At 34.6% G+C, this 144,179-nt stretch overlaps 1 protein-coding gene across 5 annotated transcripts; it reads right to left on the reverse strand.

The window, feature by feature from the left end:
* Nucleotides 1–29,413: 29,413 nt before the first annotated feature.
* Nucleotides 29,414–112,657, reverse strand: TRIQK (triple QxxK/R motif containing). Of its 5 annotated transcripts, none has more exons than XM_007082783.3 (5): nucleotides 112,540–112,647; nucleotides 100,310–100,469; nucleotides 68,043–68,124; nucleotides 34,948–35,033; nucleotides 29,414–29,613 (listed from the first exon to the last, which is right to left on the reverse strand). In XM_007082783.3, exons 3-5 carry the CDS (start codon nucleotides 68,101–68,103, stop codon nucleotides 29,500–29,502), a joined length of 261 nt encoding a protein of 86 aa, XP_007082845.1. In that variant the 5' UTR covers nucleotides 68,104–68,124; nucleotides 100,310–100,469; nucleotides 112,540–112,647; the 3' UTR covers nucleotides 29,414–29,499. The 5 variants fall into 5 exon arrangements, with proteins under 5 accessions (XP_007082845.1, XP_007082844.1, XP_042828654.1 ...); XM_007082782.3 differs by lacking the exon at nucleotides 112,540–112,647 and adding an exon at nucleotides 98,676–98,851 and having other exon boundaries at nucleotides 68,043–68,121; nucleotides 100,310–100,398; XM_042972720.1 differs by lacking the exon at nucleotides 112,540–112,647 and adding an exon at nucleotides 98,676–98,851 and having other exon boundaries at nucleotides 100,310–100,398.
* Between the last annotated feature and the right edge of the window lie 31,522 nt (nucleotides 112,658–144,179).

Genomic DNA, 144,179 nt, shown 5'->3' on the forward strand with positions numbered 1-144,179 from the left:
ACAATTTAACCACAATGAGAAGATATTTCTCTCCCCAACTCCTGCTTTTTTATCCTTTTACTTTTTTTCTAGAGGAAGTCTTAAGTGTCTCCTACTAGTTGGAGACTTACCATTAAAATCTACCCTGTCCCCAATCACTCAAACCATTTAAACTTGTTGACTTTGTTTTACCCCCAAGACGACAAGAGACCAAATTATTAAAGTAAATCATGTCCAAACCCAACAAGGTAGCAATTCTTTTTATAATATCCCTAAAGTATGGCCATTTAACCTCTGCCTGAATCGTTATGTTAATGCCTTCATTCCCTAATTAATTAAGAGAAGGAATTCAGGTCAGATATGAAGAATGGTCAGGTATTCTTCTCTAAAAGCAATTAGCCACTTGGTTTTAACATTTATGTTCCTTGAAAACATTATGTTTATTTAAACTGTGCTTCCCCCTCTCCCTCCCCAATTCAGGTGTAAACAAAATAATAAAGTGTTAGCCTTTTCTGGTGCATCTGTGAACACAATATTAGCTTCTGACAGCCGAGGACGGCTGGACTTTCACCTTTACTTTATTTCCTCAAAATAACAGTTGTCAGATGCATAAATATAAACATGTCTATAAAAATAAAACCTCAGAAATTCACATATGCAGAGAATCATATGCTCATACTAGAATATCACCACACAACTCAATCAATTGAAGTTTTAGACTTTTGAAGTTCAAGAGATAGTCAAAGACTTATTCTGATGCAAGTTAATGTGGTCAACCATATGATGTGGGAGCCCTGGAGTGCTGGGTAGGCTAGAAAGAAAGAAAATTGTTTTTTTTTACTTTGGGAGGAGGAGTCACAAACTCAAAAGCCCACAGGGACCAGAAGGATCACAGAAATGAGGGAAGTGGTAAAGAACTGGAGTCTCCTGGGAAGACTGTCCCCAATGGAAAGGAAGTTCCCACTACTCAGCACTAGCCACGGTTTTCCAGCAGAAGATGTAGTTCAGTTTTCTAGATTTTTCTATTTTTTAAAAGAAGCCAGACAACTTTTTTGTTTTAGGGAAATCTTTTTATTTTTAAACGTTGGACCCTAGCTCAATTAAAAACAAAAACAAAACAAAAACAAACTGCTGGCCAAACAAAATATATTTGCAGGCTCACGTGTCTCTAGTTTAGTAAACTTGGGTTAGGCAGATGGGCCACTTTCAGCTTCTTTCCTAAAATTCAATATTTATATTCATTTATTTATATACTCAGGCAAGAGTAAGTTATTTTCTAATGTTTTTAATGTGCTTAAGCTAAATTAGATAGGAAATGCCTTTGAGATGAATTATCTTAAAGCAATGGATGCTAGTTAAGGTGGAGACAGTTCTACTAGGTTGTAGCGGAGTGGGGGCCAGGAAGCCAGAATGAGGAGAAATATTTCTTTGTACGAATTATTGATGAAGACAGCCTTGAATCACCATCCAACAGAAGTTTCTGTAATGATGAAATGTTCTACATCTGCTCTGCCAAATAAGATAGCCACTAGTCACGTGTGTGGCTGGCAATTAGCATTTGAAATGTGGCTCATATAAGAACAGAATTTTCAATGTTATTTAAGTTAAATTAATCAAATTAAATAGCCATATGTGGTTAACGACAACTGTATTTGACAGTACAGCTCTAGATGTATGTGTCAGAAGAGATCATCAGGTTCAAAGGTATCACTACTTGGTGTAAGCTAATTAGATATTGTCAAATTGATTTCCAAATTGGTTCTACTAACTTATATATGCAAAAATTTTTGTTTTTTTATAGTTCAACTTCTTCAACACTTGTATTATCAAAATTTTAAATTGTGGGTAGTCATATGAGCAATAATGTCAGCTCTTGATTAGCTTACTCGCGATTTTCCTGATTATTAGTGAAGTTCACCATCTTACAATATCAAACATTTGAGTTTAAACTTAAAATTTTCTGTTCACATACTTTGATAATTTTTCTAAAAGTTATTTCTTTTTTTCTTTGTTTTCTATCTCTATCTCTTCTTTCCTTCCTTACTAATTTGTAGACATAATTGATAAATTCTCCATTTTAATTTTTTGTCAGTTATATGAATCAAAAATATCTTCTCTCAGTCTGTGTACTGTATTTTCACTGTTTATAGTGTCTTATTTGATCAGAAGTTTTAAAATTTTAATGCAGTATGGTGTGTCTATCACTTACTTTAGGACTTACGCAATCTGTGCCTTATTAAAGAAATTCTGGCTGAACCAATGTCTACTTTATCTAATATTAATATATAACTAGACCAACATTGTTTTCATTGAGGTTTGCCAGGTTTAGTAAATAATTATAGGATACACAGTCAAATTTGATTTCCCGATAAACGATGAACTCTTTTCAGTATGTTTGCCTCATGCAATATTTGGAACATACTTATTATAATAAAAGATATTCCTTGTCTCTCTGAAATTAACATTTTTAACTGGTCATCTTGTATTTCCTCTGGCAACAATATGTTGTTTAGAAAATATCTACTATATATCTTCTCTCATTTTTCTTCCAAACTTTCAAGATCCTTATGCATTAAGTGTGTCTTTCATAACTAGCATTTAAATGAGATTTAGTTCCTTACCCAACATAAGGATCTGCCTTTTAAAAGGCAAAGTCCATTTACAATTTTAAATATAATTTATTGCCATTTATTGTGACTATTTTCCTTTAATATTTACCATGTTTTTTTGATGCTTATTTTTTCTCTTTCTCTGCCTTTTCCTGTATTAACTGGGATTTCCTCTTAATAGTCTCTGGCCCTATTATCTCAAGTTTTGAAGAAATCTCCTACATACTTTTTGCACACTTTTATTTCATGATTCTAGGTATACATGTTTCCATGTTTCAGAGCATTTAATTATCTCTGCCTTTTCAGACAGAAATATTAATGTTCCTTAATATTTCTATTTGCAATGGTATGTTTATTGATGTTACAAATATGTGTTAAAGTGTTCTCTGGTTAAGTAAGACCTGTGGTTGTAACAAGATGAATAAGGCAGAATCCCTATGCTCGAGATATTTATAGATGCTATTGCCTCATAAAATAATAAACATAAAATACGTCTTCTTATGTAAGTGCATATATATATATGAGTATGTGTGTGAAGGTAGCTCAGTACCTAACATCTATATATATCTGCTGCTTATAAACACACACACACACACACACACACACACACACACACACAAATACTTATTCTACTGACCACTGCTATGATGGTGCATTGGTGTGAGACTGACCATATGCCAGGTACCAGTGGGGGGACACTGGAGCCACTGACCCATAGTTTTCATAATAAAAAGTCTGCAGTGCTTAGAAATATAAAACAGTCTGACATATCATGATAGCAGTATTTGCAAAGCAATTTCATGTTCTTTTTCTCACTTAACTTTTCCAAAATTCTTATGGGAGTAGGAAAGATATTCTAAACCTCCGTAAAGTAGTAAAGTAGTAATTGAGACCCTAAAATATTTTTAAGAGATTAGTTCAGAAAGTCTTTTTCTGAATCCTAGAAAATGGATTTCTAGGATTCTGTAAACCTCAACTTAAATTTCAGGCATTATTTGATTTGTTACTATAGAATATGGCCCTTTTATTTTACTTTATTCACATTTTAAATATAGCCTAATGAAATAAACATATTTTAACCAGAGTTCTATGCTTTTTTCTTCACAAAGCCTTGTCTGAAAGATTAGAATCATGAAGAAAGGCACATCAAAAATTGTCTACTTTCAGAACAGAAACTCAACATGACCACATATACTGTGTTTAAATTAAACATCAAAGTGTATGTTTATGTTTTTAAAATTATAGTAAAAGAGCTAACATTTTCTCAGTACATCTTATAGTAAATCGTTCAATAATTAATGTTGCTATTTTAATTAAAATTAACCTTACAGAAAATGACTTAATCGTGTGTTTTATACAAGATTTTTCCTGGTTAAATTTCATAGTAGAATCCTAACCTCATGAGCTATGCAACCAAAACCTTTAAAAGCCATTGGATTGTGGACATGAGGTAGAAAGAAAGAACAAACTTCTGTCACTCTTTATGCAACAAGACCCATGAAGAGAAAATTTTTTTTTCCTTAATCAGGAAAATGATGCAGATGACCTTTAAAAGGATATGGATAAAAAGAAGAAAACTTGTGGAAGACAGGCATAGCCACAGAAGGTATTGTGATTAATGTAATTCATAAGCAAATAAAAGCCATTCTCATTTATCCAATTAAATATGTGTTTTGTTGGGGCACCTGGATGGCTCAGTCGGTTAAGTGTCTGACTTTGGCTCAGGTCACGGTTTCACAGTTTGTGAGATCGAGCCCCGTGTCGGGCTCTGTGCCGACAGCTCAGAGCCTGGATCGCACTTCAGATTCTGTGCCTCCCTCTCTCTGCACCTCCCCCACTCACGCTCTGTCTCTCTCTCTCTCAAAAATAAATAAACATGAAAAAAAGTTTTTAAAAAAATAAAGTGGCTTCTCAGGGATTAGTTTGAAAATGTGTCTCTCACCCTTATGCCACAGACTGAAATCCAGTTGTTGGTCATGCTTCTATAAAGATTCAACAGATATGACACTGTTAGAAGTCAGTCTGCTGTTGAAAAGGATATCTGTGTAGGAAAGGAGGGATGCTACAGCAATCTCCTACGTACTCAGCATCGCACTGTAGGAGCAGAAGTTGGAGAAAGACATGGGAGGAGCTGTCTTCTAGGCATCCGTGGGTAGTAGAAGCATCTGCCCCATTCACTGCAGTGTGCTCACTGCCCTACACATAGCTTAACACGTATAAAGCACCTAATAAGAATTTCCTGAAGAAATGAATCAATGAAGGTTGAGCCCCAAAAATTACACATAAAAAATTACATTTTCTTTTCTCAGTCTTTCTCCTAAGTTCAGACCAATCCAGGTGGATATCAAATAGACTATAAGATTGTGTCAGTTTGCTACCTCAGGGGCTTGGCATCAGGTCAGCCTCCTAGGCCCACGTATACATGCCACAGCGTAAGGATCACACTTCTGTTCAATCATCTAAGTTTCCTTCATCATCGTCCATAGGGATTCCAGTGTCCTGGTGACCAGGCACAAGCTCTCAGGCCCTGGGAATCAAAACTATCCCGTCTGCCCCAGTTAAATGAATTTAGCATCAGCTGTATTTGCTTCTTCCTTCTCTTCCTCTTGGTAGACTAACATCCCTGGAATTAGGAAACCTAACGCTCCTTCCTACAAAACAAGCACTCTCTTCTGGGGGACTGCTTCTCCCTCAACTGTAACTACATGCTTGAGTACAAGTTGCCAATCACGTTATTCTTCCCTCCTCTCCCCCAACAGTTTAATTTCTGATTGGATTGTGAGGTCGGAGCAATCAGAATCTGTCTGCAGAACATTGTGAAATAAAGCAGAAAAAGAAATATAAGCCCTTCCCGTGTAAATCTGTGAAATATGGAGAATGGATCGGCTGATGGTCAAATTGTTTTATATATGTGAATGGAAATGGTCTGTAAAAACTAAGATGGTGGGAAAAGCAGATAAGGGAAAGATGATGAGAGAGAGAGAAGGAGGGAAGGGGAGAAGGACAAGAGAGAAAAAGAAAAAAGAGAAAGACGATAGGATGTGAGTTCAAGGTTCCAATTTTCCTTGAAGACTTAACTCCATCCCTAATCATCCCTCTGTTTTGTGAGGAAAGAGATGGTTCTTTTTGCCCATGTAAATATGATTTTTTGGTCACTTTCAATTAAATTATTGGGGATGATGAAGGATAGCAGTTGGAGGCTTGCCTCCCCCACTTTCTCAAACCACCTGAGGGTCGAGTGCTCTGTGGCCAAGTCCCAGTTGCCCACAATGGTAATCTGTTCATGAACAGCCTGTGTGGGCATCCTCCCACTTCTTGTCTCAGCTCTCCACTCCCTACCTGTGCTTCCTGTGGTTACCTCCCAAATAAATCCGTGGCGCTCAAATCCTTATTTCAGAATTTACTGCTGGGAAAGCCAACTATGGAGAAATAAGAATATTTTTATGCGCTACCATTTTCTGATCATAAAAATAACACTCGTCCGCTGAAGGTAATTTGAAAAATAAAGAGGTACAAAGAAAACAAAAACTGTAAGAACATAATTGTAGCAGATATAATTACTAAAATTTTGATGTATTTCAATCCATATAAATAAATAGAAAGTATTTGGATTGTGTTAACCAAGTGTGAATCTCTATACCACCACCAAGATGTATAACTTAGCAACAGATATTTTACTTTTGCCTGTTTCATTTTTTTTTATTAGTAAGGTGTGTATACACAGACACACACACACACAGACACACACACAGACCCACACAGACCCCAACGAGATTGCTGCAAAGGTTAAATGCAATAAAATATGTGAAAGTATGTGTTGCAAAGCAGGTGTCTAATATCCATCATTATTGTTGTTCTTTGTTTCAGGGATTTTCAGTGAAATAGAAGATCTATAGGGCACCTCAGTGGCTTACTCAGTTAACTGTCTGTCTTCGACTTTAAGCCATGATCTCACGGTTCGTGGGTTCGAGCCCCGCGTTGGGCTCTGTGCTGACAGCTCGAAGCCTGTCAGCTTCAGATTCTGTGTCTCCCTCTCTCTCTCTGCCCCTCCCCTATTCGTGCTCTGTCTCTGTCTCTCTCCCTCAAAAATAAATAAACATTAAACAATTTAAAAAAAGAAACAGAAGATCTACCCATGCCTCGTGCAGCCTACTTGGTACTTTTACTCAGACCCATATTTTCTAATACTTAGAAATATAGAGATCATTGTTTTTCTAAGTGCAGTTGAGAAACCACGAATACCAGAATCACCTAGGGAGCTTATTAAAAAGGGAACTTCCTACATCCCACTAAATCGGTCTTTGAGATAGGGCCTGAGAATATGCATTTCAATAAAGCATCTCCCGTGACTCTTGTTTCTGCTAAAGCAGGAGAAGCAATCATTTAGCTGAAGCTAGTAAATGCGGCCTCAGAGGACTGACACCAGGCCAGTTTCCCGCATCTGTGGGAGTCAAGCCCCCTGGTGAACAGACGCGCACTGAGACTTTGCCTACTCCGAAACTTCACAGCTGTGAATAGTCTGAGCTTTGAAGCCAGGGAGACTTGAACTCAAACCCCAGCTTCGCCATATACTTGCTGTCAGATCTTAAGCAGGGTAACTCAATCACCACGAGCCTCAGTTTCCTCCCACGTGAAATATGGGTGATAGCGATAAACGCCTCCAAGGGTTTGGGACGATTAAAGAGGATAATAATTCAGGCAGAGTACAATGCACGTCACCTGCACTGGAGCAAGTGCCCAGTAAATGGTCGGCATCTTCATTACCACCGTCATCTGCTCTCGGGGAGCACCGGAAGTATACGACCAAGAAAGCATCTCTTGAAAACATCCAACTGTTAAGCTGTGGTAGGGTTGGTTGCTCAGTGAGAAAATGTACTAAAAGATAAAGCTTTGACTTAAAATTCGGATGTCAGAAAACTTACTATCTAACTGAGCCATCTTTGTGCGGGACAAATTCTAGAACCAATGGACTGCCTAGACAACACCTGAAGAGCGGTATCTGCCCAGGTGCATCAGGAGACCGCGTGGTCACCGTGCTATTGATCCAACCTCCACCCTGCAAAGAGCCTGGGATATGGAAAATCCCAGTGTTGCACAGGCTGTCATTTTCTGTTGGTATCTAAAAACTGTGATCCCTCTCTTGCCCAAATCGGCGGCTCAGGGCTAACACTACGCTTTCCAATTTTGCATTAAATAAATGATTTCATTGTTGAGCAGATTATATTTACCAGAAGGAGTTACTTTTTAGGTTTGTCTCCTCTAGTGTAACAAATAATGTTAACAGATAAAATTACAATATAGTTTGTAGTAGGTCATAATTTAATTTCTGTGGCTGGGGGTGAGGGATGATGCAGTGGAGAACTGCAAGTACAGATTTAGGATCGTTAGATTATTTGGGCGCTCATTCCGGTGCCATCACGAGCTGGCTGTGTGACCACAGGGAAATTACTCAACTCTGCTGTTTCTCAGTTCCATCAGCTGCAAAATGAGAAAAATGCCACCTGCCCTAAGTCCCTCAGAGACTGGTAATGAGATCAAATGAGACGCCGCGTAAGTGCTTTGAAAAAGTGTGACAAAAGAACACTTACTTTTCATAAAGGATGGAGCCTCACTTCTTAAACAGAAAGCACCCATGTCTCCTTTTAAGCCACCAAATAGAATTGAAAAAGGCAATGTATAATTATAATAAAGCTCAAAAGATCTGGTCTCCTGGGCCTCATCTTCCTTGCCCTCCCATTGTTGTGGCAGATGATTAATCATCAGGTTCTTGACTTCCCTCTTTGCTGATTGGCCACCCTAGGGCCGTAGCCACTTTTCAAATCCATCTTTGGGCTTTGCAGCTATGCAGGGCAAAAAGCCTTCCCTAGCGTTAGGGCCTGCCAAAGCTGAACCCGGAACCCCCATTAGCCTAATTGACAGCATGACTTTCCCCTGGAGAGAAGAGTGATAATCTAGCTATTTATCTTGTCTGCAGGTTTATCGCCACTGTGCTCAGGCAGAGATGTTTAAATATAAAAATGAGGTAAGGCACATTCTTGCCAGACTACGTGCCATTAAAGCCAGGTTGGGGGTCAGAAGCATGAAAGGGGAGCATCTGGGATTGTGGTCTTCTCCGTTGCCACTTAATGTCTCAAGTGGCCTTGGAGTAAGGGGCTGCCCACGAGGGCACGAAAGGACACCTCTTGGTAATTGGGAGCAGGCTGGGGCCGTGTGGCCACCGCTACCCACGGAGCCGCTGCCTGCAAGCCGCTAGACTGCCGCTTTTCCGCAAGGCAGGAGAGGCCCATTAGAAACACGGAGGGGCGGTTTAATTCTGCAACAAGATGTGTACAAATGGATGCCTCCTATCGAAACCCATGCAACAGCTTCCAAAGTTAATTAAAAGCTAATTTTCTAATGAGGTGGCAACACTGGCAACAACACGCTAGCAGTATGAGAGCTGCAGCCAGCAGCCGGTGAGGGAACAGGCAACCTCCTTCTTACAGGATGGAACATCCTACCTGCATCCATTCATTAGCCTCCAGCTGTATTGCTTTCATACCAGACACCAGCATACGCTGTCATAAAACTCAGAAACTGTTTTGGCATTGCCAAGATATCGTGGATACTTATTTTACAGCAGGACCCTCTCCGGGCATAACACCATAGGCAATGAGATCCGTTCCTGGAAATATTAAATCCAGGGGGCAGTGCCGTGGACGTTCTGTTATGTCAAGTGACATGGCATTTTAATCCTTTGGGCAATTGTTAATTGTAAGCCAGACTTGCAATTAGCCTTAATAAATAGAGAGAAAGTGCCTTAAATTAACTGCACTTATGTTGGTTTTGCCTCTTGTTTTGATTTCAAACACATAGCCAAGCAGGATGACTCACGGCCATTATCCTAATGATATGGGTCTCCTGGCCATAGGCAGAGTGTGCCAGGCACCTGTGGCTGTTCCTTGGCATTCTTCGCAGGGAGTGGATAATGATGTCATGCAAATGATGCTGAGAATCGTGAAAAAAAAATATTTCTACAGAAACTCCAGGATTCTGGATACTTAAGATGTAACTTGTTTGTTCAATTCTATCCATAAATAATTAGAAGACATATTTAGGCTCTCCAACATAGTCTAGGAAATAGAATAAAAAATTATTACATAGTCATCTAACGGTAAGCAGCAGATAGAAAAATCCACTTTGAATTTTCTGCTTCTACGGGAAGCTTCTGGCCGCTAGGTCAATAGAAGAGTCATTTTTTTTATTTGCTCATCCTTTTAGAAAACAGTATAGAGTTAGGGCGTTTCAGTTAACTGGTCTTTAGGTACACTCTTTATCTCTTATTCTTGGGCTCATTTTCTCTCCCTCACGATCTCACTTGTAGCTTCTGTCTCTCATTCTTGTATTCATTTCTTATTCTCTCAGCCTCTTGTCTCTGCTCGTTGTTTCTCTTTCTCTCACTCTTGCTCTCTTATAGTCTTATATCCTAGCACTCTCTAGAGTGCTCCAAAGCATATAATATGGAGGTTATGTCTGTGTTGTTACCAGTTCAGGGAAACTTTAAGAAATGCCCCTCACATCTCACTGGCCAACACCGAGTCACATGTCCATACTTAAATCGATCACTGGAAAAGGGAACAAGACCATATGATTGGATCAGATTAACCCGGACTTATTCCCTGGGGTTGGGGCTGGCCTGACCTCCCCAGAAGCAGTGGTTGTGCAAATAAGTGTGGCTACATCAACAGAACGTGGGTTCTGAAGGAAGGGTAAAGGGAAAATGGCTGCCGGACCAGCAACCACTAGTGTCTGCTAGGAGGATCACAAGAAATATATAAAGCATCCCAAACAGAGAGAGAAGAATGGGATTTGAATAACAGCTCTGAGGACTGTTCCCAGAAGAGTCAGATGACCGAAGCTGCGCCCTCTGGAGAGGAAGTAGAGTTCCATGTTCTGTGAGACTAGGACCTACACATGCTGGCCGCTGTAGAAAAACCTTAACCAGTCCTAGGACAAAAAGGAGTTAGGTATCACTCTCGTGTTCTTTTAACAAATGTTGGTTGAGTGCTAACGATGTGGCCGGCACCTCAGAGGACCTATGGTCATGACAAGTGAACAAGATGAAGTTCTGACTCTCATAAAGTGGACTCGCTAGCAAGAGAAAGAGATGATGAGTGGGTTAAATCCGTAAATAAGTAATAGACTGTGAAGAACCTGAGACTGAAATACAGTAGACGGTTCCTGGTTTAGGACAGGAGCAGGGAATCTTAACCAGACTCACTAGGAGGGGATCTCTGAGGAAGCAAGGACAAACATAAAATAGGAATGGGAACTTACAAAGAGCTGAGCACCTGCTACAAGTGGCATACAAGCTAAAAGGAATGTTCCAACGACTTCTTGACTTGTCTGATGATTATTTCATTTCTGAAACATTATCGTAATCATTGTGGTTAAAAAGTCATTACTAAGGACATACCATCTGCTAAGAATTTTGTGTGCCTTATTGATTCATTTAATAAATATTCATGACTCACCTACTATGTGCCAGGCACTGTTCGGGACAAGTGCTAAGGAACAGCAATTAACGAAACCAATGACATTTCTTGGGTTGGGGAGCTGACATTCCCATTTAATTCTCACCCGTTAAAAAACAAACACACAAACAAGCCATGAAGTAGATCCTAATCACACTTAGCAGATGGGAATACTGTTGCTTAGAGATATTAAATACCTTGATTAACATTATTTTTCAAAGCCTTGACTTTTGCTATTATACACTGCCTTAAAGGAACCAGTGATACAAAACAGCTGTGGTAGAAAATGCAGGTGGTAATCAAATCTTATGAAGGCAGTCTTCAAAATATCTCAAGTAAAGGTAGGGATAAATCTGTGATGTGAGACCCTACTATAAATATTATTAAAATTCAATTATTTATGTTAAAATTTTAATTGCCTTGATACAATTGTGATAATCCTAATGAAAATGAAAATGAGAAAGTCAATAATGGTGGCTTCAATCAGGATTTTGTCCACAAGTGTCCATGGATGAAAGTCATTGGTTTATCAGTTCCGCGAAATTATATGAAATTTGAATGTCTAGGGGCCTTATTTGGGGAAGGGATGTCCAGGGCTTTAGATTCCTAAAAGTTTGATCCTTCAAAATGGTCTAGAACCATCACTTCAGAAGTTACATATATCCCCAAAGGGAGCTTTCCAATGGATTTCACTGTAAAAGGGTATATTAAAGAAGAACACACAACCAAAAGTACCAGACACTTCTAGAGAATACCATCAGGAAATCTTAGGCCCTACATGAGCTAAAGTGACTGGAAATTGTTAAGGAAAAATATATAAAAAAGTTTCACTTACTGATATCCCACATAAGAGCAGGGAAGGTCCAGGTTTGCCTGTGGCTCAGGTCCGATTGCACAATGCTGACAGCTGACAAGCAGAGAACAGATCTGATAAGGTCTGATGATTTTTCTACCTTGGTTGTCAAGGACAGTGATCTACAGATAGGAAAAGTAGGACGAAGGCTGGTAAGAGGAAATCGAAGCCTGAAATCCATAAGAAGACTGTAAGAATTTCTATGTCTCAATTGCTCTGGTCTCTTAGCTTTCAAATATTCCTTATTTAGAACTTCAAGAAAACTTAGTGTCAGCTCATCAATCTAACTTCAATGTCCTTATGGAATCATTAAAATTTGAAATTTTGGAAGGCTGGAGGTGGGCAAACTTCACTCTGATGATCCAAAACAGGTCAGACAACTTGACTGCAGTCAAGAGTAGAGAAGGGATTGTTTAAAATGTATTTTGTGAGCGCTTAAAATGAACCCAGGCTCACTTTCAGGCTTATTTCCTTTTAAGCTAGCGCTTCTCAAATAAAAGCTTATGGAAACACAAATGCAGTAAAATATTGCTTTCTACAGAATGTTTAATAAACTCCCTATTTGGGAACATTTTTTTTTTCTAGAGCAAAGTATAATATGATCCTACCAATGTTAACTATGAACATGGACAAACCAAACAGAAGTGGTATCACCCACTCAAATACCGGTCTTACTGAAAGCAAAGAGATTTGGAAGCTAAATAGACATGGTTAAAAGACTGTCTCTGGAATCAGACATTTTTATTTTGGAAACCTAGAACCATTATTTCTAAATTATGACCTTGAAAAGGTCACTTCACTTTTTGAAGCTTCAGTTTCAGTGTAAAATAGGGAAAACAATGTTATCTCTCTCCCAGGGTTCTGTGAGGATCAAAGAAGATGATCACATGGGCTTACCAGCGCACCTAGACTGGCACGATGCTCAATAAAGGATACCTTCTGTTGCGATTTTTATTCCTAGGTAATTAAATGTAGTGGTTTTGGTAGTTGTAAGCGCACGCAATGCTCAAGGAAAGGGGTCAATATAATAGCATAATAAATTTTAGAACTGTTAAAGAAATTATCATATGAAGAATATTAGTAACAAGCGTAATATGCCCTAATCTCCTCACATGTTAATATAATGCTCCATTAAAACGTTATTAATAATCATTAATGCTAATTGTATTTCAGAGTGAACTCTGCCAAGGTTCCCAAAGAACTGTGAAGTCATACATAATAAATGTCTAAAACATTATAAAAACTTGTGAAATAACAGTATTGATGTACATATAAGTGGTTCATTGAAAGTAACTGAAGAAAAGATAACCACTCTAATTTGCATATTTGTAAATGTGTTTCTGTATTTTAGTGTCCATTTATTCAGGACTGTAAAAAAAAGATATCTACTTCTCAGTGAATCATTACCATAGCCATCACTCACTGAGATGCTCCTGCAACCACAGTATTTTCAACAGGACAGGAATCCAACAGGACTGAGTCTGTTCAGTCCTTAATTTGGAGTGTGGTAGGCAATTCTGGAAGTTGCTAACCAAATGACCTTTTTCTCTGACTCTACTGTGTCATTCTAACATTTGGACATTCCTATTTATTTATTCTGTATTCAGTCCATTTATTGAGTTTCAGCAATCCAAGGCCAATGTAGGAAAGGATGTATTCGACACGGGGCCAGCCTGCAGGGGGATAAAAGGTTACATAAATAATTCGAATCCTTGATGAGCTGTGGTAAGTGCCTTATGAAAAGTACAGTTGTGCTCTGGGGAGGAAGAGAAAGTGCCATTTCAGTTGAGTCCTGAGGCACCAGTCCTATAGATTTGTGAGTGAGCAGGCGGCAGTGACAGTGGAAAAAGAACCTGGACAGGTGATAAAGCACCATCAAAAAGCAGGGAGGGGAAACAGGTGAGCACTGGGGAACAAATGGTTGTTTTTAGATTTAATTAGATTGGAACAAGGGGTTCATGTGGATTAAGGACTGAGAAATGCTAAGGACCATAGATCAAACCCCAAGGGATACTGAAATTTAAGGCCCAAGAGAGAAAAGGGAAGCCACACAGGGAGCTACACGGAATCAGGTGGAAAAGTGGAAAATAAAAATAATGTGGAGTCAGGAGAAGAAAGTGTGTCAAGTAGAAGATTGTTTCCAACAGTGTCAAATCCCCAGGCAGGCAAAGTGAGAGCTGAAAAGTGTCCATTGAGTTGGATAGTCAGGCCATTATCAGTAATCTCAGCTAGAACAGATGTAGAGATATGAGGAGGAGAATGTAAGTCAAAGTGCAATAGGTGGGGAAGGAAGGGGGGAGTTAGTGAACGTAGGTGAGCCTTGAAAGATTGCTTTTCCAACAGTTGGTTATGAAGAGAAAACTGAAAGCACAGTATTAAGGGCCTGGAAGAAGATGCTCACAGTAGGGAAAGAGGGGGCACGAGGCAGAAATGAGCACAGGGGTGAAGGTGGCAGGATGTGAAGTAAACACAGCTCGCCCCTTGGCTGGAGAAGGGAAGAAGAATCGGGTGGGCCAGCCAGGCTTCTACAGTAGGATGTGCCAACGTAGAAAATAGATGAGGAAGAGAATGCAGAAAGCAGATGATGAATTCTTCTTGGGATGATCTCATTCTGAGGTCCCTCTGAGTCTTATTTTGTAGATCAACGATCTCTAACGTAGAATCGGTGCATCTTAAGACACTAAAGATGTTTGCTATTCATTTCCTGGGCCACACTGCAGTTTACACATGTGTATTACATGTGGTGAATTTTATAAAAATTAGAATCTCTGTAACACTTTCTGATGAGATTGGAGTGACAATAAAAATTGTTTTTACTACTCAGAAATATGGAGCTTATCTTGTAGTATAGTACTTGTAAGAGCAGTAAAACTGAAGAGACGTTGCATTTTCTTTTGCAAAAATACAGATACTGCAGATTTGCTGGTCTTTTCCTTAATGAAACATGTTGTCTGCTTAGATCATAGGAGACCATGCTCAACTAGTGTTCCTACTTCAGTACCCACTTTTCTCAGCCTTTCTCCCTGGATCTTCCTCATCTTGCTGATTTCTTGATATTGACATGCCTAACGATTTTTCCAACAACCTCTCTTCTTCTCCATTTTAACTCATTCCCTAGGAGATCTCTTTCAACTTCATGACTTAAAATGTCAGCCTATATGACTTCCAAGTTTGTATTTTTGGCCTGGACCTCTCCTTCAAAACTTGAGTCTTGTGATATTCAACTGCCTATTCAACATCTCCACTTTAACTATCTCACATATATTTTTTTGAACACCTACGTGTGCCAGGCACTAGTTTCAGCACTTGGAATACACGTTTGACTAGGAAAAAAACCTCTGCCTTTATAGACCTTACATGCCAGTGGTTGAAGACTGAAAGACAGACAATATCCAGAACAGATATTTGCAGAATGTTCAAAAGGGAGAGTGTTCAATATGAAGGAAAAGGACTATGCTAAATGGCTGGGGGATACTGGAGGCAGGAGAGGTGGCATCAGATTGCAATTTTAAATAGGGTAGTTAGGCCTCAAGGAGAAGGTGACATTTGAACAAAGATGAGAAAGAGGGGAAAGAATGAGTCATAAAGATAGAACAGTGAGTGCAAAGGCCCTCAGGTCGAAGCATGTCTGGTGCAATCAAACCTAGTGTGAATTGTGGCCATGTCAGAGCAAGTAGGAGAATGGGGACACTCATCCCACCCCCTCTACCTTCTGTTTTACCCAAGCACTTCTCATCTCCTGGCATCCTGTGTTTATGTATTTTTATATACTTTTTTCATTTGTCTATTTCATAACTCTTCTTACCTACTCTTCCAGAATGTGAGCTCTGTGTGGACAGGGATTTTATTCATTTTAGTTGACTACTACATTTCCAGTTCCTAAAAAGTGCCTTGCATGTCGTGGACATGCAGTAAACATTTACAGAGTGAATGAATAAATTAGAAAGAACATGGCAGTATGGTAGACCTGTATCTGCTCACATTTATGCATCTTTTGATTTCAGACAGAAAAAATTGGGGTCTTTTGATTAAAGACAAAAAAAATTTGCTGTAGCCACAGGCTATTGAAGTCTGGGAAAAAATACATTACATATTTTTTTAAGAATATGTATCATAAGCTCTATAAGGCTAAAAGGAAAATAACGAATATATAAATATTACTAGGGAATATTTCTGGGTACTATGATTTGGGTTGAGGTTTTTTTTAATTAGTTTTATATTTTTTTTCTTTAATGAACATATATATTAAAGAATGATAAAACATAAATACACATCCATCTCCTAAGCCTGTGATATTTGGTATATTGATTTGAACTTGTGAAAGAGAGAGAGGAGGTTAGTGTATATTAAAGCCTTGCTTTGGGATCTTATTATAATTTTTGGTTCAGTAGACTATAATTGTGGTGTCCCTCCACAAGCCACAATTTAATGAACCTGACGCCTCATTTCTAGGACCAAAGAGGATTGGGAAACCTGGAGCTCGATAATGCTGTTTTGTTTCATTAAATGTTCTCACTGTCTGTGTGGAAATAAATGTGACTTGTCCCTGACAGATGATAAAAGGCAGCAGACATCATTAGTGTCCATCACATGACTCCTGACACCTACTGGAGAGAGGGCCTCTGTTTGCTCATGATCAGAGGTAAAATCTTTCTACAGATTGATTTGAAATTGCTTCTTAACTTCAATGTTCAGATCTAGCCATGAAACCAAGAGTGCCTTCCTATTCCAACCTTAAAAACCTTCTGAGGTTTTAAATCATTTCAGCTCTGTATTTCAGTCTGTTTCAAGGGGCAGCAATGTTCACAAAGAAAGAGGGCTCCATGGAATGCTTTATTAGAATTTCAAAAAAGTGCCATCTCTCGAACTGCTCATTACCAGGAACAACCTGATGCCAAGCAATTTATGATTATTAAAACATATAATTTGCATATAAATTAAATGAATTAATAAATAGCAGAGATTACAGTAATGTGTTATATTTCCTTATTGTTTGCTATTTTAATTTTTACACATGCTAAAATAAAGAACAAAATGTATAAGTTTTCTTTTGTGTTTTTATAGAGAAAGAATTAAGAAAAATATGAATTGGAGAAATTAGCCTCTATTATTTCATGAGAATGTGTTCTCAGATGGGTGTTTCCCTTGAAACATGGCTTCCTTTTAGAAAATTGAACTATATTTTAATTGTTTTAGCAGATACTTCACAACATTTGTTCATGTAAGAAAAATTTTAAAGATCTATAAATAACCCAAATGTTTTGCTTTAAATATCACATATAAAAACATTTTCTTATATCAGTAAATGATAGCTTTAATAACCAAATAACAAATATTTATTGAGAAACTATTATGTGTAAGTTAATGTACCAGATACTATGGTAAAAATCAAAACTACTAGACCCCTCCCCTCAAATTATAGAGTCCAAATAGGGATATGCAACTTATAGACACACAAAAAATTTAAAATCAAAAGACAATAAAACCTGTAGAAAACAAATTCAAGGTGATCTTACACATTTAACCTAGAAAAGACTCAATCTCAAACTATTTCCAAAGAAATTCTGGGACTAGAAATAATAGTGTCCTCCTGAAACTGAATCTCTCCTCAAGTCTTCCCCCCAAAATGATAATATCAAAAAAGAGTACAAATAAAATCCCAAATGACTCAAGCCTTTATAGCTTTATTTACAGAAAATATCATGATCAAATTACCCATAAACAGAGATATAAACACCACATTCCAAAAGATCTCCTGAGCCTGTAGATGCCAAACACAGGAAAAAGGAAGCTTAAGAGATACCATTAGAAAGTGGAACACTTTTTATAAAAAGAAAGTACAATGCAAAGTGTCAGAATTTGGGGTCTAGTATCTGGTGGTTCACAGTATCAGCTACAGGAAAGAGGTTTGAGAAAGAGTGGTCCTGAAGAAGTCAGAAGTTTCAAAAAGCATTACTTCCTGGAGACAATCCTAAAAGTAGAGAAAATATTATCCCCATGAGGATGTAGTAGAAGTGAGAAAGAAGAAAGAAGTAAGAGAGGGAAACTGAGGATCTTTCAGAAATAAAAGACACAGGCATACGAATTCTGTCTCTCCTACCACCAAGACTATTCATATAAGAAACCAGCCTTACCATGCTGACAGAAGGGGGCACTCCTGGATTACAGACTCTACCCCCAAAATAAGTAGGAATAGGAAAAAAATATCAAGCCAACTCCATACAAAGCTAATGGAAGAAGAAAACCGAAAATTCAAATCAAAATACTTCAGCTGATGAAATGCTCCCTACCAAAGAAGAGAAAACAAAACAAAAACAAAAACAAAAACAAAAGGAAAAAGAAAAATCTGCAAAACAGAAGGGCACTCTAACACAATTTTTAACATAATTGAAAATTGTCAAATAAGCAGCTGTAGATTGGATATAGATATGCGATATACATATGGATGTATTATTGATACACATAAGAATCAAAAATTTAAAAATGAATCCCATTACTTGAAAAAAAAGAAAGTAAATCATTAAGAGTTAATTAATCTCAGTGAACAACCAAAGAAAAATAAACGAGTCCATCTCAGAAATAAATTAAAATGTATCCAAGGTATCATCGGTTCTAGTGAAACTGAGTAAGAGACTTTGAAGAAAAGCAAGAAAACAATCAAGAGGATAAAAATGAGAATTTTTATCCTTCTCCAAAGAGAAAATGGTTGAAATGGAAGATATGCAAAGAGAGTTCAACATACATATAATTGAAGTCTTTGAAGAAGGAAAACAAAATGTGCTGTAACTGATACGTAAAACTATAATCAAAAGAAATTTTTCAGGACTAAGATAATAATTGTTTTTACATATTCAAAAGGCCCACTGTGTGTCTTTGAAAACTCAGAAACAAACTCTGAGACATGCCCTAGAGAAACAATTAAGAATTTAAAGGCCAAGAAAAACATTCAGCTTATACAGACAGTAAGATCAAATTACTTCCAATTGCTATTTAAAAAAAAAATAGGCTGGCATCAAACTTCTCAAGGGCAACATACAAAATAAAGCATCAGTGGAAAACGTGTTTTTAAAAATTTTATCGAAATCTAAGTTAGTTAACATATAGTGTGATAATGATTTCAAGAGTAGAATTTAGTGATTCATCACTTACATACAATACCCAGCGCTCATCCCAACAAGTGCCCTTCTCAATGCCCATCACCTTTAGCCCATCTCTCCACCCACCTCCCCTCCAGCAACCCTCAGTTTGTTCTCTGTATTCAAGAGTCTCTTATGGTTTGCCTCCCTCTGTTTTTATCTTATTTTTCCTTTCCTTCCCTATGTTTGTCTGTTTTGTTTCTTAAATTAGTGGAAAACATTTTAAAGAAATTCAAGGAAAGAACTTGCAAGCCAAGTATTTTAGAAACAGCCAACTGCCCCTCAAGTGTAAAGGCAAAAGAAAAACACTTTTTTTTTAGGCTATTTTGAGAAAGAAAGAAAGCACAAGTGGGGGAGGGGCAGACAGAGAGAGAATCCCAAGCAGGCTCTGCGCTGTCAGAGCAGAGCCCTATGTGGGGCTCAAACTCACAGACCTTGAGATCATGACCTGAGCCAAGGTCAGTTCCTCAACCCCACTGAGCCACCCAGATGCCCCCAACAGAAAACCACTTTTAAACGTTCATGAATTCACAGAATACTTTACATATGGGTCCTTCCTTGTGTGGATGGGCTTCATTCAACACGCACATAACCTGAAGATCTATGGCGAAAGAATTGATAAATATTTCATATATTTAATTTTAGAGTTAAATTTAAGAATAAAATACCTAAAAGGAGGGAAGGGGCAGGGGTGGAAGGAAGAGAAGTGTGTATGCACTATGTGTTACGTAGGTGCACTATGTGTTACGTAGGATATGCTCTGGCAAATTGGAAAGAAAACCTTTTGAAACAGAAGGAAAAGACAAAAGAGAAAGTAAAACAAGATTATTGACTGTTTTATAGGCAATGGATGGGAATTAAGGACATTGTGTAAGATTGACAGTCCCTAGAGTAAAAGGTATTTATGAAAAAGCTTAAGAGCAAAAAAAAAAAAAATGGTATAAGGGAAACCTCTAAATAAAAATACTAATGTTAAAAAATACCAAAATAATCTTTCTTTTAAAAATTTTTTTAATGTTTATTCATTTTTGAGCGACAGAGACAAGGCATGAGTGGGGGAGGGGCAGAGAGAGCGAGAGGGAGGCAGAACCTGAAGCAGGCTCCAGGTTCTGAGCTGTTAGCACAGAGCCTGACCTGCGGCCTGAACTCCCGAACTTCGAGATCATGACCTAAGCGGAAGTCAGATGCTCAAGCAACTGAGCCACCCAGGCGCCCTCCAAAATAATCTTTCTGAACAGCAGACACCTTTCAGATAAACACAGTATAATACCAAAACGCATGTGGCAACTGTAACATAAAATTATACACAGAATTGATACCAATAATGGTTCTCAGTGCTACAGATGGCAGTCATTCTGACTTCAGGGGCCATGTGGCGATGTCTGGAGACATTTTGGGGTTTAACTTTTGGTTCGAAATCTCGGCAGCTTCCCAGGTGAAATCTCAAACAGGCCCCCAGACGCAGCCGGCAAGGAGAGACCCAAGAAAGAGGCAGAGCACGCCAGGCTGGAGGTGGCAGGTTTAACAAGCAAGGCTTGTTTGAACGGAGGCACTACTCAATCTTAAAAGTTAACACAGAGGGCTTACCCAGGTTCAGACAGTATGAAGTCCACAGTGCTCCGTCGAGGTTGCCGGCAGCCTTGACAATCAACGTTTCGTTTTCGGCTGCGAAGATCGCCTGGGAGCGGAAGTGCACTCCCAAGACAGGGGCGGGCCGAGGGACCTCCATCCCCATTGGTCAACCTCTGGATGACCTCCTCCCACAATAACTAGGGCAGGGAAGGTGCTGCTGGCATCTAGTTGCATACTAGCATCCAAGTATGCTGCTGAACACCCTGCAATGCACAGGACACATCTCCACAGCGAAGGATTATCTGGCTCATAATGTCAGTAAATGTGAACGTGGGGAAATCCTGTTCTAGGGAATGAGGTGTAGAATTTATTCATTCAGAAGTATTTACTGTGGTATAAACCATGGGTCTAGGGCAGCACTTGGCTTTTGAGATTCAGCATGAAACCCACAGTTCCTTCCTTAAGGACCTCAGAGTCCAGTTGAAGAATCAGACACATAAATGGATAATCATGGAATAAATTCTATGTAAGAGAAGAATCGCCTTGGGTGGGTGGGGGACGGGAGCGGGGGGCTTATGAGGATAAAGTCCGGGGATTTATCTGGCAACAGATAAATCTTGGAAGGAGAGATGTAGGCGCTTTACGGATTAAATAAGAGAAAATGGTTTTAGGCAGAGAAAGGAAAGAAGGTTAACGATGAGCACAAGTGGACATTAATAACCAAACTTCCTGCCCCACTATACCACATACATTCTGTATTCTAGACGCCAGCTGGAACTGGCCAAGCACTAATACTGGTTTTTCTCTTACTCAGAGTACCTTTTTCACCCTCTTTTTCTGTTTGATGAAACCATTACCATCTCTCAAGATCATATGTCATGACAGCAAGAATATTGTTTTTGCTTTCTAGTTCTTAATAGTCACAGATTTATTGCAAGCACAAAGCAAGTTCTGCCATGTGGCAAGTGCTCAATAAATATTTTTTGAATGAAAATGAATAAACTTAAATATCAGATCCTTTCTGAAGCATTCTTAAATTTCTCACTAAAAAATAAAAATAAAAATAAGAAAAGCAGAACTTTTTCCATACTAACAGTGGATAGATGGGGAATTGTGAAAGATGACTTATTAGTACCTGATGCGTGCTTTATGGTTATTAAATGAAGGAAAAATAGAAGAACATAAGCGGGAAGAGAAGTGGACAGACTTAGCAAGTGTCTGGATTCATGATATAGCTCAGTTAAACACTGCCTTTCTAGTCCTCCCTGTAGAGTGGAGGATTGGATTATAATCCAATATCCAAAAATACCCTTTACCTTCTTGCTAGTCTTCAAACATACTCATACAGACACACATGTATACAGACACACAGACATGTATATTCAAGCAAAATAGAATCATATCACATGTATCCTATTTTTAAGTGCTTCACCTCTCTCTCCGTCTCTCTCAGTAGGTATAAATATATATTATTTTAATGAATCCATCACACTTTATTTAATAGATGTAACGCAATGCATTTAAAAAGACTCTCAGGCTGGACATTTACATTGCTTTCAGTTTTTTTGAGGTTACGAACAGTGCTGTGGTTAATATACTTTGTGCATTTTTGCACACTACAGGCATTATTATCTTGAAACAAATTTTTAGAGATATGAAGGCAACTAAAATATATATGAAATTTTAGATTTTTAAAGTACACTGCAAAAGTGTCTTCCAGAAAGTGTGTTCTCGAGATTACCATTCCCCCAAGCAGTATATGAAAGAAACTGTTTCTTCACATCTTTAATTAACACTGAGTGCTGGGCTGTGTGTTAGATTTTAATTTAATGTGTTGTAATCCATGAGTACTTCCTTTATGATTTCTGACTCATGAATCAATGCCTAGAAATAATTTCTCTACTAAAAGATTCTAAAAATGCTACAATTTCTTCTAATACTTTTTTCCCCATTTAGAAATCATAAATTTCATCAGAAATTAATCTTGTTTTAAGTCATGGTATAGGCATCTTTTAATTTTCAAATGGGTACTCAATTGTTTTAATATATTTAATAAATAATCTATCTTTCCATCTTCATGACTTACATAACACATTAAATATTTATATTTGGATCTATTTCCCGACTGCACATTTTATTGCTTGTCTACTTTCCTTGACTATGAGATTATTTTAATTATTATAACTTTATAATACACTTTAATATCTGGTGGATTAAGGTTCTCTTTTCTGTTTCCAATTTAGAAGAAAGTTTATATTTGTACGATATTGAATCATCTCATCCAGGGAGACAGTTGGTCTTGTTTTTATTAAAATTTGATTATGTTACCCTGTAAGGTCTTTTTTCCGATGAAGACTCTTCATATTTCTTGCTGATTTTTTTCAGGACAATTCATAATTTTGATTGTGATTGTAAAATATATTTTATATTATGATATTTAGCTATTATAATTATTAGAGCAATTGATTTTCACATCAATTTTGTGATTTTCTAAAGGACGTTACATAAATCTTACTCAATATTTTAGTAGTTTTCCAGTTAATCATATAACCAGTAAATGTTAGTTTTTTTCCCCCACATTTACCACTTATTCCTATCGTTTTAAGAATCTGATTGCCCTGGCTATCACTTTTGGAAAAATGTAAAATCATATAAAAGCACAAAACTTTCATGAGTTTAATGATAATACCTCTAACATAAAGCATGATAATGGAATTTGTATTTCACTGCTGAAAGGAATGATGATTGCAATGGGTTGAAACACATTTCCCCTATGTAAAATCTATGACTTGACAAGGACAATAAAAGCAACAACAGGAACAGGAAAGTCAAATCTCCACTGGTCACTGATAGAGAGTGTTAACCTACTGACATTTGATAAAGGCAAAGGTTCAAGTATTTATCCTTCCTTTCTTGTTATGAACCATACCTTAAGGTAAACAAATAGTTTAGTGTTTTTTTTTTAAATAATTTCCCTTAAATACTCAAGGAAAGACAGAAAAATGTCATTTTGTAATACCTAATGAGATAACAGACCTAGGAAATAAATAAAATAAATAAAAACAAAAAAATAAAATAAATAAAACAACCAGAGATTATATGTCTTATTAAATATGATGACATACCCTTGCCTTAAAAACAAATAATAGTAATAAAACTATCTGGATCTAATCCAGACTACGATTTAACTCCTAGTTACAGAAAATATAAAAAAATAGAAGGCTAAAATAAATAACAAAATGAAAAAGACCAAATCTAGACTATTGGATATTCAAGAGGACAAATAACTTGGTTTCTTCAACAAATCAATGGCATTAAAGAAACAGAGGTTTGCTATAGAATAAAAGAAATTTAAGAGGCATACTATCAAATACAGTACAGATCTTGAATCAAAACCTATTATTAATAGATATCATGAAGACAATTAGGGACATTTTAATATGGACTTGGTAATAAATGATAAGAAGAAATAACTATTTAATCCTATTAGCTGTGATAATAGCTTCTTAGTAATGAAAGAAAAAAAAAACCCAAACAAATAACAAACAAACAAATGCAAGTTCTTGTGAAAGATCTATACTGAGATATTTATAGGTAAAATGTCCTCTTATTTAGGATTTGCTTTAAAATACCTCAGGTTACAAAAAAAAAAAAAAATGGGGGAAACACAAACGAATGGCAAAATATTGATAATTGTTCAGTTTAGGTGATGGGTACACTGGGGTTCATTATCCTCTTCTCTCTAGTTTTGTGTAATGCATGTGGTTAGTGATAAAAAAGAAGCCAGTAGTAAGAAGTGAGAGATAGTGGGAAAAGCAGATGAGGATCAATCTTCATTTTAAGCAACAGAGTAGAGGCAGTTAACCTAGTAAGTACATACTTAAGTATGACCTAACGTACATGTGAGGTTCATACAAACTGAGAAAGGGAATGTTGTTAAAGACTGCCTAGAGTTTAGAACTGGAACAGACAGAGGAGAAGGCGAAGGGTCGGAGTAGGTGACGACGGGTAGGTAAAGGGAGCGATGGCACTCCAAATGCCCATAAGCGCACTCGCTACCTGGACTATTGTTTGGGAACTAGCGTACTAAAGAACTGTTTCTGTCTGAATGATTTCTCTTTGATCTTCCAACCGGTATGTGAGCATAGCAGCGTTCCACGCAAAGCATCCCATTGCGGCTAACAGTGTGACCTCCTTCTCATGGACATTACACCGAAAGTTATATCTGGACATGGTTTATTTATAAAACCTTCTCTTAAAAAAGACTAATTGCTGCAATTTAAGAGACCTAAAATGTCTTTAACCCCACTTTGTAAATATGAAAACAGAAAAAAAAAAAAATCTCTGGTTTCTTTGTGTTATCCCTAGGAAGTACAGAGAAGGCAATCCGATGAAGACCTGCCTTGTCACATTCAATAGAGCAACTGCAGAAGCAATTTGTTACAAGCAGATGGATAGCTGAACACTAAAAAGGATAATAAACTAGAACGAAATTAGATATTGAAATCAATTTCTTTTAGGCTTACCATGAAACTTCAGATTTACACAATTGTATTTGAAGAAGTCAGAAAAAAAAATGCCATACTAAGATGGGTGCCCGTGAAAACAGAACTTTACACATGCTATAGCCTTTATAGTCACCATTTACTTGGTTGGTTCAAATATTTATAGTTCATTGTTATGACTGCCAAAACTGGCAACCACAAGGATTGTTGTCTCAATTAGGACAGTAAACAGATTGTCTCTTTTTTTAATGAAAAAATCTAAAATGTAATACTTCACAGTTTAACATGTTTATTCATCTAAACGAGCTAAAAAATAATGGTGCGACATCTGTTCGAGAGGCACTGGTACCTCAAATTTTGGCTGCCTCCCCACCAATTTGGTTGTTGTTTTAAAAAATGAAGAATAGGAGGGGGTACTGTCATCAAAAAATCTTCTGGCATGTAAAGTATCTTATTTTTCTTGAAATAAGGATCTCATGTCTGTTGCTAGGGATAAAAAAAAAATTATTTAAGAATGAGGCACTATGTTGAATAGGGCAGCAGTTCAATTGTTTTAGATGAATTTACTGGCCCGCTATGGATATTTCCACACTGGTAAAGTTCTTTGAGTGACTCTCCCAGCTCCCTCCATACTCACCTGCATACCTAAAATACAAAATAAAATAGTAAAAATGTTTCTGTTGGCACTGAATTCATCTGCTAGGCTTTTTTTTTTTTTTTTTTTTTTTTTACCGTGGGTTGTACTGATTGTAGGTCTGATGTCAGTGGAACAAAATCTAGCAAACATCATTCTATCTAGGCTGCATTGGAACAGTTCTAATAAAAGAAGGCAGTGCTGCTAAGGGAGAAGTGGTAGGAACCTCCCCAGAGAAGTCCAAGGTAAGTGTGCTTATCTCTGGCTCAACAACCTTACATTATGGATGAAATACGTGAAAAGGCTGGAAGTTTAATTTCTAGAAGTTTTATTTCTGAAGCCCGCCTAAATAAAGCATAATTTACTCTACTGAATTATCACTGACTGTATCATTCTAGAATCTGGAAAATCTAGTGCTTTAGTGCTCACATAAATTTAAGCATTATAATGAAAATTTAGTTTTATTTTTGTTGGGCGTGAGGATGTATACTAAGTTAAATTAAAAACACTGCGTGTGTTTCTCAACAATAGTGATAAAAATAACATATTCGATTTCCTAGAAAAGAGCAATGTTTCCGTTCTAGAGCAAATTTAACGCTAGTTGTCTTGATCTTAAAATGAACAGGTTGAAACATGTACTTGTCCTAGTACATCCAATGACCATAAATGCTAAATGCGGAGTTAACCAATATAGTGATTTCTAAGTTTTATTTATTGTGCAAATAATTTTTGATCATCTATTACATGCAGCACTGTACCAGACTCTGAGAGGACTAAAAGAAATTAGCTTAAATTTTAACATGCATTTATTAAATATGTGCAGATCACTATGCTACTGGAATTACAGAAATGGAAAAGAACATATTTTCAGGATCTTGCAATCACTGGTTGGGGTGGAAGTATTCCTGAAAAATTAAAAAGACTGAAAATCTTCAAGTATTTGCCAACTTAAAACAAACTCCGTATCGGTCCTATGATATGCTTTTTGTTCATTTGTTTTAAAAGAAATCCTAGATGGGGTTATCTTTTCACAGTATCTCCTCTCAGATGAATTTGTATGTGCTTTATGCACCTCTTTGAACTTCATTCACAGTATCCCTGAGGCTGGATGTGAGGTCTACGGCATTAGCTGAAATTTATCCTGCAGACCCTGTTAACAAATAGATTCTAACATTCTGAAAAGTCACCTCAATTTTTCTGTTCTTGTCTTTTGGATTCCTCTGAGCAGTGAATTACTGGAGGAGAAAAACCCATGCCTGAAATTTGTGTCTGGTGCCAGTCTCAGATTTATGCCAAACACCGCTCACTGTTCAGAAGTGTGGTCCCCTGAAAATGCAGGCCGAACATCACCTCTCTGTCTTCAAAGATTCAAACCAGATTTCAACCTGGGATTTCTCTGCAGGCTGCTTCCCAGACAATACGAATATGAAAAATGTGCATTTCATGAAAACGGTGTTGTATTGTTGTCTCTGTTTACCTGCTATTTATTAAAGTCAATGTTGAGCCTTTGGGACTTGTGGTTCTCTGGAGCCGTCGTAAGGTCAGTTATACAAATGGACTAGCCAGAGACTCAGGGTATCGATAAAACGAGGTAATGAAACCTGCCTGTAATTATACTATGTATAAACTAATATTTATTACTATCAGAAACAACTTTTTCCCCTCAAAAGAACACCTCAAGAACAGAAGGGGACAGTAACATTTTTTTTCCCACAGTAGTGAATTTTCAGACATTTCCAAGAGTATATTCACCTATTTTAAATACTGTGAATTCTGTTATATCTCACTTGGATAGGTATCTAATAAACAAATTATTATATATCTTCTCATTTAAACTACTACTGAAATTAGAAATAATCTTTATTTGATATGACTGTTTTTAACACCATATGGGAGGTAAAAGAACTAAGTGAAAATTGTTCACGTAAATGTGATAGGAGTGAGGGAAAAGCAGTATTTCTTGACATGTGGCGTGTCACTCAGGAAAGGAAAAGGCCCATCATATCCAAAATGCCAGCTTGGATATTCCCTTGCCACCCACTTCACGAACAGACATACCACATGGCATTAAATGCTGCAACCTTTCCTAAAAATGCCACTTGGATTGGTCTGCTGTGGTGAGTGTATAAGAACTCTTGGTCTGTCTCATGAGTTTGTGATTTCAAGGAGAAGAATCCAGTAAATAACACTGGCTAAATTTTGCCCTCAGATGTTTGGCATAAATGATCTGTGAGGATCCTGGAACTTTTGGCTGTTTTCACGTTGATGAAATAAATTATGCTACTTGAAAAAATTCTACAGAACATAATGCTATACAGTCATCGTCAACTATCTGCAAAAGTCTCAAAGAAGATCTAGGGAATTTATCAACGTCTTTCTTCTCTTGGCAAATATGAAAACAACCTTAACATTTTATTTGCTCTTCATAAATACAATGTATATGATATAAAACCCTTTGTGCACATGTTTCAAACTATTAATTTTCTATGCTTCTTTCTATAAGGTAATAGTAGCTAACAAATGTGCTGTGGACACATATTTTCCCATTTTCAAGGCTTTATGTATTCGTGTGTTCTAAAGTTATTTTAAAAACTCCATTACCAGTAAAAATATTGAATACATTGATTATTATACTCCAACAAATGCAAAATATCTTGAAAATTTATATAAACAAAAAATTACCTATGTGAGTAGTGAGGCATACATTTTCTTTCATTATTTATTTTTCACAAAACAGTTGTGATTGACTAACTCTCAAGAGACAAAATGTAATTTTGTAAACCCACTTCGTATAGTTCAGATTTAAGAGGCAACCCAAGAAGATTATTCCGAGTAGGTAGGACTTCGTTACTGTTATGTGGAAAAAAAAAAAACCTGCACAATTAAATGACAGATTGTTACATATCTCCCTAACAAGAGGGGCAAACTGATACTGCAAGCAGTCAGAACAACATAATTAAAATAGAATTCCAAGTTTATATTAATAGAATAATAAGTTAATTAAAATCAAGATCAACTGAACTTTGTATTTACACCAGTTCAGACAGCCCAGGAGGAAAGGAACTCTATTTTAGAGACATATGTGACTCTTTGAGCTTCTGTCATCCAGGTGCCATTTCTGATGGAGCACATGTGCACTGAACAGTTGGCAAAGAAGGAAAAAGATTACTGTAGATGTATGTGCAGATAGTTCCTCTAATGATATAAAATATGTCTGGAAAGAAAGCAGGGCTTCTTTGTAAAATGAAAAATTCCCCATGACTTTTTATTCCTTCTTAGGCTCTGAATCTGATTTGAGAATGTTTCTGTAAATGAGGATATATACTTTTACTTATGATGTATATGGAACAAAAATAGATTTAGTAATCTGTAAGCGATGAAGTTATACACATAAATTGGCTAAGACATCCGAAGAATTTGGGATCTGTTTTCCATTTTATCTAAACGCACCATGAATAGGTTGCCTGTCAAAGTACAAAGATTTTTATAAAAGTATCCGGGAGCATACATTATACTACATTGCTAGGTAAGGTTCTTTTCTTGATATCCTATGCAACTATTTAAAAAGATATTTCTGAAAACTAAAAATACCAGCAGAAAGAATCCAAGATGTTCCAGTTTCAGTACTTTAGAAAGTATTGGTCCCAAGGGGTGCTTTTATGAAATTATTTCCCTTTAATGCATTGATTGCTGTTCAGCTAATCTTCATCTGGTTTCAGATCAGGGTCAACATCTGTGGACAGTCTGAGATAAAAGAAAGCATAGAAAGCCAGTAGGAGGGCCAATATAGCTGCAAGTACGAGGCCAACTTCCTGAGGAGGAAAAAAGAAAAAAAAAAAAAAGTAGGGTTGAAATTGATGAAGAGATTGGTTAATGTTATGAGTTTCATCAGATAAAATCACCATATAATTCCATCATCTAGAATAATAGTTTGAACCTAATAATCACATTCTTTGTGATTATCACTTCTTGTCATGAAGTAAAGTAACTTATTTTGTACCAGACAACACGCACTGCAATGACAAGTACATCAGTGGGTGACTCATTCCTACTATTATTTCCATTTAATTTGTTTGTGCTTTTCTCATAGTAAAATTAAAATTTGTAATTTTAATATTTGCATAGTTTGGATATGAAGATGCCAGTGCAAGCAGTGTGGTTCATGCTCACAGTTTGCCTGTTCTCTAGTGGAGTAGGCCTAATTTTATTTACTGCTTCAATACATTTGTTATTAGTTATAGCTTTTGGACACAGATTTTTAAAACATCTATCTTTCTTTTTCTAATGGGAAAAAACTCCTATGACAACCAGTTTCTAACTAATGTCTCTGCAAATCTTTATTGAATATTATTTTGTTGAAACTCTAATTTTTAAACTCTAAATCCTATAGTTTATAATGTGGGGGAACAAAACAGTACTTTTCGCTCGTGGAGGATGACACGGTGTAATTTATCAGAACTGTGAAGGGTGATTCTGAATATTTCATCTGGTGATTTGGTGTGGGTCATATTAGTTAATTAAAATGGAGGTCGAAAATTTACTGTATGTATTATGGGAAAAATCCCATTATCTCTTAAAAAGTCTATAAACTTCATGTATAATGAAATATATGGTATGTACTATGTTGTATACACACACACACCATTAAGAAATGTTCTCAATATTAACATATCATTTAGCTAAAAAAAGCAAAAAAGAGCAACTAATGCCAGTTTCATACCCTAAAGAGCCTAATATGCCTTTCTAATTTTCAATTGTGTATCACACCCATTCCTGGCATTGTTTTATGGAGAAGCAGTTTATCTGCATTTACATGAATATATTTTACATTTCATCAGAATGTACAATTAATAATTCAACATATGCCCCCTAATAAACTTTAAAAACATTAAAATGAATTTGATTTAGAATCAACACGAAATTTTTACCTGGATGTTGAAATTACAAATGGGTGCTTTATACAGATATTTAGCTTCAAAGTTACATTGATTTAGATTTCCAAACTATGAAAATAAGCAACTGATGAGAATCATGGAGTTGACAGAGTCAGTGTCAACTGTCTTTGTAAGATTTGATTTTTTTAAATCTGATACATCAATATAATGTCAAATGAAAGTGAGTTTTTCTTTGTTGCAGTTGGAACACTGGCATCTCGAAAGGGCATGGCGGCATCAGACAGGTTTCATTTATATTCTTATACCCACAGCTGTGCTCCCAGACCCATCTGGTTACACAGCTACTAATTTTAAGAGGCTGTAATAAACAAGTGACACACAACTGCAAACTCCATCTGTTCTGTATAGTGGACAACAAAATTGTCCAACAGCAGTCACCGTCCGCACAAGCTTCAAGCGAGAATGTAGTTTTTACTCTTGATTGGAGGCCATCATCTCCATCTCATTTGATAATCACCTCTAATTGCTGCTTTTCAACTGCTCCTTGTCCCTTCAAACAACTCTTTATCATCTACACTATACATTTTCAGACTATCCAGAGGCATGAAAAAGGGTTTTAAGGGTAGAAAACAAAGAACATTCATAGAATACAACTTCAGAGGATCCGTTAATTCAATTAATTCTATTGAATATATGGTGCAGGAGGTTGGGCTAGGAATGGAGAGGAATAGCATCATTTTTTTTTTTTAATGTCCCTATTCTGTTGAGGAAATGAGCATTGTGGGGACTGGATGTGTAAAGGGTTAAAACAATGGTAAAATTTGAAAATACTGCTTTCAGGGTGCTGGTGACACTAACCATAACTTACAGACCTGTAGGCATTTATGACCCCCCACCTCCTGGCCATTTTTAGTTTTACATCAGAAATAACCAACAAAACAAAACAAAACAAAAAACTAACATTTCCAGATGGCTCATCCCAAGAGGTTGTTCGCAGGATATGGTTGACACTCGAATATTTTATTTGTATAACAAATAAATTACATTTTTGATCCTTATTCTTTTATTATGATTATACCTTTCAAATAAGCCATTTAAACAAATTAACACATATAAATTATCTTTTTCCTCCTAAATACTAGAACACATGGGTATTTACACTCTAAAAAACTTTAGTCATGTTGTAGTTCTTGAAAAATAATCTAACTGAACATCAACCAAATAGCAAATATTAGTTGTACAAATATTTTTTAGGTGGCACTCATTTTATACTGGGTCATAAATTATAACATTTTGTTAACATTGGTAAGACATAGGAAATAAAACAGCTTCTAAAAAGAAATTAATTCTAGATTTTGACACAGTAATAGTCACATCTTATTCTGAATCATTACTGGTCTCTCAAAACATTTTCTGTCACCAAACATACATTTACAAAAAAGTGCTAAAAGTCTTTGAGCATAAAGACTACATTGTGTAGTTCTTTATATCGCTGGTCCCAGTTTTCTCAATCAATACTGTTGATTTTATATGGTAAGGAAATCTCCTGTCTTACTCATCTTTCTTTCTTACAGGTTCTACAACACTGTAATACTTACAGCATTTCTAAATAAATAATGAAGGGTTGAGTAAGATTTATATAATCTATACATAAAGTATATTAAAATGATGCAATACTTTGAAAACTTTCTAACAGTAATCTTGGTATCTCCAAAGCAAAACCGAGAACATTTTATAATATATAATATAATGACACAATACAGACTTAGTTGAAGCAGGGGATCTGAAGGCCAATGACAAACACCCAAGGGAAGTCTTATTTGTACAAACCAGTAATGGCTAATTCAGAGAAATATCTTCTCCATCAGCTAACCATTCACAAGTGAATTCTGTGCACTAGGTTCAATGTTAAGTGCTCTCATTGTGTTATTTAACTCTCCTGACATCCCTGTGAGGGAATGGTATATTCGCCATTTTGCAAATATGCCAGCTCAGACTGGCTAGACGATGGTAACAGTAAGAGGCAAGAAGAATGTGATCCTAGGGCTCTTTATTCTGTGTTCAGTGTTGATATTGCTGTTATTTTTCTATTCCATGCATCTGTTCATATTTTCTATAGATTTAAATTATTTTAAGAGCCTAACTAGGATTCATTCTAAAAATAAGTAGTAAAGTGATAAAATATTGTACTATTATGGTCATCCTATATCAACGAGATAAGAGTCAAACATATTTGATGTTCATTAGTCCTTAGTTGCTTCTCTGACATTATCAATATGGATAAAATCACTCACTGGGGAAATTAAACAGCATTAAATGGCAATTGCTGAAAGAAACTTCGTTATTTAAAATCCTATGCTAAAATGACAAGGCAATCAAAGTTTGACAGGGCAAACTAATTAGTATGCCAGATCTGAAATGTAAAACACCTCCATGGTTCTGATTCTAAAAAGTTTCATATCATTTTAATGGGCTCTTCAAATAATTTTTCAAGCAAAGTAAACAATGCTTAAAGTTAAGGGTTTTGTTTACCATAGGTTTACAAATCAAAATGATATGCTAGCTTATTGAAAAGGAGCTATGTTCTGATGTCACTTAGAAGTTCTTTTGTACATACTTTAAATCATAAATGAAATCAGAAAAATTTTTTTCTCATAAAAAGAATTTGCTTATATTCTACATTGTTTTTAAAAAGATATTAGATAATTGTGCTGTAAGGTAGATTTATCTCATACTAAAGTCATTCCCTCAAATTGAAATAATAACAAAAACTATAAGAAAAAACAAAAGAGGATGTGCATATATTAGTAAATGAGTGGTTGCACTATATCTCAAATTCGAATTTGTAGTTGCTCATTATATTGTGCCACAAGTGGATTTTGCTACACCATTATCTTTCTTTAAAACAAAACAAAACAAAACAAAACAAAACAAAACAAAACAAAAGAAACCAAAACACTGCATTGTGAGAGGTAAAAGTGAGGGATATAAGTGCCTTGGTGGAAAATGACAAATAATGCTCTCCCTACAAGAGACAACCATCAGGTAACTAATTGAAAAACAAAACAAAACAAAACAAACAAACAAACAAAAAAACCCACAAAACAAAAACAAAACAAACCCAAGTATTACTTTTAGAAAGATGATGTCCCAGAAATAATTTTACAGATGAATAAAATTTCATGTGAAATTAGAAGAAAACTCCAAAAGATTAATCATCTCTCTTTTAAACAAAAAGGCAATTCACTTTTTTCATTAAAAACTGACACAACAGCACTAACTGAGATTGTTGTTGTGAAAACATACCGTATCACACGGCAATGCTTGATCAAAATCAGCAATCAGGAGTAAAAAGAAGGCAGTGTTTCATGATCATAATAGCAAATTCTGGAAGACAACCAAATATATCATCTGGCAGTTCAACAGCTGTTACGGCTTGGTAGTAATACCTTGGCATTTGCTATAAGCTATAACTTAGAAAAATTGATTTTTCATCTGCCAGATAAAACCAAAATCTCTTTTTAACATTTTAATATTTAAATAAAGTATATATACTAGTCACTTTAATTTTGCACATTTGACAGCACAACTGTCAAGTTAATTTTTGTATTTACAGTTTGATTAACCTCTAAATATTTGGCAAAAAATGGACATGAGTAATAATGTACATGTAATTTTGTTGAACTTCATCGTGCTAACACATTGGATTAGTATCTGCTAACATCATTCTCAGATGCATTTATCCCTCTTAAGCAGTTAAAACACTGATTTTCTAAAAGAACAAGTTTGGGGACATCATTAGAATTTTATAATAGAGAGTACTGGCAACAATAGTAATGCACAGAGTAAAATTACACACATGAATGATCTAAGTATATATAATTATAACTAAAATTTCAATAACCATAAAAGTAAACTTATTGAAAATGAAAGAAATTTTTCTATTCAGGCCACATAAATCACTGAACTGTTTGAACAATATACACAGTAGCTAGAGAAAAAATAAATTTCAACTTTAAGTATAACTGGCTCCCTATGCGACATTGTGTTTTATTTTAAGACCAAGTCAAGTCTCAGAATTGGAATGATGTTTCCCATTAAGCAAATTCTTTATAAAAACCTTCAATTCTGGCATTCGACTTTGATTTTGAAATGTCATAAAACATTTAGAATTCAACATTCATGCAATCCAGTTTTAGAAAATGAAATGGCATGCATATATCAAACTTTAAAGTTACCAAATACAGGTACCTTTATGCCTATTGCTGTTTTCTTTGCTTCTGCTTTTAATTTGGTTGCTCGTAAAATAGGTTTGGTTTTTTTATAATCTTGTTTACCTAAAAAGAAATAATTTCAGGCAATGAGTTATGCTTACATATAATTCAAGTTTAACAGCCATCTGAAATGTCCAAGAATGTTTAAATACAGTAAGCCCGGGACACGGAGTTGAAAAGTAGCTCCCAGTTATGGAAGTCATAAACTTGTCACCCTAAGGTCAACCTCTCCTCCTCTCTTGATTTTAAAGGAAGAAGAGTTAACAGACATCTTTGATTTGGTGTGCAGTGAAGAGCTAAAAAGATAAAAACTTATTTGAGAGAGTAAGATGTTTAAAGTAAAGACAGTAAGCCTTTTGGAAGCATTTAAGAACAAATGGGCAAATGAGTACACATAAGGTCCCTTTAATAGGTAAAGCTAACTTTATTTTTCTAAATGAAGAATAAGAGCTCATTACAAATTATTTTATTAATGATATATTAAGTTTCCAAATAATCAATTGGAGGAATATCCTCAAGTTTTCTGTGAATAAGAAACTAAGAAAGAATCCGTAAGTACTTAACTTTTAGTCACTGATCTCATTAGAAAAATGCATATTTAACTTTTGTTTGTTCTTAATAGAGGACAAAATAAATACTGCTAGATAAATATGTAGGTTAGCTACATTCAGATAACAGTTTCAATCTCCTTTACCACACTTCATTACCAAAGATGAATAAAAATTAAGTTAGTATCACCAAACTTCCTTTTTTGTATACCATTTGATGACACCACTAATGAATAACAAAACTGAGTTTGTGTGTAACCTGTATGTAACTAATGAGTTACATAACCTGTGAAGAAAATAGATTTAACAACAACAACAAACAACAATAACAAAAGCATTCGTTAGAATAATACACTATTTTGTTAACCAAACTTTTAATTAACAACTGGGTCAATGGGTCTCAAATACAATCTGTCACTCTATGGGAGTTAGCATATGACCATATAATCTCTCTTTTACATTCTCCTTAGTTTGCCTTGTTTCCATCTTACTCCTTTTCCTTCATGACTGGTTTCTTTCCAAATCTTTCCCCTCTATCTCCTTTATGTAAGTAATACAACTTCTAACTTTAGTTTCCACATCTTCCCCACACTGAAATAAATCAGAAAGCAGTTCATCTACACAATAGTATATTATAAAAAATTATGTGCAAATATTAATGTATTTGCGAATGATCCAAAAGTGCCCTTAAAATACCATATAGATTTTTAGAATTAGAAATGGCAGGAAGAAGTGAGTCATATGGATAGGAGTAATGAAAAAACGCTCTATTTGTGTTCATTAGATACATAAAAGTGTTTCTTTAGCTGAAGAGCTATGTGTTTTTTTTTAAAAAAGAGTCAGTGTATGTTATTTTCTTAACTGCTATCATATAGCAGTCATTCTGGATCTATGAACACGCAGAAGCTTAATAAATATTATTTGATGATAAGGTTTAATGATCCAGAAATGAGCCAATTGTAAAAATGTACATCAAATGATCTAAATTTAAATTATAGAATGAATAAAATACAGAAAAATATTACTCTGACCCATTTTAAATTAGCAACATTTAATTTTGTTGAAAAAGCGTTGACAAGTGTTCACTCTGATTTCACAACTGAACAGTCAAACTATTCATGTCATTACTCCTGCTGAGATATAAACAGTTCAGAACAATGAAAATGGTGACACATCAAATGCTTCCACTCAGGGTTACAAAACAAATTTATAAGAAGAATCAAAAGAGAAATTGGAAGATGATAGATTTGAGGCCAAAAAGTCATTTATTGTTTTATATATGGTCTATAATAATCTCCGGGTGCAAGGGGGGAAAATTAAAAAAGGATTGTCTTCACCCAAATGTTTTTCATACACATATGTTTTACTCTGGATGATGTGTCTGTCATAAAACAGATTCAAATACATACCTAAGAGTCAATATTAGAGTGGGAATTTATCGCCCTACTTCACTTGTTGTATAACTTCTTGGTTAAATGTGTTCTATTTCAATTCAACTCCTGGAATCTCTTAGAGAATAATACCTCTAGATTTATATTAAATTTGATAGGAACATTTGAAAATGTATTTATAATAAATAGATGGTTTTAAAAATTATTTACACCTGGTACTTCTCCAAATAGTGCATCTGTCATTAATTTAGCATTCTGCTTACTGACTATGATGTCCAAAAGTATAGACTGAAGAATGAAGTTTCAGTGTACGAAGTGAAAACGTTTACAGGGGACTTCGTCAATTTCTTTATAACCAAAACTAGATATTTCTATTATACCCAAAGAGGTTTTCAACATTTAAATTTTTTATGGCTTCAAGAAAGATACCTATGACCACAGGATTATAAAAAAATGTAAAATACAGAAGCCCCTGCCTCCTGAGTATTTAACTTAGTAAAAATACACACACACACCTGCACATACGTATATAATTTATATATAATATAGATTTTATATGTATATGGCTTCTTGGACACAGGTCTGATTTTGGTTATATCAATAATGCAGTAACCAAAATAGCTGTTTGGCAATTGCTCATTACATTTTATTTATTTATTTTTTAATGTTTATTTCCTTTTGAGAGAGAGAGAGAGAGAGAGAGAGAGAGTGCGAGTGGGGGAAGGGCTGAGAGAGAGAGGGGGACAGAGGATCCGAAGCTGGCTCTGTGCTGACAGCAGCAAGCTCAATACAGGGCTTGAACTCACGAACCAGGATATCATGATCTGAGCAGAGGCTGGACACTAAACCGACCAAGCCACCAAGGCACCTCTGCTCATTACATTTTATATGAAAGGATACCTGGATAATTTAAGACTATGAAGCTCATCTGGGACCTCAATTATCTAATTTCTCTGTTCAATGGCACCATTCATCACATTTCTGTATTTTCGTTTCCTATGGCATAGTTAGGTTAACAAAAGCTTTTTCTCTCTATCCGCAAGCTTCCTGATTGAGTGATTTATGCTTCCTCTCTCCGATATAATCCTATAATACTATTTATTATATTTTATTTTTAAATTAACATACAGCGAAATTGGCTTTTTTTCCTTTTGGTATACAGTTCTATGAATTTTAATGCTTCTGTACAGATTCATGTAATTACTACCATAATCGGGGTACAGAATAGTTCTCCCATTCCAAAAAACTCCCTGTGCTGTCCTTTTATATCCATCCCTCCTCCTACCCATAGTTCCTGGCAACCCTTGTTCTACTGTCCATTTCTATAGCTCTGTCTTTTCAATAATATGACAATGGCTTCTTTTGTTCAGCATAAGTCCTTTAAGTTTCACCTAAGTTGTATGTATCACCAATTCTTCTCTATTGCTGACTAGCATTCCATTATGTGAAGGTACCAGAATTTGTTTATCCATTCACTCACTAAAGTGCATTTGGGTTATGTCTAGTATTTAGCAAATACTACAAAAGCTACCTATAAACACAGGTGTACGGGTTTTTATACGAGCACAAGTTTTCTTTCAATTCATCTAGAGTAGGACTGCTGAGTCATATGGCAAGTCTATATTTTAACTTTGTAAGAAACTGCCACGCCATTTTCCAGAGTGGCTATATTGTTTCACATTCCCACTAGCAATGATCAGAGGTCTGGTAGATTTGCATCAGAAGTGGTATTAGTATTGTTTCACCAGGTTATCTATTTTTAGCATACAACTGTTTATAGTATTCCTTTATAATCTATTTTATATCCATAAGGCTGATAGTAACATACTAATATCATTAATGATATTAGTAATTTGAGTGGTTTTTTTTTGTAGATAGTGTAACTAAAACTAAAGGTTTTTCAATTGTGTTGATCTTTCTAAATAATAAACTTTTGATTTTCCTGATTTTTTCTATTGTTTTTCTCTTCTGTATGTTATTTCCATTTCAATCCTTATTATTTCCTTCCTTCAGGTTGCTTTGGGATTATTTTGCTCTTCATATTCTAACTTGTTTAAGCAGAAAGTTAGGTTACTGTTTTCTTCTTTATAAACATACTGGTTAACAGGTATAAATTACCATCTCAGTACTGCTTTAGCAACATCTCATAAATTAGCAAGGAGAAGAAAAAAAGTTACATACAAAAACTATACGTAGTCATCTAGTATATTTATCTATGCTGTTACCTTTACTGGTGTTAGTTTTGGTTTGTTTGTTTGTTTGTTTGTTTGTTTGTTTGTTTGTTTATGGACGTAGATTCAAATTTACTGTCTTGTATACTTTCTTCCAGCCTACAGGACTCCCTGTAGTGTTTCCCTGCAGGGCAGGTGTGCTATTAACAAATCATTTGGTTTTATTTACCCAAAAACATCTTAATTTCTCCTGTTTTTGAAGGATAGCTGTGCTAGATATAGAATTCTTGTTTGGCAGTCTATTGCTTTCAGTACATCATATGTCATGTGTTTGTTACTTTTCTCTGCTGTTTTCAAGATTCACTCTTTATGTTTGACTTTCAACAGTTTGACTATAATGTGGCCCAGTGTGGATCCCTTTAGTTTATCCTACCTGAAATTTATTAAAGTTCTTGGATTAAAAAAAAATTAAAGTTTTTCATCAAATTAGGGAAGTTTTGGGGTATTATTTTTTTCAATATCCTTTCTGACCATTTTTCTCCCTCCTTTGATTGTAGAATTATTATTATACATAGATTGGTATTATGGATGGTGTCCCACAGGTCTCTGTTCATTTTTTGTCATTCTTCATTCACTCTTTTCACGTTTCTCAGAAAGGATAATCTCAATTAGCTTCTCTTCATGTTCCCTGATTTCTTCTGCTCGTTCACATCTGCTGTGAAGTCCCTTGGCAAAATTTTTATAATTATTGTATTTTTCAAGTCAAGAAAATCTATTTTTTTTTAAGTATACATAACTTACATTTCTATAATAAGATGCTTTATTTGGTGAGGCATCATTCTCATATTTCAACTCTTTAGACATGATTTTCTTCAGTTTCTGAACATATTTCAAACAGCTGACTTAAAGACTCTGTTCAATTAAATCCAAGATATGGGACCCCTGAGTGGCTCAGTCAGTTAAGCATCCGACTCTTGGTTTCAGCTCAGGTCATGATCTCACGGTTCATGAGATCAAGCCCTCCATCAAGCTCTGTGCTGCCAGTGAGGAGCCTGCTTGGGATTCTCTCTCTCCCTCTCTCTCTGTCCCTCCCCGCCCCCACTCTCTCTCGAAAAATAAATAAATAAACTTGAAAAAAAAATAAGTCCAAGGTATGATCTTTCTTAGAGACAATTTCTATTCTTTTTCTGTGTATGGAGCACATTTTGCTGATTCCTTGTCCATTTTATAATCTTTGTAGAAAACTGGACATATCAAATAAAGTAATGTGGCAGTTCTACAAATCATATATCCCCTATGATATTGTTGCTGCTGTTTGCTTTTCTTTTGTTGTTTTTAGCATTTGTTTTCTTAGTGACACTTTTGGTCTCATTATGTAAAGTCTGTATTCTTGTCTCATGCAGCCACTTAGCTTAATGTTCACCTAAAGACTAGACAAATATTTTCTTAAATATCTTGAATCAGTAGGTCTTCCACTTTTGCTGGGGCTCTGTGGTGTGTGTGTGTGTGTGTGTGTGTGTGTGTGTGTGTGTGTTGGTATACATTTTCCAGCTCTGACAGGAGTTTACAGTTCTGCCTTAGCCTTCACTTCCTGCTAGCTTTCTCAAGGTCAGCAATAGATGAGAAATATTATAGTCTTTTCAAGTCTTTATTGGACATGGCATAGCCCTGCACAGGCTTGTGGCTTTCTAGATTCCCAGAAATCTATGTTGGAGATTTTTAAAGACTATTGACATCTCTTTGCCCAGTTTTTTATAGTTTTAGAAGGACCTTCTGCTAGTCCCAAGTAGTAATGCTGCTTCAAGTAGTTGTGATGTTAAAAAAAACTTGCCGCTGACTCTATTTGTTAAAAGCTGGGAGAGAGCTCTTCACAGAGTGAGCTCTAAGTCCAGTCAAATAAAGACAAGTTTTGATAGTGAGGCTTTTCAGTGAGTTAACAGGTCAAATATGGACAACTCTCTGAGAATGGAGTGTGGCATAGCTCCAAACCCATTCTGCCTCCTCCAGTACCTGCAGGATGCTCTTTTTCACAACTTCTGTAGTTGCAAGGTTGAGGACAGAAAGATGGAAGAAAAGTCAGTGAAAACCCAACAAAGTCTAATGTTCTTACTGAGATTCAGCTATTTTTCTGGAATAAACATTCCTTGGACTACTGTAAGAGTGTCATTAATTTCCAGATTTCAGAAAAAGTTGATTTTGACTTTTTTTTTGCATTGTTCTTATTGTTTTCACAGAGGGGCAGACCTTTGAGATACTTTCTATTCAAGAAGTGCTTCCTTTCCATCCGTTTACTTCCAATGTCATTATATTTGATGTTAATTTCTTTTATACAGCCTACATTTAGGTCATTTTATAAAATGTCAACCTGAAAATCTACTGTCCTTTAATTGGTATGCTTAGACCATTAACATTTAATTAAACTATTAATATGTTTTTATTTCGGTCTACTATTTTATTATTGCTTTCTTTTTTTGTTCCCTTTGACTTGTTCCTGTTTCACTTTTCTTGCCCTTTTTCTGAATTATTTAAACGTTTCTTAGCATTCTATTTAAGTTATTATGATTTGGAGGCACCAAGTGGCTCAGTTGGTTGAGAGTTTGACTCTTAATTTTGGCTCAGGTCATGATCCCAGAGTCATGAGATCAAGCCCCGCATCAGGCTCTACACTAAGCATACAGCCTGCTTGAGATTCTCTCTCTCTCCTTCTGTCCCTCTCCCTAACTTGTGCTCTCTATCTCAAAAAAAAATTATGATAATTTTGATATATCTTTTAGTATATTTTAATAACTGTCCTAGAGGTTATGAAATGTATACTTAACATTTTATATTCTAATTCAAATCAATATTTTCTTCAATTCCCTATTTATAAGCATAATCTACATTATTTTCAAAAATTTAATGTACACAATATAATAAATTTCATATTATTATATAATGGAAATAAGCAGTATAGTGCTTTGTAGTGCTAGTTCTACCAGCTTTAGTTTCTATCTTTTGACTTTGCTATACTTATATTTGAACTTCTTGGACATGTATCATAGGTTAGGAAAGCAGATGTATGTAATGAACTTCTACTAATTTAGGACGTTATTAAACATCTGCAAGCAAAGAATTATAAAAGTGAATATACTGCTGTAGCATAGGTGTGTTTTCCTTACAAATGCCAGGAAAGACATCGTTGTCCTTATTTGGATGCACATTTTTATTACAGCCTAATAGTTTTGCAATAAAAAGTGAAAGGTACATGCATAGTTAGAAGGATTATTATGCTCTTGTTACTGAAACTTTATATTCATTCATGATAAAAACTACAACTTGTCCTTACATAATATCAATATAATATTACTAAAATTTAGTAGTGAAATAAAATTTCCTACTACTGTTCTTTCCAGTTTTGTGACCAATTTAATTGAAGACTACCCTGAAGTTGCCAGATCTGTACTATTAAAAAGTTACGTTATTCTTTTCAACTATTCATGTTAATAGAAATTTCTTGATATGTAATGAAAGCAAAGGTTAGAAATACAGAAATAATGTTCAGACTGATACATGAAGACAAATGCCATTCTCAATCCTCAATCTCAATGACCATCATCAAAACAGCCATAACATTCTCTTTAATTTTCTCTAAGTTAACTGCATGTTATAACTTAAATTTATGAAACATATTTATAGTAATAAAATGTCACCTTTGTATGTTTAAAATAAAGTTGTGAAATTAATATTCTAGTAGAAAATTCTATAATACAGGAAATTTCTTTTATGGCCTAGTAAGAATACAGATTCTGTTATCCATTATGCATAATTCTTAGTAATGAAAATACATTGAGATAATTGCATTGTTAAGATTGCCAATCCAAACAGAAAATTTATCTAAAAATCATGACACTGAGAGTTAAAATTCCTTCAAATCAATCTGAGATTCTTAAGAAATCTAGAGTGTGTATTTCTGTCAATGTGAATTACTCATTATAAAACTTTTGTTGCATGTAAAATTCAAGATCATTTTTGGGAATAAAGTGAAAAAGCCTTCCTCAAATATGATAATGATACACCTAAATAATGTACTTGGAATAATAAAATAAATTTATGAGAATTCCTGGATTTATAAGAACTTACATAAGGCAGAAACACACTTAGGATGTGTGAGCTTTAGTATTTATACTGTAATAGATTTTAGCTTTCTTTCTTTTTTTTTTTTTTCAAAATGAACCTGGATTTAATGCTGAAAAATGGACATTTCAAAATTAAGAAATATCAAAATTTGCATTTTCGCATAGGAAAATGTGGCATAAAAGTGCTCTTTGAACCAGTATCAGCAACTAACTACCAAACTGCTCTAAGTATGTGCACATAGTTATTGAGTAGCAAGTGAAATCTCTGAAGTAAGTTTTTTTTGGCTAGCAAGTAACAAATTATTAATTATTGTCCATCAAGAAACAAGAAAACTCTAAGAAAAAAAATATATATAGTATTTTATTATTTTCACCTGCTTCCACAATCTTAACTGCATGAGTCATTGTTTTCTAAAGTTGCTAGATAGAATTGCCAGAACCTCTGAATATAGTGTGAAATTAGAACCTATCACTGATTGTAAGTGTTCTTAGTTAACCTTACATCTAACTAAGCATAATTGAAAATGTTCACTTATGGTCACCAGGATTTTTATATTCCATTTTATGGAATACATATGAAATATTTTATGTTTAGCCAACCCTTTCATTCATTCATTCATTAAAAATTATTTTATCGAGGGGTGACTGGCTGGCTCAGTTGGTAGAGCACGTGACTCTTGATCTCAGGGTTATAAGTTCAACTCTCATATTGGGTATGGAAATTACTTAAAAATAAACACCTTTTAAAATTATTTATTGAGCACTTACTATGTAACAGTGTTCTAGGTACTGAATACACAGTAGTGTGAGTAAAACAGACCCATTGTCTATTATCCTTGTTAAAAGATAGATAGGGGCACCTGGGTGGCTCAGTCAGTTAAGCTTCCAGCTTTGGCTCAGGTCATGATCTCACGGTTCATGAATTAGAGCCCTGCATCAGGCTGTCTGTTGTCAGCACAGAGCCCTCTTTAGATCCTCTGTCTCCTTCTCTCTCTGCCCTTCCCCACTCATGCTTTCTCTCTCTCTCTCTCAAAACTAAATAAACATTTAAAAAATAAATAAATAAAAGATAGATAATAAGCAAACAAAAACATGTTCAGTTTCTCAAGTGATAAAAACCACTAAAAACAAAAATAAAGTTAGTAAGGAGAAGAAAATAAAAGGGACAGATGCAGTGTTTCAGATAGAGTGGTCAGGTAAGGTCTCCTTGATAACGTCACTTACCATTATTACTTGATGTCACTTGACCAGATATTTAAATGAATTTAGGGAGAAAGTCATGTGGATATCTGGTAGTTGCAATTCCAAATACTGGGAACATCAAAGTCCAAAGACTCGGGAAACCCAAACCCCTAGAAGGTCAAAATGTCACTGAAGTTTCTCAAGTCAAAGAGCTTTATGGATAATAAAATAAAAATCTGAGAGTGAGGTCAGCATCATGGCAGCATGAGTTATTCCTTTTACTCCCCTTTCATTTGCAACTAATCAGACATCCATAACCAAAGAAAAGCACCTCTTCACTACATACCAGGACACTCAAAAGATCCACCTATTAATACACCCACAAGTGGGCAGACTGGACAGCAGAGGAAGCCATGGAGCAAGGGGAGCCGCAGTGGCACCAGGGGTGGCAGCTGCAGAGAAAGCTGCTGGAGGTCTGGCTATGTGCCAGCACAACCTTTCTGGCAGAGGAGGTGGAGGGTGAAGGTGGTTGGCAAGTGGGGTCTGCCCAGTTGAGTGTTCTGTAGCTAGGGGAATCTATTGCTCTCTTTTAGAAGGGACCACAGTGACTGGGGGCAGGGAAAGGAAAGAGAAGTAGGCAGACAAAGAGAACTGAAGGGAAGTGTCTCCTGTTGTCTGTCTCAGGGTTCAGGGAAAAGAATCACCCACAGACCTCTGGGACTCCTTCCCCCACAATCATGGATCCCTCTACAGAGCTGTGGGCACACCCACAGCCCCAAGTGCTAAATATGCACCATCCCCTCTGCAGCCAGTTTTCTTTTCTTTTCTTTTTTCTTTTTTTTTTATGCCTGGACTCCCAATTTTCAGTAAGATAAACCAAAAAATTATGCTATACCACCACCTTCTGGAAAGTGAAAGGAAGGCTCCTAATTACCAACCTGTCAGAATCACATTAAACAAAACCTTACCTAAATAAGAAAAGTGTACATTACTTTCAATGTGAAAAGTAGGCACTTTTCATCAAATCATGGTAATACAATATGACAAAAAGGAAATGACAATTCTCCAGAAACTGAACCCAAAGACATGGAATATTGCAATCTAAGGGATAAAAGAATTCAAAATAGCTGTTATGAAGACATTCAATGAGCTATAAGAAAACTCAGGCAATATAAAGCTCTCAGGAATAAAATGAACAGACAAAGGAGTAGTTTACCAAAGTGACTGGAATTCTAAATAAGAACCAAACAGAAATTCTGGAGGTAAAGAACTCAATAAATGAGATAAAGAATGCATTAGAATGCATTGGAAATAGAACAGATCAAATGGAAGAGAGAATTCACAAGGTGGAAGATAGGCATCTAGAAATGATTCAGGCAGAAGAGGAAAGAAAACAGATTTTTAAAAAGCAAAGAAATCCTATAAGAGGTCTCAGGGTCCATTAGAAAAGCCAACTTTAAATAATGATTATTTCAGAAGGAGAAGAGGGACAGAAAAAAGGCAGAGAATTTAATTAAGTAAATTTAATTAAAATTCAATATCTAAGAACTTCCCAAATCTAGGGAAGGAACTGGATAAAATTCCATGAAGCTTATTAAATGCCTTATTACTCAATGCAAAAAGACCATTTCCAAGACATATTTCATTAAAAGTGTTAAAAGTAATGATAAAGAAAGAATTTTAAAGACAGGGGAAAAAAGACAGTAACCCACAAAGGAATGCCTATTAGACTATGAGTACATTTCTCAGCAAAAACTCCACAGGTCAGGAGATAGTAGAATGACATATTTAAAAATTTGAAATATAAAAACTGTCAGCCAAGAATATCTTATCTGCCAAAGTGATCCTTCACATATAAAGGAGAAATAAAGGCCTTCCCAGACAAATAAAAGAGAGGAAGTTCACCGCCACTAGGCCTGCCTTACAAGAAATGTTGAAAAAAGCACTTCAAGCTGTAAAGAAAGGACAAAAGTACACAAAACTCTTTTTAAGGTGACAAGCAGTCAGAATTAGAATATTCTTTAGAATAGTATGTTAAACTATTAATTATAGCTTAAAGTTTAAAGGAAAAGGACATTAAAAATACAGCTACCACAAACAGGTAACAAAGTCACAGCATAAAAAGAGATCATGTGTGACATCAAAAATATAAAAGGGGAAGAATGAAATGACAGAGACTTTATAGAGAATGAAGATAAATTGCTATCACCAGGAAAAAAATATATTTTATTCATCAAATGTCTTATACAAACCTTGTAGTAACCACAAAGGAAAAATCTAGAAGAGAGACATGAAACAAAAACAGGAGAATCATCCCAGAAAACCACTAAAAAACGCAAAAAAAAGAAAAAAAAAGAAGGTAAAAGAAACAGTGGAGACAAAATAACCAGAAGGCAAAAGATAAAATGACAGTTGTAAATCCTTACTTACCAATAATCAATCTAAATGTAACAGGGTAATGGGACTGAACTCACCAGTCAAAAGGCAAAGTGGCTAAATAGTTAAAACAACAACTACAACAACAACAACAAAAACAAGACCCAACCATATGCTGCCTGCAGGAGATTCATTTCAGCTCTAAGACACACATCAGTTCAAAGTGAAAGGGCAGAACATGATATTCCAAGCAAACAGAAACCAAAATGGTGGGTATAACCAAACTTATATCAGACAAAATACACTCCAAGACAAAAAAGGTAAGAAGACACAAAGAAGGTAATTATATAATGATGAAAAGGTCAGTACCTCAAGAGGATATGACAATTGTAAATAAATATGCTCCTAACCTTGTATATCTGAGTACCAAGATATATTAAGCAAATAATAATAGGTTTTAAGGGAGAAATAAAGGACAATACAATAAATGCATGGGATTTCAATACCCCATTATACAGCAATGGATAGATCATCCTGGCAGAAAATCAACAAAGAAACTTTATAACGAACCATACTTCATAACAAATGGACTTAATAGACATATACAGAACATTCCATCCAATAGCAGGCAAATATTTATTCTTCTCACCTGCACATAGAACATTCTCCAGCATGGATCGTATGATATGCCACAAAACAATTCTTAGCAAATTTTAAAAGACTGACATAATACCAACCATCTTCACTGAACTAGAAATTAACAACAAAAAGAAAGTTAGATCTATAAATATGTGGAAACTAAACAACACACTTCTAAACAACCATTAGATCAAAAAGAAATAAAACACTAAAACAAATAAAAATGGAAAAACAACATACCAAATAGTCAAATAGTGTGTCAAATCAAATAGTGTGGGCTGCAGCAAAAGCAGTTCTGAGAGGAAAGTTTACAGCAGTAAACACACATATTAAGTATGAAATTAAAAAGATATCAAATAAACAACCTAACTTTACACCATAAGAAATTAGAAAAAAAAAAGAACAAATAAAGCCTAAAGTTAGCAGATGGAAGGAAATACTAAAGATCAAAGCAGAAACAAATGAAACAGAGACCAAAAAAACAATAGAAAAGATCAACGAAATTAAAAGCTGGTTCTTTGGAAAGATAAAATTGACACACTTTTTCTTTTTTAACGTTTATTTATTTTTGAGACAGAGAGAGACAGAGTATGAACGGGGGAGGGTCAGAGAGAGAGGGAGACACAGAATCTGAAACAGGCTCCAGGCTCTGAGCACTCGGCATAGAGCCTGAAATGGGGCTCGAACTCACGGACCGCGAGATCGTGACCTGAGCCGAAGTCGGACGCTCAACCGACTGAGCCACCCAGGTGCCCCCAAATTGACACACTTTTAACTAGACTAAGAAAAAAGAGAGAAGACTTAAATAAAACTAGAAATGAAAGAGGAGACATTACAACTGACACTGCAGAATTATAAAAGAAACATCTACTCATTATCAGGAAAATACAAATCAAAACCACACTGAGATACCACCTCACACCAGTCAGAGAGGCTAAAATGAACAAATCAGACTACAGATGTTGGCAAGGATGTGGAGAAATGAGAACCCTCTTACACTGTTGGTGGGAATGCAAACTGGTGCAGCCACTCTGGAAAACAATGTGGAGGTTCCTCAAAAAATTAAAAATAGAACGACCCAGCAATAGCACTACTAGGAATTTATCCAAGGAATACAGGAACACTGATGCATAGGGGTACGTGTACCCCAATGTTTACAGCAGCACTTTCAACAATAGCCAAATCATGGAAAGAGCCTCAATGGTCATCAACTGATGAATGGATAAAGATGTGGTTTATATATACAATGGCATACTACTTGGCAATGAGAAAGAATGAAATCATGCCACTTGCAGCAATGTGGATGGAACTGGAAGGTATTATGCTGAATGAAATAAGTCAGTCAGAGAAGGACAGACATCATATGTTTTCACTCATATGTGGATCTTGAGAAACTTAACAGAAGACCATGGGAGAAGGGAAGGGGAAAACATAGTTACAAACAGAGAGGGAGGAAGGCAAACCACAAGAGACTCATAAATACAGAGAACAAACTGAGGGTGGATGGAGGGGTGGGGGAAAGGGGAAAATGGGTGATGGGCATTGAGGAAGACACTTGGGATGAGCACTGTGTGCTGTATGTAAGTGATGAACCATGGGAATCTACCCCAAAAACCAAGAGCACAATTTGACAGTAAATTATATTAAAATAAATAAATGAAAGAAACATCTATGAACAATTATTTGCCAACAAGTTACATAATCTAGAAGAAATGGACACATTTCTAGAAACACATAACCTACCAACACTAACTCAGGAAGAAATACAAAATACGAACAAACTGATAATAACCACAGAGACTGAATCAGTAATCAAAAACTCCCAGCACAGAAAACTCAGACCCAACAACTTCACTGGAGAATTCTACTAAACATTTCAAGAATCAACACCAATTCTCATCAAACTCTTTCACACTCTTCCAAACTCTTTTTATGAAGCCAGATTTACTTAGATACCAAAACAAGATAAGGATACCACAGTAAAAGAAAATTATAAATATCCCTGATGAATATAGATGTAAAAACTCTCAGTAACATATTGGCAAAATGACTTCAAGTATTCATTGAAAGAATTATACACCAAGGCCAAGTGGGGCTTATTCCTGGGATGCAAGGATGGTTCAATGTGGAAATCAATAAATGTAATACATCACATCCATAAAATTAAAGATAAAAATCATATGATTATCTCAATAGATGCAGAAAAACCATTTGACAAAATATAACAGCATTTGATGCCAAAAATCCCTAACAGTTTGGATATAGAAGGTACCTACCTCTACATAATAAAGGACATATGTGACAAATCTACAGCTAACATTATCCTTAAGGAAGAAAAATTTAAACTATTTCCTCTAAGATTAGGAATAAGACAAGGATGTCTATTATCACAACTCCTATTCAATATAGTAATGGAAGTCCTAGCTAGTGGACTTAGGGACAACAAAGAAATAAAAGACATTCAAGTCAGGAAAGGAAAAAGTAAAGCTCTGTTTATAATATAATCTTATATATAGAATCAACAATTTCAGTAAAGTGGCAGGATACAAAATCAACATACAGAAATTAATTGGATTTCTTTTTTTTAAGTTTATTTACTTTTGAGAAAGAGAGAAAGTGTGCACATGAGTGAGGGAGGGACTGAGAGAGAGGGAGAGAGAGAATCTCAAGCACGTTCTGGCTGTCAGTGCAGAGCCCCATGTGGCACTCCATCTCACCAACCATGAGATCATGACATGAGCCAAAATCAAGAGACATAAGCTTAACTGACTGAGCCACCCAGGCACTCCTCAACTGCACCTCTTTACATTAACTATGAATCATCTGATAAAAGGAAAACTATCACATTCACAATAGCATCAAAACAATAAAATAGTGGGTGCCTGAACATCTGACTCTGACTCAGGATATGAACTCGTAGTTGGCAAGTCCAAGCCCTACATCAGGCTCACTGTTGTCAGCGTAGAGCCCACTTCAGATCTTCAGTCCCCTCTCCCTTCCCCTTTCCCACTTGTGCTCTCTCAAAAATCAATAAACATTTTTAAAAAATAATACTTAGGAATACATTTATGCAAGGAAGTGAAAGATCTATACAATGAAAATTACAAGATTTGGCTGAAAGAAACTGAAGAAGACACAAACAAATGGAAATATATCCCATGCATAGATCAGAAGAATGAATATTGTTGGGACGCTTGGGTGGCTCAATTGGTTAAGCGTCCGACTTTGGCTCAGGTCATGATCTCGGGGTTTGTGAGTTTGAGCCTCACATTGGGCTCTGTGCTGACAGCTCAGAGCCTAAAGCCTACTTCGGATTCTATCACCCTTTCTTTCTGCCCCTCCCCCCTCACACTCTGTCTCTGTCTCTCTCAAAAATAAACATTAAAAAAAATAAATAAAAAAGAAGAATTAATATTGTTAAAATGGCCACACTACCTAAATCCATCTACAGATTCAATGCAATTCTCATCAAAATACTGAAGGCAGTCTTCACAGAAATAAAAGCAAAAAATCCTACAATTTGTGTGGAACCACAAAAGCCCCTAAATAGCCAAAGCAGTCCTGAGAAAAAGAACAAAGACAGAGGTATCATGCTTCTTGATTTCAAACTGTATATAAAGCCACAGTAATAAAAATAGTATGGAAAAACAGACACATCAACCAATAGAACAGAACAAAGAGCCCAAAATTAAATCTCAGTAGATATAGTCAACTAATATTCGACCATAATTGGAGGGAACCAAGAATACCCAATAGGGAAAGGATAGTTTCTTCAACAAATGGTGCTGGGAACACTGGAGAAACACATGCAGAACACACACACACAAACACACACACACACACACACACACACACACACAAAAGGGACACCTATCTTACTCTACTCACAAAAGTTTACTCAAAATGCATCAAAGACTTAAACATAAGACTTGATACTATAAAAGTCTCGAAGAAAATGTACGGAATATATTTGTCAGTATTGGCCTTGATGATGTTTTTTTTTGACATGATACCAAAAGCACAAACAACAAAAGCAAAAATCCAACAAATGGGTCTACATTAAACTCAAAAGCTTCTACACAGCAAAAGAAGCAAAATGAAATGACAAACTACAGGATGCGAGGAAAAATTTGCCAACCATATGTTGGGTAATAGGTTAATATCCAAAATATGTAAAGAACTCAGCCAACTTAATAACAAAAAAACAATCCACTAAAAAAATGGGAAGAACTAAACAGAAAATTTTCCAAGAGGACGTCAACATGGCCAACAGACACATGAAAAAATGTTCAACATCACTAATCACCAAGGAAATGCAAATCAAAATACCCTTGTGATATCACCTCATGCCTGTTAGAATGGTTATCACCAAAAAGACAAGAGAAAACAGGTGCTGGCAAGGGACCAGCACCAACCAAGGTGTTGTGAAGGGAATTAAGAGTACACTCATCCCAATGAGCACTGAGTAATATATGGAGTTGCTGAATCACTATATTGTATACCTGAAACTAGTATAACACTGTATGTTAACTACACTGTTAATAACACTGTTGTAATAATAATAAAAAGAAAAACCATGGTGAAAAGAAAGCTCTTATACATTGTTGGTGGGAACATAAATTGGTCCAACTACTATGAATAACAATATGGAGGGTTCTCAAAAATTAAAAATTGATATACCATAATTACCATACCATAACCAGAAATTCCACTTCTGGTTATATATGGAAGGGAAATGAAAACATGATTTCAATGGCATACATGCATTCCCATGTTTATCAGAGCATTATTCACAATAACCAAGAAGTGAAAACAAACTGAATGCCCATCAGTGGATAAATGAATTAAAAAATGTGGTACATACACACAATGGAATATTGTTCATGTAGGAGGAAGAAAGATATCCTCCTATTTGCTACAACACTGATGGACCTTGAGCACATTATGCTCAACCAAATAAGTCAGATAGAGAAGACAAATACCGTACGATATCACTTATATGTTAAACAAGTTAAATCTGTAAAAGAACCCAGTAAAATGGTAATTACCAGGGGATGGGTTGGGGAGAAGGAGAGGAGTGATGGTGTTTATGTGTACAAACTTGTAACAAGCAACAAATAAGCTACAGAGATGGAGTGCACAACATAATGAATATAGACCAAAATGTAATACCTTAAATATGTAATGAGATAAATTTTGCTACAGCAGCAATCATATTATAATATCTAAATGTATCAAAGTAATACATTGTATACCTTAAACGTATACAATGTTATATGTCAAATTTATTGAATTAAAAAAATAAAGTAAAGTAAATTTAAAATTAAAAAGTTCAAGGGCACCTGGTTGGCTCAGTTAGTTAAGCATCTTATTCTTGTTTTGGCTCAGGTAATGATCTCATGGTTCATGAGAAGGAGCCCCATGTCGGGCTCTGCACTGATAGCACAGAGCCTGCTTGGGATCCTCTCTCCCTCTCCCTCTGTCCCTCCCTCACTTGCGTTCTCTCTATCTCTCTCTCAAAATAAATAAATAAACTTAAAAAAATTAAAAAGTTCAACTCCTGATAGTAGGTTCAGTGATCCAGAACAGACCCTATGTTCACTTGACAGTTTTGGCTCACAGGATAGGCAGCATTTTCAGCTTGGTTCCCTGATATGTGCTGTGAGAAGTATTTTGAAAGTAAAGCTGAAGTAGAAATATTACTCCCCTTACTTACTAAAATGGTAAATCAAAGGAAATGTACATTCCTGAAGAAGTTTCAGAGATTGACTATATCATCAAAACTAAATATACAGTCACACTGATTATTTCCACAGACCTATTTATTTTCTTACTGTGGCTAATTGGTTTTGAGAAATGAACTGGGTACTATTAAATTCAAATTTATGGTAGAATTTTCTTACTGTTCTTACAAGCAGAACATAAAAATCCTTTACCCATGGTCACAAATAGCTAATTATTCTAGCCAATGCATTTTTCTAGGTTCCAATCATAGATCCAAGAGACTATCTGCCTTTCCTGGAAGGGGACAGCAGTATACTTATAACCCTGCTTGAGAACTAGAACTGTCCGTCTCAGGGCCATGGTCTCATTCCAAGAGAATTTAACTGCCTCACTACTGCAAAATATATAACAATGACAATGATATGATGTTAGCCTTGGAGAAGACATGACAAATGTCTGAGATGCTTCATTCAAATACATGCATAAGAGGGAGAAGAAAGAACATTCTGTTAAATACAGAAACTTGCACCTAAATCTGATTTGGGGAGGTTCACTGATTTAGTGCATGTCAGGATTGTTTCCAGAAGAAAAGGCCAACTTGTCATACTTAACACTATATCTACCATTAAGAAAGGGACACAAGGCTGACTTACTGGCATTACTTGACAACATTCTTCTATGATCTATGATCCAAAATTCTTCTACTAGGTACATATTGTAGAGAAACTCTTATACATATGAACCAAAAAACAGACATGTCCAAAAATGTGCCCAAAATGCTCAGAATAGCATTCATAGAAAAAAAGAAACTAAGAATGATCTAATATCAAAACCAAGAGAATAGACAGAAAACTGTTGGCATACATATACAAAGGAATGCTATAAAGCATAAAACATGAATAAACTATTATCAAAATTCATCAATAAAAATAAAACTCTAAAACATGATATTCAATAGAAGCAAATTACATAATAATATAGAGTATGATTTCATTTATATAAAATTCAAAAATAAAGCAATATACTGTTTGACATATCTAGGGGGCATAAACAGACTTGTTACAAAATTAAGACAGTGCTTAATCTCTGAGGCTCAGAGAGTGTTAGTTACAATTGGAAAGGGGTATAAAGAGGGTTCTAAAGTACTGGTATACATCCAATTTTTAACCTGGATGATGGATACATGGTTGCTCATGCTGTTATCATGTTTTTTAAAACCTACACACATACTTTATATATGTAGAGAACCTGAAAAGCTGCTAAGGTTTAGTAGGGCATGGGACAATAAAAGCTTCTCCAGTAGATTGCTGTGCAAGCTACTCTACCTCTTAGAGTTTATGACATGGCAGAATAAACGAAGGCTGAAGTGCTTTTAGCTGTGACATAGAAATAAGCCTTTAGCAGGTCACCCCCAAAAAGAAGTGGCAGTCTCTAGGGTTTTGGAACAATGCCATGCATCCTTCAGCAGGTAACAGCTGCTAAGAAACAACTCCTGGATTGCTACCAACCTCTGATGGAGACTGACTACCTGGTCATGAGACTCTGGGACCATCTGGCCAGAGCTACCAGTTATGAATTGGAGGTTATCTAATTCAACAAACCATAAAATTGGGTGTACCATTATAGCAGTTAAAAAGATGTTTGTAGATGGCTCTTTATAACATGCTGACACCAGCTGGAAGTGGACTGTTATCCTTGGAGATGGCCCTAAAATACAACCCATGTTGGAAATCCTCCCAGTGGCCAAAGTTTGAGTAGTACATTTTGTTGTGCATTTTACCTAGAAAAAGAAATAACTTAAGAAAAGGCATAATATTACTTTTCCTGAATTAGATACTGAGACTGGCACCGGGTCAGTTTGGATTCTTCATGCCTATAGGTAAACAGACAACATGAAGAATCACAGTATCAGCTGGCATATTGGATGCTGGTTATCAAGGATAAAATGATTTGTTAATACATAGTGAAGGCCAAAAGAATTATTGAAAGATGTTAGGGAACTCCTGGGATAATCCCTTGTACTATTATGACCAATAATAAAATTTCATGAAATTTCTATATAACTTTATAAATAGAGGAATCACCCAGAACCTTTAGGAATGAAGATTTGGGCTACCATTAAAGGTAAAGGACTAATCACAAGAAGATGCTTGGTAGGGACAAGATCCAGAAGGAATTTTGGAGGAGGGAAGTCATAAATAACAATGGCCAGAGCCAGCTAGAGAATGAGAATGGTAACCTGAACAACCAGTTTCTCTGTAAGACTGGCATTATCAGAATTTTGAAATATTTCTTCCTCTTCCTTTAGGCTGAATCACAATAAAAAATATGTCATTCAAGATCTTAGATTTCGAGAACAGTAGTCCCAGGCTTGGTTGGAAAGTGTGTGGATAGTTGTTGAAGATCTTTTTAGATCCTTTCAAGATTATTTCATTATAAAGGGCAGAAATCTGTCCTGAAACCATGTAAAACTAAGATGGGGGGGGGGGGGGAAGGAAGTGAAAAAGGGAGGGAAGAAGAGAAAGAAAGAGAGAGGGAGACAGCAAGAAACTGATTAATTGATTATTGACTTATTCCAGGAGATAAGAGAAGAAGGAGTTCAATTGGGATTGACATGAACTTCAGTCTTGACTCTGAAGGACTTTGCCTTTCCACCACCAGTTTGTATTTCTTGTTTCACTCTAGAAACATGGCTATTGCATGCTCTGGTTCATATTCTAATAAAATGAAGAGCAAAGTGGAATGGATACTTTTCCCTGGGATCATTTTAATCATTCTTATACTTAAAAAAAAAAAATGATCTATCAAGTTGCTTCCAATTACAGAAGAATAAGATTCACCTAATAATATATGTCTAGTTCCCAATTCCAGCAACTTTAACAAATCAAACTAGCCTGCCTCTGATTTCTCCTGTTAAATATAGATTGAAAATATATACTTGAAAATTCATGGTACATAATCAACAGAATTTCCTGCTCCAAGGCTTAAACAGGGATTATGAATATCAAGTAAAAGCGAAATCATAACTAAAAAGTAAACATTGATGCAAAATAATTTTCAAATTACACCTGGGCTTTTTGATAGCAAAAATGGTTCCACACATATTCATAATTTTTACTTATATATACTTTGCAGGCAATCTGTGTAGTGTCTGCTATTTTAAAACAGAATAATTTCAAAAGTCATTTTCAGTTACAATTTCTAATCAGTAGATATTACCTGTGTCAAAATTTCCTTTCTTATTCCGTACATTAAAATATATTTAACTCTAGCATGGGTGCCATTTCTATAAAGAATCACAAGTAGATACAAAAACATGTATTTAAAAAAAACCACAAATATTTTGGCACCTTAATATTGTCATATACTATTCCTCACATTACACTAATTTAGAAAAGAATAGAATAATTTATATGCTCTATTTAATTCAACATAAAAACCTATTTTATGTCATGAATCATTTCATATTTAAAGAAATAGTTTTAACTATGCCACAGTTTTACCGAGAGTTTTCTTAGTTTAATGAAAGAATAGATTACTTAACTGCTTTTGGCTTTTTGCTTTTCAATTCCTTTACTTGAAGCCCAGAAACAAGGCTGCATCTTTGCCCTTTGTTGATATTGCTGTCTAAGCTCATTATCATGTGAATATCTGGTTATTGTTTTATAAATGTTCATTTTTCAGAAGCTTGCTGTTTTTTTCTTTCTCAACAGTCGGCATTACACTAGCCACACTCATTATCATCATGTGGCAGTACTGCTCTTCCTCTGCCTTTGCTACTTTAAAAATTAATGCACTGTTATTTTCTGAATACTGCATAAGCTGCTTATGAGTACATTATGCTATCAAGCAAGCACATGCAGAAAAGCTTCCTAAACTGTTATTCTTTCAATGAAAATACAGCTGGTTCTGCTTCAAAGGCACATCTTTTCACCTGCAAATGGACTTGCTCCTACACTTATTCCTCAATTCATTGTCTTTTATTTGTGTCTGGAAATCTTTAATTGCCTTTAATTAGAAAAAAGTAAATTCAGTGCTTTAATCTTGCAAATACATTCAATCATAATTCTGTCTGGGATGAATACCAAGTTCTATTCACTGTCTGATCTCTATAACAAAGATATATAATTTATTGTCCATTTATAGAGACCACACCAATTAAGATACAATAGAAAAGCAAAGAGATAAGAGTCAAAATATTTGAAAAGAAAAATTTGCAATCTAAATTTAATTACTCAAATGAATTATTGGAAGATGAGTTATTTACAGCATGCCAAAATACTGACAAATAATAAAATTTGTTAATCAAAGTAAAGACTTATATTTCCTTCAACAGTTTTACAATAATTTCTCATCAACTGATTCAAATACCTCCCCTCTTCCTCAAAAAGCAAAACACTATTTGAAATTTTACTTTTCTCATCTTACCATATGATTACCATATGGTATTACCATACCACATTACTTGTATTACATATAAAAGAGCAATAAAATTTGGCATAAAAAATAATTTTCCTGCCATATGAACACAATTTTTAGTTACTATATTGTAAACTACAAATAACTGTGGAAAACTCATTACAAAAGCAAGGATCTATAGTCTTTCCTATGGAATCCTATAGTAAACTCCAGTAACTATCTCAGTAGACAATTGATCAGCATTTTAATAGCTGCAAAATGAATAAAATAAAAAAAATGGCATCATCACAGGCAAAAAAAAAAAAATTTAAATGTTAATCAAATTGTTTCAAAACTTATAAAACCAGCAACATAATAAAATACAGATAACAAATTAAAAAAATATATAGGTCCAGTGGATTATCATTGGTATAGTACAACTTTATATTTAGCCAGTCATACAAAATGATGTCATGTATTCTTTTAAAGAAAAAATAATAATGTATTATATATAAAAGTAAAAATTGCAGAAAGTAATTTCTCAAAATTATTTAGGGATATTTGAGCTAAGCAGAGGAAACTAGTAAATTAATTCCCCCCAAAAAATCCATGTAAACTTATTTTATAAAGGCAACTCAAACCAATACTTTTTAAGTACTTTGACAGAACAGCTTGACATTAATCATATATTGCAGAAGACACCCCCCCCCCATCATTTAACATCACATTTAGTACTAAGAAACAAGTACTATGCTTTGGGTTGCTAGAAAGATAAACAAACAAGTTGCTCATAAGATATAAATTAATTTCTCAGGAAATCATATTAACAGCTTAGGTATGGAGAGAAAAGTAGTTGAGTAGAAGATATAAAGCATATCAATCTTATTTTGCACCTAGCCAAAACAAACAAACAAATTTTTTTTTTCTTTCTTCCCTTTTTATTTAAAGTAGCTTCTATGTGTAATGTTCCCTGGGGGATACAGAGATAGAATCAAAGGAAACCATCAAAAAATATCACAGGCAAGATAAAACACAAACTTTCAGAAAAGTTAAATAACAGTATATTTCAGTAAGTTTCCAAGTGAGTTAAAGACACTCATTTCAAGAGAAATAAAACACTTAAGACTAATATGAACAGAGTAGATTAAACAAAAGGTATACAGAATTTAATTACCTTAGAATTAGGGAGATTTTTTTATTGATTACTATAATCAATATAAGTACCTTCTATCATTAGAGGTGATCATCAGGGATGCAAAAAGTATGTATGTATATATACTTAAAACAAGGAAGAAAGAAAGTGGTATGTGTTATCAGCCAAGTAAAATGTTTGAAGGACTTCCAGTTTTGAAAATAGGGTAGACAAAGCTGAGGTGGACGCTTCTCTTACATAAACACATAGAAACAGTAGTAAAAAGCCCATCGTGTAAAGCTACAGATGTTGAAGGTATACATATTTACATACACACATATACATATATTTATGATAATAAAAGTAAAAATGGAAATGTTCAAATGGAAGACAAAGGTAAAACTCAAAGCAAAACAGGCAGTTCTACTAGCTGATATCCTTTAATAGCCTTGGGTGGGGAGGTAGGGGGTGATGTATAGTGCCTGGTTTTAGATGTCAGGAGGATTGGATATTGGCTTTTAAGTCATAGGCATGTACAGTACTACTGAAAGAAAAGAGCTGAAACTGAAATACATGGATAAAGTTGAGGTCCTCAAAAGATTAACCAAACCATACAAAAAAGACAGAAAAATAACCTGTACTTATTTGGGGAAATAGCAAGGATCATTTCTGTCTCCTTTAAGTTCTGGGTGTGGAGAAAAGATGTGTCACCTGTGAGAAATACAAATCCTAACCCTATCAGTCCCAAAAAAGAAGGTGTGAGGTCCAAATTGCAGGAATCTTAGGCCAAAAAATAAGTCTAGAATAACTGTCCCAAATTTATAAAGTCCCTACTGTCAGTAGCTAAATTAAACACTATTCTGTGAGAATATTTCACAATTCAGACTGCTGGAACTCTCACAGAGGAAGAAAACAGAAACAAAAGCAAATGACCCTCTACCGAAGATGAATACACAACACACACACACATACACACACACACACACATACACACACAAGAGGGCAGGGAAGACATAAAGCATAAAATGGTTGAAAAAAATGAAAGAAAAAGAAAATAGCATGAGGTACAATAAACCAATATAATAAATGGGAAAGTTGGTACCATAAGAAGGAATAGTGGAAGAATCTTAAAGAATATGTAAAATTGGTGTTTAAAATAATAAAAGAGAAAAGGCAAAGAAATGGAACAAAAAAGAATGAGTGTTTAAATGATCAAATGGATCTTTTATACATGATAAAAAGGTCGCTGAAATTATATACCCATGGATGCAAGTTAGACATAGTAGTAAATAAATGATTGAGAAAGAAAAATAATTTGTAAGCCCTAATCAAAGGTAAGATAAATCTGAGAAATGACAAACCCAAAATAGGATAGAAATTTAAAGAGAGAGAAAATATAACAGTGATTTTTAAGAGATATGGATATTGTAAATGAACACTCAATTTGTATATAATAATAACTCTCGAAGGAGACATTAAAGAGAAGAGGGGAAAGCCATTACTCAAAAGACAAAAAAAATCAGAGACTGAAATCTTTCTAGGACTTAAGAAAGACAAAAATCCTTAGGATGAAGCAGCACACCAAATCCTAAGTCTTTTTTTTCTTTTTACCAAATAAAAGTAAGTATTTGCATTAAATTAGAGCTAAAAAACATTTAAGATAAAAAGAAAAATCTTAAACACAGGAATGAAAACTATACCTAAAATTAGACTATTGTAACACTTCTCATCAGAAATACCAGAAACAGAAAATGAATAAAACAATATTGTTTAAAGTTCTGAGCAGATACAAATATCATCCTAAAATTACATACCCAGCTAAACTATAATTCAAGTATGAGTACAATGTAGCAATACTGCCTTATAAACAGAGACTGAGAAATTTTTGTCACTAATAGATATTTGCATGAAGGCAAAAGTAACTTCACCAGAAGGCAGATGTGAAATACAAAAAGTAACAACAGCCAACATAAAGTTAGATCTAAGTAATTATTGGTAATTAAAACTAAAAGTAATAGCTGTAATAATTGAGTTTGTGCTGTTAAAAATGAGAGAAATAAAGTAATACACACAATAACATGAACAAGAGGAAGGAGTAATCATATAGAGTTAAAAATCTTTACATAGTTTTGGATAAATAAAGACATTAATAGACTTTAGTTTTCATTAAGTCAAATATATCACAAATATAATCTGAGGAAGTCAAGAAGAGGAAGAAGAAGATGAAGAAGATGAAGACAAAGAGAAAGGAGAAAGAGAAGGGAAGGAAGGAAGGAAGAAGAGAGACAGAGAGAAATGAAATGTAAATCTTTCAAAATTTGAACAATGAAAAAAAGTCCAAATTTTTTCAGGAAAGCTGTTAGGGTAGAGACCATCAAAGAAAAACCACAAGTAAAATTATGAAATAAAATTCTGCAAGTAGATCTAGATTTTTCATTCATAGTAAATGGTATAGAATTAAATTTGCTTGTTCAAAAACAAAGATTCTTAGGCTATATCAAAAACATAAAACAATGTTAAAGTTGAGACAAAAGTAAAGCAGTAGGAAAAAAATACCAGAATACTAAGCAAAAGAAAGGCATTTACCAATATTAATGTGAGACAAAAGACTCTAAGAAAAACATTAAATGCATGTTTATAAATAAAAAGGCCATTATTTAATAAAAAAAGAGAAATTACTAGAAATATATACAAATTTAGAAATGCTATGCAATAAAAACAGCCTCAAAATATACAAAGCAAAAACCAATAGAATTACAGACAATTAAGATCTCCATAGTCTTAGTGAAGATATTTTAATTCTCCTTCCTCACAGAAAGACAGCTCATTCATTTGAACACCACAATTAACTTAGGCAGTAGTGCATCCTAATGTTAGAGAATACCTCTTCCTTTCAAGCACAGACAGAATGTTTATGAAATTGACCACATATTATGCAACAGAGAAAAGCTTAATATCAGAAACTGATATCACCCTGAAAGTCTTTGAACAAAAAATAAGTTTAAGAATCAATTAAAAATACATAAATGTATAAATATATATGAAATACATAAGTATATGAAATATATATGAGCTCAGAAAGCTCTAAATAATGTAATGATACCAATAATGCAATGAAAAAATCTAATTCATTAAATGAATACATTATTTTAAAAAGCTTAAAAAACAAATAGCAAAGCATTCAACTCAAATAATTACAAAAGAAAGAGAAGACGAATAGCAATGAAGGAAATTATAAACAGTAAAATTATGGACAAAGGAATAATAGAATCTATAGTAATAAAAGTTAATTCTTTAAAACATAAAAAAATTCAACATCACAGTTAATATTCATAAAAAGATAAAGTTAAATAACATCAATTAAAAATAGAAACTAAGATATTTAAAAAAATTTTTTTTTAATTTTTTACTGTTTATTTTATTTTTGAGACAGAGAGAGACACAGCATGAGCGGGGGAAGGACAGAGAGAGAGAGATGCAGAACCTGAAGCAGGGTCCAGGCTCTGAGCTGTCAGCACAGGGCCCGATGTGGGGCTCTAACCCACAGTGAGATCATGACCTGAGCCAAAGTCAGACGTTCAACTGACTGCGCCACCCAGGACCCCGATACTTAAAAAATATTTTTAAAAATGTATGCCCAACTATTTATGAATATATTTGAAATTCTTTTATTCAACTTTATCACTGAATGTAAGCTATCCAGAGTGGTTCAAAACTATAGATCTATTAATAGATCTATTTTATCTATTGATTAAAAAAAGAAGAGAGAAAGTAGCTAGAAATCTATTCAAATAAAAAGCCTCAGACAGGGATTTTGGTAGGGTGTTGTATAAACAATCTAGAAGGTTTTATTTCTAAATTTGTATAACCTATCCCAGAGGATATAAGAAGTATATTTCTCCAATTCATTATAGAAATCTTGTATGACTTTCAACCTAAAACTAAACAAAGATGGTAAGAGAATGGAGAGACATATGCCAATTACATTCATAAAAAAGGATGTTTAGAAAAATCATAAATTACTAGTAAACTGAAATCAATTGTGTATTTTTAAAAATAAAAACAAATTAAGCAATGTAAAGATAGTTTAGAAACATCTATTCATATAATTTAGCAAAATATCAAATAATATTCCTCTAATAGAAAAAAATCTTCAATAAAATTCATTACTTTCATACATTCATACTTCATTACTTTAAAAAAGGAAAAAAAAATCTCTTAGTAAACTAAGAACAAAGGAGAATTTCCTTAGTTCAATGGCAAGTATGTACCAAAAACCTAGAACTAACATCACACATAATGGCAAAATGAAAACGAAGTATTTTCTTCAAAGTCAGGAATAGAATAAGAATATCTCTATTTCCACTTGCATATTTTCTAGTCACAATAGCAAAAAATTGAAGTACATGTCACTTCTGTTTAACTCAAAAAATCCAATAACTTTATAAAGAAAATGATGAAAATTTATTGAATATATCGACTATACGTTATTTAAAAGGATAAAATTGATATGAATTTCATGTATAAAGACATAAATTCTTCCCAAAATAATATATAAATCAATATAATTCCAATTTGGCCATCAGTGGCCTTTTTCATGACTATGTAAAGTTAATTTTAAAATTCACCTAAGAGGATAAAGAACAAAAAATAATTGAGACAAGTTTGAGGAGAGGCCTTGTTCTACCATTTGCCAAGACTTATTATAAAGCTGTAGCATTAAACAAGTAAAGTATTTCCAAAACAACAAGCAAGTTTAATAATGGAAAAATTATTATCTAGAAGATTATTATCAGTATAAAGAACTCAATACAATAAGATAAAAATAACTCAATAGTATTTCATTCAACTTTATCACAAAATTCATTCAAGAAACTATATGTGTGTATATATATATATATATATATATATATATGTATGTATATATATATATATATATATATATATATATATACATACAGATGAAAGGCAGGCAGGCAGGCAGGCAGGAAGGAAGGAAGGAAGGAAGGAAGGAAAGGGCAATTAAAAGTCCACTCACCAAAAAAAGGAAGAAAGAAAGAAAGAAAGAAAGAAAGAAAGAAAGAAAGAAAGAAAGAAATGAAGGAAGGAAGGAAAAGAAAGGAAGAGAGGAAATAGGAGCAGCAAAATATCCACAAAGAGAGAAATCAAAAGATCAATAAGTACAAGAAACGATTAACCTCAGCAAGTAACACAATGAAAACTAAAAAGAATGAATACAATTTCATGTGCGTGAGATTGGCAAACATTTTAAGTCTCCTGGTAACAAAAAGATATGGAGAAATAGACAACACTTTACTTTGCTTATAGGCCTATAAAATGGTACAGCAACTTTGGAGAGCAATTTAGCAGTTAAAAATGCACATATCCTATTACACAGAATAAAATTTCTGGTATTTGCCCAAAAGGAGAGAAGAAGAAAACTGGAGTAATATTTTGAGGAAACAATGGCTAACAATTTTCTAGAACATATTAAAGAAATGAATCTATAATATCATATGCCAATAAGAAAATAGAGATTTACAAGTAAATTAGTTGTATTTTTACAATTTACCTAGCACATAAATATTATTTTGCCTGATATACTTAATAACATATATTTAGAAAATATCTTAATTATGTTAATGTGGGGTTTTTTTGTTTATTTATTTTTGAGAGAGACAGAGACAGAGTGTGTGGGGGAGGGGCAGAGAGGGGGAGGTGAGAGAATCCCAAGCAGGCTCCACACTGCCAGCACAGCATGGACCCCGATTTGGGGCTCAAACTCACGAAACTGCGAGATCATAACCTGAGCCAAAACCAAGAGTTGGATGCTTAACCAACTGAGCCACCCAGGCACACCTGTTAAAGCGATTTTTAAAATTCTCTTCCAATTTTGAAATAACTTATCTCTAGAATAATGCATGTGACATTAGGCAATCTTACTACCTAATTTTACAATATTATATCTGAAGAAATGATAACACCTAAACTATTTCCCCTTTTAGTCAGCAATATTTCAGAATATTCAGTTTTTATTAGGTTTATTGCCTTGAAAGCAAGAAGTTTATTTCATCTCAGTTCACTACACATTTCAAGATCATGCTACAGTAATTAAAACCCTGTCCATTTAATGTGAAGATTCAGTGTCTGTAAGGTGTTTCCAGTCACAATGCCAGTCCATTTGATTCTTCCCTGAGCAAAGAATATTTAAAGAAAGCTTTTATCAAAGCCATTAATCACTATCATTTAGTACATAATTCAAAAGATAAAACTTTTAGCAGAAGATAAATATTAAGCAGTGATACTAAAACCATCACTCAAACAGCAGCACTGGTATCGCCAAACACCATTACTGAGTGACCATACAAAAATTATATAAATGAGATTTAGTAATAAGAGAACACTGAAAGTACATAATGCCGCTACTCTTTGCGAACGTTCATTAACTGGTAATTAAATTAGCTTACTGATAACTTTAATATTTACAAAATTTAATGTTAAAAAAACTACTATAATACTCATTTGATTTGTTATTGATACTTGTTTTCTTACCACCAATACTGAAATATTGGATAATTTTAGCTGCTTGATTCCCTCCTCACATTTTTGATAGGATGTGGGAAACATTTGCATAGCACTCCATTTAAGGGGGGACAGTGCCAGTGATAGATTTATCATCATTAGTATGAGCTCAGGCTTATGGTACTTTCTAACTCTGATACAGAAAATTAGAAAATCCTTCCTTGAGAAAATCCTTGAATGAGTCAATCTTTTTTTTTTTTTTCAATTACTTAATCTTAACTAATTGGTTTATATTAATTAACTAGTCAATATCTCTTCTATTTCATTTCTTTGTCTTTACAAAAAAACTTATATATATTATAATATCCTGTACTATATGTTTGAGAATCTGAAGACTGCAGAGCATTATCCTTAAAAAGAGTGAACAAAAGTATACCCTCACTACTTGTGTTTGATTATGATTACTGTATTTCCAAAGTACACACAGGATAACTCATATCCATGCACCAGTCTGGTTTACAAACCAGTCTAACACTTCTCATGGATCTCCCAAGAACCTGGTGAGACAGTTGGGTCTTGTGTAGCTTATACTTTCAAGAGAAAGAAACACAGGAAAGAGAACTTTGTGTGGGAATATAATACACACCGCAGCACCCTCTGAACAATTTAGTGTAAGAACAGGCTGAGGCCTCACAATTATATTACTGTATCTCATTCTTCCTTGGCTCTAATAAATATGAGTAGAATTAAATAAAACAAAAGATATGCCATGTTTATAAAACAGAAGACTTTGAATTTTTAACGTCTATTTTCCAAAATTGATCATTAGATAAAATTCAATTTCAGTAAAAGCCTTAGAAGGCCTTTTTTTTTTTTTTTTAGTAGAAAAAATTCATCTATGGTGATAGAAATCAAAACAGTAGTTGCATATGGAAGTGGATAGAGAATGACTGGAAGCAGATCTGAAGAAATACCTGAGAAAATGGAAATGTTTTTATTAAAATTGGCATTTCTAGTTACATGAGTATATACACTTGTCAAAATTCTAAGAATTGTATATTTAAGAGTTTGTGAATTGATCCACTATATAGTTACTCTTTATGTGGTTAGCACATCCCATTTGATCAGACTTCAATCTGATAAGTTAGTCTTTCTTTTTAAACACATAAATAACATAACAACCCACACGATTTATTAACATCCTAAAAGTGAAGAATTAATGTAGTTAGAAATACTGTTTTTTAATTTGCTTTTATCTATCAGTTAAATGAGTTAGATCATTTCACAGGGCTCTTTTTAAAAAACAAATTTAATGTTTATTTATTTTTTAAAGACAGAGAGAGAGACAGAGAGACTGACCACAAGCCAGAGAGGGACAGAGAGAGAGGGAGACAGAATCCAAAGTAGGCTCCAGGCTCTGAGTTGTCAGCACAGTGCCCGACATGGGGCTCAAACCCACAAACCGTGAGATCATGACCTGAGCCAAAGTCAGATGCTTAACCAACTGAGCCACCCAGGCGCCCCTCACAAGACTCTTTTGATTTCAGTTTTTATTGTAATAGTGGTTTGTTTCGTTATTATTTTTGTCTATTTAGACTTCCTCTTTCATGAGTTGCCTCTTCATGTTTTGTACCCATTTTACTACTGGTTTCCAAAGTACTTTATTTATTTATAGTAGGGCTTTATTTTTCTACATATAAATTCTTCATTGGTTATATATATTCTAAATATTCTTTTCATTTTGCATCTCTTTTGTTTTATAGAAATATCTTTATGGAGTACACCTTATATATCACATTTATGAAATAGGTATTTGCTCTTTTGGTATGAATAATTTCAAATTATTTTCTGACTTCTCTTTGAACTTCTCTGTTTATCCTTCAGTTATTTAGAAGAGGTTTTCATTAATTATTACTTTTTTTATTTCCAAAGAAGTGGGAATGGGTGGGAATGAGTAGGAACATGTAAAAAGAAAAAGTGCAAGATGGGAATTTGTTTCTAAATTATTTCTAATTTACTACACTTTGTTCACAGTTCTAGTTGTAGGATACTGATTCTTGAAAATTGAGTGGACTTTGTGACTTCATATGTAGGTAATTTTTTATAAATACTTCATGTAATCTTGAAAAGATTGGGTAGAAAATCTTGCACTTAGAGCACAGTCTAAAACAGATAAGCTTTCTGTTATTATTTTTAAGTTGATGAGTGGACTTTTCTTTAGTCCACCATTTTATTAAGGTAAAATTTTAAAGAAGAATTTCAAGCTTATCAAATTACTGCCATTCAGTCAACAAAATTAAAAATTTTCAGATGGATAAAAATAAATGATTTAATAGATGATAATGTTAAAAATAAATACTGGGGCGCCTGGGTGGCTCAGTTGGTAAAGTGTCTGACTTCGGCTCAGGTCATGATCTCGCAGCCTGTGGGTTCGAGCCCCACGTCCGGCGCTGTGCTGACAGTTCAGAGCCTGGAGCCTGCTTCAGATTCTGTGTGTGTCTCTCTCTGTCCCTCCCGTGCTCATGCTCTGTCTCTCTCTGTCTCTCAATAATAAATAAACAATAAAAAAAATTAAAAAAATTTACTATATAAGAGCATCCACCCTTAAGAATAATAATACAATGTACTTTTGCTTTTATTAAATTAATAAAAATTATAAGAGCTTAGAAAAATCACAAGTACACAAAGTGTATTTCTTCATTGGTAAGCAGGACTGCACTTATTTTTCACTCTTTAAAAACTATATGGTCCTTCATTATTCATATTCTGTGTATCATATGTATTAGGGAAAAGTTATTTTCTTAATATCACACATAATTGATTTTTTCTTTATCTTAATTCACAGGAATGTATCAAAGGGAATTCAGTGCTTACCAATTTGCTTTCTGTACTGATCAACAGGAAGTTTTACAGTGGAGGCATCTTTTCTACCCATCTTTGATCTCCAAAATGCCTGCTGCAAAGAAAGAAGATAATTATGATGAAGTCCTAAAAAATCAAAAGGACTATCTACAAACTTCAGGAATAATTTATTCCATAAAACTCAGTTTTAAAGCAATGGGTAAAAATGTCTTTGACTTATTCCCTTTAGATATCAATAAAGAACACAAAAATCTTCCAAATAAATTATCGAGGATACAATTGCTGGTAATTAAATTTCCCAATTATTTGTTCTCGGTAACATTCATTTTTATCAAGTACTATCAATACTCAATTAAACCAAACTATTAGAGAGTATTATCTGTAAATGTGAAAGTCATGTACTGTTCATTCAGATAGGTGGGGGTTGTAGGCATGCTATTGGCAGAATGTTTCTTTCCAATTATCTACCATGTTACAAAATAAAAACTAATATTTGAATCTCAGACACTTTACATTTTGTTTTAAAAAGCATGACACAGTTAACAAAAGTGCCTAAATTTGAGTTCTAGATTTACTAATATTCTTATGCTTACTACATTATATGCACTGTTTTATTTAATCCACAACACAACATTCAAACCTTATTATTTTTATTGGATTTAAATATGTGGCAGATATATGTAGAATTTAAGAAACAAAACAGATGAGCAAAGAGGGGGTGACAAGAAAGAGAGGCTTTTAACTATAGAGAACAAAGCGATGGTTACTAGAAGGCGGGTGAGTGGGAGGATGGGCAGAATAGGTGATTGCGATTAAAGAGTGCACTTGTGATGAGCACCGGGTGTTGTATCAAAGTGCGAAAATCACTAACATGCAGATCTGAAACTAATATTACCCTGCGAACTAGATTTAAATGAAAACTTTAAAAAATATGTATGTGGCACAGATTACAACCTACTCACAAAAATCCAAATTCTCCTTTGTCTTCCTGGCACAGAGTTAAACTATATTTCCTAGCCTCACTTCAAATATATAATTGAGTAATTGCCAACAGAATATGAATGGAAGTACTATGTGTCACTCCCAAACCCGAAGATTAAAAATCTCCTTTGTCGACAGCTGCATTATCTTTCCCCTTCCAATTGGCTGGAATGTAAATTATCCCCCAATAAACCTAAGGGTACATATTAAGAACATAGTACCTTGGTCAGCCTGTGGTAGAAGAGGATACTCTCTCTGACTTGTTTACCATCATAATACTCTACTGAAAGAGGAATGAAATTCTATTGTGATGGAGAATTTATATATGTTGGTGAAGTCTATTTATTACAGACTTAATTGTTCCCTGAATGATGCCTGGAAATTGCTCCTCGCTGTTTCTAATAAGGAACTACAAAATAAAGATGCGGTCAGACAAGAACTGGTCAATTCATAAGCAAAAATATAAAATGATAACGAGCTTGGTAATTTGGGGAATAACAATGTTGAAAATGCCAACTTCTTCTAAAAGCCAAATAGCAAGAAATAAAAGTGAGAAGGGCTTTGAAGAATAAAGGCCCATTAAGACTTCTCAGTTAGGGGCACCTGTGTGGCTCAGTCGGTTGAGCTTCCGACATCGGCTCAGGTCATGATCTCGCAGTTTGTGGGTTCGAGCCCCACGTTGGGCTCTGTGCTGACAGCTCAGAGCCTGGAGCCTGCTTCGGATTCTGTGTCTCCTTCTCTCTCTGCCCCTCCCCCACTTGTGCTCTGTCTCTCTCTGTCTCTCAAAAATAAATAAATGTAAAAAAAAAAAAAAAAAAGACTTCTCAGTCAAAAAACAAGACAGAAAGAGAGAGAGCGAGCCGATTGGGATGTTCCCCTCTCACCTGAACCTATTGTTTCAGATCACAGAGGCAGCCAGTATTTGGGTAGAAACAGAGAAGTGCAGGGGTTCTGTAACATAGAAAATAAGCAGATGTCTGGAAAAGAAATTGCAGTGTCACATGGAATTAACTAGAAATGGTAAGAAGGTTACTAAAATCTGAGGGAATTACATTTACAACGAAACCAACTTTGTCTAAAAAAGGTATGTGAATGAAAATCAATTCTTGGACTTCTAAACTTAAACCAACAGATTGCAGCCCCCAAGGAAGGAAATTCTAGATTTGTAACATCCTCCTCATATGTGACCTGGAAGGAGAACCATCCAGAAGGGAGAGCCATAGAAAAAATGGGCAAGGGAACTTCTCTAAAAGGACCATAATTAGGATCCAAGCAAGAAATTTCTGTCGGGACAATGGACCTTCTCAGTGGCCTCATGCACCCTTGTGTACAGCAGGTTTCATGGTCATGCTGGGTCAGTGATTGCTGTGTTTCTCACCCTTCCCTTCCCTTTCTAAATGGGAGTGACTATAGGAGATATGAAGCAGTTATCCTCTGCTTTGCCATTAGGAAAATTTCATAGTCAGTAAACTTCAAGGAACCACCTTCCAACCTAAGAGGGAGAACTGTGCACTGGCTTGATCCTTGACTCTGTGCGGATACAGTAAGTGGGAAGCTTTAAGATCAACCTACTAAAGAGGCAGGAAAGAGGATGTGCATGGCTATTTCACGACCAGAAAGGTGGACTATAGGAAAGATTGCTGGCTGCTTACTAAAATATATGTATACCTTTGTTTTTGCTTTGTTTTTGTTTTTGATTTTTCCCCTGAGCTCACTTGACAATTTTCCTTTTGCTGCTAGCTATGGGCATGTGACTGAGTTTCAGCCAACAAAAAAAATAGATAAATTAGAGTTTTCTACTTCTAGAACTAACCTATAAAATTTTTCCATGTGTTTTCATTCATCTGGCTGAAATGGAGACGGCCCCCAGGGTGCTACTGGAAATAATCTGATGAAGATGACAGAGCCTATGACATCCTGGATCCTGAATGACTGCATGAAGGAAAGCTACTCAAGTAACTTATTTTCTACTTTCACACTGCTGTGACAACAGGAATCACTGCAGCATTTGAGCCTCTATACGTTTTATATTTGTTTGTTACGGTAGGTAGTATCATCCTAACTAAAACAAGTATGTATAGATGTCTTCACATAAATTATTAAACTGTAATTTTCCTAAAGAGCATTATTACGGTTCTCAAATGCCAAATGCCTTTGAAATCTTTTCATATCAAACTGTATTGTTTATTTATATTTATGGTCACACTGAACAATCGTAACAGTGGTCCATAACACAGTAAAAGGCATCCCCAAATTAATAATTACCACTTATGTGTAAAAACATAAATTCAGTTAAAAAATATTTTTCTATCCATAATAATCTTTATATTTAATATTATGGTAATATTTAGGAATGTGCAAGGTAAGACAAAAAGTCAAATAAATAAAATCTTCATTCTCATACACCATGTGGTTTAACTTTAAAATTTCAGAACTAAAACCAAGACATCACCTAATCCTATATTCTCACTTGTGATTATTCAGAACTTTAATACAAGCATCATAAAAAATATCAATAGATATATTATAATTTATTCATATAGCAACCATTTGCATAGTATTTTGCATTTATTAATTGCAAGGAGGAGTCAAGTTATTTTAATCTTGATTATGTGGGGCTAGATAAATATCACTCCATTTTAGGAGAGAAGTTAGTTTAAATAAATACATACACGAAGCATTATTACCCCTTCAATTTAGTTTTGTCTGTTGCCTTCATGGAATAGCTTAAATTTTAAAAAGCAAATTACTAAGCCTAGCTACCCAAATGGTCACTCACTATGCTTCCCTTAATTCCTTCCTGGTCATTTAAACCAACATCCTAACAGAGATAACACTTTAGAGGCCAGTATTTTATTCATTCCTTACCTGTAGTAAATAAAAAAAGTAAGGGATCCATAAAAAAAATCTACCCACCAAAGTAAATTAGATTTTACTTTTTTTAAATTGTACTTTAAATAAACAAAGCGATACCAAAATATTTTTGGTGATACCCTATATTTTTATAAAGGCTTATACTCTGTGAATAGATACATTTTACATTTATATAACCTATGAATATAAAAACTTTAAAAGAATTTCAACCTAAGAGATACAATAGAGAGGAGCTAGTTTAATTTTTGTTCCTAATTTTTGTTCCTAATTATTTTAGTGACTGATAATCCTTAACCAAAATTTCAAAAATTAAACCTTTATTCTTTGAAATTATTCCATTCTTTATGTATTCTATTCTATTCTTCAAGCAAAATAAAATTTTACCAAATGTTGAAACAAACAAAAAAGGCCTAGAGAACACACACACGCACAAATGCCCTACATTTATTAGCTGTGACAAACACAAGAAGGTAGAAAAATATTTTCTTTTCTAATAAACACATTGAGGCTATTCTAAATGATGTAAAGAGATACCCATTCATGTGTATGGTGCAAACTGTCAATGCCTCAGACATCTAGAACCTCTAAAACGTTCTGACTTTTCTTTGTTCTTCAAAGCCTTGCAGCAATCATCATTCATTTCTATTGCTTTGATGGTTAGATAGCAAACTCCCAAGAAATCCAGGGAGACATGAGCACACAGAGCTGCAATTTCTAATAAGACAGCTATTTGCATACAAGATCAGCCACAATTTAAAATGTGTTGTGATAGATGCGGAAAGGGAATAACAGATTTATATTAGCATGTACAATACCGAGATTGTTTTCACAATTTAATTCCTTGGAGATTACATCTCATCACCTTCTTTTATAAAGAACACCACATTCCCTGAGGAACTAACTTGCTCTGAGACCCAGCTAAACTAAAATATGGATTAATAAGATAATATTTATTATTTATGAATTTTGCTGTAGGAATGATTTCAGATTAAATCATCAGAGAAGTTTTTAACATTCTTGAAACTTGATAACACATACTTAAGAAAGAAAAATGCTAATTTTATTTAATACCTAAATTGCATATTAAAATATTTCATAATTAATTTGTATTTAATTAAAACTTTACACTCTTCAGGACTTCTCAGATTAAAGAGAGTGTTTTTGTTTTTCATATCCTTTCTTAACCTGAATTTTACACAGCAATTTGCCACACGTATTTTTAAGTACAATATGTGACCTTTAAAAACAAACAAAGGTAGTGCAATATTCTATCGCATTCCAACAAAGTTATTTTATTGTTCATTTATACCTTTTTTATGAAATCCAGAAAGAACAAGTAAAGAAATAAGGAACCTGAAACCTTCACATATGTCTCTGCTTCCAGAAAGAGCATTCATTCCAGACTGTGACATTTAAATACAGATCAAAACACAGGTTATTAAAAAAATTCAACCCATGACCACAGAAAAAATAATAATCTCAGTTTTTAAGGCTAAAAGACCCTTACTTAAAAAAAAAATCTTACTTAAGTATGACACTATAAAGAGTCATAAAAGATGTTTAGTTATGGCTGAGTCAGAATTGGGAACCAATCATGAAAATACAATCTTATGCCAGATGTTGGGATGAACAAAGTAGTAAATAAAGAATGCATTTGTCCCTCATCTGGTGCATTCATTATTTCCAGAGTGATGTTTTAAAAATTCAAAGCTGATTACATAAGTAACATATAAGTTATCCAAATAATAACCCATTTCCCATATAAAGCAAAAACATTTAAAAATCATCAATAACCCAAGTTGTCATGTGTTCCTTACCCATGTTCTGGTGCACTATCAAACTCAGCTTTTAGTTCCATGATTTTGACAAGCTCATTCACATTTTCATGAATTTACCCATGCTCTGAAATGTACTTTAAATGTTACTTCCATATTCCCCCACTTGTGGAATCTATGTTTTATTATTTCAAGCAAGGGCACGTAATTCAGATCTCTAGAGAGAATTATCCACGCTTAAAGACATGAAAAAAAAATAGGTCATTTGGGAGACTATCAAAATGTGACACAGCATCCAAGCAGACAATGTATACTTTGACCTACTGTAATACTGAGATAATTTATTATAAGCAGGAATAAATTCCTACTATGTAAAACTAAAGAACTAATCAGTGGTCTTCCTAATGTTTTCAGAGATCCAAGTGACCACATCTTCCCTTTGCCAAATTAATTTCCTTTATAGCTGCAGAAAGAATATGTCAAAACTTGAACTGTGCAAAGGTGATTTCTAAAATCCTGATCACCTGCCAACACTGACATAAAAATTTGTAAGTAACTGTAAGATAGTTGGCAGTGTAACCCCAAAAGTCATATTCCAGGAAAGGAATCTTAGTCATTGGGACCCACCCTTCAGCCATATGATGGAACTAAAATGAATACAGTATAAATAATACTGCTGGAACAGTTGCATATCCTTGTAAGGAAACAAAACAAAAATTGGACCCCTATCTCATATCACATACACAAATAAATTGAGGATAGATTACAGACCTAAACAAAAGAGCTAAAGCAATAAAGCTACTAGGGGGGGGAAAGAGATTATTATTACAACCTTGGACAAGGGAATATTTCTTAGAACACAATATATGGGGCACCTGGGTGGCTTAGTCGGTTAAGCATCCGACTCTTGATTTCAGCTCAGGTCATGATCTCATGGATTGTGAGTTTGAGCCCCACGTGAGGCTCTGTGCTGACAGTATGGAGCCTGCTTGGGATTCTCCCTCTCCCTCTGTCTCCCCCACTTGTGCTTGCAACCTCTCTCTCTCTGAAAAATAAACTTGCAAAAAAATTTTAAAAAAGAACACAAACAGAATAGATCATAAAGGCAAAAAAGAAAAAAAAAAAAAGAGGATGTAAACTAGCTTTTGCTCATCAAAAGATACCAGGAAAAAATAAATGTGAATTATAGATACTCAGAAAATCTATATCTGAAAACAGACCTTGCTTCCAGAATGTGTAAAGAACTATTCAGTAATATATGTCATACAACACAATACAAAAATGGGCAAAAGACTTGAACAGAAACTTCACCAAAGAAGATATATGGATGACAAATAAGCACATGAAAAGCTCTCAACACCATCAGTGATCAGCAAAATGCAAATTAAAATATTACGATACCCACTTTGCTATACAAAATATTGGGAGGCTGTGGAGCCACCAAAATTCTTGTACACTGCTGATGGGAGTGTAAATTGACAACCACTTTGGAAAAAGGGCAATTTCTTACAAAGTTAACTACCAGCAATTCCATCCCTAGGTGTTTACCTAAGAGAGATAAATACATACGCCCACAAAAAAGCTTTGTACAAGGATGTTCATAGTATTTTTACTCATATAGCCAAAAACTGGAAATAGCCCCCATGTTGATCAACAGATAAACTGATAAACTGTGGCTTATTTATGCAGAGAAAGAAAGAAAGAAAGAAAGAAAGAAAGAAAGAAAGAAAGAAAGAAAGAAAGAAAGAAAGAAAGAAAGAAAGAAAGAAACTATTTACATAGTAATGCATATTACTTGGTCAAAAATAAATACTGATAAGACGCAACAATGGAGATAAATCTCAAAATTACTATGCTGAGTGAAAGAAGCAATGGCTCCTTTAGACCTAAATTAAAGGAGTATTCATCAGTTTTACACACCCTGGTAACATCATTTAACAATGATGACCCCTGCTTCTTCCCTGAAACACTCATTGAAACACTTACTTCTCATGGGCTAAGGAATATGTAAGAGGTGAGAAAGTAGACATAGAAAGTATAGACAAATCTACTATAAAATAAGGAAAAATGGGGCACCTGAGTGGCTCGGTTGGTTGAGTCTCAGACTTCAGCTCAGGTCATGATTTCACAGTTCGTGAGTTAGAGCCCTGCATCAGGTTTGTGCTGACAGCTTGGAGCCTGGAGCCTGCTTCAGATTCGGTGTCTCCTTCTCTCTCTGCCCCTCCCCCTCTGTCTCTCTCTCTCTCTCTCTCTCTCTCTCTCTCTCTCTCAAAAATAAAAATAAACATTAAAAAAATTTACAAAAAAATAAAATAAGGGAAAGGAAGGGGATACATAGGACACTATGCAGAGAGGAAGGGAGAGGATAAGGAAGATTTATATATATACACATATATATGATATATATATATCATATATATGTATATATATCATATATATGTGTATATATATCATATATATATATATATGATATATATACACACACACACACTTTGTTTTGTTTTACTCTTGAGGGCTTGCTTGTCTGTTTCTGAATGCAGAGGGAAATTTGAGTCAGTCTAAATAATAAGTAGAAGGAGCCAGTGGAGGGAGGTGGTGAAGAGACAGGAAAAAAAATAAAAAATGATTGTGCTTTTCAAGTAGGCAGGATGGGATAGGACTCAGTGCACACTTGAACTGATAATCACAGCAAACGACCTGTTTCATGTTAACAGGAAAGAGGGAAGGGGGGCAGGTGAGAATACCTCTTGTGAAGTTTGGCAGAGTCTGAATTAGAGGAAGCTCCACCAGGCAGCTCCACATTCACACTATGAAGTAAGAGGTACACTGTCTCCTAGGAGTGAAATGGAAGGTAGGGACTTTGGAGATTTGAGAGCACAGAGGCTGGAATTGATGCTGGGGAAAAACAGAAAGGGCTGTCCAGGGAAAACAGAATTAATGAGAAACATTAAGAGACTGAATTAATTTGGTAACCATGAATCCTTGGTCGCATTAAACTACGTGATTGAAAATAGCATGTTTTTTGCTGAGTGCTCAGCTGCTCGCTGCTGGTTTGGGGAAGGGATAGACAGCTGGATGAAGCAAAGTTTAGGTTTTCCCAGAGAGGCATGACAGAAGGGCAGTGGGGCAGAAAAGTCTAGGATACTATAAAAAGTGGGTAAAGTGATGTGCCATGGTGTCTAAAGCTAGAGAAGGAAGTGAAGACAGCAGGGGGATGTAGAGTTAAGCAGAAAGCGGACCGATTTTTGGACTTAAAAGATTTGGACGAGGTCAAATAATCAAAGTTTTGAGAATAAAAGAGCTTGAGTTTCTTTGACTAGAGAACTAAAGTTTATTAATAGAGAGTATGAGGTGATTGGTGTTATTACTGAAATGAAGCAGGTTATGATCCAGGCTGACTAAAGTAATAGGAAAACCATATGGCAGACAAGTTAAGGAAATGAGAGGCCAGGATAGTACATTACACATGTGGATAGTGAAGGCACCCGGGATGGTGGAAGGATTTGGGCTAAGGTGGAAAGACCCTAAGTCAGGATGACAGAGGAGTGACCTGGGTGGCCACAGTTAACAGGAATAAAGAGACGTCAAGGGTAGGTACTACAGTCAAAGGGAATGAACTACAGAGGAGTTGGTTTTTTTGTTTCATTTATCTTGTTTATTTTTATATACGTGGAAAAGTAAATGAACTAGAAGTGGCAATAAGAAAATAAAAAGATAACCACCAGACTTTTGATCCCCAGGTGTGTGGAGAGTTAAAGAAAGAAGAGTCTCCACTTAAGAAGGCTTTGGGGAAATGGTATCAGGTTTCAATTAACGTCAAGAGGTAAAAGTAATAATTGATGTAGTGCTTGAAGATGGACAGGGTTCAAGGATATAAAGTATAACAGAGAGAAGGAAGAGAATAACGAGAGATTGGTCCATTAAAAATAATAAAAATAAGCCTCAGAATAATACGGTCATAAGTATTCAGGGGAGACAAACGGCCAATGTGTCCTCTTGGACAGCAAATAAAGGTAACAGGAATGTGTAATGTCTTGAAGAAGGTTATCTCTAAACTGCATTGAGTACTCAGGCCTCTCAGGAGTGAGCTGTGGCCTGGGTAAAATGAAGAAATCCCAGTCCCTCTGGCTGGAATTGAGCATCTCAGAAGAAAGACTCGGGTCTCTAGAGTCTAGTAGGCATACCAGCTCACCAGGAGCAAGCAAAGGCTGTAGGTCAGCATTTGTCAAAATGTTGTCCATCCATCACCAACATCAAAGTTGTCTGGGATGCTCATTAAAATGCAGATTCCTGAGCCCCATCATAGTCTTACTGAATGAAAATCTCAAAGTCTCAGGTCCATGAATCTCCAGGTTTTTTGTGTGTTTATTTGTTTTTGCTCTTGGTTTTTTTGTTTTTTGTTGTTTTTTTTTTTTTTTTTTTTTTTTTTGGCCATTAATGTTTTGAGAATCACTACTTTTATTTTTTATGAGCTCACAGGTAATTCTGTTGACTGGCATTTGAGAAATGCTGCTGGAAGTCGATGGAAGGCCTCAGCAGGGACTGTGAGATCTCTCAGCCTCTTTGGTGGAGGCTGAATAAGGCAGTATGACTAAACTGTGGAAGTGTTTACAAATCCAAATCGGCTGAAACTTCAGACTTCTAAATTCAAAAAGAAACCATAAAAGGGTTTTGTGCAGTGAGGTAACCAAATCAGACACTTTTTAATATGATTAGACAGACTGGAAGGTTTGAAGATAATTAATAAGCTTAAAAAAAAATCTAGTTACATTCCAAAGGCAATCTAATAAGAGAGCAACACAGCGAGCAGAAAGGAAGAGACGTTTGGGGGTTGACTTTTCAGAATTTGGGAACAGCACAAAGGGGGTATAAGGCAGAGGACAAGCTGAAGAAAACTGTGCTTTTAAACTTTAGTGATGATTAAAATACAAAGTCTCAAGCCTCATTCTTCAGAGATACCTAGTCAGTACTGTTGGGGAGGGACCAAGGAAGCTGCATTTTTAACAAGTACCAACTTCTGCCAAAGTTTTCAATCTTAGGATCATACTTGGCAAAATACTGGCTTAGAGACATGGTATGTCACTAAAAGAAATAGGTAATACAAGGAGGTAATAGGGAGAAATAGACATGGGGTAGGTGGTGAGGGTAGGGGAGTGTTATAAATACACATTATAAAATGTTTGTAATTGCTATAAGAAAACAATGCTCCTGTTTTTCCTGAAACCTCATTGAATTGGTTGATCTAAACATAATTGTATCACAAATTCCCTGGTCTCCATCAAAAAATATCCACAAATATTTTACTTACTTTTATTTTAATGTCTTCTTAATGCACAGATTGTTGTGGCATCTGGACACATGACATACTTCAAAACAACACATTAAATTTATACTGCCCAGAATAGACAAAAAGCTGTCTTGTATGTACCATCAACAATGCTCATCACTGGGGGAGGGGGTGCTACAGTAGCTGGGTCCCATGGAATTATTATTTATTTTAGTTCTGAATTTTGCACGAGTATTAGAGGAATGAACACTTCAAATCAGAGGAGAGAATTTCTATCAAGTAAGTGACCATGTTCCTAAGTAGAAAAATGATCATTACTATTTACAGGGTTTAAATTCAACAAAATGGGAAATGCACTTCAGTCAATTTCTTGTATTACATTTGTAAAAGGAGATGGGTTAGTTAAACAAGGACTGGCCAATAAGGTAACTTTTAATAGTCAACATGGGAATGCAAGCTGGTGCAGCCATTCTAGAAAACAGTATGGAGGTTCCTCAAAAAACTAAAAATAGAATTACCCTACGCCCCAGCAGTTTCGCTACTAGGCATTTATCCACGGGATACAGGTGTGCTGTTTCGAAGGGACACATGCACCCCCATGTTTATAGCAGCACTATCAACAATAGCCAAAGTATGGAAAGAGCCCAAATGTCCATTGATGGATGAATGGATAAAGAAGATGTGGTGTATATATATATATATATATATATATATATATATATATATACACACAATGTAGTATTCCTTGGCAATGAAGAAGAATGAAATCTTGCCATTTGCATCTACATGGATGGAACTAGAGGGTATTATGCTAAGTGAAATTAGTCAGTCAGAGAAAGACAAAAATCATATGACTTCACTCATATGAGGACTTTGAGAAACAAAACAGATGAACATAAGGGAAGGGAAACAAAAATAATATAAAAACAGGGAGGGGGACAAAACAGAAGAGACTCATAAATATGGAGAACAAACTGAGGGTTACTGGAGGGGTTGTGGGAGGGGACATGGGCTAAATGGGTAAGGGGCACTAAGGAATCTACTCCTGAAATCATTGTTGCAATATATGATAACTAATTTGGATGTGAATTTTAAAAAATAAAAAAATTAAATTAAAAAAATTTTTAAAAATAGTCAACAAAAAGTCATTAGTGACATAAAGTACACTATCTTTCAAATAAAGGTTTTTTTATGTCAACTGTACTTTCAAAAAGTTTCTAAGGTTATAATAAACATGGTATCAAATAAGCAAAACTGCAGACCCTGTTTTTACTATTACAAAGTGCTGATACAAGGAGGCACACATCCAACCATATTAGAAAAGCAAAGACATCTACAATTTTAGTATAAAACCAGTAGGCAGGGGCGCCTGGGTGTCTCAATCCGTTAAGCATCAGACTCTGGATTTCAGCTCAGGTCATGATGTCACAGTCTTGAGACTGAGCCCCAAGTTGGGCTCTGGGCTCTGAGCTCTGAGCATGGACTCTAAGATATTCTCTCTCTCTCTCTCTCTCTCTCTCACACACACACACACACACACACACACACACACACACACAGCCCTTCCCCCACTCTCTCTCCAAAAACAAAACAAGACAAAAAAAAAACCCAAAAAACAGTAAGGCAGGCAACTCATACTACTTAACGATAAAAGCTTAATGAGTCAAGAGGAAAGAGAAGAAACAAGTATATGTTTGGCTTCAGGGATTCTGAGGTAGAGAAAAGGCACTTTCATGTCTACCTTGACCACTAACCAATACACTTTCAGACTTTTTTCTGACGAGACAACACGTAATTGAAAATAGGATTATAGATCTAAAGGTCACGAGATTTGATATTTTCAATACTTACAATCCCTTTAAACTGGGTTATTTTTAGAGAATTATATGAAACCCAAGATTTTCTCAATTATTATATGGATAAAAAATTTTTTATTCTTTCCAGTGGGTACCAAACATTGGTGGCCAAAGGAAGAAGGATAACAATAAGCCTTAGTTGCAAACATCTCAGACAGCATCTAGTCTTCTCTCTGTAATTCCTAAGTAAACAGATAAATATATATATATAGATATATATATATATATCTATATATATATGTTTTACCATAATTTCTCAATACAAACTCCCTTTTCTTGGTTTTCAAGTAATATTAGTGAATTCTTATGATTCAGAGCTTTCAATCAGTTACCCAAGACAAGGTTTACAGGCAAAAAGTACATTTTTTTTTAATATTTAGCCCAAATGTTTAAACACATTTGACTGGGAACTTCCAAATAATATATCTGTGCTCAGCATGGATGAAATGTTCTGATACACTGTAAATCTATCAAAATCACAAAAACCAAGTTTGGCTTATTCAAAGCTAAAGTTATAATGTTTCTTAGTTTATATGTATTTTACATTGAAGCAAACATGAACCAAGTTCTCCAACTATGGTAGTTTTAGGACCACATAGTAACAATTTTGGGAAGTCTACTGAAAAGCTTTTTGAGTCTCTACCTGTGCCTTGTCAGTTTCTTAGAGAGGACTTGAATATGTAATGTTTCCAATGTTACTTGACCCACTTTTCAAATTTTGCATGTTATTTTGTAAAGCCTCCATTTCATGTTAAGTTTGGTGGAATACAGGGATTATTGGAAAGCTGATTTAGAAGGATTATAAGGAAAGTGAATAAGCATCTGGTTAATGAATAAAAGATGTGAAGAACTGGCTAAAACATATACTTATCAGCTCCCCAGCTTCATATATGAAAGGAATATTCTGCCAACAGAGACCTAGAATAGGATGACTATATAATTTTACCATCCAAGCCAGAACATTTTGAAAGTGAAAGGGAACTCTTTGTCACCAGACAAGTATAAACCAGGACTGTCCTGGGCCAACTTTTGCCCCAGTATACTCTTGTCCCAACTATAAAGTACACAGGTACAATTCACAAGACACTGAACCTCGACTAGTTTTGTCATTCATAAGGTGTTGCAATAGAAGGAAGGAATGGCAAATCATCTTATGGAATACTTACATTTCACGAAACAAATTATTATTTTAGACAATACTTGCAGATAGGGCAATACCACAATATCAGATTGTGCTCTGGGACAAACTGTCCTTATTTATGAAATCTCTCTGCTACATGTAGAACTACTGAATACTTGGTCTTGAAACTAAGCTGTTGGTTTCCAAGCTAGTGCTGTCCAATTCTCCCTTTCCTCTCTTAATTTCTTCTTGACCATCTTCATATGCACCCTTCCCCAGTCTGTCTCACGTGCTCTCCTTGGGTACCTCAATCCTGTGAATATATGGATCAGGGACCTATTTCCTTAGCTCTGGATTCTTCAATCACACGTACAGCATCATTCTAACTGGACATGACCAATCTGAACTTCTCTTTTCTCCCAATGACTGCCTTGTTTTACCCAGGTCCTGTCCCCATTTATTTTCTGGCAAAACTTACAAGAATATCACAGAAGTGATACTGTTTTCCTCTCATTATATGTTTTCCTCAACTGGTGGTGTTAACTTTCATCACTTGATTAAGGCAATAATCCACTGACTTCTCCAATGTGAATTTAGTTTTTTCCTCTTTGTAAATAGTGTTTGGTTAGGGGGGTACTTTGAACTGTATAAATATCCTGTTCATCCTCAAATTTTCAACTACTAGTTTAGCATTTATTGATGTTTTGTGCTGAATTACTTATACAGTTGTCAAATGATAATTTTCTAATTTCATCATTCCTTATACTTTAACTAGTATTCTATGGTATAAAAAAGTGGTTTTTTTTTTCTCATTTATTTATTCATTTTTGTGTTTATAGCAGTATAGACTCATATTACTGTTTTATTCAATTGGTTAAAATTCATTTCTATCATATGTTTATTTTGATGCTCAAATTGTCCTGGATTTGGCCAGTGGAAGATCCTTTAAGTGACTTATATCTTTTTGACATATTGCCATCATTTTTTAAACACTTGCTATTTTCTGGCACAATAAAATATTCAAGGTTCATCTTATACTTTTGCTGATCCTGCCCTGGAATCTGCCATTTCTGCCATGAGCTCAGTTACCTTTCAGTGAGGAATAGTTCTTAGAAATCAAGATCAGGGGACAGGATATGTTCACTGCTAAGGGGGTGATGCTGTTTCCAAGCTTGTTGGTGCACGGAGCTAGCGAACATATGTATTGGCATGAAGTCAGTGCTTCCAATTTCTAATCAAGTGCCACACAATTCACTATAGTTTCGCCCTTTCCACATTTATATTTGTAACTTTCTCCTCCAATACTGACAAACCTCTCAGCATTATCATCCATGAAATTTGTCACATTTAATTTTTTGTATAATATTCAGTAATAAAAAGTTAATGCCTAAGATTTTTTAACTTGTAGATCATCTAAGAAACAATGGACAAAAGCCCGTTTGAACTAAATCTACCAAGTAACTAACCTGTGCTGATGTAGACCAATTGAGGGTAACACTAATATCGATTAAATAACCCACAGATGCCGATCACATGATTTTGTGCCTTACAGACATGTGCTTCCACTCTGTGGCATGAAAAATGAGACTGCTCTTAAAACTAGACCTATCCCTAAAGGCAGCCATGGGGTCTACTTCTCGTAAGTATATGTCTGCATACAGGAGGAGAAACTGGTGGAATAAAATCAAAGTACTTTGAAGATAAGGGGTAAATGGAATTCTAAACAGACAACTAAAACCAAATGTTTTCAATGTTTTGAAAAGCTACATGCTATGTATACATAAGTACTCATACATAAAAAAGAAATAGATTGCATATATCGAATTGCTAACATTCAAGATCTATATTATGCAATTACATGTATATATATTGATTCATCATTTAATCTAAGATTTGAAAATTATGGATTTTCATGTTTTTTTGTTTACTAAACTTTTTATTTTAATTCCAGTACAATTAACATACAGGGTTATATCAGTTTAGGTATACAACACAGTGATTCAACAATTCTATACATTACTCAGTGCTTATCATTATAAGTGTACTCTTTAAAACCCATCACCTATTTCACCCATGCCCTCACCCACCTCCCCTGTGATAACCATCCGTTTGTTCTCTATAATTAAGAGTCTGATTCTTGGGTTCTCTTTTTTTTTTTTTTTTCGTTTGCTCCCTTGTTTTATTTCTTAAATTCCACATATGAGTGAAAACATAGGTTGTTTATTTCTCTGACTGACTTATTTCACTTACCACTATACTATGTAGTTCCATCCATGTTGTTGAAAATGCAAGATTTCATTCTTTTTTATGGCTGAATAATATTGCATAGTATGTACATGTATATATGTATATGTATATACATACTACATGTTCTTTATCCATTCATCAGTTGATAGACACTTGGGCTGTTCCATAATTTGGCTATTATAAATAATGCTACAATAAAATAGGGGTGCATGTCTCCTTTTGAATTATTGTTTTTGTATTTTTTGGGTAAATACCCAGTAGTAGTGTGATTACTGGATCATAGGATAAGTTCTATTTTTAACTTTTTGAGAAACCTCTACACTGTTTTCCAGAGTGGCTATATCAGTTTGCAGTCTCACCAACAGTGCAAGAAGGTTCCTATTTCTCCACATCCTTGCCAACACTTGTCTCTATGTTTTTTATTTTAGTCATTTTGGCAGTTATAAAATGATATCTCATTGTAGTTTTGATCTGCATTTCCCTGATGATGAGGGATTTGAGCATCTTTTCATGTGTCTGTTGGCCATCTGGATATCTTCTTTGGAGAAATATCTATTCATGTCTTCTGCCCACTTTATCATTGGCTGATGTGTTTTGGGGGTGATGATTGGTATCAGTTCTTTATGTATTTTGATACTAACCCTTTATCAGGTAATGTCATTTGCAAATATCTTCTCCCATTGAATAGGCTGCCTTTTAGTTTTGTGTCAATTACCATTATGGCAATGATCACTTATGCTAATTATTAGTCACTTTAGTGTATATAATATATTTCAAGTAACCAGGTTTTCAAATTCAACAAAAACATCATGTGACAAGTCACTTAAGTCCATCTAGATAGAGCAAAACATATGATTTAACTTATAGGTGGAATCTAAAAAAACAAAACAAATGAACCAAAAACCGGAAAAAAAAGAAACAGATACAGAGAACAAACTGTTGCTTGCAAACAAAAAGGGAGTGGGGGCATGGGCAAAATAGGTGAAGAAGATAAGAGATACAAACTTCTAATTATAAAATAATTAACTCATGGGGAGAAAAAGTACAGCACAGGGAATATAGTCAGTAGCATTATAGTAACAATATATGGTGACAAATAGCACCAATTTATGGTGAGTACTACATGTTGTACAGAATTGCCAAATCACTACATTGTACAAGTAGAACGAATATAACATTGTATGTCAAATATATTTCAGTAATAAAAAGGTTTTTAAAACTTCCAAAATAGCCTCGATTTGTCCTTATCTTTCTCTCTCTCTCTCTCTCTCTGGCTAACCACTTTAGGAAAAGTGAACTGAAAAATAAAATTCTAGTTTGGTACATGGATAGTTTCCAAGAAACACTCAATGTTAATATACCAGACCGGAACATATAAAACTTTAATTGAGCCAAGTCTTTTCAATAAAAGATTGAATGATGAATGATTTTGACAAAGCCATGCTGTCTCCCTTCTTAATGTGGTTCCTACATTTCCTTGAAATTTAAAAAGGTAGTTTACTTGATCATATGTATCAGGTTATAATTATTTTCATGCGTAGGAACAAATGCCAGAAACAAACAAATTAAAGAGGCCCAGTAATAATATTACATACACTTTAAAGATATCTTTTAGAACCAAGGAAAGATATGTTCACTGAGGTAAACTTAATTTGAATATATAAGAGGAAATAGACATCTCAAGGCAACCATCAGAATGCTCTTTATGGTTATTCTGTTTCTAATAGCTTCATAATTCTGTATGACTTATCTAAAAATAGCTTTATTAGTAAATAAGTCAAAAGTATAAAAATAACTACTATACATCCAATTTCATAGAAGTTGCATTAAATGCATTCATTATATTGAAGTCCCATGTGATTATATCATTACCATTTTACTAATATAAGGATTTCTCAGATTGGTAGTTTTCAAACATATTGTGTTATTAAAACTTATATTTATAAACAATGATGCAAATTACTCATTTTTAAAACCACCAAACTATACTACCCAAGAAATATGATAAAAAGTATTGAGTTTAAAAATTGAGAAAATAATGTGTAAAAACGTTAATAGGGAGAAGCGCTGAGTTATTTACTAGCATAATTGTATTATGTAGAAACAAGTAAATAAATAAAAATAGAGAAAAGTACAAAAATACAAAAGTATATTTTTTATGTTTCTCTAATAATGGATTGATAAAGGAAAAAATATCCCAGCTATGAACCAAAACACAAATGAGAAAACCATAAATTCTATTTTGTACCAGATTCTATTTCCCATCACCTATTCCCTAATTCCTATTCTATCAAATGTATAATGTCTTTTATAAGGCATTTCACTTAAGAAGATGTCAAAGTATTGCTTGATAGCTGACATTTTTAAATGTTTCACATTGTTTCACCAAAAAAAAAAAAAAAAAAGAAATAATTAGAGAAAAGCTATCAAGTGAAAATATGGAAAATACAGATTTGAAATAGTTAAAAAGCAATAAAAGACTTTACATTCTATCATGGTTATGAATTACTGAGATTGAAACACTTCAACCTAGAAATTATCAGGTTTCTGTGTACATGAGCATTCATTTTGTGAGAACTGAACATCCAACATTCTTGTGTTATGTGCATATTGCTTTATGTATTATACATCAATGAATAGTTACAAAAAATGCAACTACCATAAAACTTAGAAGAAATTAAAATAGACAAAAGACTGAAAAAAAACTAAAAAGAAAACACTAGAAAAAAAGGAGTAAAGTCCCTCAATTACAAGGGAGGATAAACTAAGAGCAATAAACAATGAAATAGGAAACAAAGACAAAAAAGAGATGAAATGATCAACATAGACAAAAGCTGATCTTTTGAAAAATAACAACATGTAGCAAACTCTTGTCGGTAGCAAACTCTTGTCCTTACAGACAGAACAGGAGAAAAGATACAAAAGTATAAGAAATGTATAAGGGAACCTGGCTACACATTCAGCAGCTATTACTATTACATAACAAGAGGATTCTGTAAAAAACTTCTTGTCAATAAATTTAAAAATTAAGATAAAACATTTCTTAGAAAACAGTTTTTCTAACACCGGTTCAAGAGGCATAAAATTGAACAGCACAAAAGTCATTTAACGGAGTCAATTAGTAATTAAAATCTATCCTTAAAAATAAAAACAAAACAAACAAGACTGGATAGTTTTACAGGTAAGTTCTATCACCCATTCAAGAGACAGATAATCCATATAAATAAGCTACATCAGATACATAAAGTGATAAGCTATTTTGAAAAACAAAAAGGTACAACACTTCTCAACTCATTTAATGAAGCTAATAAACCCTTATAATGACAAGAAGGCAAGGACATTATGAGAATGAGAAATCATAGGCCAAACTCACTTAAAAAGAGAGAGATAAAAATCCCAAATATAGTATTAGAAACCAAATCCAGTATGCATAATCATAATAAAATTTACCACAATAAAGCTTGGCTAATAACAAAAATGGAACAATAGTTTAATATTAGATAATGCATTAATAATATTCTCCATGTTAACTGATTTAAGGTGAAATAAATTGGAAGTCCTCAACAGATACAGGAAAAAAAAAAAAAAAAGTATTCATTACTCATTGATTCTTAAAGAGTGAGAGAAAGAAGAAAAGAAAGCAGGCAGGGAGGAAAGAAAGGAGAAAGAGAGGAAAGAAGGAAATATCAACAGAAAAGAACTTTCTTCCTCTGTTGATGGGTAGCAAACAGGTAAAGAAAAGATTGCCCTTAATAGTGAAAATCATGAACAAGACAAAGATAATCACTATACTCAGAAATCCAGATGATATAATGATATAAGGGGAGTCAGGACATGGGAACTGGAGAGGAAAAAAAAAAGTTATTATTCACAAATAATGTGACTGGGGAAGGGCAGGGAAAAACTATAGGCAAATTATTAGAATCTGTACAAGATTCTTTATAAAAGCTCAGCAAAGTTACAATTTATAAAGTCCATATACAAAAATCATACTTATTATAGCAATCAAACATTTTTAAATATCTATAAATACTATGAATACCTCTAAAACATATGCAAGACCACTTATGGAACTTTTTTTAAGAGAACAGATTATTACAATTAAATAAGAGCAGTAATTAATGAGTATTTTGCTGAGTGCAATGGCAGGATCTAGTAAAATTTAAGATATGTATATACCAGAACCATCAATTCCACTGCTTAGTTATATGAATCAGAGAAACAATGCTATATGTGCACGAAAAAACTAACAAGACTTACTCACTGCCAACATTTTTAATAACAGCAAAAAGAAATTTTTTTAAAGAATCCAAAGCCCTGTAAATATACCACAATTTATTCATCAATGAAATATAATACAGTTAAAATATGTGGGCAGTGATACACGTGTTAACACATTTATGTAACATTTTAAAATATACAAATAAATAGCTGATACCATTTAGGGGAAATATCTATACATAATAAAAATGTTATATATATATATTTCATGTTTCTTAATAATAAACATCAAAACATCAAATTCTTTGGTTATCTGGTGGAAACAAGGAAGATGGATACACCTGAGATCTCTTGCACAGAGATATTTAATTGGATCTGTTAACAGCATATAGTTGGGTCTTGTTTTTTCACCCAGCCTGAAAACATTTGTTTTAAGTGGAGTGTTAAGATCATTTTGTTTAATGGAATTGTGTTTGTGTTTATATCCACTATTATGTAATTTATTTTCTATTTGTCCCATCTGTTCTTTTCCTTGCTCTTCTTTACCTGCTTCTTTGGGATTAATTGAACATATTTTAGTATTCTACTCTATCTTCACTTTTAATCTGTAGTTATTCTTCTTTGTTTTGCAGTTCTGGTGGTAACTCTTGCATTTTTTATGTACATAAACTGCTTATCACTGTCTAGCTTCAAATAATCTTCTACTACATTACATATTGCATACAACAGTAAGTTTCCATTCCCCTTCCCCAGTCCTTTGGGCTATTATTGTCATGCATTACATCTACATGTATAATAAATAAGTCAGAGCCAATATACTGGCCTTAAGCAATCAAGTATATTTTTAAAATTTTTAAAAATGAGAAAAATGTTTTTCATATTTACCGACATATTTACTATTTCCAGTTCTCTTTATTCATTGTATAAATTGATTATTTCATTTTCCTTTTTCCTGAAGAACTTACTTTAACATTTCTTGTAGTGCAAATTTGTGGCAATGAATTGTCTCAGCTGTTTTGTTTTATTTTGTTTTTTGATAAAGAAGTATTTGTTTTGTCTTTCATGCTTGAAGAATATTTTTGCTGGGTATAGAATTCTATTTTCTTTCAATACTTAACAGATGCCACTCCTTAGTCTTCTGGTTGGAACAATATTGAAGAACACTCTTCAAATTTATTTTTTTTTTCTTTACTTCATATGCATCCCCTGCTTTGACTATTTTAGATTTCTTTTATCACTGTTTTCAGCAATTTAATTTTGATGGGCTTTGCTGTCTGTTTTATCCTGGTTAGGGTTCTTTGGACAGTTCAACTAGCCTACCTAGGTTCTATCCTACCCTGATCTTGCAAACAATTACAACAAAATAAATAATAACAAAATCTTTTTCTAAGAAGACCATGTAAGCATTAATCTGAATTCTGCTATAATTGTGTGAAATTTAGACAATTAGCTTTTGTCTACACTAGTAAAGAATACCAATCTGGTTCAATACTCATATTTGAAAAGCAACACATCCACAAGATCAATGCTTCTCAGTATAACTCTAGAACTCAATTAACAGAAGTATGCAAAGGACTGATATTTATTGCTCCTCATGTTAATTATGCTTGAATTATTTCCCCATCCATAAAACAATCTAAATTTTGAAGAGGTTCTAAGAACCAAGACCATCACATTACTTAAAAATTAAACTTCACAAACATTTAATGAGTTCAAACTGTGGCCTAGGTGCATTTACATATGATAAAGAATCTTTAAAGCAGTTGACCAGACGCAATCACTATAAATTTACCTCTGTTAGACCCAATTTATGCACTTGCCCAGATTCACTGACTACGATAGCCTCAATCACTTGTCCAGTGGACAACACCAACCATTACCTTCAGCTCACTTTGGCTTCCTCTAGGTGTGAAGGTGAAAGCACAACTTCCACTACCACATCCACAGTCACAGGAATACCTACCAACTCCAACACCCACAGGAAGCCTGGCTCCTCGCCAATTCCAAGATTACAATGAAGCCTGAGAGCACACAGTGTGAGAGTTTCCCCAACAACAATCTTAAAAGTACAAGGACAGTAGCATACTGTCAAAGGTGAGCTTTGACCAATGAGAAACAAAAGATGGGAAGAGGCTGGCAGAGAAATTTCTTTCTCTTCCTCAGTTCAGCTACAGTTTGCCTTTGAGCAGCATGGGGGTTAGGTGTGCCAAACCATCACAGAGTCAAAAATCCATGGATAGCCTTTAATTCCTCCAAAACTTAACTACTAATAGTCCACTGTGGACTGGAAGCTTTGCCAATAACACAGTCAATTAACACATATTTTGCATGTTATATGTATTATATATTTTTACAATAAAGTAAGCTAGAGAAAATACTATACTGTATTTATTGAAAGAAATCCACATATTTTAAATGCAAAGTTTAAATCTACATTGTTCAAGGGTCAACTGTAATTGGTTCTGTACAGCATGTCTGGAGATTAACCACTTGAATAAACAAAAGTCTACGTTTTCTTATGCGGCTGTGGTCAGCTTAAGTAACCACCTTGCATTTGTCTTTCTTATCTATTGTTTTTCTTTTTTTTTTTTTTTTAACATTTTTCACTTACTCACGTCCCCCTAGTATTGCACCCAAGTTTAACCTGTACCTCAAACTCTGTTGTCTGATGAACCTATATGAAAATTCATTACTAAATTTCTGTCACATCAATTCCTAAATATATTACAGCTTTTTGCAATTAACTGGGATACTCCATGTTTTCTCAAAACAGTTTTGAATGTACAATGGAGACGCAGAGTAACTCTGCCTAGAAATTCATAAGCTGCTTTTTAAAAATATAAATCTCAGTGTGGGGGTTCTTTATGTCTATCCTGTTCTAAGCCCAGATAAGAAACATCTATGAAAATAGTGGCAGAGACATAGGAAGTGGTATGTCAAATGTAAATACAAAAATGTTAAGTGGATACAGCAAGAAAGACCTGATATTAGCTGCAAAAATAATGAAGTGACCTTGGAGCACTTAGTAAATCAAAGTCTGTGTATGGGTGGAATCTGTGAGCATGATGAAATATAACTCTTATGATTATGTTACATTAAATGACAAAAGAGGTTTCACCGATTTAATTAATATCTGTATCAGTTGACTTTAAAATAGGGATATTATCAAAGTGGGACTCGTCTAATAATATGACCACTTTAAATCTTGGTTTAGAGGTCAAAGTCAAAGAAGTCAAAGAGATTCAAGTTAAACGGGATTTGATGCCTGAGAAATTCTCCACCGCTGGATGAAGCCACCTGGCAAGAAATATGAGTCGCCTGAAGGAGGTCAGTCAACTAAGAAGGAAATGAGGACTTCAGTCCTACAACCACAAGAAACTAAATTCGGCCAAAAACCTATATAAGTTTAGAAGCGGATTCTTTCACAAAGCCTTGAACATCTGGTTGGCATTTGGTTTCAAGTTTGCAATACCCTGAGCAGAGAACCCTGTCAGGCTGCACTGGACTTCTGATCTACAAAATAGGGACCTAATAAATGGTTGTTGCTTTAAACCATGAAGTTTATGGTAATTTTTAACGCAGCAATATAAAACTAATTAATATATAGGGGCACCTGGATGGCTCAGTCAGTTAAGTGTCCGACTTCAGCTCACGTCATGATCTTGCTGTTCGTGGGTTCGAGCCCCGCATCTGGCTCTGTGCTGACAGCTCAGAGCCTGAAACCTGCTTCAGATTCTGTGTCTCCCTCTCTCTCTCTGCCCCTCCCCCACTCATGCGCGCTCTCTCTCTCTCTCTCTCTCTCTGTCTCTGTCTCTCAAAATAAACATTAAAAAAAATTAAAACTAATTAATACATACCTGGAAACAGGTCATCTAATATCTAGATTATTTAATCAGTTAAACATAGCTATGCAGGTTACTACTAGTAATTATTTTTAAAGACAAAAGAAAGGTAAATTTTGTTACATTCTCTCCTAAACTATATTCTTATTAGTAAGTTAAAATGTCGCAATATTAACATATATTTTAATGGTTTCTATATTAGAATCAGTTGTTATTCTACTATGGCATTAGTACTCTACAAGTGGTATCTTTCCCACTGGCCAATTTTCAACAGTGTTGATAAAATCCTTCTTCAGGTAAGTTAACATTTACCTCTGAATCAAGTACTCTAGAAGGATATTTCCAAAAGAGACAGATTATTGTCAGCAGTTTGCTATTTGCCCCATGAACAAACAGAATAACATTCACTGATGTTCATAACCAAAGGCCACAAAGCAAATACATAAATGTTTTCTGAATTAAAAAATGCAATTATTTTAATATAGTTTCTAAATATATCTCATTTCATTCTTTTATACATTATTACTTCTATAATTATATGATTAAATATACCTTCTCCTTCAGCCATGTCTTATAATAAAGGAGTTTATTTTATTTCTGCCCCAGCTCTTTGTATCCGAACTCACATGTCATTCAGATATATAAGGTACTGATTGAAAAAACATCTTTTCATCTTTATTCTTTTCAAATAATTTGGAAAACACGTACTTTGGATCTTCTGGTTAAAAAGCAGTAGAAAATGAATATAGGCAACCCCAGTCACATGGTCCTTAAATGCTCATTCATATAGGTATACATTGGGACCATGCATCAATACAAAGAAAACATAGTGACATATGTGATATTTATTGGTATAGTTTCATACTTTCTATGGAATCACTTGCTTTGTTCAAGGTGAGAACACAAGCAATAGAATGCTAGCAGCTTTCACTGTGTTTCATGTCAATTTGTTTCTTAATTTTGCGAGTTGTATTTAAATTTTTACGAAGGCCACCTTAGGAACACTCATGCAAGGAAAGAATGGCATGTGTGCAATGAACTGTCATACTAGCATGAAAAGCATTCCTTATGAAAAAATAGAAAGGATGCACCAACAAAGAATTCCCATATCCTTCACTTAACACTTTTAACTGTATAAAGAATAAAGGAAGAATAAAAGATATGTAATAAACTGAATTCATAAAATCAATTACAGGTACTCATGTTCTATGCGATTAAAAAGGGAGAGTGATGATTTTGTGCACTGAAGATTGAAGTTTAAAGGGCTTACTCAGGAATCAGAAACTCTCTGAAAATAAATTGGTTGCTACTAGTAATGGTTTATTTCAAAGATTTAAGCAATATGTTGGTCTTCATGATGTTAAAATAGTTTAACTGTAAATGCTATAGAGGCAATGAAAATTTTTAAATAAAAGTTTTAGTTTCAATTATTAAAAAGAAAAAATATATAAGTCTGACATAATCATAACTTGTAAAAAATTTCATATTCAAGAAGATAAATAGTGGGTCTTGCTTTAATTTGACAAGGAAGTTGTGTAAGTTATCTCTACATAAATCAATCACATTTATTCACAATAAATCAATATATTTACAACAAAAAGACTCTGAAAAACCGTATATGTGTGGGTGCATATGCTGAACAAACATGTGCAAAGATTTTATGTGTGTACAAGGATAGATATCCATTTAGTGTTATCATGTGCCCAAAGAGATAGCTCCATGTATTAAGTTTAGAGTATAAAATAAAATTAATTATTAAATTGGTTTTAAAAACTTCCTAAAATACGTCCATGGAAATGTCCAGCAGCATTTATATTTAAAAATGGAAGCAAAAACTAGAAAAGATAAAAGAAAAAATATATCTGCTGGCAAATAACATAACTATTTAAAAAAAACACACACCTTAATTTCCCAATGAAAAAGATGTCCTGGGCAGAAAGAAAATGACTAAAATAGCAAAACGGAAAATTAGACAATGGTTTGTTCAATAACATAGACTAACTTAATAAAAATCTACTCTACTTCCTAGAATACTTTGATGATATGAAAATGATGAGTAAATTATTTTTCAAGTGTGATGTATCTAGGAAATAGATCAGTGAAACAAAAAGAGTAATATCATCACAGCATACAAACAGAAAATTCACATATAGAAGGAAAAAATCACAGTTTACATTGCATTCATGTTTAAAATCAAACATCACTTTTTCACATTCTGAAGATTCCCCCCCCCCCCTAAATATGGAAAGAAAAACAAGCCAGGGCTTTAATATAATATTTTTTTCCAACCTGGAACAGCTGCAAAAAACAAATCTTGCTGGAGATAAGCTTGGTTATAAATATCAACATTCCCTTTAAATAAGGGAGTCCAGTTTTCATACCATCTGCCTCTTTCTAAAAGGGAAAAAATATGAAAATCATAAACTAGGACATTCTCTTTCAAATAAGGCATTTAAAAGCGAATGTAGTAAAAAGGCTACGGACAGCTCTGAGCCCCTGCCTTCAAACTTGCCCTGTTTAGCTCAGATCAGAAGATAGGATTTCATGAACATAAACAACTCTTAGTCTATGAATAAAATGCCTAAATCAATTAATAAAGAAAAAAAATGTTCCCAAACTTTTTCATATTATTGGCTATAATCACAATTTCTGATGAGGCCATATCTCTCCTTAATGCATTACATTCCTTACTGTTCATTTTTAAACTACATTTGCTACTTTTGTTACCTCTACTTTTTCCAAAACCTTTTGACAGCCTGTTCCAAAGACTTTCATGTTATCTCTTCCAACACAAAAATCTAGTTACTAACAGAACTGGACTCTTCTTTTAATACAGATTCTATCCTCTGCAAAATCTTTCCAGTGCTTCTCTCAACGAGTTTGGATTTTATCTTAAAACCTTTTTTTTCTTCTTTTGCCCTTAATTATTTTTCATTCTTTGTTAACGACCTTGTGATTGAACATTTTAATTTTTTACTGTACCACATCATTACTACTTCAATAATGAAGTCCATAAACCGTATCCATTATTTAACTCCTTAAAGCATTCATAAGAAAGAATTAATGAAAGATGGCCTACCGAATAGAGCGGTTCAGAGTGGTCTACTAGAGACGTGTACGTACATAAAGGAATATCCTGTATAGCCACGCTAAGATTGCTGGAGAGAAAGGAGAAGAAACCCAAGACCGAGAGAAATGGCATCCTCTCTTTTAACAATATATGTAAATGTTTAGTCAATTCCTAGAATTACAGTGGTAAGGATTCTGAAAAGCTACTGTAACAAAGGCACCTAGGGAGCCCTGGCATAATTCATTCTCCTTCTCATATTTATTCTCTGCCTTCCTCTTTTTCTCATACACACATAAAGGCACACTGATATAGCTGAACAAAAAGAGCAAAATTGAATCTTCAATCATGAGCATTTGCAGTTATTTTAAGGTGCTAAGACTGCACTTAAATGTGTCCTTCATAGGAAAAAATGTCTTAAGTCTTTTTTTTTTTTTTTAATTCACTTACATTCCATTTTAACCATGGACCACCCAGGTCTGTAATTATGCAAAACAAAGTTCTTTTACAAATGACAAGTGACATTTAATTGCTTTCTTGGAATGATGCATCCTCAGTGTGCAAGGAGGGAGGAGGGAAAGATATGTCTTCAAAGTAATGGTCAATAACATTTAATCTCAAATTAATTATTTAAAATAAACAATCATTTTAAATAATCAATATTTCATCCTTTCCATGATTTGACGTAGGCACTACAAAATGATACAAACTATCAGGTTATCAGTATTGCAACAGAAAAGTTATCTTACCTTAGATCTATCAACTACTTAAAAATATTAAAAAAGACTTTTTCATATTAAATCTACCCTACTGTTTATTTTCTGAATTCCCTCCACTAGAACATAGTACCACAAGAACAGGGATATTTGTTTTTATAACTAAAAACCTGTAACGATTAGAAGAATGCGGTACACAGCAGGCACTCAACACATGTTTTTGAGTAAATATTTTTCAAAACACTATTACATTAGCTTAAATCATCCACACTTTATTGTTAGTTACTGTAAACACATAAAAATGCTCTGAGTTTTAAAATATTACTATGCAATCTCTATCTCTTATAGGAATATGAGTGTTAACTTTTCTCTACCTTAACTCATTTCCCTCTGGTTCAATCATTTTTTAGTTGTTTACCAAGCTAAACTCATTTACGATTTTTAAAGTGGACACAGTAAGAATACCTATCCCACATGGCTGTTGTAAGCAGTAAATTAAAGAGCTAAATATATAAAGTACTTAACATGGTGCTTCTCACATAGTAAGTGTTCATGAAATGTTAGTATCATTATGTCATGCTGGTTTAATCAGTTACTTGCTGTTGAGGTACCTCACAGTCCAAATGGTTTTTATAAACAAAAAACAACCTGAACTTGATGACCTCACATTCATTTAAAAAGTCAATGAGCTCCCTTATAGTTAAGGTTCTCAGAGTACAAGAATGGTCTAAGAGTATACTATGCCTGTACTAATTTAATTACATAGAAACTGTACACTTTGTGCCATTACTTGGTCTCCTAACCATCTTCTATTATCAGCTAAGTGGCTCCAACAAAAGTATCTTTGGACAACTTTTAAGATGCCAAATTACATATGCTGTCTTTTTGTCAGAAAATATTGGAAATTCTGGATTAAGAGAGTACCAATTTCATGCTTACGGTATATGCACATAATGAGTACTCAAAAATACTTTCTACAATGGAAGAATTCTAAACAAACAAACAAACAAACAAACAAACAAAAGCTTAAACACTAGTCCTCAGTTTTAAAATTGGTAACTATCTTTAATCTTTGTCAAAAGTTCTAAATTACCCTTCAGTCTAAGAAAAGAATCTTTTCAGGTCAACTTTTCCATCACTTCTTTGTTATTCTCTCCTCAGGAGTTGTACTAAATGTTTACATTTTTCTCCACAACATGCATTGAGCAGCTCAGTATGTTCCTGACAGCAGTAGTTTGATATTAGATAAAACTAGCTCTGCCATCAAGGTCTCAAAACTTTCATTTGCAATAATAAATGTAACATCCCAAACATTTTAACCATGGGTTTAATACACAATGGCAAACAAGAAACATGATTTTAGAATATCCTTTAAATTATAGTACATTCCAAACAACGTCTTCTGAAAACTTCTTTAAAAAATATCACAAATATTCTAATACTTTCTCTACTTCTTTTCAAAAATTAAAATTCACTGTCACATTATAGCACTTTATTTGAAAATCTAGCATAAAAGAATGATCCCATAAAAGCACTGGATAACTACCTCATTAGTTTTAGAAATTTTTATTCCCTCTGTTATGAAGTGATTGGGTCCGTATTATCATGTTAACCAAAATTTGGGGGCTAGAGCTAGATTATATCTCATGAGTCCCTTTAATGGAAGCAGCATATATAAATGTCTTTTAAAGTGTACATTTTTGAATTATTACTGATCTCTAAACAATTTAAAGAAAAAGAAACTGGAAAATTCCCAAAGCAATTTTTACAGTAAAATATATAATCTAATTTGTTATAAGTGCATAACACTTCCAGCAACTTCTCCCCCCCAAGTCAATGGTATGTCCCATCTGACTCAGTAGCCATTACAACCTGCAGGGCTCTCCTGAAGTCTTCTATCCCCCTTCATTTTATTCTACGCATATGAGCTTATGTCCCAAGTCACAAAGAAAATACAGACCACTAGGTAAGAATCACTCACTTGCAAGCTTGCTCTAGCTCACTCACACACCAACATACACATTGATGCACACACCAAACACACATAAATCCACACACACGTGCTAAGGTAAAAACACTGTCAGGTCATCACCTCTACTATAGCCTCAGTGTAAGAAGTGTGTTGTACCAAGGCTCCCCTGGTGCCCTGAAGTCCATCCCCATGTATATACTTTTCCTGCCTTTTTACCTTTTGTTCCCCTCTTTTACCATTTCTTCCATCATTGCCTTCATCAAGCATCTCACCAGTATTACTGCATTAGTATTATTACTGGTCTTGTTGTCTCTGATCTTGCTTCCCTCAAACTATCTCCCACACTGCTTCCAGCATAATCTTTCATAAATTAAGTTTAATCAAGAAAATCCCCTAAAGTATATTATATCATTCAGTGTTTCCCGGTGTCCTTTAGGATGGAGTTCTAATTCCATAGTTTGGTATATTCTAACCCCTGTTCTCCTTCCAAACTCTTTACCTGTCTTTATCCAATACCAACACTTTGAATTGCATACAGTTCCTTGAAATTGTCACACTACATAACAGCTTACTGCCTTTGCCCATGCTCTTCCTTTGTCTGAAAATGCTTTCAGATACTTCTTTACCTGGACATCTTATACTCCTTTAAAACAGTAGAAAGGTATAGCAGTCATTAATTCTACTCACATATCTTCCAAATCTCCTTTCCCTCTGGGTAGAGACAATATTGCACTTCATAGTCCCCCTTTTGAAATTTGTTATGACCAATGTGTCACTGCATAATTAGCCACTCTCTTCCCACTGCTGCATCTGGGTCATGGAAGTACATGAGCTTTCCTACCAACACGTTTTGGATGTGTAGTCTGTGTGAGAAAGAAACATTTGTTGAGTTAAGACACTGTGAATTGGGCTTGTTTGTTCCTACAGCATAACCCAGGCTATTCTGGCTGATACAAAAGGTTACCTTTTCCAGCAAGCCTTCCATGAGCCCAACACAGTCTGATTCAAATGCTGTTTCTCCAAATGCAGACAGTATCGTATTCATACTCTTACCATAACACAACACTGTAGTGAGATGGCTGCTGTAACCATCTATATCCCTTCCAACAGTACTTCTGAGGGCAGGAACTGTGTATTTCATCTCTGTTTTGTCACCAATTAGCATAGTGCTTCGCTCATGGTAAGTGCTTAAAAAATGTTTGCTGAACTAACCGCTCTTTCATTAATTTCACTCATCGAGGACCAAGGACTACTCTAGTTGCTACAGATAGAGCAAACCCAGAGAAAACAAAAACACCTGCCCTCATAGGAACTAATATTCTTGCGAAGGACAATGACAATAAGCAAGACAAATAAGTATAAAATATACAGTTCATTAGATAGTGATAAATACTAAGTAGAAAATATAGAGCAGGGATATTTAGATGGTGACCAGGTAAGATCTCATTTAGAAAACGATCTTTTAATAAAGACCCAAAGGAAAGTGAATGAGTTGGCTATGAAGATATCTAGGGAAGAGCAATTCAGTAGAGAGAACAGTATAAACCCTGAGATGGGAACATGCCTGGTATGTTCAAAAAACAACAAAGGAGCCAGTATGGCTGAGCAAGTGAGTCATTAGAGATGAGATTAGAGCAGTAACAAGGAACCATCTCTTGTAGAGACATATAGGCCAGTTTAAGAGCTTTAGCTTTTATCTTGAGTGAAATAGAGAGTCATTGAAAAGTTCTGAGCAGAGGATGAGGTGGAGGAGGACAGCAGAAGATAAGGTCGGAGATATAACGGGGGCCCACATTCTTTGATTCTATAACATATTTCCTCTTCCCACAAAACAGGCAAAAAGAGGATATACCAATTAATCAAGAAAGATTAAAATTGACATTGAACGACATTTTATGATGATCTTAATCTGTTCATTACTTACTATGCAGGGACACTGATTATGATCCCTACATGATTACCAAAATATAGTAACGTACCAAAGTATCACAGAGTACCAAACATCAAGAGATATCAAATACTTAATGTAGAAAAAAATCCTAATACATAATTAATGATAACAAATGATTCAAAAAATATTTCAGATACAGATTTATAGTTCTATGGATCTTGCTTTATATACTTGGATTTGCCCAAATACCACAAAATAAATATAAGTAAAAACATTCCCCTATTGTAATACTGCCTTCCATAAGAAAGACTACCTTCCAAACTCAAGTTCATTGCCAGAAGCAAACAAACCAAAACAAGGAAAACAAGTGAAAGAAAACAAACCACAAGTCAAAACACCTTTTGCCAAATGTTAGATCAAATAAACACACCTTGTGTTGTGTCCTTGATGCTGCTAAGTCTGAACTCTGGAGAGCTGCCAAGGGGTAAGATGTTTCCAAAGGCAAGATCTTTACTGAAGAAGCCGTGCTTGCATTCCTGGCAAATTCAATTCCAGATACCAATAACAATGTTCTTGGTTGCTTTTTCTTACTGGAATTCAAAGTAGAGTATATGGAAATATTAAACAGATGATCTCCAGTGCCCTAATGCCCACAAAATAAAAACACTGTGGTAGCATTTTCCAAGAAGTGTTTCTTGGTTTGCTAAGTCTGTTATAGATTCAATTGAATTAAGCTTCTCTGGTCAAATATACTCAGAAAAATGTTCCATACTATGCCTCTTTTTCACAAGGCATACCTTCAAAAAAAAAAAAAAAAAAAAAAAGAGGTCCTGAGAAGTTGTGTAATAGGAAAATCTTTTTAAACTTACTTGACCCAGTGTGTCTCAAATATATTTAAAGACCCCCTTTCCACTGTAATAAATAGTAACATTATTTCTACAGACCACACTTTAATGGTTCATTCATTGTATGATGATTATCTGAAAAGTAGTGAGAGATGTGTTCACTATATTTTAGAGGTGAATATGTGTGCAAAGAGACCAATTTTAATTTGTTCTCTGTTATTGCAGTTTGTACAGAGTTGACCTATAAAAATAATTTTTAAAAAATATAAAAATAATTTAATAAAACCATAAATATTAGATGTTACTTTCTAAACTAAATGCCCATTAAAAAGCAACAAAGAAAACAAATAACATGATTTATTCATTTTTGTTCAACAGATATTTACTGAATATCTGTTATGTGCCAGGCACTGAACTCATCTCTAGTTTTAGGTCACAATTGCTCTTATATATATAAGAGTATCAAGTTTAAATGGTTCCAAACCACTCTCTCATAATAATAAAACCAACTCAAAATTTAACCCCAAGTATTTGAGAACACAAGTTTCACTAATTCTAATCATATCATTAAAAATAGCTTTCAATGTTTAGGCTGTTTTAAATAGTGATAATAATCCAGGTCAACATGAAAATATGAAAGCACATTATTTTTTATTTTTATTTTTATTTTAAAAAATGTTAATGTTATTTTTGAGAGAGAGACAGAGAGACAGAGCATGAGAGGGGGAGGGACAGAGAAAGAGGGGAAACAGAATCTGAATCAGGATCCAGACTCTGAGTTGTCAGCACAAAGCCTGACGCAGGGCTCCAACCCACAAACTGTGAGATCATGACCTGAGCCAAAGTTGGACACTTCACCAACTGAGCCACCCAGGCACCCCTGAAAACACAGTGTTTAAAAAAAAATGGTACTGCAAAAGAATAAAACTGAAGTTCTGTTTCATACTATACACAAAAATTAACTCAAATGAATCACAGACCTAGATGCAAATACTGAAATAATAAAATAGAAGAAAAATAATAATATAAGAAATAATAGAAGAAAAAAATAAAATAGAAGAAAACAGAGGAGTAAAACTTCATGACCATGGGTTGGGCAATAGTTTCTTAGATACAACACCAAACATACAAGCAACAACAACAAAAAACAGGTACATCGGACTTCATCAGAATAAATAAAATCTTTTGTGTTCCAAAGTACATAATCAAGAAAGTGAAAAGACAACCAACAGAATGGGAGAAAATATTTGCAAATCATATATCTGACATGGGTCTTATATCCAGACTAATGAAGAACTCTTACGACTCAACAGTAAAAATGCAAATAATCCAATTTTAAAAAGGACAAAGGATTTAAATAGAGATTTCTTCAGAATAGAAACAAATTGCCAATAAGCACATGAAAAGATGCTAAATTTCATTAGTCACTAGAGAAATTCAAATCAAAAGAGCTACAATGAGATACCACTTCACTAGACAGATATTAAGAAGTATTGGTGAGGATATGAACTAGACCTTCACATATTGCTGATGGGAAAGTAAAACGGTCTTGGAAAACAGTTAGGCAGTTCCTCAAAAAATCTTAGAGTAACCATACGATCCAGCAATCCCACTCCTACGTATTTACCCAAGGGAAATGAAAACACACGTCATGTCCATATAAAAACTTATACACGAATGTTCATAGCAGCAATATTCTTATAGTCAAAAAGTGGAAACAATCCATGATGAATAGATAAATAAAACGTAGTATAACCATACAATGGAATATTATTCTACCATAAAAAAGAATGAAATATTACTATGTGTTACCCCATGGTAACTCCATGGTTAGCCCACGGTGAACCTTGAAAACATTATGCTAAGTGAAAGAAGACAGTCACAAAAGTCCAATTAATACATTATTCCTATTGTTCTCCTTATAGTAAGTTTCCAGAATGAGAAAATCTATAGAGACAGAAGACAAATTAACAGTTATATAGGGCGGCTGAAAGTGAGAGCAAAAGAGATGGGGCATGACTGATAACAGGTACAGGGTTTCTTTTTGAGGTTATTTAAACATTTTAAAATTAGATAGTGGTGATGGTTGCACAACTCTGAATATCCAAAAAACTACTGACTTGTACACTTAAGAAATAAATTTAATGGTTCTGAATTATATCTCAATAAAGTTGTTGCTAAAATGAAAAACTATAATAATATATATAGTTCTTATCTAAAATGTTTGGGCCAAAAAATAAAAAGTAAAATTAAAATAAAATAAAATAAAATAAAATAAAATAAAATAAAATAAAATAAAATAAAATAAAATAAAATAAAATAAAAAATACAATAAAATGTTTGGGCCAGTTGTGCCTTGGAGGTTTTCAGATTATAGAAAAGTAATATATCCCATTTACCATAATTACATAACACTCCTGGAGGAAAGTAGGGGCAGCACATTAATATTTCATAGTAAAATCTTATCAATATTAACACTGACTGGAAAAATAAAGATGACATAAATAGTCCCATGTCATTTTAAGTATGGTTTTGCCTCAATTCAATTTATGAAAACTTGGAAAAAAATTTATTTTGCAGAACTTTTGGATTTTGAAAATTTGAATAATGGGTATTGGACACTATTAATGATGATGACAAATATTAGCAACAATAATGATATCAGCAGTTTCCATTTACTGTGCTTTGCACGTCACATGTATTATCAGAAATTCTCGTAACATTTATGTGGGACAAGTACAATTAACCCCCAATGAGAAAACTGAGTTTCCTAATGATTAAGTGAGTTTTCCAAGCATACACAGTTAACAAAGAAAAGGGCACAGATTTGAATGCAATCTATCCGATCACAGAGTACACTCACTTTCCTCTATAAGGAAGAGTATATCCAGATCATCCATCTGAGATATAGATTTCAAATCTATAAAATGGAGAAAAGAACTGTTCTATGTATCACAGAGATTACTGTAAGGATGAAATGAGATTGCTTTTATGAAAATAATGTGTTAAATATAAGGATCTATATAAATGTGGGACAATATTACCTAGAAAACTATTTTTTATTACATATCAAAATCAATGTTTAAAGTGAGATATGGTTTTAATGAAATTCTTTAGAGGCATTCAAAACAAATACGCTTATTTTATTAGAAGAAATGCTAAGCATTAAACATTGCGTTTTAAATATCTAAGAAAAGAAAATCCCAATATGTTCAAGGGATCCATAACTAAACATCTATCATCTCAAGTTTTAATAAAGTTTTTATAAGCCATATATAACACTGGTGCAGTGTGCTGACATAATACATTATATTTGGTCTTAAAGTAGTTCTGTGTAGACAGGAGAAGCCAGACAGATCATTTTTTTTTCCATTATAGGCAACTTCTTAATCTTTTGAAAATTTAAAATTATTTCAGTTTATTTAGCAACCTGCTCACAAAAGTTTCCAGACCACATAAGTTCCTAGGATAATTAGTGGATTGCCTATGTATCCTTCCTCAAGGAAAATTCTGTTATAAATAGGACATATGTGGGTATAGCCCAATGCAACTTTTGTTCCATGACCGTATATTCATAGCATTAAAAAAATTTAGGGAGTGCTGTATTTGAAAAGTTTAAGAACTATCATTGTAAAATACTGATCTGATCATGTTGGCTCTACAGCACAAAAATCTAAAATGGATCCTCACTGCCTATAAGATAAAAATTGCTTTGTGTGGCACATGACAGCCTTCTCGGCCTGGACTACAGTTTTTATTGCCTCAACTCCAGCTACTTTTCTCCAAATTGTGTTCCAGCCACTGAATTTCTTTCATTTCCCAACTATGTGTTCCTATTGACAGCTTAGTAGCTTTACAAATATTGTTCTCTTTGCCTTGTTACCTTAGCCCCAGCCTTATCTACGTTAAATTCACAGGCATCCTTCCAAACCTTGTTTCAAAGCCACTTCCTCTATCTAATTCATCTGTACCTGCCAAACAAATCTTTGCTGATTAACTGATTGATACATACCTCACTTGTTAAATACAGTACATGCTTATCTCTATAAACACATAGATTTTTGGCATACAATAATAAAATGCTACTATTTCTAACAGTACTGCAATATTTAACTGAATGTCTTTGGAAATGAAATTCTAAAATCTTTACGCGAATATGTTTCATTTAAGGCACAGAGGTGAAAAAGAGAAATTTTGGATGATTAAATGTAAAAAATAATAGACTTGTTTTTAACGCCAGTCCATAGAAGACCAAAGAAATGCTGGGGTAAGCAGAACATTGAAGGGCAATTGCTGAGTAAATCTGGGTGCCTTGAAATAAAATGAAAATTCCAATTTTTTAAGTTTACGGTTTACGTCAGGAGTTGCCAGATTTTCCTATAAAGGGCCAAATTGTAAATTTTTAGGCTTTGAAGGTTGAGAAGCAAAATCAAACTATATCTGTCATAGCAATTCCTAGTGCTCTGAGCAGTGCAAAGCAGCACAGCCACACATCTGTCTATCTGTTGCAATTACTCCACACTGCCGTTTTAGTGCCACATACAATATGTAAACAGACGTGTAGGTGTGTTCCGGTAAAACTTTATTTATTAACAAAATTTGAATTTCGTGTTTACATTACAAAACATTATTGCTTTGTTTTGTTTTCCCCCCAACCATTTAAAAATGTAAAAACTATTCTTGGTTCACGGGTCATAGAAAAACAAGCACTGAGCCAGATTTGGGAAACCCATGGATCCTAGTTTGCTGAAGAATGCTTTAGGTATATTTTAGAGTCTATCCATCCTCTTAAATTACCAGGTTTCATCTCTGGCATATATAAATCATAAAATCACAAAATTTTATTTACATCTAGATTGTTGTTGCTGAATTAATTTTTATGTTATAGGTCTTTTCATGCAAGCAATTTTTTACATTCATAGTCAATTTTTAACTAGATTTGACATAATTATTTAGAGCCACATCAATATTCTAGAACTCTAGGATATACTATCAGCTTTTTTTTTAATATGCCATGGCTTTTACATTTATATCACCTTCTAATAAATTGTTGTAGGTCTTAGGTTTTCTCCCCCCACAAAAAAGCAAACAGAGTGGAGTTTAAGGTCCCTAATAACCTTAGGAGTGGTTTTCTGTGCCATTACACAAGAAATACAAACTGCATGGATATTAAAAAAAAGAAAACAGGGGCGCCTGGGTGGCTCAGTCGTTTGAGCATCCGACTTCGGCTCAGGTCATGACCTCACGGTCTGTGGATTCGAGCCCTGCGTCGGGCTCTGTGCTGACAGCTCAGAGCCTGGAGCCTGCTTCAGATTCTGTGTCTCCCTCTCTCTCTGACCCTCCCCTGTTCATGTTCTGTCTCTCTCTGTCTCAAAAATAAATAAACATTAAAAAAAAAATTTTTTTTTAAAAAGAAAACAGAAAACCCTCTTAAGAATATTGCTCTGTTGTCTTCTGCTATTTAATGCTATAGGAAAGGAGTCTGAGACCAGCCTAACTTTTGTTTCCTGATGGTAATATGCTATTTTTCTCTCTTTCTAGATATATGAAGCATTTTTTCTGTATCATTATACTAATTTAAAAAATTTTTGATATTGTGTCTCTTTGAGTTGTCACATCTTATGTAACTCCTTTCTGCACTCATGACTTTTTCAGCTCAAAAAAGTTTTGATTCCTGTTACCTCTTTGCTTATCACTTTTTTTTTTTTTTTCAAATACTGTCTTCTCTTCATTAGGAACAATTGTCAATATTATAATCTCTTCTTCAAAAACCCTAAAGTTTCATAGAGTGGACCTCATTCTTTTTCTTCCACATATCAACTTTCTTTTCAAGAATTCAATATTTACGTTAGGAGGACTTTCAAGTCTATTTTTCATACTGATTAAATTTTCTGCAGTAATATCAATTCTGTTCTTTACTGCCTCAGATATAGATTTTTTAATATGTCATTGTGGTAGGCAGAATAATGCGTCCCTCAAAGATGCCCAGGTCCTGATTCCCTAACCTGTGATTATGTGAATATTACCTGTGAGGATTACATGGCAAAAGGGACTGTATGGATGTGATTAAATGAAGAACCTCAAAAGGGAGAGATTATCGTGGATTATCCAGGTGGGTCTTTAAAAGCAGTTCACTTTTCTTAGCTGTGGTCTGGATGGGATTTGACTACAGAAAAATACAGGGATGTAATGTTGCTGGCTCTGAAGATGAAGGGAGTCATAATCCAAGGAATGTGAGCAGCCACTAGAAGCTGGGAGAGGCAAGGCAACAGATTCCCTCCCAGAGCCTCCAGAAAGGAACGCAGCCTTGCCAAAACCTTGATTTCATCCCAGTGAGACCTATTTCAGACTTCTGAACTGCAGATTAAGATAATGAATTTGAGGTTTTTAAAGTCACTAAATTTGTGGTAGTTTGTTAAAGCTGGAATATAAAACTAATACAGTTCTCATTTTTAGTTTTTTCTTATCTTTTTGTTTTACCTTACAGTCTTCCTACTGTCACCTAATCATTGTCTACTCTTCATATACGGAGTTCTCCTACCCATAGAGACCATGAATTCTTGCACATGTTACATGTCAAAGAACTTCCTCAAATGTTCTTTAGCTTAAAATTCTTCTTTGGTTTTCACAGGTATGCCCCTGAGTCTTCTGCTGATTACCTTTTCCTTCGGTTTGTGGGATTTTTTGTTCCACTTTACTCATTTCGAATGCTGTTATCCAGCATATTTTGGCTTTGCAAGAGACTATAGACGGGCGCCTGGGTGGCTCAGTCGGTTAAGCGTCCGACTTCAGCTCAGGTCATGATCTCACGGCTTGTGAGTTCGAGCCCCGCATCGGGCTCTGTGCTGACAGCTCAGAGCCTGGAGCCTCTACAGATTCTGTGTCTTTCTCTCTCTCTCTCTCTGCCCCTCCCCTGCTCACACTCTGTCTCTCTCTGTCTTTCAAAAATAAATAAACATCTAAAAAAATTAAAAAAAAAAAAAGAGACTATAGAGATCATTTCTACACAGTCCTCTTTTCTTAATGTATGTATGTATGGGAGGTGTGAGGGTGGAATATTGAGGAGAGGAGAAAAGGCAGATAACGGACCCCTAGAAAATGACAATATGGAATCAGAAACTGGTTCTTTTTTTTTAATTCTTTTTTAATTGTTTTAAGTTTATGTACTTATTTTGAGAGAACAGAGAGAGCACAAGCAGGGGAGAGGCAAAGAAAGAGGGAGAATCCCAAGCAGGCTCCATGCTGTCAGCACAGAGCCTGACACAGGGTTCAAACTCATGAAACTGTGAGATCACGACCTGAGCCAAAATCAAGAGTGGGAGGCTTAACCGACTGAGTCAACTGGGTGCCCCATAAACTGGTTCTTAAAGAAAAAAAAAAAGCAAAAAACTTGATATGCCCCTGCCCAGAGACATTCATGCTATATTGAACCATTGTGAATAATGAGAATTATTATAATGTTCAAGCACATTCTTCATAAAAATGGAAGAACACCACAAATCTTCAATTCTAGATATTCACATATAAGGAACTTGATGCCTGGAACATTATCACCCCCTCACCCCCAAATAATTTATCTACTGCTGGAGCCTAGTCTAAAACTTTCAGTCCAGTGTGCCTTCTGTCTAGTGTAGGTTATAAACTGTAATCCACAATTAGGATTTTGTCACAGGTATCCATATAATTTATCAGTCTACAACCAGCAATATCTGAATATTTTTAATATCTAAAATATGTTAAAAAGGGTTTTCTTCCTTTTGTCTTTGCCAAAATTTTAAGGTCTTCAGTCCAATTGGTCTGTTATTTTTACAACTATGTCACTGCATAACACTATTATAGAACTAAGTTTCTGTTTATTCCTGCTGTCATTCTCCATGTTCAGTGGCTTGAAAATACATAAGATCCTCTCATTTACGGGAGGTTCAACAAAACAGAATTTGTTAAACCTCTGAGTACACAGTATTTATCTTTCTAACGTTTTTTAGCATTTCCAAGTTAAGAAGCTAAGAAATCATCTTTTCTTTTTCAAGAAAATATATACCTATTGCACTCTATCATCACAAAGGTAGTCAACATTTCTGGGGCACCTGGGTGGCCCACTCAGTCCATTAAGCCTCTGACTCCTGGTCTAGGCTCAGGTCACGATCTCAAGGTTTGTGAGATCAAGCCCCATGTTGTGCTGACAGTGTCTGGACCCTATTGGTATTCTCTTTCTCCCTCTCTCTCTGCCCCTCCTCTATGCTCATACTCTGTCTCTCTCTCAAAATAAATAAATAAACATTAAAAAAAGATACTGAACATCTCTGTCATACAAGAAAGGATTAAATGTATGTACCAGGTGTGAAAAGATTTAGCTCTTAGACTCTAGATCCTTCTCTGTTCAGTTAGAAATGTTTTGAGGATATCAAATATTATAAAATATGCATTAGTATTTTCTATTAGCATTGTTTTAGTCATTCTTGGAAAATACCAAAAAATAGCTATTTTCTAAGCAGTATTTTTATTAAGACCTTCACACTTAGAGCTTAATCTATTGACGACAAAAACATGAACACAGAGGAACAAAGACTAGGGTGAAATCTCGTCTAGCGTCATGCTTCCATGTAGAGGAACTTCCACTGGAACAGCAGTTCTCAAAGGACATGTTTTTGGCCTTGGAGTGTGGGAAGAAAATTCTTCATTGAGCTGGACCTCTATGTTACACAATACTTACCATTCCTAAACTTCAGGGTCCCAAAAGCCATAAGCTTTTAAAGACACAGTAATAATTTAAAAACACCTCCACTTATTTCAAAAGACCCAAAGGGATCATCTAGGGTGGAAAATCAGAGCTCTAGGTTAACAGTCCTGGCCTCAGATCCTACTCCTATCCACAGCTTCCCAACGTGAGAGAGTTATCTGATTGGTGACTGGCGGCTGAAATCCACTGGCCCATATTACTCCGATGGGTAGATATTAGCTATTAGAAACCTGTCAATACTAGAGTTTTTCCTTCTTTTATTTCATTGCTAATTCTGGGTAAATGTACCTTTTCTGCAAACTGAAATGATCTCTCACTGAAGAAAAGATGTAAGAAAAGACGAGGTAGGAGGTAGGAGGTAGGAGGTAGGAGGTAGGAGGTAGGAGGAGGCAGAAAGTACTAGTACTCATTTTGGGTCTCCCATCCAAAGCACTACGCCAAATCAGCTCTTTAGTACGGAAGGTGATATTGCAAACTCCCTCTGTCTGTTTACACACCCAAGAGAGTGAGGAAAAATAAAGCGATTATTTATTGAGACCCTAAAAACTAATTCCAGTAGAATGCTTTCTCTAATCCATTTATCTTTATATCAGTTTCTCTACCAGAAATGCAGTTGAGAAAGGGATAGTCAAATACTAAATAGATAAAATAAAATTATAAATAAGGCAAATGACATGTGCTCCTATATACTCTTACGTTTATTAAAAAAGCAATACATATTTTCTCTTTTCAGTGTTTTCCCTTCCTGATGATAATGTCTACCACATATGCCCACTTTAGGGAAATTCAGGCTATTTATAGCCTTTATTTTCATACAGAAATCACGAAAAAAAACCGTAGTGGAACCAATCACAATACTTTTTAGCCATGGGAAATTAAAATAGTATGAAAAATGATTCAAATTGAAGAAAAGAGTTCTAGGAATCAGGTAATGGTATTCAAGTGGCATAAACATAATCAGCTTTTCTTTGTCCAAAATGGACTGTGATAGAAGAGAAAGTTTATGTTTTTAATGTTTATCTCAAAAATACAATTTAACATTTTCGCAAAATATTTGACAATGATTTCTTTTTTCACTTGCTTAAATATAAGAATATCCTTTAAGAGAATAACCAAAGGGCATTTGAAAAAAATTACAGTTTACATGGTTTTGAAAGACAGCAACAATTTATTGAGCACTAGTAGTTCCTGTTTATTAAATGGTTAAAAAAAAAAAAAGATTGGCTTAAGATGCTGAACTAAAATTAAGCTATGGTAAAATGCAATGTGGAAGAAAGAACAAAGACCGAATTCTGTTCCCAGCTATGTTCTCAGTCACTCTTTGGTATGAAGCAAGGGGGGGAATAATTTCCTTATCCCTCAAGAAGTTGACCCAAAACAGGGTCTTAATCCAGGGTCCAATTACACTTCAAACAGTGTCTTTCTCTAAGGGGAGACTCAATAGCTTTCTTTAACTTCTCAAAGCAGTACATGATATCAAGGTCATTCATCCTTAGATTAGAAGATAATCTTTCCGAATCCTTTCAGGCTATGTATATACTTTGAAAAACCAAGTGATGTCAAGGGGGAGAAAAAGTGTCATGCAAGATATTTAAGGCACCACTTAATGAGAAGTATTCACAGAATCAACAAATAAATGAGTTGCTTCATTTCTAAATAACCCGATGATAAGAGAAGTCCCAAGGGAGGTTTGAAACTACTTTAAGCTAAATGATCATACTTCTGTGTTTACAAATTCAGATCATATAGACAAAAAGATAAAGTGCAATCAATAACACTTCACATCTGTGTAAATTATTAATAATACTTGCATAATCAATTATTCCTCCTTAAGTTTTAGGAACAAAGAGCAAAGTATAGATGAGGAAACAGTTATGAAGGTTATTGGCCAAGGACAAACATTCCCTAACCCTGACAGTTTTCTGACTTACAGGCCAAGGTTCTCCTCAGTGTTCTAAGAAGTACAAGCTTCCTTCTTGTAGATTTATACAGTAAACCTAGCAGAAGGAAGTAAAAGTAGACTTTAGCTCCTTATGTGTTTTCTCTCTGGAATGTTTGTTCTGCTCCATCATTTGGGGCCAAATGATAGGAGCAAAGAGATCTGAAGTGGTTATCTGGGGTTACCATCTTACAGTTAATCATTAAATGTGGGCCAATCAAGCCGAGGGGCTTGATCCAATTAGTATCTATCACCCACTTTCCACAGTAGGAACTGGAAAGGGAAATCATGTATTGGAGCTTGTCCAAAAATGAACTGCCTCAACTTCTTGAGCCGCTCATTGTGCTCAAACGTTACAGCAGAGAGAAAAATAATTCCAGGTAGAAGAACTTAGATATCCTATCCCCCTTTTCCTAGCCATCCACATGGATACCAACACCCTGTGGGTCCAGGGATTCACCAAGCACCAAGCAAAGATCCTTTCCTCCCATCCCACCCTAGTCCCTCCCACAACCCTGTGCAAATAAAGCCACCTCAACGCTGCCTGAAGCTCTTCTCTGCAAATGTTTTGGTCTGCAGATATTTATTAAGAAGGGGAAGGCTGTAAAAGTACGGAGTGGAGTAATACCAGAGAAAAGCCAAAACAAGAACTACGAGACCCCGAGTGCTGGACTGTAAAATAACAGGACACGAATTAACTGACAGCACAAGAGAGCCAATCCCCAACCGAGAAAGAGGCCTCGGGAGGTGGGTGGAGCTAAAATTTCCAGGGCCCTGCGCCGGCGCCAGACACGCTGGCAGGGCGGGAACCGCTCGTTCCTTAGCAACAGAGGCGGCCACGCCCACCCACCGCCCCAACTCGGTGCTCGCCGTCCCCACCCCCACCGCGAGCGCCCTGCACGCCGGAAGGGGTCCTTAAGTGATTACCGTACCTACTGGGTTTCCCTAGCTTCGGGTTCCCCGTCTTCCAGAGCCTCCCTACGCCCAGCCAGCCCAAGCGCCGCTCTCAGGGAGGAACGACCACCTCCTAAACGCTCTGGGGACTCGCTAAGGACGTGCGCTCGCTTTCAGTCCCGGACCCCAAGCCTCCCTGGCAGGGCCGCCCCAGCCCCCTCGCCCTCGCCGGACACACACACCTTAGCTCAGCCAAGGCAAGGGCCGACAAACTTCGTGTCCTGCTGGAAATGTTGCTGTCCACGGTCCTGTCACTCAGAGGCAGGGGCGGGACGAGTAGGCTGCACACCCCCTACTCCCAAGGGGCTGTACGGAAAGAGGCGGGGCTTGGCGGAGAGGGACAGGACCCGTCCCCAGCCTGTGCTCCGATTGGTCAATCTCTCTCCCTCCTCTGCGCGGGTCCTGGTCGCCGAGGCGTCGGCCCCGCGGCCTTTCCTTCCTTTTGACACGAGTCCCAAGCTCTAATACCTGACTCACAAAATGACCATAGAAATTAAAAATAAGGACTATGACTTGTTTTATAACTATGAAAGACAAAATTATGTTCTTTCCATTACTGAACCCTTCCCAGCTAAACACGCACACACACTCCCATCCCCAATCTCCGGGGAGCATCCCATGGGGGAAGCATGAACTGTCTCTGAAAACAACATTGTTTGCAGATTCAAGCTTTTCACAGGAGATGAATCAATTTAGGAAAGGTGATTCCTGAAACATGACCAACAACAAAGCTTTGGAGGTATGTCCAGGTACTCAGTTTTCACGTCTACCAAATGGGAATGAAATACAAAGTTATTATTTGGAAAGCACTCGACAATTGAATGATTTATACCTTTTAATCCTGTAATTCTCTCAACACCCAATGTTATTATCCAAGGCCTGTGAACAATGAAAAAGGCTCAGATAGGTTACATTTGTTCAGTCATTCAACAAATGAAGAAGTGCCTGCAGTCATTACTTTTTATATTGTGGTACGTTGAATTTAAAATTCTTTCAAAAACCTGTGCGATTTTCAATTTAAGTTTTCTCTTGCTTTAGTGTAAGTCATTTTCCTCTAGGCCAGCCAGCCTATCATAGCTAAAAAAAAAAAAACCTTGAGAAAGTAAATAGCGTACAGAAAACAGAAGGACTGAGACAAGTATAAATAGACTAACTAGAAGGTCTCTGAAATCTCCTAGGATATCAGAGCCAGGAATTGAATCCAAAATGTAATTTTCTTTTCTTTTCTCCTAAATCATTTGCTGGTCTCCAGTTCCTCTCCCCGAAATAAAGGTAGAGTTAAATGAGATTATCTTAATACTCTTAACCAGATTTGTATGTGTGTGGCTTTAAAATAGTGTAACCCTTTTTCCTTCTGTATTAAACCAATACCCAGAAGTGTTTATCTTGTCAATACAGTAATAATAATAAAGGAAAAACAAAACAAAACAAAACAAAACAAAACAAAACAATACTTCTGGACAAGTACTTTGAAATTCAATTAAAATGTCCACTATGATAAAATTGTTGGAATGAAAGAAACATTCCAATTGCAAATGATTTTATTCTTGTGTCCTGCTGAATTTTCAAATTCTTCTGAAACCTCACTATGAATACTTCTCTACAAAATTTCTTGATTTCTATGACTCATGATCACCATTATGTTTCTTTAATCTTTTAAAAATATTTAGTTTTAGATTAAAAAGAAAGAGCTATGATTGTATATTAATAAGTATGTTACATAAATAAATACTGTAAGATTCAAATAAAAGTGGTGAATTATTTATTTGAATTCTTTTTCAATTGCATATTCAAATAAGTACAGCAAATGCATTTGTTTGACTATTCTCACATATATAAGAGATTATACATTTAAATAAATGTATTGTATGCATGTAAATGTGTAATCATTGAAATAAACACAGCTGTATATTGCCCATATGTATAGCTCCAGATGTTTGAAACATACATTCAAATTTCTGGAACTCTACACCTTGGTATCTAGTTAAACATCCAGTAGAAAATACTGTGTCACATATACATAGGAATACATTTCAAAACTCTATCTGCAGTGAGGAAATAAGGTTAGAACAATGAATAATGAGTCTCTATCACCGAATTTCTATCTGGAACATATTCTTACAGGATAGCTTATCCTGGCAAGTTGTTCTGCAAGCATATTCTATAAAATGAATACTAGCCAACTTACCCTGTATGAATATGACTATTGCAAAGTAGTCTTGCAAGTGTCTATCCAAATAGTTAACCTCCAAAAAATAATGTTTCCAATTAACTTCACTTTTGGAGTAGGAGAGTCTCATGTTATCCATGCCTCAATTATTTACTTTTTAACTCACATTTCTGCTCTAATACTTGGAACATATATAATTTGAAACTCCTCTGTAGGCAGTAATGAACATTAGAAGAAATTAGGAAGTACAAACTAACCAGATATGAAATAAAGAATGTCTTAGGGACATTGAACAAGAAGTAAATGGCTTAATGTAAAATTAAAACATCCAGATGTATGTTATGCATATGCTTATTTCTTTACCATGCTATATAAAACATGCTATATTTAAATTTGTAGTAAGTTGAAATATAAATTAGAATCCAATAATTATATGTGCTAACATCTTTGGTCTAGATGATTATGTATGTAGCTTGAAATTTGGGAGAATCCATTTGTAGAAATCATTTGTAGAAATTATGATTCTGTCAAAACATATGAAATTCATTGAATATATTAAAATAAAATATTAAAATGTCAAATTATTAAAACTTACTTGGGACTTATTTACCTTAAATTTTAAAGGTTGAAATATCCAAATTAGCTCTCTCAGTAGCTGCAATTGGTTGGTTAATAGGTCAAACATGCATATTACCATTTCTGTTTAGTCATCCTAGAACATTAGGGAGGCATTTAAGGAGAATTTTTTTAAAACATATATAGAAATGATTTTTCATGTGAGTTCATTTAAGAAATCCCTGTGTGTGACCTCCAGTCTATGTTTGAAAATCTTGGTTTTAGCCCATAGAAATATATTGAAACCACTTAATAAAACCTAGAAAATGGATATGCTTTTTCTGAAGAAAAACTTTGTTTATAAAACTCAGAAAATTAATAAACCATAAAGTATTTTTATTAATTTGTGCAATATTTGAAATTATAGTTACATAGCAGCACATTTTTAGAATGAACTTTTCTTTAAAGCTAACTGACATACATTATTAAATACATATCTCAATGTTTGCTTTTTGAGTAATGGAATGCAAGATTGTCACTGAAATCTAGAATAAAATTATTTATCTCAAAAATGTTCTTCAGATGATATAGGAAATATATATAGAAATATATCTATAGAAATATATCTCTATATATATAAATATATGGAAAATTATTTCATGTACTTGGAAGAAAGATGGATCACATATTACAAATATTTTGAGGATATAATTTCAAATGTATAGCTGTCAGCTATTTACCTGGCAAAAGACATATAGGTGAAAGGTATATATCTTGTAGCCAGTTGAAAACGTTCACATTTACTTTTTTTTTTCAGGTCATTGGAAGTTTAATCCAATATGACAATGACTAAATGTTCTGAAATTAGGATGCAATTTACAGATAATTCACTGATAGCATTTTCCCCCTTCTTAGGGGTACCCATAATAATAATGGCTTTTCCAGTGGATAGCCCCTTTATATTCAAGTGGTGACTCATTAATCAAAATGGCTTTGATTTTGTGCCCCTTACCTCTCAAAACAAGGCCTCTGAATCCCTCACATCAGGAGGAAAGAGCAACTGCCGATTTTCGATTTTCGATTTTCGTAGTTTCCACTGCAGCAGGGCAGAATTGAGGCACAGCATCTAGATGTACTTTTGTCATTTATTATTGCTAAGGCTCATCAATATTATATTCATTTAGCATCACACTGAGAAAAGCCATCTTCCTATGTTCCCCCCATGTATCTTAACCCCCAGTTTCTCCAACTCAGGTATTTCAGAGCCTACTTACCGATGCTTCACTTGTTCATTTATAATCATTCATCACTTTTTAGTGTACTTTATATATAATTTGCCTATTTATTATGTGCATTACTTATCTTTCTCTGCCTCAAGAATGTAAGTTGCTTGAGGGGTAGAGATCCCATCAGTTTTATTAACTGATGTACCCCAAGTGCTGAGATCAGTGCCCGGCACCTAATGGGCACTCAAGAAAATTTTGATTAAATTTAGTGTTCTGTATAGTTGTGATTGATTTAATTCTTTATAATATTCTAGTGCATGGATATGTCACAACTCATATATCTATTCTTCTACTCCAGGGCTTTGGTAAACAGGGCAGTTGTTAACATTGCTACTGCGGATTTACAAGAGTTTCTCTTTGATTTGTTACTAGGAGTAGAATCAAAATTTGTAGAGCGTGTGCACATTGTAAATGAAAGTATAATGCCAAGGGTGCCTGGGTGGCTCAGTTCGTCGAGTGTCTGAGTTTTGATTTCGGCCCAGGAATGATCCCAGGGTCATGGGATCAAGCCCTGTGTAGGGCTCTGTGCTGAACATAGAATCTGCATAAGATTCTCTCTCTCTCCCTCTGCCCTCACCCCAACTCGTGTGTGCTCTCTCTATATATATATAAAAATAAGAAAGTATAATACCAAATTTTTCCCAAGGTGTTATACTATTTTTCCCTCCTAACAGAAAATGTGTTTGTAAGATTCAAATGTATTGATCTTTTCAGAAAACCAAATTTTGGCTTTGTTAACTTTGTCATATTTGTTTTCTATTTCATTGATTACTGCTTTTCTTTATTATTTCCTTTTTTCTGCTTACTTAATTTTCTTATTTTTCTATATCATTAAGTAGAAAGTAAGATAATTGATTTAAATTGTTATCCTTTAAAATTATTGGCGTTTAAAGCTAGAAAATTACTTCTAAAGACTGCTTTAGTGATGTCCCATAAATTTTGATGTGTTTTAATTAGGATTCTTTTGGAAATATTTAAAATTTTTCTTTCTGTGAGTTTTTTATCATTGGGTTATTTATTTAGAATTGTCTTGTTTAGAGTCCAAGTATTTGGGAGTTTTCTAAATGACTTTTTGTCATGGCCTTTTAATTTAACTCCATTGTTGTTCAAGAATATACACTGTAAGATTTCAAACTTCTGAAAGTTATTGAAACTTATTTTATAGCCCAGCATACAGTTTATCTGAACGATTGTGCTCAGTGTACTTGAGAAGAATGTGTATTCTGCAATTGTTGGATGTAGTGTTCTAGAATTAATAATATGTATCCTTAAATTATTGCTGGGATTCATCAATGTTATGTACTTGTAAAATTGTGTATTTAAGAGCGATCCCTGTATGCCCTCCTTTCACACTCCCCCAGTTTTTACCTCCACTACCAACATCCCAGAGCTGGACTTCAGCTTCACATCTCACACATGTTACATTCTGCTTCCCATTCATACACCACACTTCACAAATGTCAGAACCTTATGACAGTGTAATTCCACGTATTTGTCCCCACACCATCATTTGTATTATTGTTGCTGTATATGTTTGTTTTAAATGCATTATAAAACTTCAATTTAAAATGTATTTGCTTTTGACCTAAATGGTTAGCTTTTTTAAAGAAAACAAAGAGAATTGTCTTTTAGATTTACTCACATAATTACCATTTCTGGCACTTTTTGTCCTTTTGTACATCTCTGACAATTTTAATTTTCTTTATATTACGGAACTAGTATTTTTTTTATCCTTTCCAACTTTCAAGTTTCCTTTTACACAAAATATGAGATTATAAATGATTCTATTTTTGTGTACATATATATGTGAGTATACTTCTTTCAAATAAAAATGGATACAAATAAACACATACATACATACAATTTGACTTTTGAACATTTTCTTTGAACTCAACAAAATATAACTACACATTTCAATAATTTTTTGCAACATTCATCTGAAGTTACATTTACTCTCCTGTGTTATCTTCAGAAATAAGGAGATTGAGGTTAGAGAGATTAAACTTTTAACAATTACTTTAAAAAGCCATTAAAACTTATTGTGTACTTCTATTTTTTAATTATTATCCATCTTCCCTAACCCAATACTGTAAGATTCATTCCTCTTCAATAGCATATAATGCTTAGCTCACTACAACCTCCTAGATAGATCTTCAAAAATTATAATGAGTAAATAAAATAATGAATTTGAGATTTAGATATAGATATAGGTATAGATATAGATAGATACAGATGCTGGAACAAAAAATGCAGTTCAAGTGCATTTTTTCCCATCCCCTGAACCACCTCTGGCAACCACTAATCTGTTCTCTCTCTCTCTCTCTCTCTCTCTCTTCCTCTCTCTCTCTGTGTGTGTGTGTGTGTGTGTGTGTGTGTGTGTGTGTGTGCACGCGCGTGTGCGTGTGTGTGGGGGGGGGCTTATTTGGTTTTTTTTTGAGATGGGGAGTTATTTGTTTTGTTTCTTTTTAGGTTTCATATATAGGATTGATCATCTGGTTTTTGTCTTTCTCTGACTTATTTCACTAAGCATAATGCCCTTGAGTCCATCCATCTTGTCACAAATGGCAAGATTTCATTTTTTAAGTCTGAGTAATATTCCATTGTATATAGTTATAGTTATAGTTGTTATGGTTATAGACATAGACATAGATGGATATAAATATATAGATATAGATATAGATATAGATATAGATATAGATATAGATATAGATATAGATATAGATATAGATATAGATATAGATATGCATACACATGTACCACAATTTCCTTATCCATTCATTGATGGACATGGTTGTTTCTATATCTTGGCTATTGTAAATAATGCTGCAATGAACATACAGGTACATATCTTTTTGAGTTAATGTTTTCATTTTCTTCAGGTAAATACCCAAGAGTGGAATTGGGGGGATCATATGGTAGTTCTATTTTTAAGTTTTTGAGGAACTTTTCATACTGTTTTCTGTAATGGCTCTACCAATTCACATTTAACCAAAGCACTCTTGAGAAAGAAAAACAAACCTGGAGGCCTCACCCTCCCAGAACTCAAACTATATTACACAACTCTAGTAATTAAAACAATATGGCATTGGCATAAAAACAGACACAGATCAAAGGAACAGCATAGAGATCCCAGAAATTAACCCATGCATATATGGTCAATTAATTTACAACAAAGGAGCCAAGAATATGCAGTGGGGAAAGAAGCTTCTTCAATAAATGGTGTTAAGAATTAGCACTTGTTGCGATGAGCACTGGGTGTTGTATTTAAGTGATGAACCATGGGAAACTACCCCAAAAACCAAGAGCACACTTTACACACTGTATGTTAGCCAATTTGACAATAAATTATATTTTTAAAAAAGAATTCATATTTTTTATTGGTCTAGGTGCATTGGTAATATTTTCTCTCAGATTTTATTTGTCTGAAAATGTCTGTCTCCTCTCTTCTTTTTGCAAGTTACTTAGAATTTGAAGTTGAAAGTAATTTTTCTTTGAGCTCTTTAAATAAGTCAGTCAATTGTCTTCTTGCCATCATGTTTCTTATGTGAGGTTAGCCATTATTTTTCTTACTCCTGTTTGCAATCTATCTTTTTGTTCCCATCTCCGACTGCTTTCAAGATGCTATCTTTGGTTTTCAGTCTTGTGACTATCATGTGTCTAGGGGGTACATGTACTCCTCTTTGTATTTATCTTACTTTGATTTTGCTGAGCTTAGATATGTAAGCCAAGGCTTTAAATTATTTGGGACGTTTTCAGCTATAACTTTTCAAATAACTTTTCTGGCCTATTGTAATTCTTTCATTCTTATTTTTATCTTTTATTGAAGGATAGTTGATATACAATCTTATATTAGCCTTAGGTGTATAACATAGCGATTTGACACCTATGTACATTATGCAATTCTCGCCATGTAAGTGTAATTGCCATCTCTTCGTTCTTTAATGCCATTTGCATGAATGATAATGTATCACACTGATCACTGGGGTTCTGTTAATGTTTAAGCCTTTACTCTGTTCTGCAGATTGGATGCCCACTTCTGCTGTCTTTAATCTGTCCTTAAGCTTATTCAGTACTTTTTTAATTCAGTTACTGTAGAATTTTTAGAATTCCCATTTAAATGTTTTCTGTATTTCTATTTATGTTTGTTATGGTTCTGTCTGCCGAGATTCCTTAATTCTTCACTCATTAAGGCCATATTTCCCTTTAAGGCCTTGAACATGTTTATAATAGTTGCTTTCAACATTTTACCTAGTAATTAAAACATCTAGGCCTTCCCAAGATCAGTTCTCTTCACTGCTGTTTTCTTTGCTGTTGGTCATATTTTCCTGTTTCTTTGTATATCTGGTAACTTTTTATTGTATACTAAACATTGTGGATGATACACTGTAGGGGCCCTGTAGTATGTTAAATTCCTCTGACAAGTGTTTTTTGTTTGTTTGTTTTCTTTTGTCTGTTTTTTATTAGTAGCAAGTTCAGTTATATCTAACCACCTTGGATTTGTCAAGGCTTGGTTTTATACTCTGTGAAGGTGGATTAAAGGAAATTCCGAGATGCTTCTCAAGACCCCCTGTATTGGCTCTCTTCAAATTTCAAATTCTGTTTCCCCTCCTGTTCTTGTCCAGGCTTGGTTTTAAGCTCTGTATAGGTCCAGAGTAGTTCTTTCTTTAGGAAATGGTCCCTTCGCTTAAGGTGTGGTCTTTCTGCTGTCTCAGTTTTATTCCTGAAGTATTTCTGAGGTTTTTTCAGTCTACATGGGCTGGCATTTTATCTCTCAGCTCTGATAAATCTCTAATATCTTTAGTCTTCCCCCAGTCTCATAGCACTGGTCTTTGGTAAGCCTTGCAAAGTCTTTCATTGTATATACCCAGTCTATTTGTTGGCCAAGGACTTGGAGGAAACCTCCAAACAGATTTTTGGATCCTTCCTAATGTGATCTTTCTTCTCTCCAGTATCCGGCCCTACAGATTCCAGCTGTTTTGACAAACCAAACACGGAAATCTGCCTCTGCAAATCAGTGAAACTGATGTGCTTTGCTTGTGCTTCAGCTCTTTATGCTGTGATGGGGAAATTGGCTTCAGACAGAGCTGCAATGAACATGGGGCTCATGTCAAGTGTTTCCCTTCTTTAAGGAATTGTGGTCATGTGCTGACTCTTGCCCAATGCCTGAGAAATATTGCTTCGTATGTTTTGTCCAGTTGTTATGGTAGAAGGGCTGTCTGGCACTAGTTCTTCTGTCATGGCATGAAGTAGATATCCACATTGATATTTGAATTTTGTGTCTTACAGTTCTGCTAAACTTCTTTTTAAATTATCTGCATCATTTTATCTTTTACACAATCATGTCATTTGTAAATGACTGTGTTTTCTTCTCAATATTATTATGTCTTTTTCATGCTACAATATTGAATAGAAGTGATGATGGTAGGCATCCTTATCTTTTCTGTATTCTCAAAGGGAAAGCTTTAAACATTCTTTCCTAAGTATTTGGTAACTGTGAATTTTTTTATGATATTCTCTACTAGGTTAAGGAAGTTCCCTTTTGCATCTGTCTTTCAAAGATTTTTTTTAGGGGCACCTGGGTGGCTTAATTGGTTAAGTGTCGATTCGATATCAGCTCAGGTCATGATCTCATAGTCGTGACATTGAGCCCCCCATCAGGCTCTGTGCTGAGGGTGGAGCCTGCTTGAGATTTTCTCCCTCCCTCTCTCTCTACACCCCCCCACCCTGGCTCACACACTCTCTCTCTCAAAATAAACATTTTTAAAAAAACAAATTTTTTTATTTTTTTAATTTTTTTTTTTTAATTTTTTTTTTTTAAGGTTATTTACTTTTGAGACAGAGACAGACAGAGGATGAACAGGGGAGGGTCAGAGAGAGAGAGGGAGACACAGAATCTGAAACAGGCTCCAGGCTCTGAGCTGTCAGCACAGAGCCCGACGCGGGGCTCGAACTCACCAGCCGTGAGATCATGACCTGAGCCGAAGTCGGACGCTTAACCGACTGAGCCACCCAGGCGCCCCAAAAAACAAATTTTTTTTAAAATCATAAGTGGATATTGGCTTATCAAATGTATTTCTGCATATTTAGAAATGATCATAGTGATTTTCAACTTTTCCTATTGGTATAATGAATTAGATAATTTTCTTTTTTTTTTTTTTTAATTTTTTTTTCAACGTTTTTTATTTATTTTTGGGACAGAGAGAGACAGAGCATGAACGGGGGAGGGGCAGAGAGAGAGAGGGAGACACAGAATCAGAAACAGGCTCCAGGCTCCGAGCCATCAGCCCAGAGCCTGACACGGGGCTCGAACTCACGGACCACGAGATCGTGACCTGGCTGAAGTCGGATGCTTAACCGACTGCGCCACCCAGGCGCCCCAGAATTAGATAATTTTCAATGTTGAAATTAACCCCAGAGGCTTTCTCACCATCCTACCAAGTGCAGCGGAAGCCCTGGCTATTGGCCCAGGTAAACATCTGGCCATGCACGGGGCTTCAGTGGGTCATTGGGAACCAGAAACTTTCTTCATCTTTCGGCATCATGCCACATAATATGACCCCAACCAGCAGGGTGACAACACTATCTTCTGTACCTAGACCAAAGAGACAGGGAAGTGAACTAAGAGAATGGATAAGGACAATCCCACCAAATGTAGCCAAGCAGTGCTGAACCCTTTGCAAAAGCCAATACTTCCACCTATTTTTTACTGAGCTCCAGAATGTATCCCTCAAGGCCAGCATGAGAAATGTGTAGGCCCACAGGACCCCAAGCTCAGAAGGTTCCTGTGTCTGGTTAATGCTCTGCTGTTGACATCATGAAATTGTTAACAATTTTATCTTTGAACTTGTCTTTTGTAAAGGATGTATAATTGGATAATGGAGGATGTGCATGAGCAGAGGAGATACACACAACACGCGTGTTCGCCACCATTCCTTGAAGTCCCACTTGCATGGGGAGTTCAGGATGCCCTATGAGCACAGACTTCTGATGAACCTATGATGTGTGGAAGTTGAGCATAACTCAAAATACAAGGTAAGTGTGTTATGGAAGTCGCTGGCAATACTAGTAGAGCATTGGTAGAATATACACATTTAAAGAACTGAAGTAAGAACAGTTGAGTTAGTTTTGTGCCTTGTTACTACTGTTTTAGCAAGAACAAAATGCATATGCATGCTTGAGCTATGACATATGAATTGTATAATTTAAGTATTTCTGCATATCAGTAACTGACCCAGGATATGTGGTCATATAACACGTAGTGCCCCAGGTGGCCTGCTGTCATGCTTTCTTCAATTTCTGCTGGTAGGAAATTATATTACTTTACATATAGTAAAAGAAACTTAAAACAATATATTTCCATTTCCCAGGCCTTTTTTTATTGTCATGCACTTTATTTCCACATATGTTATGATCTTGACACTATGTTATTAATTTTCTTTTAACAATTTTCCTTTAGAAATGTTTTTAAAATATAAAAAAGCTTTTTTTATTTACCTACATATTTATAATTTGTAGTGTTGTTTGCTCCTTTATGTAGATTCATGTTTCCATTGAGTATTATTTTTTTTTTCTGCTTTAAGAACTTCCTTGAACATTTCTTATGATGTCTGTAGTGATGAATTCTTTGTATGACTGAATAAGCCTTTATTTTATCTTCATTTGTTAAGATATTATTTCTGGGTATAGAAGTCCAGGTTGGCAGTTTTCATTTTAGTATTTCAAAGATATCATCCCACTTTCTTCTGCCTTTCATTATTTCCAATAAGTCTGCTATCTGTTATCATTTTATATTTGTTCTTCTATAAGTAATGATCTTTTATTGCTAGCTGCTTTTAAAATTTTCTCTTTATCAGTACCTTTAGGCAATTTGATTATATGTTATGATGTAGATTTCTTCATGTTTCTTGTGTTTTGGTTTTTTTTTTTTTTTTAGTTTCTCGGATCTATGTGTTTATGATTTTTGTTAAATTTGGAAAAATTTCAGTCATTATTGTTTCAAATATTTTTTCTATCCTCTCACTCTTCCTCCAAGGACTCCAAACATATGCACATTAGATTATTTGACCTGTTCATATTTTTCTATATTTTTCTCTCTGTATAGACTTTTGACAGTTTTTATTGCTCCATTGCATTATATTCAAGTTAATTTATAGTTTTTGCTGTTAACCCCATCCAATGTATTTTTCATATCAGAAATTTCTTTTTTTTAAGTTCATTTATTTATTTTGAGGCGGGGAGGGCAGGAAGATAGGGAAAGAGAGAATCCCAAGCAGGCTCCACACTGAGCATGGAGGCTGATGTGGGGCTCAATTTCACAACCATGAGATCATGAACTGAGCTATAATCAAGAGTTGGACGTTCAACCCACTGAACCACCCAGGCACCCCTCAGAATTTTTTTCTATATCTAGAAGTTCAATTTGGTATTTTTGTCTGTATCATTCATTCCTTTCCCTAACATGTTCCTCCTTCTGGCTGCCTTCTTTAACATTTAGGAGATAAATGTAATAACTGTTTTATCATTCTTATCTACTAATTATATCATTTGTGTCACTTCTGGGTCTATTACTATTGACTGATTTTTTTTTTTTTTCATCCTGTGAGTTGTATTTCCTTATTTCTTTGACCACCTGGCAAATTTTTTTATTGAATGCCCAAAATTTTGAACTTTACCTTGGTGGATGCTAGAAGTTTTTGTGTTCCTAAAATATTCTTGAGTGCAGTTGTTGCTGGAATGCAGTTGTTACTTGGAAACAATTTAATCCCTTTCCGGCTTTACTTTTAAGCTTTGTTAGGCAAGACTACAGCCTGTAGTCTATTAATCTTTCCCCACTACTGACCCAAAACACTGTGTTTATTCTAACCAATGCCCTTTGAATTATGATGTATTTCCACTTTGGCTGGTAGAACATAAACTAAAAATGACCCTGTGTTAGCCCCATAGATTGTTCCATCTGCTTCTTCCAAGTAGTTCTTTCTCAAACCCAGGTTGTTTCCTCACACACACTCACTGATCAGCACTCAGCTGAAATTTGAAAAGGTAACTTTTATGTCTATGCAGAACCCTCACTCTTCAGTATTCTCTGGTCTGGCATTCCTTCCTATGAACTGTAGCTGTTTTGGCCTCACCAGATACTCAACTCCATCATCTTGATTGGGAGGTACAAGCCTTCTCCACTTAGGTCTCCTTTCCCTGCACTGTGGCCTAGGAACTGTCCAAACTGTAAGCTGAGGCATTCAGAGCCCTGACCTAAAATTTTCTTCCCCGGGAGTCAATGTCCTGCGCTGCCTAATATACAATGTTTGAAACCATGCTTTGATAGATGTTGAATTTTTGTTTCAGATGAAAGTTAGCTCTGATCTGTATTGCTTAATTATAATTGGGAACAGAAGTTCCAACTGTTCAATTTTATTTGAAAATTAATTATTAATTATTTGAAAATTAAAATTAAAAAATGGTTTTAGGAGAAAGGTGCAGTCTTTCAAAGAGGATGTGTATCACCACTGTAGGCATATTAAGTAAGAATGTAGAATCACTTAAACCTTTCCTGAAGCATAAGGACCTCAACTTTTGACTGTACATCCATGTAAGTCTAGCTTGAGAATACAACCTCTCAGGGATTTTTTTTTTTCCTTTATCTGCTCAGAAACAGGGCAAAAATAGTTCTTTGAGAATAGAGGCATGAGTATATTTAACTTTGCTTCCTTTTACACTGAGGTTCTCAACTCAATGTTTGAGAGTTTCCTATCATATTTCCCACCTTGGGTGAGCCCTGACTCCTAAAGTCTGTGAGAACCACTGAAGTTTCCAGCTTTGACATACAGTTTCAGGACAAAAACAGTTTCAGTAGTCTTGCTACTTGCTGAAATACAGCTGTTCCCATCAACTGGTACTGCTTAACACACCACCGCTAATCCAGGGGTACGAAACAACAATAATTTTATTAGAATCAAAAATCCTGTGGGTCAGGAACTTGGACTGGACTCAACAGGAAGTGCTTGTCTGTTCCAGAATGTCTGGGGTCTTGTCTGGCAAGTCTGAGCTGCTAAGGAAGGACACAAATGGCTGGTAGGTGGCATGTTCTCTAAGCTCTTCGACACAAATGTCTGGTACCTGGGTCAGTATGTATTGCAAGCCGCATTGCACTTAGCTGGGGCTGTTGGCAGGAGGACCTATACGTAGTGTCTCTGTGAGATTTGGGATTCTCACAGCATGTTGAGGTCCCATTGCAGATCTGTGGCATGGAAGAAATTATACTCACCTTTGGAAAATGTGACTTGCCATACCTTCTCTTATATTTGTGGTTGAAAATGCTTTAATCTTACTAACCTTTGGGGATATATATATATATATATATATATATGCATCTTTAATTGTTTTTACTTGTTTTCGGCATTAAGAATTAAACATGAAGAATTCTAGAGACCAATCTGGATATTTAAGTTCAATCGTGTCACTAGGCATAGAGCTCTCAACTTTTATATAAATTTTAGAATCCATTTTTCAAGTGAAAATTTTCCATGAAAATCTTACTGGTATTTTTGTGGATATATCACTGATATTACTGATTTTTAAATGCCTTTTTAATATTGTGTTCTCATTCTTGAACATACATATTACTAGTCTTTGTTACAGCTTGTTAACTAAAATTTTATAATTTTCTTGATTCAGGTCATACACATTTTTCTTGAGGTTTGTTTTTTGGGATATCATAGTTTTTGTGGTTTTATGAATGGTATTTGCTATATGTTGCTATATTTTCTAATTTGCTTACTACTGGTTTGTGGGAAAGCCATTGATTTTTGTATATTGGTCTTATATCAAGCTATTCCACTTGGTTTAATTTCATAGCTGTTGCCAATTGTGCTTGCTGATTATCTTAGAATTGGGGATCATGTGCAAATAATAATAGACTACCTTGGAATTTGGCATCCTGTATGAATGACAGTTATTTCTTCCTTTAATGTATATACCACTTTATTTTCACTATTTCAATAGCTAGGACCTCTAACATAATGTTGAATAGTAGCAACAATAGAGAGAATCTTCATCTTGGTATCAACTGTAATTTGAAATATTTTTAATGTTTCCTCATTGTGAGATGATGTTCACTTAAATATCTGGCACTTTGTTAAGTTAAAGATGTTCTATTCTAGACCTGTTTTGTTAAATATTTTTATTATAAATGAATATTCGTTTCTACTAAATGTTTATCATTACCCACTAAAATAAACAAACAACATTTTACTGTTATTACAGTAATAGATTTCTAATTTGGGAATATACTTTATCCTATAAAAAACACTACCTAGTCATGCCTTTTTCAAAAATGCTCCTTAACTTGACTTGTTAATATTTTATATGGTTTTTTAAATCTATTTGATAAGTATAAATGGCACATTGTAGGGTGTGTGTGTGTGTGTGTGTGTGTGTGTGGTGTGGTGTTTGCTATCATTGCTCAGTTTCGTTAACTATTGAATATACTAAGTTACTTCTTTCTTCTATTGCATGCAGTCTGCTTTGGATCATTTGAAAGTTAAGGTGAGGCTTCACTTTATTTTCTTTGATCTGGAAATCTTTGCAGAAGATGAGAAATTGTTTATTTTGGAAGTCTTGCCAGAACTCACTATCTGGGCAAAAATTATTAGACTTGCTATTGCTTCCATCTCGTGTAGGGTTTAAGGTTTAATTCAATTGTTCTAATTTCTCTTGAACACACTTGGGAATTCATATTTTCCTAAAGCATATACATTTTTTGTAGGCTTAAAAATTTATGGCATAAAATTTTGTACATTCTCTTATAATATTGTAAACTTTATTTAGTAACTTTGTCAACTTGAGTTCCCAATGTATTTCTCCTTTTTTTTTTTTCATGGCCATACTTTTCAGTAATTTTTTACATTTATCTCTCCAAAAATCTTACTTTTGATTTCTGTTGATCGACTTTAGAAATCTTTTTTTTGTTTTTTATTTGTTATTTTGTTAACATTTTTTTAAATTTTACTGACTTCTGTTTTTAAAGTCTATGTTATTTTTGTTCTATATGTTTATTTATTTTTAGTTTTTGTTGTTTTCTAATAACGCATTTAGGTTTATAAATCTTCCTCTGATTTCTGTCATAGACACAAAGTATACATTTTGATAAATAGTGCTTTTATCCTTTGAAAATGGTTTATTTTTTTCCTAACAAGGAATTATTTAGAAGAATTTTTTTAATTGATAGGTTTGTAAATTTGGAGGGAGCTTGAAGAGAGCTATTTTATGTGTTAATTTCTTATTATCTTGCAACATCAATGAATATGGATATATTCATCTATGGTATCAGTTTCTGGTAGCTTTTTTGAGATTTATTTTGTGGTTTAGTACATAGTCAGTTGTTTTCTTTTGGTGTCCTATTTGTGTTTAAATCCTCCATTGAATACAGACTTCTACAAAATTCTATGTATATCTATTGGATCGAGTTTGATAATTATGTTATACAAATATTTTATATCTTTACTTATTTTTATATCCTCAATTCAACAAATCAAAAGTTTCTAAAGGTAGGTATCAAAGTTTCTGACCATGACTGTGGATTTATTAAATTTTTGTATATTTATCAGTTTCACTTTAGTATTTCTCAACTATGCTTACTGGTACATAAAGAAACTGTACTGCTACAATTCCTATATTTCCTTAGTATGCAATATCCCTCCCCCTCTTTAATTCTGCTTACCTTAAATTCTCTTTGGTCTTTTGTTAATACTGCTATTTATATGGGAATGCAAGCTGGTGCAGCCACTCTGGAAAACAATATGGACGTTCCTCAAAAAACTAAAATTAGAACTACCCTACGACCCAGCAATTGCACTATTAGACATTTATCCAAGGGATATAGGTGTGCTGTTTTGAAGGGACACATGCACCCCTATGTTTATAGCAGCACTATCAACAATAGCCAAAGTATGGAAAGAGCCCAAATGTCCATCGACAGATGAATGGATAAAGAAGATGTGGTATATATATACAATGGAGTCTTAACTCGGCAATCAAAAAGAATGAAATCTTGCCATTTGCAACTACATGGATGGAACTGGAGGGTATTATGCTAAGTGAAATTAGTCAGTCAGAGAAAGACAAATATCATATGACTTCATTCATATGAGGACTTTAAGAGACAAAACAGATGAACGTAAGGAAAGGGAAACAAAAGTAATATAAAAACAGGGAAGTGGACAAAGCATAAGAGACTCATAAATATGGAGAACAAACTGAGGGTTACTGGAGGGGTTGTGGGAAGGGAGATGGGCTAAATGGGTAAGAGGCACTAAGGAATCTACTCCTGAAATCATTGTTGCACTATATGCTAACTAACTTGGATGTAAATTAAAAAAAAATAAAATTAAGTATTATGTTGAAAAAGATAAATAAATAAATAAATAAATAAATAAATAAATAAATAAATAACTATTTTTGCTAAAGTTCAAAAAAATATATATTCCTATTTATGGCCACCTGAATGACTCAGTCGGTTAAGTGTTCGACTCGGCTCAAGTCACTCAGGTCATGATCTCGGGATTCACGAGTTCGAGCCCCACATCTGAGCTGTGTGCACAGAACCTGGACCCTGCTTTTGATTCTGTGTCTCCCTCTCTCTCTGCCCCTCCCTTCCTCACACTCTGTCTCTCTCTCCCAAAAGTAAATAAACGTTAAAATTTTTTTTAATATTGCTATTTATTTTTGTCTTAACAAGCTTCTGGTTTATTTGTTTTTCATCTCTTCTCTTATTTCCTAACAAAATGTGTCCTTTTGCTTCAGATGAGCTTTCTTATTCTACTAAATGCAGTCTGCTTTGGATCTTTTAAATTTTCTCATAGTTTCTGGACCAAAAAGGTATATCCTTCTTGCTTTCCAATGCAACCATCGATATTTAAAAAATATTTTGGGGCACCTGGAGGCTCAGTCAGTTGAGGATCTGACTCAATTTCCATTCAGGTCATGATCCCAGGATCGTGGGATTGAACCCCATGTTGGGCTTGGTGCTGAGTGTGGAGATTGCTTAAGATTCTGTCTCTCCCTCTGCCTCTCCCCTACTCGTGTGCTCTTTCTCTCTAAAATGAAAAAAAAATTAATAATAAAATTTTAAAAAGAAAAAATACTTTTACTATGAACTCCAGAAATAGAAACAGAAGGATAGGATGCGGCATTTACCTAGTGTGCCATTTTGATCCTGGTGCATTAATAGTATTTTAGGCTCTGTAACTTATCATATCTCAAGGGCATTATTTTTCCTTGTAAAATAATAACTTTCATTTCATATTACAGAACATACAATAAAGTTCCATCTTCATGATATCCAGAAATAGATAAATAAGGTGTTCTATTTTTGTAAGAATCTTAGAAAAATCAATAAATGGAGACAAAATAGAAATATTTAAAATTAGCAATAAGTAGTAAAAATACATTTTTTATTTTGGAAATTTGGCTTCTCTTTGGTAAATTTTATTTGAAATCTGCTAAATTAACAATTATATCATTTGCATTATTACCTTACTTGGGTATTTTTCTACGGAAAACAAAATTCTGAGATTCAATTAGACTTAAAAACAGAAAAGCTAGACAGTTGGTCCATTTTAATTTTAGCAATGTATATTTTTTGAATTTCAATGGAACATGTTTTTATATATAATATATTTGTTGTGGAATGTTAAGCTATAGTTGTACTCTGTAAATGCAATGAAGTGTTTTGTCAACCAGCTGAATGCATAAATACTGGACAAGAAAAAATTCCGACAGCAACCTGATACTCACTGAATTAACCATATGTTATTCAGTTGTGGGAAATGTCCAGAATGAGGAATAGATATGACTGACTGCTTTCAAGGCAATTTTATCATGCTGGAACATCTACCAGAACTGATGCAAAAATCTGAGAGAAATAATTTTTCTACTTCTAAATGATTAAGTAGGTTAAGATACAATGGTCTTTTGAGTGTTCTACATCTGATGTAGAATCAGAGGCCCCAAATATCAATGGAAGCTATTATATTCTCTTTTCCTCACAGCCAACTATCTTCTGTTATGCTTCCTGAAGGGAGTCATATTATAAGCCCAGAAGTAAGAAGAAGTTATAATGTGATACTGAGGCTGTTCTTCCTCCTTGATGGAGGGTGGTAGTGCCTAAAGGAAGTATGAAGAGAAAGATGGATCTTGCTACACAATCCACTTTGAGGGACTTTAGGGCCTTTCAGAATTGAATTTAAATGCTAGGTCTACCCAATCTATATCCAACAGATTGGGAAAACTCCTTAATGTCACTATTCCTTAGAGTTCTCATCCATAAAATTAGGATAGTAATACCCTGTTCACAGTGCTGCTATAAAAATTATACAAAATAATGCTTGAAAAGCTACAAGTACAGTGAAGTCCATGGTAGGAATTATATGGTTTTTAAATTTAAATTTACTCTAAATTACTTTTTTTTTTAAGTTTATTTATTTATATTGAGAGAGACAGAGACAGCATGAGTTGGGGAGGGGCAAAGGGAGGGAGAGAGAGAATCCCAAGCAGCCTCCATCCTGCCAGCTCAGAGCCCGATGTGGGCTCGAACCCCCAAAGTGTCAAGGTCATGACCTGAGCGGAAACCAAGAGTTGGACACTTAACTGACTGAGCCACTCAGGCGCCCCTACCCTAAATTACTTTCAATTATAGAAGTGCTGTGCTAAAGAGAGGAGCAGCATTGCTATCTACGTGCTGGTATACTATTAGTCCCTTCAGATCAGTCTATTGGAAATAAAGCCACAGCAGACACAAAGTAGAAGCAGCCAGGAGATGAGAGAACTTCACTTCAACTCAAGTCAAGACAAAATATTCTGCAACTGTTCATATGCACAGAGTACAGTAACTGCTATAAGAAACAAGTGCCAAATTTCAGTGGTTTAACATAGTAAAGGTTTATTTCTTGCTGACTTCACATTTGTTACAAGAAGGCAGGGAGTGAAGCCTCTGCTCCATGAAGTCACCCAGAGAATCAGACATTTTCATCTACAGTTTCCACCATTCCTAAGTCTCAAAGATCTTGGGTAAATCCATTGCATATGGCAAGCATAAGTAAAAAAATAAAAATAAATAGAGAAATACATGGATGCATTTTTTGGGACCATGCATATAAGCAGTATGTATCATTTCCAAACTTTTCATACTACATTGGCCAGAACTTAATCACATGGTCCCCCCTACTGGAAGAGGGGAGGCTTGGAGATATACTCTGTGTGCCCAGGGTGGAAAGGAAATAGAATTTAATAAAACACATAGCAATGCTTCTGCCACAGACGTTATTTGGTCAGACACTAGAATAAGGGCTAGGAGTCCACCGAATTTTTCTTTTTAATTTCCTCACCTAAGTTTTTTCATGCTCCTTTCATATGATCTTCACGTAAACATCCCGTGTTTGTTTAAACTGAAGAATAAACACAAGAATAGTTTATGATTTGGTCATCAGCTCAGCTCATCAGATCTTAGTTCAGTGCTGGATTCTTAGGCCCAGCTCTTTGTGAAGCTGAAGTGACTTAACCTCTCCAAGTTTCATTCACCTGGAAAATGTCTATCTAAATCACAGAAATGGAAGGTTAAATTGAAATAATACATGAAAATATGTTTACAAATTAGGAAACATGAGCCATTATTTTTACTGATGAAAAGATGGCTGAAAAATTACTGTAGTAATGACGTGACATTCCATTACCACTCTGCCCTGTCTTCATCAAGTCCATTAGTATCCGTGTGCAAATCATGTTGTTTAAATGTCGTATGTATTTGAATTTCACATTTACTATAAAGATGGAATCTATAGTTGACATTTTCTTGTACTGAGAGGGTTCAAATGAGCTATGATGTAAAAAATAATGAAGTCATCACAAGGGATAGGATCTTACCATTACATGATGAGCCAAGGATTTGGAAGACAAAGATTCAAATGAAGTAAAGGGAGAAAGGAGTTTTTAAAGTTTTCTTTTTTAAAAGCTTGTTTACTTTGAGAGAGAGAGTGTGTGTATGCATGCGAGTTGGGAAAGGGCAGAGAGAGAGGAAGAGAGAGAGGGAGAGAGAATCCCAAGCAGGCTCCACACTGTCAATGCAGAGCCCGACACAGGACTTGAACTCCCCAACCATGAGATCATGTCCTGAGCTGAAATCAAGAGTCAGACACCCAACTGACTGAGCCACCCAGGCACCCCAGAAAGAAGAGTTTTTAAAGGGTATATTGAGCAGGGGTCTGAAAAGTGGAGAATTCAAGTCGTTGTTAACATTATATTAGATATCAGAATAAGAAAGAAACCTAAGCATAGGGTCTTACTTAGGCTAATTCTTCATTAAAGAATTGAAAATAAGGGGGCACCTGGGTGGCTCAGTTGGTTAAGCTTCTGACTTGGGCTTATGTTATGATCACAGGATTCATGAGTTTGAGTCCTGTGTTGGGCTCTGTGCTGACAGCTCAGAACCTGGAGCCTGCTTCAAATTCTGCGTCTCCCTCCCTCTCTCTCTCTGCCCCTCCCCTGCTCATGTATTGTCTCTCTCTCTCTCAAAAATAAATAAATATTAAAAAAATTTTTTAAAGAATTGAAAAGAGGAACTTAATTCTATAGCTCCTCTTTCATTCTGTTGTAGACATTAGCAAACATACTTACTTTGCAATGAATCATTACTTATTTAATATTTACAACCCTGTCCTTAATCTCCTAAATGGAAACTTAAAATCAAATGGTCTTTCATGCAAATTGGAAGGTGATATGCCAGTTCAATGAAGTCCCAAGTTGTAATTTTTAGGTAGGTTGAAAAAATGATTCTTTCTCTCTTCTCTCTTACCTTCCATTTTGCCTTTCCCCTTCCTTCCCCCTACATTTTCTTCATTATTTTTCCACAAATTTTCTTTACTAAGTATGTATTTTATGTATTCTATAAAATCTGGAAACCACACAAAGAATATTCAACTATTATGCATAATGCAGCACTTGTTACCTCTAACTGAGCTAAGTTTCTTGTAGAAAAAATAAGTTCTTCTGCCAATTTTCATGACAAATTCCTCTCCACCTGTCATGTGTCCAACGGTTAGTAAATTCATTGTCTTAATTTTTTCCTAGACCCAAGCAGATACTACTATATATTTGCTTCATTTTAGTTTTCTTTTTTCAGAGTCAACTGACACGGTGATAGATTTTGAATGACTATTGTTCACCAAACTTGTATAAAACTATTTCTTAAACATTGGAAAACCTGGGTGGCTCCGTCGGTTAAGCGTCCAACTTCGGCTCAGGTCATGATCTCACAGTTTGTGAGTTCGAGCCCCACGTCGGGCTCTGTGCTGACAGCCCAGAGCCTGGAGCCTGCTTCGGATTCTGTGTCTCCCTCTCTCTCTGCTCCTCCCCGCTCATGCTCTGTCTCTCTCTCTCCTTCAAAAATAAAAAATAAGAATAAAATTTCTTAAACACATAGCTGTTTTTCTGCTTAAATGTGAGTTGAAGTATGCATGTGTCTGTGTGTAAAAAGGAGAGAAAAAGCTAGTGTCTGCACAATAAATGCTCATTGTGAATGTTGCTAGTGACCATGAAATTTTCTCCATGCCTCATGACTTCTCAATAGCTTCTAGAATCCATCTCCTATTTCTTCTTCCACTTTTCTTTTTTATTTCTTAGCAACTCCCGAAAGAACTCTCAGTAGATGAAATCCATGAACTTATCTACTAATAGTACAAAAACAAAACAAAACAAAACAAAAAACAAAACAAAACAAAAAAAACCTGGGAGATAGCTTAATTTAGAGATGTGAGAGATTTGGCTTCACTATATTTTCAGTTGCCATTTGCTGTAGGAAACAAAAAGCTAACATTTAATCTTATGTATTTACTGTTTGTCCCTGTCTGACATGTCCTAAATTTTCCTCAGGCCTTGTCAGAGTCTGACAAACTTGACCAAAAACATGCTAGTTAACTGAGGAATGTATAAGTAAAATGACTTTTTGTTGTTGTTACTGTTAACGCAAATTGAACAAACGTTTCAGAATCTTTAGAAGTAAGAAAGAGAATTTTATTCAAGCCCAAGTTAGGACAGCTGCCTGAGAAACACACTTTACACAGGGAAGAAAGTGTTTTGGACAATGAATAGTTTTTACAGGGTTATATACTTTTTCACATCTTATAAAAGCTCAAAAGATTATAGATCAGCATATAGGCAGGAATCACAAGTGTTATCCTAAAGGAATGCAGTGAGCATGAGCATTGGTTCCTATCTCAAAGACGAGATGGCTTTCCTTTAGACTACTCATTCACAAAGCAGATGTACAATAAGTGCGTGGAGGGCCATAAATCAAGCTTTCGGTTTGAACAAAGTTTATATACAGTCATGTTGACTTATAAAGAAATCTGAAGTGGCTTCCTTTGTATATCGGGCCTTTAGAGAGTTTCTTCTGTCATCATTACTATTGTTAGATAACTGTATTACATATTCCATGCCCAGGCTTTGGCTGATAAGAGGCCACATTTAGTGGTCATTAGCATAATCCAGGTTCCAACCCCTCATATTTACAGGCTAAAAACTTTGATTTGTCAGTTTCCCAAAATTAATAACCATCCAATATTCTCTACAATGACTAATAATTTACAGTGAGTAACTTAATTGTTCAGAGTGCCAGCTGCTTTCCTCTGTTTGACTAGCAAATTTTCTTGCTATATCTGAGTTATGTGGGAAGTCAAATTACTGGAAAGGTATTTGTGGCCTTCGATCTAGCAAACTAGTTCTAGTTAAATGGTTTGAATGTACCATAGCATTAGACTGTAAATCAAACACACGTTCACGAATCCTATATATTGTACAGTATAACTTAACAGAGGAACTTTTTTTGCAAGTTCTTGAAAGGCACCACGCTATTTTCCCAAGTGCCAACTGCAGTAATTATGTTGTTTCATATGGTTTTGTGGCTCCGTCAGACATATGCTGTGTCTGAAATTTACATTAAAACCTTTTACTTTAAAGATTTTTCTTCTACAGACAAAATACAACTACTTGGGGAAATAGTTGAGCCCATGTTAGTAAAATTAGCAACTGTATTTATAGGAATAGACAAGAATAGTTTATAGAAATAAACATAAATATCTTTCTCAGCTAATCTTTTTTTAAAGTTTTTATTTAAATTCAAGTTAGTTAATACACTCGAGTTAGTAGAGTGTAGTATTGGTTTCAAGAGTAGCATTTAGTGATTCATCACTTACATATAAAACCTAGTGCTCATCACAAGTGCCCTCCTTAACTATTAGTAATCACAACCTCACTTAACATGAGAATTTTACTTAGACTTTAATTAGAATACACCTTTCTAACTCATTTTCTGTGAGCCCTGTGTCTCCTTAAGTAATTCAACAACTCAAGTTATTCCAATTACTTGTAGTTGAAATAATTTCTCAGGGCTTCATCTTGCACCTAGTTCTACTTTCCTGTTTCATACAAGGCAGACGAAAAAAAGTAGGAATAAAATTTGTCTTACTGGTTTTTTCCAAACTAATTAATGAACTATTTTTAGGAGATAAGTGGAATAGTACCCTGCTATCTCCTTTTTCCTTCTTTTCGATTCTTTCCTGGTAGATGACCATTCTTTCCACAATGAATTGCAGGGGACACAGCCATAAATCAGGTAATGATATTCGTATGAGGATTCATGTTACAGAAGCCCAAAATTTTGTTCTATATTAGTTATTGGCCAAATGTAGAAATTGGAGGGTGTATATGAGCATGCAGAGACTTACATATCCATGAAGGGAGATGACTGGATGGCACCTAAGGATTATAGTTAAGATAGTTACCCTCCAATAACGTGAAAATAAAGGAAATGAAATTACACCTTGAAGGTGAAATTACAGATCTGGACATGACGCATGACAATCTACTCAAATAGACCTGTTTTCCCAGGTGTATGGCTATCAGGAGAGAATGTAATGGTCAGCTGAAAAGTTAATTTCTCATTGTAATTTTAAAATGTGAATTGTCTTTCAGAACTTTCCATTTATTGTAATTTAAGATAATAAGGATCAACCTCCCTGAGTCTAATCGTTTTGGGGTAGGCTGGGGAGACCTCTGGCCCTGAAGCTTTGATCCAACCCATACAAAAGATGTAGCCAAAGGCTCTTGGTCTAGTCATGAGAAAGAATTCAAGGAAAGACACAACACAGTAGGTGAGCAGTGCAAGCAAAAAAGTTTATTAAAGCAAAGTACACTCTAGAGATGTGAGAATAGGTGAGCTGGAGAGAGAGAGAGAGAGAGAGCGTGAGCGCTGCACCCCTGGGATTTGGGTTTCCATCTTTAATTAACAGTTGTTAACACAGGGGTAGAATATTCATTACTTGGGCTGGGGATTTATTGGAAGGAGGGGTTTGAGTTCCTTATTTGGTCAGGGGTTTCCAGCCTACTTAGTCAACCATCTTGGGCCTGTCTGGTTTGATCCAGTTTCTTGGAGTTTTGTTTTAAAGTGCTTCCGGGACAGGCCTCTGACTTTACTTGGACATGACTTCCTCTTTGCTGTCTTCTAAGCATCCTGTGAGAAGTTAACTAAATGCTTCTAACATAATCAAATATGGAACACTAAAAAGAATGACTATTTTTTGAGTTGCGTGAGTATTAAATATCACAAATTCAAGAAGATAATATCATACAGGCCTCTTGAAGTATCAGCAGTTGGCTTACTTTGGTGATGTTCTGCCGACAAGTTCATTCCTACCTCTATAGAACAATGATGTTTTCAAGGGATGGCTCTGTAAATATAAAATTATAAACAGGTGTCATACACTTTCTACATTCTCAAAAGAATTTATTCAATTTCTCAAAAACTAGTAAAAAGAAGAATTAATTATCTTCCAGAGAATGAGAACTTTATAAAGAATTATTTAATGTATACTCTTGTGCGTGTGTCATTTGGTTTCACATGATAAATATTTGCACTTCCCCTACGTAAGTAGCCCAAACATTAAATGGATACGATTATTGCCTTTGAATACCAGCAGTTTAAAGAAGCAGCTTGATATGTTGGTGAGTCAATGCCAGAAGTAATTGCTTGGCATAGTTAATAATAATCAAAATTATAGCAGGTAAATATATGATTCACTAAAATTAATTAAAATTATATTCATATTCTAGATTCATATTCTAGATTCCTGTTACCTATTAAAATCTTGTTTTTAAAGGATATTGAAAAACTTGGAGATAACTCCTCAAGTGAAATATCAGGTTAACAAACATAGTATATTTACTATGATCTCAATATTGATACAGATAGATGCAGACACAAAGATACAGCATTAGAAGTGATGTATGGTTCTCAGTATTATCTTGGGTGACATATTTGTGGTGTTTTTTATTTTTACCTCATACTTATTTATATTTTGTAAAATTGTTATATCCCAAAAGATGAATCAATGTTCTTTTTATATTTTATTCTTTTTATTGTCACAAAAGGAAGGAGAGAGCTTGAAAAGTATGTATGTTTCTATATATACATGGTGTTTAAATTCCATGCCACTTCTTTTGATGTTTAAACCAAAAAGGGCACAAGATATATTAGGTACATTTTACTTTCTGCTTTCATGCTAAAAAGCATAAAGTCTGTTTTATTTTCAAGTATTATAATTTGTTCAGTGATTTAACTCATCTAAAATTATTCTGTTTTAGTTTGACTCTGTTCTACTTAATTCCCAACATTTACTTGGGTAATATTGACACTTAATAAATAAATTGGTCATCTCAAACATCATCTGTTCCCAGAAGCTTCCCAAGATCCCCTGTGTGGTCCATGTGTCAGTTCCTTGTGTTCTCATTACAACAAAAGATACTTCTCTCCGAACACTTAGCAAATTTTGACTGTAACTTTCTCAAAATTAGGGATTATGTCTTATTCAATTTCGTATACCTTGGAATATTATATGATGAATACATGTTGAAGTAAATATTGTAAAAATGTATACCCCTTTTCCCCAATCTGTAATTGTAGTTCCATTCCAACCAAAATACAGCAATGATTTATTCATTTTTGGCAGTAGACCTGTAAAAACTACTCTAAATTTTATTTGGAAAAGCAATGAAAAATAAAAACTAAGAAAATTAGTGCATTGCAGATACAAAAATATAGGGACAAATTAGTGAAAGAGAACCAAGAATCCAAAAACAAACTCTTTAGTCATGAGGGTTTAATTTAATATGTGATAAAAATAATGTCATATCTCAGGAATGGAAGGCTCAGTCTATAAAATATGTTTCTATTTTAAAATAATCCATTTAGAGCTATTTCAGCCCCAAAATGAAAATAAATTCCATGTGTATCAAATATTAAAACTAAAAGAAGAAATTACAACTATCTAGAATAATATATGGCACAATATCTGGATAATCAGAACCATTTAAGCATAAAAGTGAAGGAACCATCAAAAAGTATACATTTGACTACATAAAAGTATTTTTTTAGGAAAACCTCTTGTTTGGGGGTGCCTGGGTTGCTCAGTCAGTTAAGCTTCCAACTCTTGGTTTCAGCTCATGTCATGATGTCATGGTTTGTGAGTTTGAGCCCCATATTGGGCCCTGAGCCGGCAAGTGCAGAGCCTGCTTGGGATTCCCTCTCTCTCAAAATAAATAAATAAACTTAAAAAAAAAAACCCAAAACTCTTGTTTATTAAAAAAATCAGAGAATTAAAAGATGAACAACAAATAATGGGAAAATTTCCATAAGTATTAATGATTTTAATAAAGCATTTATAATAATTGATTTTTAAAAATACTAATAGCTCAATTACTGAGGTTATGAAAGGGCAATACATAAAAACATAGATTAAAAAATAGAATATTGCTATAACAGTATTCAACATCAGTCAGAATGTGGTAAGATTGAAACATAATGCTGAGAATCCCAAAGAAACTGTATATTATGCTTTTACATTGTTATTAAAACAACAAAATGAAGAAATTCATTTTATGAAGATTTTCTCAAATGTTTATAACTTCCTTTTTATTTGTCAATAAGAAAATTAAATTAACCACAACATCTGCTTCTCTAAGAATCCCAGTCAATTGCAACACTAATATTGATGCTGTTTTTACTGTCATGCTCTTGTTTTATTTCCTGTGATTTCTCTTTGTGCTTTCTCAGATTTGCCAAAGATTTGTTTTTATTACTGGTTTTTAAATTAAAGAACACATAAAAATCAAGTTTTATTTATTGTACCAAGTAGGATGTATAGGATCTCAAGGAAAAAAAACTGTCTTTGATTAACTTAAGCCAGAAAAAATTAAACTTATTACTGGATTATAGAATTGAGAAACGTGAATTAGAGGAGCTTCGGGGATTTTAGAAGCAAGGACCCATGATAATTTTTAGGTTACTCTTAAGAGGGACTCAACTCTAATTTTATATACCACTGTGGAGATTTGGATATTCTTTCAGATTTAAATTTCTAGAATAAAAAAAATCCAACTCCTTCCAAAATGCTCATTAGTTCTAGTAGCTTTTGAAATTTTTATTTTGAGTCCCTAGGTTTTCCTAACATATGCAGTCATTACAACAAAGAAGTAATTTTGTCTTTTCTAACTGAATTTTCTTGTCTTATTATGTTAGTTATTACCTCAAAAGTAAAATGAAATAAGTTACTTAATTCTTAATTCATTATTTTTCTGCTTACTTAATTTTTATGCCAGCTGTTGTTCAAGGCTCAGAGGATATAGCAGAGAACAAAACAGACAAAAACTCTGTACTCATGAAGTTTACATTCTGGAGGTCAATATGACATAGAGACTAAAGCAGGAAAGTAGGCAAAATATGCAGAGCATTGTGCGGTTTTAAGTGTTGATGATAAAAATAAAACATGGAGGACCATAGATAATGCTGTGGATGTGCTAAAAGTAATGGTAACAGGAAGAATCCCTCTCTTGTTCCTAATTTTAGAAGATAGACTCTCACTATTTAGAATGAGTGTTATTTGTTGCTGTGAAATCATCTTTTTTTATATATAATTAGTTTCTTTCATAATCACTTTTTAAAAATTAAGAATGGCAGCTAAATTTGATAAAATTATTTTAAGCATTCACTTATACATTCATAAGGCTTTCCTCCTTTAATTCATTGATGAGGTTAATTATATTTATGGGTATAAGCTCATTCTAGCCTTTCCAGAATAAACAACATTATCTAATAATGATTATTTTTATTTTTTAAATAATATTTATTTTTAAAATGCTAGATTTAATTTGCTAATATTATAGTTAAAATAGTATCGCTTACAAAAGTCTTTTTACCATTTATTTATTTGTTTTGAGAGACAGTGAGAGAGAGTGGGAGACGAACATGGAAAGAGGGAGAGACAGAATTCCAAGCAGGCTCTGTGCTGTCAGCGCAGAGCCCAGTATGGGCTCCATCCCATGAACTGTGAGATCATGACCTGAACTGATATCGAAAGTCAGGTGCTTAACCAACTGAGCCACCCAGCCACCCCAGTATAGCTTTATTTATAAGTAAAATAAGTCTATAATTTTCTGTTTTGTCTTATCAAATTCAAAAATTATTTCAATGAGGAGTTTTCCATCTTTTTTGTATGGCCTTAATCATTTAAATAATATCGGGATTTTCTCTTCTTCAATAAAACAGTAACTAGCATTTATAAGAAGCTTAATATATTATAGACTGTTTTAAGCATGTTATGTACATTAACTTGGTTAATCATGACTGTGACTCAGTGAGGTAGACATTATTATTCACATTTTACACATAAGGAAACTTAAGCACAGAGAGGTTTACAGAGCATGTCTAAGTTTATGAGAGTGTGATGTTTTAACAAAAAGGTTTTTTAATGTTTGATGCTAAATAGACTTTTAAATTATTTCATGATCATTGATCTCCTCATGCTTTGTACCTCTTGGTAGATTTTATTAACTTAAATTTTGCTTGAAAAATAGCCATTTTTCTCTAATTTTTCAAATGTTGCCTAAGGTTGCCATTTTTCTTTTACAAATCTTTTATTGTTTGTATTATCCCTAATTATGTTTCTAATCTTATTAAAATCATGTTTTTTGTTCTCATAACTTTGTCTCCAATCAGACTTACTAGGGGATTTAACTGTTTTTATTGATTTTTCCAAATAACTTGCTTTCTAGATCTTAACATTTTATTAATCTCAACCTATATTTTTCTAATTCCATTTTCCTTCTATTTTTAAAATTTTTAAATTTACTAAGATGAATGTTGTCTTCCTTTATTTTTATCTTTATTTATTAATATTAAAAGTATTTAAAGCAATAAGGTTTTTTCCCCCATTTTTTCACTTTCAACCTGTTTATGTCTCTGGATCTCAAATGAGTCTTTATAGACGTGACTGTTCTCCTTTTGTTTATTTATCCATGATATCAATTTGCTTATTTTGTTTTCACCTTTTAAAACATCCCTTTGTTTCAATGTGTTTCATAAAAAATAAGCACAAAGCTGACAACTGCTTTTTTTAGAGGGGGAATTCATCCCATTCATATTGAGGGGAACAAGATATAGATAGATAGATAGATAGATAGATAGATAGATATAGAGATAGAGATATTCTTACCACTTTAATGTAATTTTACCATTTATTTTACTTTGTTACTTATTCTGTTTTTTTTTTAATTTTTTTCCTAGATTATTTATTCCCCTTTTTTACCTTTGTTAACTTAGATGTCCTAATATTTCTTCTTGTCTTTCTCGTTCTTGACACTCAATCAAAATATATTTTTATTGTATTACATCAAATGACATACTATCTCTGTCATATTAGAGCACTCTTTTTACTCACTGCCCCACTTTTCCAACTCCTGTCAAAATAAATCTCTTAGAATGCTGCTAATTTTGCTGTTCCCACTGCCAAATTCCTTAGTTGGATAGAATGAGGCTATGATCATTGGCATCCACTGGGAAATTACTTACGTTGAGGACAATTAGATAATTTTAGGTTGACCAATGTTCAGTTACACATTGTTTCTCTTTCAGAGCTATGGTATAATTTCACTTCATTTCCTATAAATCTTTTGTAAAGTATGTTACAAATAGCACCTTTTGCTAGTAATGCATTAAGGAATGATTGAACTGAAAGGAACTGAGACAGGAGGTCTACAGAAAGTAAGACAGAGGCACCAAAATCAATAAGCAAATTGGTACTAGGATTTCAGATTGTGCAAAGAGTAAAGAATTAAGTCCTTTGGGAAATAACCAAAAAATATTTGATCTTGCTAGTATTTCCACAGTACATGTAATAGAATTTTGAAACATTATTTGCATATTAAAAGAAAGGACAACTCAAACTTTATTTGCTTTGAAAGGCTAGAGGACTCTGGTTATCTAGGTTACAATTTTTTAATTTTTGTAAGTGAATCATGTTATGTCATCTTATATGCAGCTCAATTTCTGTCTTTATATCTAGTCATAAGAAGTGAGACTTAGTGTTTGTGATTTACTCTTAGATTTTTGAAATAATGGAGAATATTCCTTTGATGTTTTAAGTGCTAGTAAGTAGGCATGAGGAAAAGGTACTGGTATCTTAGAACCTACAGCTCGTAGATTTTTATATAGTTGAATGAATGAATGGATTAATTAATCAATTAGTGTGTGAATGAGTGAGAGAATGATGAAAAAAGGAAAGAATGAACGAGGAGTCTAGGAACTGGGTTTAGTTCTGACCTTTGGGCTTCAACTTTCTTATCCATAAATGTAGAAAATTTGAATTTGATCTCAGAAATCATTTTAGTTCTAATAGACCAACAAAGAATATTAAAGGTTTCCAACAAGAAGACA

This window comes from Panthera tigris, chromosome F2 (genome assembly GCF_018350195.1).
Source record: "Panthera tigris isolate Pti1 chromosome F2, P.tigris_Pti1_mat1.1, whole genome shotgun sequence".
Lineage (NCBI taxonomy): Eukaryota > Metazoa > Chordata > Mammalia > Carnivora > Felidae > Panthera > Panthera tigris.

Excerpts from the sequence above, each read along its gene's own strand:
- TRIQK (XM_042972720.1), bottom strand. The coding sequence starts at position 98,726 with ATGAAGTGCAATATTGTCTCTACCCAGAGGGAAAGGAGATTTGGAAGA. Across the intron at positions 35,034-68,042 it reads TCAGTACAGAAAGCAAATTG|GTAAACAAGATTATAAAAAA; the intron begins GTAAGCACTGAA and ends ATTTCTTTTTAG. Across the intron at positions 29,614-34,947 it reads AAACAGCAATAGGCATAAAG|GAAGTTGGCCTCGTACTTGC; the intron begins GTACCTGTATTT and ends TTTCCTCCTCAG.